The sequence below is a fragment of the Hemicordylus capensis genome, chromosome 1 (assembly GCF_027244095.1).
Source record: "Hemicordylus capensis ecotype Gifberg chromosome 1, rHemCap1.1.pri, whole genome shotgun sequence".
Taxonomy (NCBI): domain Eukaryota; kingdom Metazoa; phylum Chordata; class Lepidosauria; order Squamata; family Cordylidae; genus Hemicordylus; species Hemicordylus capensis.
The window spans coordinates 330,751,179-330,895,357 of NC_069657.1; the positions used below are offsets into that span (position 1 = coordinate 330,751,179).

At 42.6% G+C, this 144,179-nt stretch overlaps 1 protein-coding gene across 1 annotated transcript; it reads right to left on the minus strand.

The window, feature by feature from the left end:
• Positions 1 to 3,391: 3,391 nt before the first annotated feature.
• Positions 3,392 to 85,152, minus strand: SEC63 (SEC63 homolog, protein translocation regulator). Its single transcript, XM_053292487.1, has 21 exons — positions 84,796 to 85,152; positions 68,009 to 68,108; positions 65,919 to 66,033; positions 57,332 to 57,444; positions 48,185 to 48,246; positions 43,961 to 44,019; positions 42,337 to 42,387; positions 40,132 to 40,240; positions 39,274 to 39,368; positions 39,059 to 39,191; positions 35,091 to 35,183; positions 32,570 to 32,724; positions 27,657 to 27,804; positions 25,571 to 25,653; positions 16,882 to 16,941; positions 15,919 to 16,101; positions 15,324 to 15,479; positions 14,231 to 14,332; positions 9,408 to 9,506; positions 7,850 to 7,954; positions 3,392 to 4,972 (listed from the first exon to the last, which is right to left on the minus strand). Exons 1-21 carry the CDS (start codon positions 84,917 to 84,919, stop codon positions 4,829 to 4,831), a joined length of 2,289 nt encoding a protein of 762 aa, XP_053148462.1. The 5' UTR covers positions 84,920 to 85,152; the 3' UTR covers positions 3,392 to 4,828.
• Positions 85,153 to 144,179: the final 59,027 nt, after the last annotated feature.

Below are 144,179 nucleotides of genomic sequence, written 5' to 3' on the forward strand. Positions count from 1 at the left end.
CATTTAGGTGGCTGGTGTGAGTTAAGGAACATCAAAATTACTATTTTGCTTCAGGAAGAAAGACATGTGAAACATACATCACCAACATGGAAACAGACCCTTAAGCAGTAAATCCTTTCTTGCTAATGAAAGTGGCGACTTGGTCTCTTTTGATGATTAAACCCATCATTGAAACACCTGTGATGGTTAAACATCTATTTGATCACGTTGGTGAATTTAAGCTAAAAAGAGTTGTCCATCCATTCTCTAGAGATGTTATTGCTATAAATGGTTACTCTTCGACAGAAGTAGTTGAATGGAAAACACCACCTTTTAAAAATGGTACGATTTATAAAATCAATCACTCTTTTTTATGAAGCCAAGCACTAGATTTATCAACAGGAATATTGGCAGCTCAGGCAATTTCATTGCTTTATCTCACCCAGAAGTAACAGCACAAGCTGTGTGAGAAAGAAGGAAGCCCTGAGACTTGTGCACTGATGTTGTATGCAATAAATTATTTTTGCCATTCAGAAGGGATCATTCTCTCTCATTTTGCTTGAACACTAAACTTTTCTCTAGTTATTCTTTCAGTTGGAGTGAAACAAAATATTTGGATTTGGACACAAATTATAAATCCAGAGCCAACTAGACAAGCAGAGGAAATCTGTGGCAAGGTAAGGAAGAAAGCAGAGTAGATTGATAAACTTAAATCCTTATCCATCTGTTAGATAACATAGAAACCTGCCAAATATTGATAATTGCAGAAGATAAAACTCAAGAACAGTAGAGAAGAAAGGAGAGCAGAACAACTTGTAACCAATGATAAGAAGGTCAGCTTTTCTACTGGTCAAGGAAAAACCTGCTGCACCCTCTGAAATCAAATTAAGTTAGTGCAATTTACCAGGAAATTCCACAACTATTGGCTAAATTGAAGCAAAGATGACTGCATGCTCCTCTGCAGTAGGAGTGAGCATGGAAACTCTTCACCTCGCAAGCCCCGTTCCTTTTTGGCAATCCTGTTTGGTTCATTTCTGTCAGCGGCAGGAGCTTCAACACACAACTGTCTCTTGGTGTAACTTTTAAAAAACCCATAACCATGTTGGGTTGCTGTATCTCAGTGTAGTTATAGTGCATACCAGGAGAAAGCTGGTTGCATATTGGAACTCTTGCCACTGTTGGCACACATGTAGTGGTAAAGCAGCATTTTCAATCCTAAAATGATAGAAAGGAACAAAAGAAAAATAGCCACCCGCCTGGTCCAAACCATTCCATTCATGCCTGTTCATTTTCAGAATGGTTGGAACAAGGACACATGAATTTCCTTGCATTCCAATCATTATAAAAACAAATGCACATTCCTCCTTTCCCTGTACCTTGCTAGCATCAAGGTGCCCAATGGGAATCAAGTGCCACTGAGTATACTACATTTTCCAGTGTTTCAGTTGCTGAGAGGGCACAAGGAGGAACAGGAAGAGGGATAAAGTGAGAGAAAGGAGGAGTCTCCAATCAATCTCCTATAATCTCCCTGCTTTTATTGCTGCTGAGTATGTGTGAGAAGTTCTTCTCCAGCTCAGATGAATATTGAGAGAAGAACCTGAGGATCATAATGCTAATTTCACTTTTCATTCTCATTAAGGGTAGCCAAACTTTGAATTTCCAAGCCAAGAAATTATGAAGTTCTACAACATGTCTACAGATTAGTTAATCAGTGATTGACTAACCAGTTATCATTTGATAAGACTGAATAAGCCTGTAATCTGCTAACACAGATTAGCACTTTTCATACAGTTTCTCCTAAATAGACAGTGTTGAAAGAGGTTAATGACTCTTCACATGATTGAATTAAGTATCATGCAAATGCACTTAACCATCAAATGCACTTTTGTTCTGTTCTACTAATGATCTCAGCGTCAAAATCTTACAGGAGGACCTTGATATTCACGGGTCCAGTACTCGCAGATTTGCATATCCACAGTTCGGTAATTAGCACCTGTCCTCGGTATACGCAGAAAAAAGGTTACTAAGTGGTTAAACCCACATATCCACAGATCAGGGATGGACAGAAATCACCTTGGAGATCATTTCTGGTTGCCATTTTGATTTCTGGAGTGATTGAGAACCATTTTATGGCTGAAACCAGGGCAAAAACTGATTTTCGGCCAATTTTTCGCTGGGTTTAAGCGCAATAGGGACTTTGCAGCACAGTAGGGCTCTTGGGGGGGGTATCTGGAGGCAATTTTGGGCAAAAATGGGGCAGAAACTGCAATTTTCAGCTGATCTTTTGCATCCAGGAACCTAACCCCCTAAATCCCATTGCTCTAATGCCCCGTCTAATCCCGTTATTCACCGATTTGGTATCCGCGGCTCCCCCACAGAACAAAACCCCTGCAAATAATGGGGTTCTCCTGTACTTTACAACTGACAATACTCATATGTTTAAGCTCCTTTAAAAAAATAAAAAATCCAAACAGTATTCATCCAAGAGACCAAAATTCTTCCCAATAGTGATCTGAAGACACATTAAGCAGTTCTGCTATTAAAACCAGCTAAACAGGTTCTGGACATGTGAGTTGTCTGGATGAGAGATTACCTGAGATCTATAGGCAAATCATTCTAAACTCTTTGGAGGAGCAGGAAAAGCCTCAAATAAAATTTAAATACAGTCATCCCTTGCTAACCACGATTTTAAGTATCCACAAAGGGGAAATTGTGACTGGTTTTACCAACCACAACCAGAGTACCCATGGTTGGTGAGGCATTTTAGTTATTTGGGGGGTATTTTAGTAATTTTGTAGAGTTCAGAGGTTCAATCTGCTCATTCCTTTTGGTGACCCCTGGTGACTCTAGGTGCATTTGAGTGATGCTTGGGGGTTAAAATGTTTTCCAGAGATTCAATCTGCTCGTTCTTCTTGGTGATAAAGGGATTTTGTGTGTGTGTGATTTTTAGCTATTTTTGAGCATTTCTCCCCTTCATTTTGAGGTGTTGTGCAATCATAGTTCCCCTAACCCCATTTCCTGTTCATTCCTGTGTCTTGCCAACCACGGGGTTTTGCGAGCAGTTTTCCTAGCAGTTGGTGAAGGATGACTGTACATAGATATGGCCACCTTCTACCATTATTTATTGGAAACCTTTAAAAAATGGTTTACTAGTTTAATCTGAAGTAAAGAATGTGACCTCAAGCAGTTTTGTATCATCACCCCCTTTTCGTTGTTTAGCTGTTCTCAGAAGCAAGCTGCCTTAATGCTGATACCCTAGATGTGGTGTGCTGCTAACAGAAAACTGAGCAAACTTGCTGGTGCATACTTGCATCTGGTAGGCATGCCCTTCTGGACTGCACTCACTACAATTTAAGTTTCAAAATAATCTTACAATTGGAACATTTTAAAATGAAACCATTTTCACATTGAAGACATTTTCAAATTTTATTTGGAACTATTGCAATTACAAAGAAATATATCAATGTAAGTTTGCATTTAATGCGACAACCCTCTATGTAACAAAATCACAAATTAGTGAGCAGCTCTTTTGGCCTTTGGGTGGCTTCACTGTATGGAAATTTTCCTGCACGACCAAACTATTGTCACAATGGTTTACAGTATTTCAGTCTTCTAGTCTCTCAACACTGAGTGCTTGAAGTCTTACTAACTGATTGACATTTGGATGTATTTCTATAGCTTCTAACCACATAAATTTATTTTAGGTTTTTCACTTATCTTTCACAGAAAATCTCAGCTATTCACTTTAGAAATTAAGCAGTTATTTGGGAATAAAAGCAGTTATCTGTGTTGGGAATGAAGCCTGGTTCTCCATAGTAATATTCCTGTTCAGCCCCCATTATAGAGGAAAAATGCACTATTACAATCAAAGTTTTATCAAATTTAGTCCAGTTTATTTTAATTGTTCGCAATAAATACAAAAAACATACCATTTTAGTGTGTCTGTGTGTGTGTCTGATTTCTGACAGGATAAGGTAGATTAAAAGCCAAGAATTTCAGCTTTGAAAGTTTACCTTTTACAAAAGGTATTATGTATAAGCCACCACTGTGTGTACTGTATGGTCCCATGGTCCTTTTACACAGAAAACTTTATCCAACGAAATAAATCTTGTATGATTTTCTGATATTAGATGCTTAACCATGTTTTAAGCCTTTTGAGAAATATACTTCATAGTCAAGAAATACTTATAACCTGCACAAGAATCCTGGGCAAAGTCCCCCTTCCAACACCCATAAGGTAGGTAAGTCTCGAAAAGCAGCCCTCATGAAAGTATGGAATGTACCCAACTAAGGATAGGATGCAAATTTCTGAAGTCCAAAGTAAGCAAAACAGAAGGTTTAAAGCTGTGAATAATCTCAGCATCAGTAGTGCTCATATAGCACTGCAAAAGATCTCTCAGATTTTACCGAAGATGGAAACTTGAGGGGATGTTAATCTCAACTGGAGACTTCAAACAACTTCTAAAAGAAGCCTTCTAATGTGAAAAGTTGATTTAAAGATTGCTTCTATTTAGTAGTAGTACCTCTTAATGTATTGGACCAAAAGGTGATCAGACAACATAGCCCACACTTCTGGACATTTAGAATAAAAAAGCTTTTATTTTCAGTTGAAATAAATGCACTGTCCTGTACTTAAAGGCTGTAAAGAGCCATAAGTATCTTCCAGATTATACCAACTGATCGACAGACATCCACTGGGAATTTACATAAAGCTCATAATTGATAGAGAAACTAAACAAAAAACAAAAAACCCCTCCTCAGTACTTCTGCGCTGTTTTTGTTTTCTCCTTTCCCAGATCAAAAGTTTGCAGAGATGTCCCAAGTCAATACAGATAGTTTATAGTCTTGTCTAGTCATCATCTTCTTCCTCTTCCTCCTCCTCTTCAAAACTGTCTTCAAAGCCTTCACTGTCTTCCTGGTCCTCGTCTCCCTCTATTGCTGTATCCCACTGCGGATGGTTTTCTGGAACTGGTTTAGCTTCGTGAACTTCCAACTATAAACATCCAGAAGAGGAGAGAGAACAGAGTTAGAGAGATCTCTTTTTTGAGCAAGTGATCAATGTTTCCACCACAGTCCTCAAAGATGCTGTATAGCTGAATATGAATTATAAAGTACTTTCTACATGCAACATTATGATAGAACAAGTGATTGAAAGGAAAACACAGCACTAAACAGGTACTGACCACTATGATGTTTCAAATAAAAAGTCCCAACATTTATATATTGAGACTATACTAGTATATGGAGCTATAACAGTAGATGGAGTCAACAATACTTAGCTCATTTAAGTATGTTTTAAATACTTCTACTAATAAAGTAGTCATGGACTATATTATTAAATATCACAATAAGAACACTACTATTCTAAGACCTGCAGAACCATTAGTGAGAAAAGAACACTCAAAAAATTGTTTCTACATCTGTAGATGACACACAAATGTGGCTGAAGTCCACAAAAGCGATATTATCAAGAGAACCTATGTTCAGTATTGTAACAGGCAAAAAAAAAAAAAAAAGGTTCACTAATATCTTAATGCACACAGACTGCCTGGACAAAGGATCAAAAGTAGAAGACAAATATTCTTGAAGATGTGTGTTGCCACAAATTGAACGATGTGTGAGACAACTGAACAAATAGTTTTCCTCCTTAATCAGAAAGTGCTTATACATGCAGAACAAAATCTCTGGAGAAAAGCTCTTTTTCCCTTTGCAAATGTTTACTCTAAGAAACAGCAGCACTACACAGACTGGGATGTGCATATTACAGAGTGCACCTGATGATATGAGCCCGCACCTTAGTTTGTTTTTACCTGGTGGGAGAGTCCTGCTCCATATGCCCCTTCTTTAATCCATGTGAGAACAATGGTGGGTGCGGCTGGCCCTAAGGCTTTGGAATGAGCTCTTTAATGAAGTGTGACAGAACAATTTTTCAAAAGGTACATAAAATAGTCTTTAAAACCTGTTTTGGGGAGCTAAAATGCCATTTTGTCCTGGTTTTACACTGTGAATGGCAATTTTTTTGGCTTGTTACCTCACTATCTGAGGACTCACCATCTGCAATTTTGCCTATCTGCGGTCAGGTAACAGTCACCTGACCTCAGCAGAAGTGAAAAAAAATTGGCCAAAAAGCGGTTAGTTTCATGTATCCGCAGGTCAGGGATGGCTAGAAATGACCCCAGAGGTCATTTCCGACTGCCATTTTGTGAAACAGAGCCATTTTACGGCTCATTTGTTAAAAAACAAACAAACAAACAAACAAACAAAACCACATGATTTTCCACTGACTTTCAGGGACTACTAGAACAGCAGCAACGTCAGTGGCTGGGCTGCCCTAGGCTGGTTGTGAGAACAGTTTCAGGATCACTGTGGGACGCACAGAACAATATAGGAAATTAAGCACAAGCTTGCTTAGACTCAATTAAAAACTTCTAAAGTTTTAAAAGCCATCTTTTCCCTCACAACAGCCTGTAAAGTTGGTCACATTGAGAGACAGCAAGAGAGAGAGAGAGAGAGAGAGAGGGAGGGAGAGAGAGTTTACAAGAGACGGTGGCCTCCAGGCAGTTAACCCGCCAAACTACCTCTCCCCTTAAACTGGGTTTGTGAAGCGAGTGCACCGCAAACCAGTTTGTTTTTTAAATCGTGAGTTGCCGCGGTGTGGCTCCGCGCTGCAGCAACTCACAAGGAGACCCCCAACCACGAGGCTGAAAAGCAGCCTCCCGGCTCGGGGGTCTCTCCAGCATACCCTGCGCACTCGCGCAGGGCATGCTGGAACTTCTGGGGGCCGCACGGTCCCCGAACTCCCCAGCCGGCTCTGTGACAGAGCCGGCAGTCGTGTGGGTGGCCAATCCGGCTGCCCAGGGCTGCTGCCCTGCTCATGTGCGGGGAAGAGTGGGCTAAGCCCGCTCTACCCGCTAACCCCCTAGAGGCTCTTCTCACAGACTGTGAGAAGAGCCTCCGTGAGTGGCCAAGATTACCCAGTGATCTGAGTGAGAGCTTTAACCTGGGTCTCCCAGTCTTCGTCCAGCAAACTAATCACTACGCCACACTGACTTATGGGCAAGTTGGAATCTTCTTTATTTTCTGATTTGTAGGAGAATATACAAATAAATCCTTTTGTATAGAGCTGGTCTTGTGGTAGCAAGCATGACTTGTCCCCATAGCTAAGCAGGGTCTGCCCTGGTTGCATCTGAATGGGAGACTTGATGTGTGAGCACTGCAAGATATTCCCCTCAGGGGATGAAGCCACTCTGGGAAGAGCAGAAGGTTTCAAGTTCCCTCCCTGGCATCTCCAAGATAGGGCTGAGAGAGATTCCTGCCTGCAACCTCAGAGAAGCCACTGCCAGTCTGTGAAGACAATACTGAGCTAGATAGACCAATGGTCTGACTCAGTATATGGCAGTTTCCTATGTTCCTAATATATAAGTTATATTCTAATTTTTATATAAATTAGAAGTTTTCTTACTGAGTATCAACTTGGGTTTAGGGGAATCCTTCTGAGTTGCTCCTGTAAAACACACCCCACCCCACCCCACCCCGCTCTCAGTGCTTAAAAGAACAGCATGGACTAGGAGGCAAGAAGGGAGCGGATTAATTGGGGTAAAAGGAACTGTTCTTCACTGCATGTGATTTGACCATACGATTGCTTCACCATAAATACAACTTGCTGCTCATTTGACTATGCCACAGCTACAGCATTGTAGCCTTTGTCATGACTAACTTTCAATTATTCCAATGGGTCTACTCTAAGCAGGACTGATACTGGATACATCCTGTTGTGTTTTAATTTCTATTGACATACTTTGTGCATATCTCCCCCCACCCCCACCCCATCTGCACTGGATTTGCAGAAAACCCACAAATGAAAGACTACCTTCAATGGTTTAATCTGGTCCAAGCCCATGTAGGAATCCGATCTTAAATAAAGAGTATACTGGTAGTTTCCAGGTTTGCCTGGTGCAGGAAACTTTAGTTCTACCTAAAAAACAAGAACAATCCACGTTATAAACAGGCATCTACAAGTCTAAAAATAACTAGACTTAAAGGTTCTTGTTTCTAGAGCTTTAACACTATAAATGCAATGCATTGCGATATAAAGTTTCAAAAAAATGTGGAAGACTAGAAAAATAGCTTTTTCTTCACAGAATTCAAAACCCTGGAAATTTTCAGAGTAGTTGAAATATCTGCGGTATTGACTATCAAATATTGTCCTATGTTTTTTGCTGCACTCCTGTGCAGGAGGGGGAGGGGGATGGATGATGAGGAGGAGAGAAATACCGGGGGTGGCAGGGGAAAGAAGGAAGCCGGCCAGTGCTTTGGTGTGTGAGGGGAAAGGGAGGAGCGATGCAAGCAGAAAGAGGGAGCTGGTTAGCACTTTGGATGCCGCCACTTCAATGAGGGCGAGGAATGATGGAGTGTATGGAGAGAGGGGCGGGGAGAGGGAGAAGGAGAGCGTGTAGGAAGCTGGCAGGTGCTTTGGCACTTCAGCGCACGGCAGGAGGAGGGGAAAGGAAGGAGTGGTGCAGCAGGAGGAAGGAGCTGCCTGGGCCAGATCCAGGGGTTTCACAGCCCCATTCTAGACCATCCTTATATTATTATTATTCTCAAACTTTCACATATGCAAGAAGTGGACTTATGAGCCACACATGGACTCTGAGTCCTTCAAGTGTGATTCTAGGAAAGAACTCCCCAACTGTTTATTGCTTCTAATAGCCCTTCACCAGGGCAGAAAAGAATGTGTACAAAGGAGACTCCAAAGCATGGGTTCCAATAGTAGGTTATATCAGAGAAAGAACTATTGTATGGTCAGGGAAGGGAATGGTGTGAGCAGAAGTAGGTCTGGGGGAGCTGGGGGAGTAGGAGAGGCAGCTGAGTTAGAATGGAGTAAAAGGAATGTGGGATGGGCTAGGAGCAAAACAAGAGCAGCTGTGATCTTACGGCCCTTGACTTCACAGTGTTTCAGGGATACCACCCCGATCTAAATTCTCTCCTTCTAGAAAAGGAAGTGAATAGGTTCAGTCTGGCAGAAGCCCAATATCCACACTGTTTCAACAACCTGACCTCTGTAGGGAAGCTGCAGGCACTAATTTCCTTGGATAAGTTGATGTGTGTGAACCTTGAGCAGATGAAGCTCTTCTGTCAGAAAAGGAAGGAGACGGCTTACCCTCACTGGAACTGGTTTCCATGAAACTGATGCCCAAAGCCTAAAAAACTGATCTTGTTGAAGTTTCCCTACAGCAGTAAAATTCTTGCCTATCTTTACTAGAAAGATATGGCGGGCGTGGGTGGGTGGGAGACCAGAGAAAGGTCTTTGTCTTGGCTAGAAAAGACGAGTGTATGCATCAAGCCACATAACTGCCACATTCCTTTAAAATCACTTCATATTTTACAAGCATCCAAATGAAATTTCAGTTTCCAGTAAGATACATTACCTCTTCTCGGTCTTTTAGTGTACACACATGATATGGCATAGATATTAGAGTTTGTTCCTTCCTGTCTGCAATATATAGCCACCACCACTCTTGTTTTTCCTGTTGATAAAAAGAACAAACAATGAAGAAAGTTAGAAAATTCTTTTAGGAGTATAATCAGGTGAGCTGGATTTGCAGTCCCACAACTGTGTGGATGGTGTGTGCCAGCAGGAGCTGCAAGTGCTCTAGTCACCAAGAGATGGGAGGAGCCCCAAAAAGCCTTTCTTGGCTCCATCCTCAGTGCCCTAAGCCACAGAGGCAAGGGAGTCAAAACACTGCCCTCTAGGCAGTAGAAAGCATAACGGAAGAGAACCTCAAGCTTGTACCAAATAATGAAGATTTACTCCTGAAGAGGTATAAAAATTCAAGTAGGAGGAAGAAACTTGCAGAGGCAGGATCTCAAGAAAACTTTATTGTAAGAAAAACAATTCAAGAAAGCGATTTCCCCCCGCAATGTTGAGGTTTTTACCCTCCTTCAAATGAGGTACCAGATGGAGAATAATCTCTGGGCTTGACTAGAGGTTCTGTCCCTCCTTTCCCATACCTAAGTGGTGGGCAACAGAAGGCCCAGCTACTTGCTGCTTTGCCACAGATCCAGCGCTATTGCGGGGAAAGAAGAAGAAAAAGATCCTAGAAAGAGATCTAGGGTTACCAGCTCATCTGCCATTTGTAAGGACTAGGACTAGGTTGCTTAGAAGAACTAAACTAGAGAAGATAGGTATCTAAGAGTCCCTTATTCCTAACAGCTGAAGTTAGGCTGGGGGCGGGGAGGAGGGCAAAGCTTTTTTGGTAGTTCTGGCTGACTGTGGAGTGTCCCACCCAAGAGACATGTCTGGATTCATCTCTTTTTATGTTGTACAGGAGAACCCCATTATCCACGGGGATTCCATTCCCTGGGAGCGGGGAGGGGGATAGTGAAACTGCGGATAATGGGCATTAGGGCAATGGGAATTGGGGGGTTCTGCGGCAGTGAGGCAAAAGGGCGAAAATGATGCAAAGGGGCTGGTGAAAACGGGACAAAAATGGATGAAAGTGGGGGCAATTGCGGGGGGGGAGTGACCTATTGTGCTCTGTGTCTCCCCAGCTGACCAGCAATGCCCCCAAAAGTTTTAAAAAATCATGCTTTTTAAACAAAAAAGTTTTCTCTTTTTTAAAAAAACCCAAAAAAGCAGCCACAAAATGGCTCCTGTCCTCAAAATGTTTGGTGGAAATGGCCTCGGAGATCATTTCTCACATCCCTGACCTGCGGATATGTGAGTATTGGCCCGTTAAATGCCTCAAATTTTCCACATATACCAAGGTCAAGTGGTAATGACCCAACCGTGGATACGCGAAACCGCAAATCCTGCGTTCTCCTGTCAGTTGTGTTTCAATAGACATTTGGTTTGCTTCTTAAGTTTGTCTCGTCTTGATGGTGTGCGACTTATTGGATGCTAGTTGTATGATATTGTGAAAGTTGTTTTGGTGGTTATCTGCTTTTCATAGCCTGGCAGTTTTCCATACGAGTATAATGCTGTTGCACTAGTGCAAGGATAACATGTAAGGACATTGAGTAAAGAAAAGAAGTTCTATTCCATATTAATTCTTGCAGTAGTTGAAGTTGCTGCTGTTTTTGCAACATCTCATGGATATCCCAGGAGATCTTCCACTTGTGCATCACAGAGCACTGCAATTCTCCCAGCGGTGTGCATCTTCTAGGACTTCATTTGAGCAACAGAAATCCAGATGCAGGCTTTTTTTTGTTACTCAACTGGCTTGCATTTTGCTTTGGGGGTCTTCTTTTTAATTTTAATGTATACTTACTCATAGTTATTTTATAAGCAGCCTTCACCTTTAACTATGAATTGGAAGGGCAAGCTAGAAGTATTCATAAAATCAATCAATCAATGGCCATGCCCATCTTCCTTCACTCAGGAAAAAAATAAACACAAAACATGAGGACTGAGTTCTTTTCTTGAGCCCCATGTGCCTGTCATTCATCTCTGAAATTCTCACTGCTGGACCTAGGACCAAAGGCTCTACTCAAGTTCAGAGCATACTCCAGACAAGCAGGCAACACTTCAAAACTTAAGTTTATTCCTGAATTTGAACTGATAAGCAGCCTCCTCAAAGAATCAGGTTCTGTGCTAGAAGTAAGGGTTTGACATTGAAAAGCCGAAAAGCATTTTCCGAGTGGGCTTACATTCCACAAATCCCATTCTTTTATTTTTGCTTGTTACTATGGCTATCAGAGGAATAATAAAATCAGACCATGCCCTAAAACTTGGAGGCTTGATTCCATGGAGTTGACAAGAAATGATACGTTTTTAGACAATTTCATTTTCTGATAGTTTAACACACAAAAGGACACAAGAAACTGAAGCAAAGGGGCAGTCGGGAGGTACCACAGGGATCTTTGTGTCCAAGAGGAAAACAAGCAGCCATTAATGGAAATTGCTTTATCTAGTAGTTGGGGATGTGTTTGCACTCTGAGGATATTTTTTTTAAGCCAATGGTGAAAGTAAAACCAGAACAAAACATTAAGTTGCTTTTCTTTCAGCATGCTCTGGAACAAAACTCAGTAATGGATTATGACAGAATAAAGAATAAGTCTCTAATTTGTGTGTATATTTCTTTGAAACATATCAAAAGTAGGTGCTATAGTTTAGTCTTGTAATTAAGCCCCCCAAAATGGACTCGCTTCCAACATTTACAGTCCTTTGTTTTGAGGAGTGCCGGGGCTTGGAGTATCCCACTGCAGCAGGATCAGGCACAGAACAGATTCATGACTCACTGAGCAGAGCTGCAGCAAGGTGGGAAAGCAGGCAGGAAAGCAAGAGATATAGAAGGAGGAGAGGCAAGCCAGCTGCTGAACACAGTCTGGAGACTGATATCATCCCAGCCTTGGAGTTCCCTCCCTGGCATCTCCAAGATAGGGCTGAGAGAGACTCCTGCCTGCAACCTTGGAGAAGCTGCTGCCAGTCTGTGTAGACAATACTGAGATAGATGGACTAATGATCTGATTCAGTATATGGCAGCTGTCTATGGTCCTAAGTTCCCAGTGTGTTCTCACAAGAGGATATGGAACTCTTACAAGAGTGCTCCCAGTGCCGGATGTTATTTAGGTCAGAACAAGGAGACACCAAGGAGGTGAGCACCAGGGGAGATCAGTTGAAGGAGCCAAGATCCCCTGGAGAAAGAGGAAGCTGGGTGACAATTAATCCTCTCCCCTTTCACTGCTGAGGCACACGTGGTAGACTGAGTGAAGGGTCTGGGAAGGACTACAGGTGCTTCCTGGGGGAGGGGAGGGAACTATAAAGCTAACAGGAGCCAGACCCCAAGAACATTACTGGCAGTTCAAGTGCTGCTGTCACTGCTGCCCGCAGGAGTGCGGGGGGGAGGGAAACTAGTTTAAAGAAATAAGAAGCCCTGCCTATGCCAATTTGCCTGACATAATTTTAGGTCATCAATGGCAACCAGGCAAGTGCTTAATACCAACTCTAATATAGTCTCCCATCTAATTCTCACTGTGGGCTTTTCTCTCGCAAAGTTCTGAACAGGCTCAGTCTGCTTTTAAGATACTTTAGTCACATTTTTGCCTATTTTGTTCAGCTCAGTTTTGTCGCTCAGTTCAAGCGCACACCACAGGATTCCAATTTCCACCAAACAGGTCTAGCTGAAGGTAAAGTGTCTTAATTTGCACTCCTAAATGGTGCAAATACTTTCCAAACAGGGATTAAACAGGGCTACTGTTTACAAAAATAAAGGCTGTTGTGTCATTAATATTTTAATCACAATGGCCAGTTACAGTCTTCTGCACTCAGAATGACAGATGGATGAAGAGTAAACTGTTCATGGCAAGCCAATATTAATGAGATTATCAGGCACGAGGAAATGCATAGCATGGCCACAGGTGTCAGACAAAACGAAGCATGCAACCCCGTATTTGGCACCATTTGACAAAGATGTAGACTTGTGTTCTAAAGGTTTACTTTGTAAGAAGATCATCAGTTGGAATCTAGAGTACATGCTTGGTTAAAGCTGGCACACTACCTGTCAAGTGGGCAATGTTCCTTTTAGACAGATGGATGGCAAATGCAAACATGCCAAGGAAGCAGTATGTGTGCTGAGTTTGAATAGGGCCCGTTTCCACAGGAAAATGTCAGAACTGCAATCTGTGCAATCTCTAATCTCCTTTTTAGGGAACAGTTTATTTAGTGGTGTAACTAGATGAAGATATGGCTTCAGCAAAACCCAGTTTAACATTCTGCAGGGTGAGAGGAATGGATGTTTTAAAGACATTATCACTAAACTGCAGATCTCAAAGAATGCATTCTCCTCTATAAGCTTAAACACACAATCCATAGGAATTCCTCCTATATGAACAGGGAATGCATAAGAGCATAATTAAGAGCATATTTAAAATGCCTGCCAGTGAATCATCCAAGGCTTGTAGCTGATTAAAGCCTTGAGGTCCATTCTCACTGTGCACAATGAGGGAGTGAGTATAGCTTATTCCTCCTCCCTCCAGAAGTGCTTTGAGCAGCCAGAAAGTAGGTCTCTGGTGATTGTGTGACCCTCAGAGGCCTACTTCCAGGTCACATTGAGCTCTTCCAGAGGGAGGGAAGATAACTGAGAATCACTCTGGATTACTGAACACTGCAGAGGCACTTTGCACACAGTGGCTCCGCAACATTAGTGCAGATTCTGGTCATTGTTAATTTTAAAAAGGCAATTTTGATATTTACAAATGAGTGTGGTTTCATAACAATCCCAAATATTATCACAGTTTTCTATTTTCTGACCTCAGGAAAGTAGAGACTGTAAACAGGATGGGTTATTTTTGATTTAGTTTCCAGGAGAGCTCGTTCTTTTCGCTGTATACTCTGCTGTAATTCCTGCCACTCCTAGGGGGGGAAAGAAAAAACGTATTCTGTACAATTAACTCTGCTTATGTGTGGCTCTTTCACACAAAAAATTGTCCAGCATAGTAAGAAGAGTAGGTGAACTAACATGGACTGCAACGAGAGGAGAGCTGGTCTTGTGGTAACAAGCATGACTTGTCCCCTTAACTAAGTAGGGTCCACCCTGGTTGCATATGAATGGGAGACTTGATGTGTGAGCACTGTAAGATATTCCCCTCAGGGGATGGAGCTGCTCTGGGAAGAGCATCTAAGTTCCAAGTTCCCTCCCTGGTTTCTCCAAGACAGGGATGAGAGAGATTCCTGCCTGCAACCTTGGAGAAGCCACTACCAGTCTGAAGACAATACTGAGCTAGATAGACCAATGGTCTGACTCAGAATATGGCAGCTTCCTATGTTCCTATGCATCTGAATGTTACTGACATGTATGAAATGCAGAAACCTAGTTATTTTGAAATCAGTTCCCCTTATAATGGACTTATCATTCTATCACCACCATTTTTATATCTCTTAAAACACTATGCTACAATGAGAAAACCAGCTTCATTTTATATCCAGAAGGCAAGGCATGAGTTGCCTTCTCAGTGCTGTCAACACTGCTATTATTTTACTGTGTCCATCTGATTTCTCTATATTTAAAATTGCATAACAAGTAGTTTAGAACAAGGATACATTGTGTATACACTTAAGGCCCAGTTTTCTGACATTCTAGTTCTGTGACTTACATGCATGCAAACGTAATAGTATGCAATGATTAGTGTGCTATCACAGCTTCCAAAACACAAATATTTTGGTCTCTACAGTTCAATTCACCAGGAAATGGTATCCCCCCACCTTTCTCTCTATAAGTACTCTGCTGAGGGGACACTCCTAATGGCAGAGGAGAGTTCTCTCAAGACATGAGGTCATGCCAGCTGAATATCATGCCATTCCTCCAGCCCAACAGTAACATCATGGAATGAAAAGTGAGCCTTACAGCTTCGTCGTCCTTATTTTGTTTCTCATCTTGTTCTCTGTCTGAGTCTCTGTCGCTTCCATCATCTTTCTCGCTTAGAGAGTCTCTATTAGTGTCGTCTTCATCAGATTCACTTCCTTTATCAGAAACATCATCGTCATCGTCCTTCACAACCTCCTAAACAAACAGGACAACCATGTGCTGCCTTTAGATTTAGATGGCGACAGTATTTGAGAGACAAAACTAACAGCTTAAGCTGGAACTAATGACTTGTACTTGGGTGCACTGCACTGCACACCATTCGGCTTCACAAACATTACAAACTGTCCTTTACATAACTTGCTGGATAATGGCTTGTTAGACAAAGACAAGGGTTAAGACCATTTATAACTAGAAATCATACAAATAAATAAGCCATCTTGTTCAAAGCAAATGAGGGACCTGGTCCTTAGATACACTTTTTTGTTTGTAAAGAACAATGTAGAGCCGGCTGGGCAGCAGCCTGAACAAGTCCTGCCCTAGCTCTTCCTGCTCAACGTTTCCTTGCAACTTTAACTGGTGCTTGCCACTGAACGATCTCAAGTCTCAGAGCACACCCATTTAAGTTGATACATACACTTCCAACTACCCCGTTGGCTTGTTTTTGCTTCTGCTGCTTGGTTTGCTGCAGAGGTGCAGTTGCAGGTGCAGGAGCCGGTTTCTTTTTCAAAAGTTTTTTCTTCTTCGATTTGGAAGCCTTCTTTGTTCCTTTGTTCTTTTGCTGCCATCCTTTGTTCTTAATTCTGTTAGCATCTCCTTGCTGCAAAGTTTAATTAGGTAAGGATAACATTAGAATGGATATGTCAACGCCAAGCCAAGCCAGTACATCAATGTTGAAGCCTTATAAGAAGCTAGTGGAAAGACAATACCCTCAGTTACCCCACCCCCGCCCTATTGAAAGGACAGTTGCCATGTCAATTGTAGTCCTCTGAACATCCCACTTGAAGGCAGTGGGCAGATTAAGCTAGGACACATGCAACAACCCAGCTGGCAGAATCAGAGGTCAATGCCTGGTGTTACAGAACTCCAAGGCATTAAAGGGAGAAGGCCAAAGATGAGACAAGGCTTAATGTCAGGAGTGGCAGTTGTATGTGGGAGTTTTTGTATAAGATATACACAACCTATGTTCTGGCATCAGGACCTGTACATAGATCTTCAGCATAGGTCTTATGCAGATAACAGAGGAGCAAACTTCTTACACAGCTGCCCTTATTATTATTATTATTATTATTATTATTATTATTATTATTAATTCAATTTCTATACCGCCCTTCCAAAAATAAACAAATAAGATGGCTCCCTGTCCTGAAAGGGCTCACATTCTAAAAAGAAACACAAGATAGACACCAGCAACAGTCACTGGGAGTACTGTGCTGGGGGTGGATAGGGCCAGTTACTCTCCCCCTGCTAAATAAAGAGAATCACCACGGTAAAAGGTGCCTCTTTGCCCAGTTAGCAGGGGCATATTACATTTTTAACAGGATGCAAGGACTTCATGAAATTCTGACAGGGTAACTCAAATAACCGGTTTTCAACTTACACCATCTTCTGCAGGCTGCTCTTCTGCTGAACAGGTAGACTGTTCCTTCTCAAACACTTCCTGAACAGAGGAGAAAGCAAAGCCTGTTAGTTTCCCTGTACCACCAACATAAAGGAACACATCTATCTATTAAATGCTCAAAATGAGTATCAGACACACACTAACTCACATCCCTATTTTAAGAGAATTCTAATTATTGAGAGAATGATGTATTAACCCAGCAGTCAGCCAGGGACACAAGTTATCCTATTTGAAATAAAACAATGGTCCAGTTCATAAGTGGATGTTCATCTCTCGATTTCTGTATTTGATTTTTCCCACATCAGTTACTTGACAATTGATGATTGGCAGCTGAATGTGAACTGTCTAACTGAAAAGCAATATGTATAGGAAAGTTCCATTTCCAGCATTATACAGGTGGCCCTCATTATCCACAGAGGTTCCATTCTTGGCTACAACCACGGATGATGGAACCGCGCATAATGAGGCCATGAGGCAATATGAATCAGTGAGTTAGGTTCCTCAAGGTCAAAAAATGCTTTAAAAAGGCAGAAATTAAAGAAGTAATGTTCCATGCCATGCTGTGTAGGTCTCCCAACTGTCCAGAAATGCCCCCCTCCCAAAGCCCCAATTACACCATTTCCCCCACAAAAAAATCAAGGAGAAAATTTCCCCAACCCCAAGAGCCACAAAATGGCTCCTTTCAGCAAAATGAGAGCGAGAAATGACCTCAGAAGCCATTTCCAGACACCTAGGAAACATGGATTTTAACTCTTTTTAAACCTACGTATACCAAGGTCAGGTCTCCATTGGCTGACCGTGGATACGCGAAACCACAGGTGTCAGGACCACGTGTGATGAGGTCCATCTGTACCTGCAATGGCTCATTCATATTATGCAAATCACCACTGAAAGCTGCCATGCTTTAAAAGATGAATGTGTCTGTGAGGTAGGCGTAAGCCACCTTGAAGGCTTTTTAAGGAAGAAGGTGGGACAGAAATTTTAAAAGCAAGTTCAAAAGAATTATGTCAACTTCACTGACAGAAAGTCTTCAAACGCAGCCAACTTGTTTGGAAATCATTAACTCTTTCTTGTTACTTAAGCTTTAACAGAAATCTTAAAGTGAGCAAAATTTAACAGCTTTTATTCTGTCCCCCACAGAAATATCTACTTTGAAAAGTGAAAGACACAATGCAGTCCCTTCTCAGACTGAAAAGATTCAATGTTAGTAGTACCTTCAAATACATGCCAATGTCAGAGTAGCACTTCAAATATATATTTTATAAACAAAGCTTTACATAGTATACTGGTTATATGGAATCAGAAAGGAGCAGGCATTAATCACACTAGAACGGAGCATTGGTTTCACTTACTGTGAAGGCTTCTTCTGGTTGCTGGGGCCAGGGACATCTCAAGGGTTATCCTCTCTGAGGAGTTCCAGGCAGGACAGAAAGTAAATAGTTCAAAAACTAAGCCACGCCCACTAAAGCCTGAGGGGGATAACCCCGCCCCAGTTCTTTCAGGCCGAGACATAAGAGGACAAAAGCAATACAAAACAGTAGAAACAGCAGGTCAGAATAAACAGGTTCAAACATTCCAGAATAACAGTGTAGCAACCAACTGTAGAACTAAATGTTGGCATTAATGTATAAAAATGTTTCAAACAAATGTTGGAAGTGTGGACATTCTGAAGGCACCTTTTTTCATATGTGGTGGACCTGTGGGAAGGCTAAAGCCTATTGGGACATGATATATAATGAGTTAAAGAAAATATTTAAAATGACATTTCCTAAGAAGCCAGAATCTTTCCTGCTGGGAATAACACAAGGTGTAATCTCTACAACTAATTTAACATTTTTTATGTATGCTTCTACGGCGGCCAGAATTATATATGCACAGAAATGGAAGGGTAATGAACTGCCTTCAAAAGAAGACTGGCTGATAAAAATTTTGGAATATGCGGAGATGGCAAAACTTACAACACTAATAAGAGACCAAAGCTTGGAATGTTTTAAAGAAGATTGGAAACCATTCTTGTTGTATCTAAAGAACTACTTTCCTACTATGGACTTTACAGCAGGGTTTGAAATTTAGCAAAAAACTGCAGGTTGGGTAGATTAGCTATGTTTGTAAGGGTTTAAATTTATGCTTTGAATTATCATTATAGCAAGGGTAAACTTTATAGTTGATGATTCACGAAGAGATGTGTGCGGGAAGTCCACCTTTTTGTGTGTATTTGTAATGAATGACAATATTACTATTGTTAAAATTAATAAAAATTGAATTTGGAAAAAAAGCACCAAAAAACTGTAGAACTAAATGTCAGTCTCCACTGTTTCAACAGAAGTAGACCAGAGCGCAAAACCACAACTGGGCGGGCCGAGATGTCCCTGGCCCCAGTAACCAGAAGAAGCCTTCACGGTAAGTGAAACCAATGCTCCGTTCTTGGTTGCTGAGGCCAGGGACATCTCATGGGACATACCACAGCTGTCCAACTTGGGTGGGAGCACTCTGGTCTACTAGCGAGGAAGAACTTGTTGCAAGACCCGTCTGCCAAAGGTTGCCCGGGCAGATGTGAAATCATCAATCTTGTAATGTTTGGTGAAAGTGGAAGGCAACGCCCAGGTGGCTGCCTTGCAGATCTCTTCAACCAGTGCATTAGTGGAAAATGCCACTGACATTGCTGCTGCTCTAGAAGAATGTGCAGAGAGATGCATTGGCAGCCTCAACTTCTGAACCTCGTAGGCCATCGATATACATACACACTATAATCCACATTGCAATAGTGGCCGATGATACTGGGACCCCCATGGAACGCGGGTTGAACAATACAGAGCGTCTGACAATCTGAATGAGGCTGAGCGTCTAATATAGACCTTAAGACACCGCTTAACGTCCAACTTATGCCATTTCCGCTCCATAGGATGGACGGGTTTGGGGCAGAATGAAGGTAGTAACACATCTTGCGATGGGTGGAAGGGGGATGCCACCTTTGGCCTCATGAAGAGGTCTGGAATGAGCCTGAAGGCCTCTTTCTGAAATATACAATATGACTTGTTTTACAGACAGCGCCTGCAGCTCTGAGATGAGCCTTGCAGAAGTGATGGCCACCAAAAAGGCCAATTTAAACAATAAGACCCTGATCGGAATAGCTGCCAAAGGTTCAAAAGGGTGAGCTTGCAATGCCTTGAGGATAGTATGTAGTTCCCAAGAGGGGAAACTGTGGACTGTTGGAGGTGACATCAGCAAGGCGCCTCATAAGAACCTACGCAGGTGAGGATGTGACTGAGATGTCTTGTCCTGTTCTGCTGAGAGCAACTCCACCAATGACGATGCCTGCCGTTTCAGGGTATTCGGACATAGCCCCTTCTTGAACCTTTCTTGTAAGAAGAGCAGGAGATGACAATTTAGCTGTGCCCTTCAGAACGGAGTTGCGTGACATCCAGCGAAGGAGTGCTCGCCATGTATATTGATAAATTCTCTCTGTTGATGGACTTCGTGACACCAGCATAGTGCTGAGAACTCCCTCCGAGTAGCCATGTTGGCTTAGGACTTGCTGCTCAGTTTCCAAATGGTGAGCCAAAACCAACATGGATCCAGGTGTAAAACTGGACCCTGATGGAGCAGGTCCAGGGCCTGAGGCAACTCCCAAGGTGGCTCCACTGCCAGATGGAGGAGCTCTGGAAACCAGGGTCTCCTGGGCCAGAATGGTGCCACTAAGAGTACTCTTGCTCGAAGACGCACCCATTGCAGGACTCTGGCCAACAGAGGTGTCGGAGGATACGCATAAAGGAGAGCGTCTGGCCATGGACTGAATAGGGCATCCACTGCCATCACCTCCCTGCATGGAAATCTAGTCATAAATGCTGGTAACTGCGCATTCTTTGGAGTTGTGACGAGGTCTACCTCGGGCATGCCCATCTTCTCTGTTATCTGGGTGGAAACTGATGGATTTAGAGCCCACTCCCCCGGTTGGATGTCAGCCCAGCTTAACCAGTCTGCAACCAGGTTCAGCTCTCCCTTGACGTGGTGTGCCAACAGGGAAGGAATGTTGCTCTCTGCTCAGGACAGCCTCCTGGTGAAGTGACCTGGACCTGGTCCCCCACTGCTTATTTACATTCACCTTTGCTGTCGTATTGTCGGTCTTTACTAATACGTCTGTGCCTCGGATGATCTCCTGGAATGCTAGTAGCGCTAGGTGAATTGCGTGGAGTTCCCTCCAATTTATGTTGTGAGAACGCTCCTCCTTGTTCCATAGCCCCTGCACCAACTGGTTGAGGCAGTGGGCTCCCCACAGCCCCTGTCGCTTGCATCTGTTGTTATGATGAACCTCTGTGGGTCCAAGAAGGTCTTTCCCCAATTCAGGTTGTTGGAGTCGATCCACCAGCGGAGAGAATGATGCAGGTCTGGTGGCAACTTCCTTCTAGTGGGGTAGGAGAAACCATTGGAGGTCGCGCAGATGAAGTCAAGCCCACGGAACTGAGTCTGGTGCGGCCACCATCAAGCTCAGCAGTCTTGACAAGGAAGCTAGAGGAACTCTTGGACTCGCTAGGACCAGGTGAACTTCTGTCTGGATAGTCTGTAACCTGTCCGGTAGAAGCAAGAGGTGGTCCACTAAGGTAACTATGATTACCCCCAAATGGCGCAGCCTGTGGCATGGCGTCAATTGACTCTTTTCTCCATTTATGATGAAACCATGGTTCTCGGGTGTTGCAATAGTAATGGTCAAGTCCTGTTCTGCCTCTGGGAGAGATCTCGTTTGCAGCAACAAATTGCCTATATATGCAAACAGACAAATCCCTTTCTGACGGAGTTGCGCCACCAGTGGCGCCAACAACTTTGTGAAGATGTGAGGGGCTGCTGTATTGAAAATGCCTTCCAGCATATTTAAACCGAAGATACTGCCTGCTTTCCAGGTGTATAGGAAGCTGCAGGTAGGCCTCCCTTAAATCTATGGATGCCAGCACATCCAGATGAAAGAGTGCCTCTGAAACTGCTCTTAGAGTTTCCATCTGGAAAGGAGTTCTGCGGACCCATCTGTTAAAAAAATTTAAGTCTAAAACAGCTCTCCTTGAGCCGTCCCTCTTTGGGACAGTAAACAGGATAGAGGTGGTGTTTGTTTGTTTTGTTTTGTTTTTTTAAACTCCTTCTCCTTCCTGTGCCAGAGGCACTGGCTCCACTGCCCCGATGTCCAGGAGGTGTTAGATCGCCTGGACCATCGGCGAATGCTTTGAGAATGCTTTTGACCTTGGAGTGGGGATAAAGCGGCAGGGGGAAGAGGAGTGAAACTCTATCCTGCAGCCGTGATGGATCAGCTGCAGAACCCAGTTGTCTGAAGTTGACTCTTCCCAGGCTGGGGTGAGGTGAGACAAACGCCCCCCAAGCCTGACATGCTTCAAGTCACTGTTGTGGCTTTTGCTGGTTTGACTGAGCAGCTTGCTGTTTGTAGGTACCGAGCCCTCTAAAGGGCGCTCTCTGACAATTCCAAGATCCCCTCTTGGAATCTGGAATTTTGTATCTCTGTCCCAGCCCCGGAAGGGCTGGAAGCTATGAAAGGACCGATTGTATTGGAAGGGCCTTTTGAAAGGCTGTTTATCAGTCTTTTTATTGGTTGAAGGCATTGTCTTTCACTTATCAGACAACTTTACAAGAATGTCTTGTAGGGCAGTCACCAAAAGGCTTCTTGCCGTCGTAAGGGACAGTGGCGAGGTTAAGCCTAGAGGTAGAATCAACTGTCCAATTTTGAGCCACAAGTGGCGTCTGCCAACAACTGACGAAGCCACCACTTGCGCTGAGAATCTAATTGTATCAAGAGTGGCATCGGCCATAAAGACCTGCGCTTTCTGGATCTTTAATAGTTGCTGCATCATCATAACTGGGTCCCCTGGAGGATCACTCAGAAGACTGACCACCCACAATAAGGAGGCGCAGGCTGCCATGGATGCTGCTGCTGTTGCATGCATCACCAGGGACGCGTTCTCATGACATGATTAAATGACAGCTTGGCCTTCTTGTCAGCTATGTCTTTTAGAGAAACCTCACCCTCTCGAGATACCAGGGAATCCTACACCAATTGCAAAATCTGGGCATCCACATTTGGTGTCCTCAACATATCTGTAGTGGTTTGCTGAAAAGAATAAAATTTGTCAGCTGTGGACATAGCCTTGCAGTTGGAAGCTGGTGTCAATCATTCCTGTTTGACTACATCCAAACACAACAATGGCATGGGCATCAGCATGTCCTTGGGGCGTGCTCTAGAAAAGACCAAGTCCACTTTGGCGGAAGATTCAGAACTCTGCCCAGCCTCTGATTTCAATCCAATTGTATTAATAATTCTGGACATCAGTGGGCTGAAGCCCTCTGCCACAAAGAGGCACTGTGACACCGAGGCATCATCAGTGTCATCCCCTCCAGACCATTCCCCGTCATCCTTGTCTAACGGAGTCTCTGGGTCCAGATCAAAACCTCCCGCTGCATTAATTGGGTCTTCAGGGTCAGAAGGCAGATTAGGCCTCTCTGAGTTTGCAGTGACATTTTTCCAAGGTACAAGTAAACCCCTAGGGCCCCCAGAGTCTGATCGGAAGCATCAGAGGAATGGTCCCGTGCCACCTTGCCAGCCAACTTGCCCGGCTCACTATGCTTACGCTTGCTTTTGGCCTTCTTGGGAGAAAGACTGACAGACTCGCTAGATGAGGAGCTCACACTGGGTGACCTATGCCTTCTCCTCTTTTTGGATCTCTTACTCCTCTTAGGGGGCCTAACCTGGTAAATGGTGTCAATGATTGCATTGCGAAACCATGCTTGCCACTCAGGTGGCACAGACTTAGGTAAAACAGCAGGGTTAGAACTGGATTCTTTAGGCCCAGTCTCTGCAGCAGACTCCCCCTGCTAGCCAAACACCATAATCACAGTCTTAGTCTTTTCCCGCCCTTTTAGAGACTGTCTCCCTTTAGGTAAAATGGAGGGATTCTTCGCAACCGTCGCCATCTTAGGAACAGAAGATGACTGTGATGACCTTGCTGCCCTGCCGGTCAGGTTGCTAGCCAGCTCACCAATCCACCTAATCTCTTCAGAGGTTGGTGGGGTGTTGGGAATAGGGAGCCTCTGAAAGCACTCTTCACAGCCACTTGAAGCTGCTTGAAGCAGCATGGTGTGTAGTGCGAGTCTCGCGGCCCGAGGGTGGAAGACTCGACGCTGCCCCTTTGACAATCAGGACGGGCGGCTCAAGTGTGGCCATTACCGACGCGGGAAAATTAAGCCCTTCCAGCAGGGACTCCGTGGCCAATAGACGAGAGATGGCCAATCACGGACCATCAACTCACTGCTACCGAATTTTTCAGGCGGTATTTGGGAGGTCGGAAAAGCGGCCTTGCTATGCAGAGCTTGCAGCAGCCTGCGTGAATGGGGCCTACAAATGGCCCTGAAGCCTCCCAGGCTGAAAACACTCGATCTCTTCCCCTTGTTGGAGAAATTGTTCTGTACCTCTCTGCCTGGCTCCAAACAACAGAGAGGAAAGAGGAGATGAGGGGGAGAGAAATGGGAGGGGGAAGGTAAACAGACGAAAGAAGGGTGTTTTTCTTGTTTTTCTTTTCTTTTCTGGTAATAGCAAGTAATAAGGATCAGGGACAGAAAAAAGGATTTGGAGTACGGAATACTGTAGTTAGGAAGTCAATTAGAGAAGCAGTATCAGCAGAAAATAGAGAGAGCTAGAAAAACACTGCCTTGGAGCTTGCTGAGGACAGAAAGAACTGGGGCAGGGTTATCCCCCTCAGGCTTTAGTGGGCGTGGCTTAGTTTTTGAACGATTTGCTTTCTGTCCTGCCTGGAGCTCCTGAGAAAGGATAACCCATGAGATGTCCCTGGCCTCAGCAACTGAGAACGAACAATTCTATATACATGTGGAACACCACATGTAATCCTGATTTAATCCTGGTTTGGGTCTGTTTTATTAGGAACTAAATTTGTGCATAGCACCACCACTCCATTCATTCATTCAGGCTTCAACTAAAGTAATACTCATCTGACACACACAAAAGGCCTCAGCTTATACTGGAGATTGTGATTAACTCATCTAGTAAGCTATAAGGAAGGGTACAAAAAGCAGGTGCCCACAAGTTTTGACTGCGTTTGGTAGTCAGACAAAAGTTTGTGCTTGCCACTGACTCTAGTCTACCCCAAAGGTAGGGGAGGCTCTTGATTGCATTGCCATGTTAAGCTTTGTTGGTGCACTGAACACATTCAAGGCAGCATGCAGGGACTTTTCCTTCTTGTGCTCAGCTTTAAGGAGGCTTAGAAAGCAGTACTATGCCTCACTACATTTGAAACACCAGGACACAATGTGAGATCAGGGAGATTCTCCCACTTTTCAGCAAAAGGTGATAATCTTCCAGACCTCGCAATATTTCTGAAAGGCTCAGAAAGCAGTAAGTGAGGCAGGAAATCAGTTTTCATTGCACAGCCATCAGGGACGCATTTCAGGCAACTTCTAGCGCTTTTGCAGAGAGGGGAGAGAAGTGAAAACCGCTTCCCAATCTCCCTCCCCATGTGCTGCCTGCCCATCAAGCCTGCATTGGAACTACTCTGAAGGCTCCCTGCCTCGAGGCAGCTCTGACAGCATTGACAGATCACTGCCCATCATATCAGCCAGTTTTTAAAACAGGAAATAAGGATTAAGCACCATGAATACTCACTGCCATCGTCTGTCTGGTTAGGGTGACCAAAACTGTGACCAGAGATCCTACTGTGATGTTGTTGCTGTCTTCATCATCCAGAACTGAGATAAAAAGTGAAGGGCGGGGGGAATATTTCACTGTTATACTGCTTTCTCAATTATGTAGGTCTCTTTCTACTAAATGTAGAGTATATGAGAGTAATGTTGCTGAAAACATCTTAACAGAAAAATATGAAAATATGTGCAAGAACACCTGGTTAACTAACTACCCCAGTCTATTCATTATCTATATATTTAATTCTCTAAAGCATACCCATGGCTAGTCCCATACATGGCAGCTCTCACAAGACTTCACGGGGGGGAGGAGCAAGAGCAGGAGCGGAGCGGGGCTCGGAGGTCTCTGGGGATAAGAGGCTGCAGCTTGGCCAATAGGCGCCAGCAGTGCTGCAGCCATGACCAAGAGAGGTGAGGGGGATGGAGTAAAGGGATGGAGGAGTGATCAAGAGGGGTGAGGGGGATGGAAGCAACAGGATGGAGGAGTGCAGCTCAGGTGAGGGTGGAGAGATCTGTGAGGTAGGGGGCTGTGGTGGCGGTGAGGAGAGCAATCAAATACTAGCGCGCAGATGTTCTGCGCAGGTTAAGCTAGTGATAAAGAATTTACTGGAAAACCTATTGCAGAAACTTACAGTAAAACTTAAAGCTAGAGCTACTACAGGAATTATCTTCCAAAAACTGACAAAGGTATCAAAAGCAATGATTTTTTTCAAGTCAGAATGACAAGGTGGACATGGTAGTATAGGTAGTTCCTCAATCTTCCAACATGGCACAAGAAATTAAGGTTATTTCACCTCCTTTAACAGGTAAGGAAATTCAAGGTCAGGCACCCCAAGGCATATAAATAATCACTGGTGGATGCATCCAACAACAGACATTGGGAGCCACAGTGTAAAGCATTAGCAGCAATACAAAACTCCCATCATACATATTTATATATTAATTTTTATCCTGTCCTTCCAAGGAACTCAGAATAGCATCCATGATCCCCAGTTTCCCTTCACAATAACCCTGTGAGGTAGGTTAGTTGGAGAGAGGGTGACTGGCCCAAGGTCACCCAGTGACAAAAACCAAGCAAGTTTCACAATGCACAGATCATAGTAGGATGCAGACATTCTAAGATTCCCAGAATCAAACACAGCATATGCCAAACATATGCAGTATTGAATGTTGTTCATAATGAATGCAACAGAAATCCCTCTGCCACTCAAGGCAAAAGTAGCAAGCGACATATTAGTAGCAAGTTAAAGGTTGATAGACCCAAGTCTAAGCCCCAATCCAACCCTTCAGCATAATTAGCAATGAGATTTACAAGGCAGTCAGTAGTCATTCTGGGCATACTTCTGAAAAGGTATCACCTCCAAATGAGGGAGAGAGAGAAATGGGAAACCAAGTGCAAGACTAAAAGGGCTCGTGTCTTCTTAAAATATTCTAGCTTCATAATAAGGGTTTGGACAAGACATTTGCAAATACTCTTATACCCCCATTTAAAAGAAAAACACAGGAAATGACTGGGAATATGAGCTTCACAGCTAAGAATGCATGGCTATGATCCAAAGACAAATGCATCATAAAGTTATGTTGCAAGTTTATCAGCTTTCCGCAACCAACTCTCAGTAAGTTTCAAACATAGAGGTTTTATATAAGGGGGGTGGGGGGTGGAGAATCAAAGCTGCTCAAAATGGTAAATTTTCACATGTACTATTCCCTTTTCAAAAGTTCTCTGAACTATTTCCCATTCACTCCGGCAACAGCTCAGGCAGAACTCTATCCTATTCTAGCTAGCCAAGATCCTTTTAACTGGAGATGGTAGGGACTGAATCTGGGGTCTCCAGCATGAGGAGAATTACGGACCTCCCTAGAGTTAGCATTTCATAGTTTAGATTACATCAAACACCAGATCCTCCTAAGAAATTAATGGTGGCTGGATGCTACTTTCTCAAACTCTAAATCTTGAGATGCAAGACTGTGCAATCCAGGAAAACTTGAGAGCTCCAAAGATGAAACATTAATAACCAATTGAGCAGACACTTAACTGCACCACCACTTACCCTGGGGTTTTATATCCATGGTTATGTGTGGGAAACTGCCAAGGACAGCCATAACATCTTCATATTTTTCATCTTCAAGGAAGTGCAATAGATTGTGGCGATCTGATGCTTTTAAACTCACCAAGTCTTGGATAGTTTTTATTTTGTACTGGGTAAACAAGCAAAAACAAACCTTGATTTTTATTGGTGAATAAATGACATATAAATTGTGAAAAACAACATCATATAAATTGTGTATCAATGTATGAAATCTTGATGCGACCAAACCGGCCTTAGGGGAGTGCCGAAACTGTTCGGGCACCTGCATCTGAACCGGTTCGGCGGGGCGGGGATCGGTTCCTTTTAAAAAGCAGGTCCTTACCTGCTCCTCCGCCACCGCCCCACCAATCCTCTGGGTGTGGCAACCACTTTCCAAAGGGTTGTGTGCTGCTTCCTATGCATGCACAGCAGCCATTTGCTTGGTCAGCAACACCTGCTTTTTAAAGGAACCAATCCCCGCTCTGCCCAAGCCAGTTTGGGCATATCCCCATTTTATGAATTATTGCAAAGCATGTCAAATGGATGACCTCTACTCCAGTTCAAGTTTCATGCATAGCACTACTACTGTTTCAGAATTCATGATACATGAACCTGAAATAGCAAATGTGTTTTGATTTAATGTTTGTTTAAAACAAAAATGATTGCTGTTTAAAACACAGGACATTTCAGAAGAACAGTTAAAAAAAAGAAAAGCAGCTGCAATAAGATTGAAGTGTAAAAATGGAGGTGAAATAGCAGACAACGTTGATTCTAGGTTGTAGGGCTTTTGTAGAGGACTGTTTTATCCTGCACAAGTACTTCTCCCAGCCTTCCGGTCTGTCTTCCCACACTGAAGTGCTGCGGAATGGCATGCAGCAGAGATAGCAACAGAAACATGGCTGGTTGCCCCAGGAAAGAGTAAGATGGCACACTGTCTCCTTAACTTGTACAAGTTAAGTTGTGCAAGTGTCCCAAGGTAATGCACTGGTGGCGGGTTGGGCCTGACACAGGGGCAGTGCAGTGATCGTCAAGAGCTTGGGGGGGGGGGGGAGTGACGTGTGGCTACTGAGAGGTCGTGTGGGCTTCTGGGGATTGTAGTCCCACTCTGCACTGTCTAAGTGGGACTACAATACCCAGAAGCCCACACATCCTCCAAGCAGCTACACGGGCTTCCCAGGCTGCCTCACATCACTCCCTGCCCACCCACCAAGATCCTGACAATCACTGCGTCACCCAGCCACCCCCGCACCAGTGTCGGGAGGCCCATTAAAGGGCCCCCACCACCAGCTCACTACCCCCCTAATGCCCCCTAGGGCAGAGGAACGGAGCTCCAACGTTGGAGCTCTGATTTAAATGATGTGCACAGCCCTACTAAATTGTTCAACAATGGACAGCCGGCGGGAGGGGGGGGAGGGAATACAAGAAGCCATGCTTTCCACTAGAGGCTCTCTCTGGGTGGTGGGATATTTCCCCCCAGGCCTACCATGAGCAGCAAGGCCGGCAGGGGAGACATCAAAGAGCCTTAGGAGGGAGAGAGAACCTTCTTATGAGAGAGTTTGGTTCTTCCCTTGAGAAGACAACAACCTTTGTGTTTACAGACCAATATAAATTCCATGTGCCTTGAATACAAAATTCAAGGCCCATAAAAAGGGGTACTAGGGGACTCTGATCGGGTTTTTATTTTTGGTCAATCTGCTATGTTGGTTCAAGATGGCAGCCACTTTTACAATACTATTGTAAAATCTGACAGTTGGATACAAACCGAATTCAGAGCACATGGGAAGGGGTACTAGGGGACGCCAATGGTTTTTGTTTGTTTTTGCCAATCTACCATGTCGGCTCATGATAACAGCCACTCAAATTAGGCAATACCCCTTTGTAACACGTGAGCAAACCGATACAAATCAAATTCACAGCCCTAGGTAACACTAATAATGTTCAAAGAAGCAGAAAATAGGCCCTAATGCTCCATTAATTCTACTTATAAGTCCTTGTTTTATGCTGTATTGTATGCTGCTCTGTGAACATTTTCTGAAGGGCAGCTTCAGAAATTTGTCAAATAATAGATGTTATGGGGAGGTGGCAGCTGCCATACCTATTCCACTGCAGCAGCAAGCTCTGCATACATACACCCCACCCCCCAAACACACACCTTTTCCATTCACTGAATAATACTAAATGATTAGTGCTACATAATTAACGGGGGAGTAGAGATAACAGCATCATGAGTGCTGGCAATTCTCTGTGCCGATACTGTAAATCAGATGCTACTGCAGCTGCTTAGCATTACTTGGCAGGCAGAGGTACAGCTAGGTAATTTTGGACCCTTGACCTAATGAGCTTATGGGGGGTCACCAGCAAAATAAGCATCCTCTCCGAATACACACACATTTTATCACAAACTCACAGGTCTGGGCCAGAGTGCAACCCCCAAAGGATCCATACATTCACCACAGACGCACAGATCTGGGCCAGAGTGCATTTGCAAAAAAACCAAAACAAAGCAAAAAATGCCTACACAAGCCCCAATGGATTCATAGGTTCTTGACTATTCACAAACTGACTGGGATGCAACATATGTCCCTTGCTCCACAGTTCAAACACAAAACCAACTTGGACATACTGTGCATTCATAAGGAAAATACATTAAAACTACAATGCATGTCCTTGCTTCACAGTTCTCATGAAGACCTTTTGGATCACAAACCAAGATGAGCACAGCACATTTGTATAATAAATTGTTTATTTAGATGTAAGAGTTCCAGTTTCACTAGGTGTGAAGTACTGTATGGATAGAGAGAACTCTTTCTGGTAGCTTTACTACAGTAGGGAAAAGAATCATTAAAAATCACAGGATTGACCAATTTCCTTGAAATAAAAATGAACGGAGTCCTGCCATCATGGGCTACATGTGCACAATTTCAGAACTCTAAGCCCAAGCATTCTGGGCAAAATGGGGAGGTTATGTTGCTTTCTTTTTTTAATGAAGGCAAAGGGCAGAATACTTCACGAGGGAGTGGAATGATGGTCTGTGGGGGCGGATTCAGTTCTAGAAGTTTTCATAATTTTTTACCATGAAACAAACCACTGTAGGACTCTGTTGAAGTTTTTTATTTTTTTAAAAAAGTCATTAAAAATCAGATTGACCAATCTCCTTCAAGATCAATACACAAGGTCCTGCTAACCGTCCTACATCTTTGCTGAATTCCAGAACTCTAGGCCAAGCTATTTCAGAAATATAAAGGGGGCCCTCTTTTCCCTTGGGGGACATCATAGGGCCCTCTAGGAGAGTAGGCATATGGACCTGGGCTCCCAGGTCTGTGTCTAATGGTGCCCCTGTTGGCAGGAGGTGGTGGCAACAATATAAAGATGTAGCTGTTCTTGCTGCCATCACCCAGTACAGAGGCAAGTGCTTGCCTTACCCAGGAGCCTTTCCAGACTGCCAGCTTTATTGCTGGTGGAAATGGTTCAACATCAGAGGACCAAGGCGAGGGAAGTCAAAGAGGAAATAAGCAGAAATAAAAGTTTTCAAGCATAATTTGGAGTAAACCATTCATATTCCTATATCTTATAAAGTTTGGCTATGCTTCTTAGTTTTTTTCCAAGCAGGTACTGCTCGTACTGCATGCTCTCCCTGCCATCCTTCAGGTCCATTTTTAGCCAATGGGACTGCACAGGAGGCGGGCCCTTTGCCTCCTCCTTCCTATTCAAGTGCGCAGGTAGAGAATGGGCAAGTATGTGTGCATGTGTGTTGGTTACCCTGCATTCTTTTAAACCTTTACTATTTTAAAAAAAATCATAAAAGTTTGGGGTCTTGAGCAAGGCTGTCATGGGTCTCTGTAGCCAGCTACAAGCTTTTTTTAAAATACAGAGGTCAAGGGAAAAACCATTCCATTGGGCTAGCCATAGAGCTCTGAAACCCAGCACAGTTCTAGCACAGGATAGCAGGACTCAATTTGAAGTCAATGGGTCAATTGTTGTGTTTAATTTCCCCATTCATCTTGCACAAGACCACAATCAGCCACCAGGTGGCAGACTTGCACAAGACTGGCTGGGAAATTTTTAAAAAGCGGAACACCCTCCCTGTCTAAATTTTTTAAAAATTAAAAATCAATTAATTGACCCATCAGCTTCAAATTTAATACAGAATCCCGCTATCTTGTGCTACAACTGTGCCTGATTTCAGAGCTCCATGTCCAGCCCTTCCCAACTTACATTTCCCCCCCTAATTTTCCATTGACCTCTATGTTAAAAAAACACTTATAGCTGGCTATGGAGACATGTGACAATCTTGTGGCAGAGCCATGGTAATTTAAAAAAAAATGAATCAGGCTTTTCAGGAAGGAAGAATTTTAAAAATTAAAAAAGAAAATAGAAATGAATAAACAAAAGTTGACTTCAGGGCACAGGAAATAAGTCTGCCCAGGGTGCTATCATGTCAGCAGACACTCAGCAAAGCCACCTATCCATGGGGTCTCTCCACATATCAGAATTATACTCTGCAGAATGACCGAGTATCCCAGGAAAATATTTTTAAAAGTGCAACTATTTTTGGACACAGATACTCTGAGAAGCTCCATTCATAAGATAAAACCTGAATCATCCTGCTTGCTATATGAACAGTACCTTGCTGTCTCAGGCTATTCAGGCTAAATGCTACCCTCACATAAATCCACCCCAAGTCTTAGGATTCAAAAGTGCTGCAAAAGCCCTATGTGGAAAAGCTCCAGGAGATGTGGAAGTACAGGAGACTCAGCCTAAAGTAGCTCACCCTGTTTTCTGTTCCTTGAAACATATGAAATATAATCCCTTCAGAAGAGTATTTTATGAACTAGTGGCACAAAATAGTAAAAACTTTAATCAAAAGATGCCATCATTTATCCAAAATGTCCTACCTTTTTATGATTAGAAACTCGTCTGAGATTGTCCTCTTCAATATGTGGGAGCTGCAGAAGTGGAGATTTGAACTGCTGAAGCCCTTGGACAGTCATCTGTGAAAGCTTCATACAGTTTTCCAAAGAACCCAGTGATGGTGCACGGAATTCCCTTTCTTGGAGTGCAGGAAGAAAGGAAAGAAGGGGAAAACTTTTACATATGAAATTGTCACCATGAATTTGCAGCAACTGAGGCAATAGTATTGTAAAAGGTTGGGGAAAGAATCATCAAGAAATGAGCTATCCAATTAATCTAAAGTGGAAATGTATAAGGAGCATGCAAGACGTTTTCCCCCTCCCATTTCATTATTCCATGCATTTTCCTTATTAAAACTCCCATTCATTTAGTTAGTAATTTGGACCTATTTCATTTGTTTCATACCATCTATTCATTTCACTAAAGCACAGGTTTACCTTCTAGGACGTTATGGGTGGCAACAAGGTAGCCAGTTTTTTCCTCGCAATGCACCCGCCCGCCCCAGCAATAATTTATTTATTTAATTTATTCTATTTCTATACCGCCCTTCCAAAAATGTCTCAGGGCAGTTTACACAGAGAAATAATAAATAAATAAGATAAGATGCATCCCTGACCCCAAAGGGCTCACAATCTAAAAAGGAACATAAGATAGACACCAGCAACAGTCACTGGAGGTAGTTTGCTGGGGGTGGAGAGAGCCAGTTACTCTCCCCCTGCTAAATAAAGAGAATCACCACTTTAAAAAGGTGCCTCTTTGCCAAATGATGCTACATTCATGTCACCAGGGCGGGGGGGCGGGGGGCACCAGCAGGAATGGCAGTCACCAGAAAAAATGCTCTGTCACCATCACCTGTTTAAAGCTTAGAAGTAGTTTTTTTAAAAAGAGCAGTTTGTTCTAGTAAGAACTAATCAGCCCACTTTCCGTTCACTGTCTCTACAACTGGACTAAATTTGGTTCAAATCAAGGTGCACAAATTAGACCTCTTGCACCTCAAATATTCATGCGTCCACCATCTTGGATCGGGGATGACATCATTACAAACTACACCATTGAGGTGTCACTCACTACAACTGTACTAAATTTGGTTCAAATCAGTTAGACAGTCCTCAAGTTAGTGCACGTACACCTCAAAAGTTTGCATGTCCACCATCTTGGATCGGGGTGGATGACATCACCACAAACTATACCATTGGGGCATCCCTATGTGTCCATACAGCTGTAGCAAATTTGGTTCAAATTGGTTAGAATATCCACAAGTTAGTGCACTTGTGCCTCAAATGTTTATGTGTCCACCACCTTGAACTGGATTGATTGACATTGTCACAATCTGCACCACTGAGGTGTCCCTACAGCTGTAGCAAATTTGGCTCAAATCGTTTAAGCAGTTTACAAGTTAGCCCACTTGCGCCTCTAAAGTTTGTGTCCGCCATCTTGAATCGGTGTGGATGACATCACAAACTATGTCACTGAAGTGTCCCTGTGTGTCACTCACTGCAACTGTCCTCCATTTGGTTCAAATGGATTAGACAGTCCACAAATTAGCCAGCTTGTGCCTCAGACGTTCATGCGAGCACCAGCTTGGATTGGGGTGGATGACATCATCACAAACTATGCCATTGAGGTGCCCCTATGTGTCCCTACAGCTGTAGCAAATTTTGTTCAAATTGGTTAAGCGGTTCACAAGTTAGCCTATTTGCGCCTCAAAAGTTTACATGTCTGCCCTCTTGGATCAGGGTGGATGACATCATCCTAGTACTTTTGAGAACGTACCGCTACAAAAACATTTTTTAAAATACTGTGGTATCCAACATCTTACCATATTCTGACGTATACTAACAGGGCAGGTTTGGGCCCCATTTAAGCACATGTTTGTCACAAAATATTTTTATACAGAGATTCAGATATGGCCAACATCCCCACTAATGCTGCAGAGGTACTGCATGAGATGTCCCTCTACAGCATTTAGTAATCCAGAGTCTTGTGGCATGTGCAGGAGAAGCAATTCTCGCTGATGTCTCCTTCCCCTGGAAGTGCTCTTTAACACTCCTAAATACGTTCCTGAAGTCTGAACAAGGTAATAGAGCATTTCCAAGAAGAGATCAGTGAACATCACCTCCCCTTTGCATGTGCACAGTGGGACTCTAGAAACTCAGAAACACACAGTGGGACTCTAGAAACACTGTGGAGGTTATTTGTACGCAGTCACTCCGTACTGTTAGTTGACATGTCAGCATAGCATCCGACTATCAACCTAAATACATACACACACATAATTTAAGTGTTTGAAATACTAACTCTACACAAAGAAATACGAGAACAATAAGTTTTCCTCTCTTTAAAGTATTGACTATTTGGCCTCATAGGCAAGTTAATTTCCCAACAATTGTCTTTGGCCATTAGCAACAAGCTCAAGAGGCCAGAATTCTGAATATTTTGTAGAATTCCTGGAGAAGTAAAAGAAACAATTGTACTAGCTGGCAAACAATCAAGCTTATTTCTTACCTTCTCGGCTACGTGCCATTATTATTAGTTGGCAGATTACATTAACCATTTCTTGAAGCAAAGCAGGACACTTTTTTAGGATAAACTGCTGGTCTGCAAGACATAAAATATTTATCAGTCCTGCATAATGCTATTTACTGTAACCTTCTGTTGTCCTTTTTCCTACTGTTATAAGGTTATAAGTACAATCTTGATATATGTTCCAAGATATAGATATATGTGGCTACGAGAGAGTATTCCATCACACACTCAAGCAGCCTTTTCAGTTCCCCAGACTACCTTTAACAATAAGATCCATCTTTCATCATTTTTCTGTATGTCCCTCTGTCTCCACAGGTGACCAGACACAAAGGAAGGAATTCTGAAAGGGAACTGCCTCCTGAAATGCCCTTTTCTACACACCAAATACAAAAAATGAAGAAGCTCAACTCTGTGTGGTTGGTCAATCCTGCCTCTCTCTTTAAAGGTAAAGTGTGCCATTGAGTCGGTGTCGACACCTGGCGATCACAAAGCCCTGTGGTTTTTCTTTAGTAGAATACAGGAGGGTGTTTACCATTGCCATCTCCTGCACAGTATGAGGTGGTGCCTTTCAGCATCTTCCTATATCGCTGCTGCCCAATATAGGTGTTTCCCACAGTCTGGGAAACATCTCTCCTTTTACCTTTGCTTTTATTTTGTCCCACCCCTACTTCTCTTCCTTCTGTTAAAAAACCTAAACAGAACAGAAAATGGCAGTGGCACTTCTGATGCAACCCATTCCTGGTTCTAAACCTATAACTGAAGATCAAGAAGAGTGCCCAAGAAACAAAAATCAGAATGGAGCTAGACAGATAGGAGCAGGTACAAACTGGATTTTTAGTGGCTGGGATTATCAAGAGCAAAAAGCAGGTCCAGCCCTCAACCCAATTGTGTCCCCAAATGCATTACTTTATGTTATCCTAGATAAGCAAAACAGCTGTTTTCATCCCCATGTAGAAAAACACAGAGCTGCAATTTAGAAGAGCATCATGGTGACACACTGGGTGTTCTAGCCACAACCAACAGGGACTGATGGTGGGGACAGAACGCTGCTCCAGAGTTGCAAGAGAGAGGCAATACCTATGCAAATGTTTTATCCTGCCTTTTGGCTCCAATAAAGCAGCCCCCAAGGGAACCAATGACAACGCAAATCAAACATAAAAATGAGCTTCCACCCATAAATATTCAAAACAGTGAGCCACCATCACAAAAAGACTTCCCATTAGGGTTGCCACCTAGGGACTTTTATAGGGGTCATGTGATTGTTTTGGGGACCAGATGACTTATTTTGCATTAGGAGGAAAAGTGACTGGATCAAACAACTTTTTTTTTTTTAATTTGTTGTGGTCACCAAATTTCTGGGAGTCAACTGGAACATTTTGCTAGCTCAGAGCACTCTGCTGTCATGAGCAGCTTCTCTTCCTCAGTCTCCTTCCCCTTCCTGCTGACCATCCATCCAATGGGGAAGCCAGAGGGGAGGCTCTTCTTCAGTGGAAGGTTGGAGAGCCACATAGTACAGGTCTACGGATAGGTGGGCCCTTTCCAACCGCAGCACAGCATCCCCTAAATGACTGATGCTGGTGCTACATTGCGTTTCTTTTTAGATTGTGAGCCCTTTGGGAACAGGGGAGCATATTATTTATCTTTCTTTGAAAGCCACAGAGAAGCTTTGTGTTGAAAAGCAATACAGGTGAAACTCGGAAAATTAGAATATCGTGCAAAAGTCCATTAATTTCAGTAATGCAAATTAAAAGGTGAAACTGATATATGAGACAGACGCATTACATGCAAAGCGAGATAAGTCAAGCCTTAATTTGTTATAATTGTGATGATCATGGCGTACAGCTCATGAAAACCCCAAATCCACAATCTCAGAAAATTAGAATATTACATGGAACCAATAAGACTAGGATTGAAGAATAGAACAATATCAGACCTCTGAAAAGTATACAGTGTACTGTGCTTGATTGGCCAGCAAACTCGCCTGACCTGACCCCATAGAGAATCTATGGGGCACTGCCAAGAGAAGGATGAGAGACATGAGACCAAAGAATGCAGAATTGCTGAAGGCCGCTAATGAAGCATCCTGGTCTTCCATAATACCTCATCAGTGCCACAGGCTGATAGCATCCATGCCACGCCGCACTGAGGCAGTAATTGCTGCAAAAGGGGCCCAAACCAAGTACTGAATACATATGCATGCTTATACTTTTCAGAGGTCCGATATTGTTCTATTCTTCAATCCTTGTCTTCTTGGTTCCATGTAATATTCTAATTTTCTGAGATTGTGGATTTGGGGTTTTCATGAGCTGTACGCCATGATCATCACAATTATAACAAATTAAGGCTTGACTTATCTCGCTTTGCATGTAATGCGTCTGTCTCATATATCAGTTTTACCTTTTAATTTGCATTACTGAAATTAATGGACTTTTGCACGATATTCTAATTTTCCGAGTTTCACCTGTATATAAACATTTGTAGTAATAGAGAACAGGAAGCGAAAGACCGTGCATATACCACTGTGCCAGCATGCAGAGAGGCTGGCTCGGCAGCTAGCGGGCTGCCCTACCTTGAGCCAAGAGGTGGCCTGGTTGGGGAGAACCGGCTGGGCGACCCATGGAGGGGGGAGGGGGGTTGGACAGAGGACTGTGTGGGGGTAAATCTAACTAGGAGGTGAATTTATGGTTAAGAATCAGGGGCAATGAGAACTCTCAGCACCAAGGAAGCAGACTGAGCAGTTGCATAGCTCACCTGTTCATCAGCCTCACAGTGGTATATATTTATTCTCAAATTATCCAAGTGATTATATATCAAATTATGCATATATGGTACCAACAAACATATGCAAATTTTATCGAGACTTTTTTGGGTGAAAAGTGTCCCCATTTTCACTTATTTGGTGCTGGATATCGACTTTTTCCACCATCCGGACCCAGCAACCCTACTTCCCATGGCAAGATGTTCCATTGTCTGGGCAGCACAGCCAAGGCAGCTCCATCTTTTGTACCCTCCCAATCACACCTCAGATAACAGCAGGACATGAAATAGGGCTTCTTCTAAAGGGGTGTGTGTGTGTGTGTGTGTGTGTGTGTGTGTGTGTGTACAGATTGAAACAGACATCTTAAAAACAAAACACGAGCTTAGAAAGTGAAGAAAAAGGACCTTAGCTTCCAAGTTCATGGTACTGCCATATGCATGAAAACCTCAAGTATTCAAATCATATTCAAAGAAACTTGTATTTTGAACCACATGAAGTGAGTGCATAAATTAAAAATACTATCTGACATCAGATTAATGCTGTGCTGGTGCTATAGGGCTGGGGCAATTTTTGCTGAATTCAGAGGCCCATCGTGCCTCTCAAAATTGCAACCCTCATCGACATATTTTCAAGAGGCACAGTGGGCTTAGGAGTAAAGGGGAGATCCGTTCAAACTGCCACCCCAGTGGCAGCTCAGAATTAGTCTGGATATCAGCCAGTGATGTGTGCACATATTTTGAATCTGCAGAGGGCAGGACAAACACACACAAGCACGTAATTCAACTTTCTGAGAGATCTCTGCTTTTCATAGGTACAAATATATACTTGAAGATGTGTGAACAATGCTCAGTGAAAATTAAGAAGCCAGAGAAACTGCTAAGATATCCAGCAATACAAGGACAGGACTTCAAATGTCCTGTATGGCTCCCATGACTAGTGGGGAGCAGCATTAGTTATACAAAATATAGTAGACAAATTTGTTTAATTTGCACAATTTAGCGTTTAGGTCTTAGACTTCTACTTTTCCTGGCATAGGACTGGATATATAGAATGCCTGCATCTATACCTGTAAAAACCAGGAGAAAAAGCAATGAGGTTGGACCAAAACAAGAATGTACAACTTGACTCAAAGTCCACCTGAAGGTCTTGTTCTAACTCTACAAAATCAACAGCATCGGGAGCACAATACCTTGTTCGAGTGTCTCAGGAATTTTCATTCTGGCAAGATGAGACAGTAAGAGGACTCTGGCTTTTAAGCTGTATGGGCAGGTAAGTGGAGGTTCATTTTTCTTTAAATTAATGCTACCAATTTCCCTGATGAGCTAAAAAAGAGAAATGTGTTACTAGGAGGTTACAGTTTGGCATCAACATATACAGGCAGTACATCTTTCAGTAATGACTAACCTGTGGTATTTGAATGTTGTCTACAGGTCTGCTTGTGGCATCTTTATTATACTGAGGATCAAATTCGGAGGCTCCTGCTAAAACCATTATAAGCCCTAAAAAAAACCACATACACAACCAAGAGTATAAATGCAAATCAAGTCTTTAATATTATTTTTTTAAATGTGAAGTAAGAGACTAACACCTGATGTGAGGTGTTCTTGAATCTGGCCCAGCAAGACTCTTCTCTGTCATCATCCCATGCTGCCTCACTTCACCTAACCAGCCAAGGAAGAAATGGCTGTAGTCTTCCCAAGTGTAACTAAACAAAGACAACTCAGTTGGCACAGGGACAGAGTGTTCCTGCTTTACTTTATCAGTGCCCCTGAAGAAGAGCATCCACTTGAAACATTACATATCTAGTGCATCTTTGAGGTGCTCTGAACTGTCCAACCCAATAAACCTCCCGAAAGTGATAAAAGCTACATGTCAGGATGAAGGTTCCTAGCCTAGCCTTCACCACATAAAGCTATCTTAATGTGCAGAAATTTGGAGGGATTTTTTTTTTAACAGAAGGGCCATTCAATCATGTGAGCTCTCACCTGCAATCTTATATGATACAGCCCAGACACAAACATACCATCTCCATGTGGTCCAGCCTCAATTTCGCACTTATTTCGCTTTGCCCCCGCCCCCACCCCATCAGGCAACACACTATAGAAAATGAAGCTTAGAGCTTAACAGCACATTGAAAACCATAGTCTACAAAATGCTTAGCGATACTGTAAAAGAGTTGCATGATCATAATTTTTAAATACTATAAAATATAAACTGCAACACTTCATCCTTTTATGTTTAACTGGTGCTTTAAATACTTACTTTTCATATCCATATTTCTTGTTTTATAAACAAAATAGGTATAAATTTGCGTTGTACGAATGAGAATCTGGTCTCCGCTATAGCGTATTGATCGATACCACCAGGAACCCTAAAACGTTTTAGACAGACAGAATGACAGCTATTAATGTCATATAAGCACAGTCTAAAAGTGATGACTCACTATCTTTAAGCTCTGACATTCAGTACTAAGTAAGATGTGCTTCTAGGGTGATGGTACACATAAATCAGTAGAATAAATACAATTTTTGAAAGGCTGACCAAGCCAGAAACTCTGGTAATTCCACCTGCTAGCTTCTCAGGATCAGAAGATGGAAGGCCAAGTAATGTCAGATTGTAAAATTATAAGAATCTGAACTTTAGAATAAATCCCAGTGAGTACCCTCAACAGATTATAGAAGCTGGAGAAACAAAAGTACATCATGTGTATGATGGCAATCTTTGTGGAAATTAGAAAAATTTAAACACAGCAGAGTGCTTGCACAAGAACTACGAAAAAAATATTGCTAGCTTGGAATGGGTTATTTTTGACCCACTCAAAAGGCACATTGCTCATCCTACATTGCTTAAGTAAATGAGGCAGAAGTTGTTCACTTCATGTGGCAACCATTCATTCATTCAATTTATATACCGCCCTTCCTAAAGTGGCTCAGGGTGATTTGCATTTTACATATTAAAACAATTAAAATTAAAAAAAACATTTAAACCAGATTAAAAACTCATTAAGATTAAAACTAAATATCTTTAAAAGCCAGGCGAAAAAGACTAAGGCTCTCCTGAAGGCCTCCAAGGAAGATAATCGTCTCATGTCCACATGGAGCGTGTTCCACAACCTAGGGTCAACCACTGAGAAAGCCTGATCACAGTTCACCACCAGATTAACTGGTGGCAACCCAAGACAGACCTCCTGGTGATCTTAATGAGCAGTCGGGATCTTGTAGAGAAAGGCGCTCTCTCAAGTAACCCAGACCTAAGACATTCAGGGCTTTTACAGGTATTAACCAGCACTTTGTACTTTGCAAAAAAATGTATCAGCAGCCAGTGCGACTGTTTAAGAACAGGTATAATGTGGTCTCTCTGGGATACCCCAGAGACCAATCTGGCTGCCACATTTTGGACTAACCGACGTTTCCAAACTACGCACAAAGGTAGCCCTACATAGAGTTCATTGCAGTAATCCAACCTGGAGATTACCAGCCGGTGTACCACTGTTCTCAGGTCATTCACCTCAAGAAATGGGTAGAGTCGTTGAATCAATAGCAACTGGTAAAAAGCACTCCTGGCCACAGCCTCAGGGCAAGACCCAGGTCCAAGAGCACACTCAAGATATGAACCTGTTCTTTCTGGGGAGTGTATTCTCATCCAGAACAGGAAGTTCTATCCAGTCTTGCAGATTACAACCCCCGACAATGAGCACCTCCATCTTGCTTGGATGCAATTTCAGTTTATTATCCCTCATCCAGCCCATTACTGCCTGTAGGCAGGCATTTAAGGGGCTAATGCCATTTCCTGATATCGATGGCAAGGAGAAATAGATGTGGGTGTCATCACTTATTTATGAAGCAAGCTTCCAAGACATTCCCTTAGATTATCCCTGCCTCCACTTGCCTTCCTCTGTTCTCTCCCTTATGTAGATTTTTGGATTGTGAGCCTCTTGGGGCAGCAATTCATCATCCTTTATAAGTTGCCATAAATGGATGGGGCTATATTGATAGTATTGCCTTTTCATAGTGAGTAATGCCAAGATGAACATTACTGATGAGCTCTGTGTGCTCCTGAATATTCTAATCCATTCATGTGCCCACATAAGGTTCCAACCATTGCTTGTGGACACTAAGGCCTCTCAAAACAAAATGGTAATTTCTGAAAATAAATAGATTCTGTATGTGTGAATACTATTGCCAGGCTTTAAAGCTGTCACACAGAGTTGATGCACTCATGGTATAGTGACTTTATTCAAACAATATTTATTTAGTATATTTGTATACTTCCCCAAACTGTGTCTGGGTGGTTTACAACACACACACACCATAAATTAAGACAGGAATTAAAACAGTTTAAAACATGTATACTTCAAACAGAAGGACTATTGTGAGACCAATATGTGTTTACCAGACTGTAGAACAAATAGTACAGTGCCTGGGGTACAGTGCAACAGCACCTTCCCTAATGTAAAATGATACTTACTACAACCACTGGAAGGATAACCATAAATGCTAATCCATACACCAGCAAAACCTAGGAAGATATAATGGGAAAGGATTCATCAGAAAAAATCCTGACCAAGTCACAAATAATTTTGTATACATGGCTATCAAAAAGTCAGCACTATTGCAGCCATCTATTAGGATGTTGTGGGGCTGGAGTGGGAACACAACCTCTAAGCACTCAAACAAAGATTTTGGAAACCTAGAGCAATCAAATAGGCAAAGCACACTGAAAACTGCCATATGTTTTCCCTGGTCAACTGTTTTAAATTATCCAAGAGATACAGGATAAAAAGAATATATATATTTGGAGCAGCCATTCTGTTCTTGGGCAACTGAAAAAGACATAGGAACATAGGAAACTGCCATATACTGAGTCAGACCATGGTCTATCTAGCTCAGTATTGTCTTCACAGACTGGCAGCGGCTTCTCCAAGGTTGCAGGCAGGAATCTCTCTCAGCCCTATCTTGGAGAAGCCAGGGAGGGAACTTGAAACCTTCTGCTCTTCCCAGAGTGGCTTCATCCCCTGAGGGAAATATCTTGCAGTGCTCACACATCAAGTCTCACATTCATATGCAACCAGCTCAGACCCTGCTTAGCTATGGGGACAAGTCATGCTTGCTACCACAAGACCAGCTCTCCTCCCACGGGGGTGGTCTCCTCCTAGACCACCCCCTAGCAGTCAGAGCAGCAAATCCTGTGCAATTTTCAATTTAATACAGCATCATAACTAGTAAGCTACTGCCAACTTGGCTGTATCTGAATTCCTGTATTGCCTGTTTAAAGGTTAGAGAGCAGGGCAAGGAAATAATGAGGAAATGTGTTTGTCTTTGCATTTAGAAACATATTTCAGAGAGCAAATATGAATAAAAACCAAGCATAGATTTTCATCCAAAGCAACAAGATAAAATGTTTTTATTAGGCTTGATATTTTAATTTTTTGAGCATCTGAGACTGAAAGCGAAGAAAGTGCAAAGTAATTTAGGTTTGAACTACTCCTTCAAGCAGCAAGGCACCTGCAGCAGGAAAAACCATAGTTGTTCAGGCTGACTGCTTGTATCACACTAGAACCAGTATAACACAGTTATACTTCATGATAAGTTCAATGCACAGAGTTTGAACCTAATGGCTACATAGCAGTTTCCTCACCCCATGTCACTGGCTTAGAAGTGGGGTTTGTCGTACCTTCCCCTGCATCTTGGTTCAAAAACCTGACTCATCTAAACATATTTAAAAGCAGCAAGTGACAAAATAGGATGATGGGCAAAAGCCAAATTAACACTGCGTCTCCCAACTATTCTGCAATGTCTTCCCAACATCACAGCACAGTTCCCTAGAATCATAACTATCAGTCAGAGGCAGATTACCAGGCTGAAGCATATCAGATACAAGATTTTTTGTTTTTAAACACAGAACTGAGCCACAGCTCTGAACGGGGCAAGTAGATAAGCTATAGAAAAGATGTCTACTTGAGCTCTGGCCATGCATGGATTACTGCCTCTCCATAAATGACTATGGAAGACCTGCATGCTTAAAAGAGACTATTTGCATTGTGGCCTTCAGCTTGACAGCCAATTTTGCAGTGAACAGAATGTTGCCTTACCAAAATAGAATTCTTCTGATCTACAATCCAAGCTGGCAATGCAATCCCAAAGCTTGTAGCTATAAAGAAAAGAAAGTTTGTATAATGACAAGACATACATTCACATGAATTTATCATGAAGTTATATAATTGGTATATATTTTGAATTTCCTAATATTTCAGTTATGTTGGAGAAACAGGTTGCTTATCTCTAAATGATGTTCTTCAAATAGTCTCCTGTTTAGTCATACATACCAGATTCTGTGTTTGTGCAGAACCAACTCTGGTCACATTCTAGAGCTCTAGCTAAGGAGAAAGGACTCAGATTCTTTACCCTTGAGTGGCGATTTTAAACTACCTGTGCATGTCTCGATGGGCGAGCACCTTCCTACTCAGTTTCTATCCAACCACCATGAAACAAATGTTCCTTCTAAGTGAGAGAAACTCTGAAGTGGGGAAAGAAGATGGGATGATCTGTGTGAAAGCACAGATGACCACTTGAAGAACATATGGTTTTCTTAACTTATTTATTTTCTGTGAAGTCCCACAAATGTGCAACTAGGATGTCAGTTAATCAAAGGAAGGTACAGGTGTCCACTGGCAGTAAGCGATTGGTTTGACAAATGCTGTGTCAGTCCTTACGTGTATCCAGTACATAACATTTGATGAAGGTGGAAGGTGTAGAACAGGTTGCAGCTTTACATAGGTTGGTGACAAAAATACTTCTTGAAAAGGCACACAGTACAGACATTGCCTTGGTAAGACTCCTAGCTCCAGGAAAAACTGAATGCTTAGCAAGTTCATGTCAGAGGATATCTGTAATAACTGAGACAGTCTTTAAGGAGAAACCCACAGAACTGTTTTAAGATCAAAAGGTTCTTGGACTATGTACCACATTGAGAACTTTTTCACTGAAAAGTGGTAATAGTACAGTATTACTATATTACTGACAGACAGACAGACAATAGTCCAGAAAAAGAGTAAATTGCACTGAAAAGATCAAAATTATGCTGTTCCACAAAATGCCCGAATCTCACTGGATCCCTTAGTACAGGGCTCCCTAGTGTTGAAGAAAACCTGTCAGAGAAACTTTCGAACACATACTAGGACTCCTCCAAGATTAAGTATATAGTCTGTGGATATCATGAGAGACCACCCTGTCCTGGTGTTGAGAGAGGAGACCCGACTCCAAAAGCACATGTAGAAACTTCTTGGAACAGATGTAGGAACCAAGAACTCTGGTGAAGCAGGGATTTATGGCATCAGCATAGAGCCCTATCATGGAGTCAGAATGCAGTTAACCAAAAAGCTTGCACTTATCTCCACACTTTTTTTTTTTTTAAAGTGTGGCACTTCACATTCACTGATGCTGATGTCTGGGGTTGCCAGGATTCCAGACATGTAGGAGAAGAGGGGTAAAGATTAGAGATCATAAACAATCTGCCTCATCCACCCCACTAAGGGCATCTGCTGCCATCACATTTCATGACTTATGTGGTCATGAAGAAGAGACTGTAGGCACAAGAGAATGCAGGCACAAGTCCACAGCTAGGTGGCAATAAGCCCTGGAAGCTTTAAATATTACTTTATATGTTGATGTAAAATGTAGTGGCCATGTTGTCAGTGAAGATGTGGACATTGCATATCAAGAGAGTTGATTTGCATCTCCCTCTGAGTGGAAAAGCTAGTATCGTCAAAGAAGGTAACAGCAGTGGGCTCCCCATCCCCACAGTGGATCTAGCAGGTTGAGAAGATGTCACAAATGTGTCTGATTGCACCACCACTGTAGTGAAATGAAGATTTCTGGAGGAATGTTAGCAACCTAGACTGTCAATATCAAAGATGATATACACCTTGAAAAAGATGTGGTTGGGGGTACAACCTCAAATGTGAACACCAGACCACAAAAGTGACAGCTGTTATGAGTTTAAGAGCAAGCATTACTCTTAAAAATGCTGTTTGCATCATGTTCTGTTGAAATCTAATGAGTATGGATCTATGCAGCCCAGTCCATGGAAGACAGGTCCATGTCACAAGAACAGCATCTTTGGAATCAAGCACAGTGCCAATCAACTGGATGTGCTGTGTGGGTATCAGGTGAAACTTCAAATTTAGAGACCAAAGAACTTGAAGAAGGTAACTGAGGAATGAGTATCTTAGAAATGGTTATCCTGAGTGTCCTTAGAATAAGTGTCCAACTGCATATGGGAAGGTAGGTAACTTTTATACCGCCCTGAGCCTTTTGGAAGGGCAGTATAAAAGTTTTAATAATAAATAAGTAAGTAAGTAAGTAAGTAAATAAATAAATAAATAAATAGTGTTATTAAGATGGAGGTGAGCTAGAATGCCACATGGTTGGTGAATACCCTTGGTGCTGCAGAGGCCCAGGTACTGAAAACAGTTGTTTTTCCACAGCAAACAATAGCTCTCCCTATGTAGGGATGTGCATGGAACTGGTTTGGAGGCCCTTTATGGGCCTCCAAACAAGGTTAAAGGTGGCAGGGGGATAACTTTAAGGACTAGGGAGGGTGCTCTTACACACACACACACGCAGTGTTTCGCCCACTGGTGCTGTTCTCAAAAATGGTCCCACCAGGGCAGCAGCATACCTTGCCACCCCAGTACATTGCAGACTGGAAGTGGCCACTGCACATGTGCACAACATGCACACATGCAGCAGCCACCTTCAGTCCACAATGTACCGAGGCGGCAAGGAGGTATGCTGCCACCCTGGTGGGACCATTTTCAAGAACAGTCCCGGCAGGGGGTAGGGTAAGAGGACCTTACCCAGTCCTTAAAGTTATCCCCACACACACCTTTGAACCAGCAGTTGCCAGTTCATGCACATCCCTATTCCTATGTTGGAGGCAGATGGAAATGTGAAGGTATACATCTCAGGTCAGGATGCAAACCAGAGCTCGAGTTCAGAACAGAATGGAATTCAAACTGGGGATCAAAACTGGTTTCACTGACAAGACAATTAGACTGAGAGAAAGTAACAGAGAATTGATGCCCAGGCTCAGTCCAATTACTTTTCCTTCTTTGGGGGCTTCTGTAGAGAACTTGCAGAAGCAGAAGGAGCAGAAATAGCTCATTTCTATTTCTGATCTTCAGAGCATTTGGATAGAGACTTGAAGCCCTGCTTGGGTATCTCACAAAAAGGGTGTGCAGTGGGTGGATTGCTTGAGAGGCATGGGCAGGGCCATTACCAAATAGAGCTCTTTGATAGTGCTCATTTCCAGTCACACAATGGATCGAACAGCAGCAGTGATCACCAATGCATTTTCTCAGCAATGCCAAAATCTGAAATATTCACCCAGCTTTTTTGGTGAATTTCTGGCAATGTGGGCAAGAGTCTACCTTATGATCCTCACCAAGATGTCAAATATCACTGGAGCTCATCTGAAGAGATTGCTTCTCCTTTACAGGCCCTCACTTCCTTAACAAGACCCACTGCAATACAAGCAGGAAGAAAACCTAGAGGAAAACACTATCAAAAGAGAAGAAGGGCCATCACTCTGTTAACTAGCACTAGATGAACAGTGTCAGACGCTTCCTCAACTAACAAAGAGAAGCAGCAAGTGAAGAGAGGTCCCCTCAGAGAAAGATCCCTGCTCTGCTGCTGGTCGTGGCAGCCAAAAGCAAACAGGAAGGCATTCACCTGATGACTTGAGGCATATACAGAGAGCAAGAGGTCTTTTCTTGAGGGGTGGAGGCAGGAGCAGTTCCCTCACTGGAGAACTAGAATGCTCCCAGAGTTGTCACAGGCACATTATTTCATGTGTGTAACTGCAAAGAGACCATGAACAAACTATACTTATTAGGCATTATAAACTAAGGTTGAAATACAGCCTGAGATTCACATGGATATAAAGGTCATTAATTCCCATTTACAGGGACATAAATGCAGACAACACCACACTTAAAAGGACACAACCCACTAAAAGCAATTCACAAATCAAAATATGTAGAAGTCTGCTAGGGTGGCCCTTCTGAATTACTATTGGGCACATTACAGTGCAGTGGACAGAGCGCTAGATTTGGGCATGAGCCACCAAAGCTCAAATCTCCACTATGAAACTAACCTGAATGATGTTTGACATGTCCCTATTTCTCAGTCTAAACTACCGCCAAGTGTTGCAAAAATACAGGTCATCATTTTGAACTTGTTTGGTACCTCACAGCAAAATGAATAAGCTGGTGTATTACAAAAGTAGGGCTACAGATACATGATTACAGGATTACCTTGTGGCCCATCAGGATTGCCAAATTCTTCCCAATTTTTTCGAGATTCTTCATCAGTTAAACTAACAAAGTTGGGGGCGGGGAGAGAAACATGTTAGAAACTATTCACTGCTTTCTTGGAAGAAGGAAAAATTATGCCAAACAACCTGCTATTTAAAATGCTATATAAAGACACAGACTGGAGCATAATACCGGAACAGTACTGCTAAGCTTAGAAAGAATCTAGTATCTCGTAAATATAAACAATTTAAATGTAAGCTGTAGACATGAGATTTGAAATTTTAGCTTTTTGTATATTGTTATTTTACTGACATGAAGCTATATCAGTAAAATGTACCATATATATGGCTGGTCTTTTGAACAGAACTCCATACAAGTATTTTCTGGGTCACAGAAGGATGCTGTTTATCAAAAAGAATAGTATAAATTTATTGTTAACAAACAAATATACTGTGCAAGACATTTTGGCTTCCGCCTTCAGTTCAGAGAGCATCAGTTCTCTGATGTTATATGAAAGGTACAGTAACTACAGTAACAGTAATAAAATGTCCATGATGCAGTGTTCAACTGCAGTCTAGGATTGGCTGCTGCTGACATGTCATTCATTGTCTTCAAGGCTGAGGCCTCCTGAGGCTGGCGTCTCAAGTGCATAGAAACATTCTCTCTTGCATCCAATTTCACTCCATCTGATAGCATCTCTATTGTAGTGATTGATGTCAGATAGCGTGTTTGTATCAGTATTATCGCATTTTGGTCATTTGCACTCAATCAGGAAGATCTCATAACAGGATTTGCAGCCGATGCTTATTATTTACTTATTCAAAATATTTATATCCCTCCCCCTCCAGTATAATACTGCTTGGGGCAGTGTACTGAAGCAATATAAAATTTAACAAATAAAACACAATATAGAATAAAAACTCAATTAAAATTAAAGGCCCCTTTTAAATTCAAATTAAAAGCCTCTCTAAAAAAGAAGATTTTAAGATCTTTTTTTAAAACCCTAAGGAAGGGAAGGAGCATTGTAAAGCTCTTCTGGGAGGAGCCACAACCAAGGAAGCCCTGCCTCTTGTCCCTGCCAAATGAATCTCAGTCTATGGCAAGGCTGCGAGTAGCACTCGAGGTGATTAGCGAATGACCCTAGCAGATTCCTGACAGATGTTCCATTTGATTTCATACATTCTTCCAGTCCTAGTACTCTTGAAAGTAGATGTGTCACACAAAGATAGATACAGTTGACACATCGTTTGGTCACATTGTTTTGTATTATAAAGGTGTGTTCCTGGATTCCCAAATGCCGCCTGATAGGACATCTCCACAGCAGCCAATTCTAAACTGCTGAACACTCCATAATAGACATTCTATAAATGTTGCTGCAGCCATTATATCTTTAATATAACAGAGCAACTGAAGGTGGAAGCCAAAATGTCTTCCACTTTATATTTGTTTATCAACAACTACACAATAAAATGGAACACAGGAAGCTGCCTTCTATTAGTCTATCTGGCTTATTATTACAGTGTTTCCCCGAAAACAAGACAGTGTCTTATATTAATTTTAGCCCCCAAAAATGCACTAGGGCAATTAGCGGTACATCAGAAATTACTGCTAGGTCTTACTTTCGGGGTAGGTCTTACTTTCGGGGAAACAGGGTATCTACTAGAGATGTGTGAAAGGGTTTGGCACCATTCAAACCCGTTCGACATTGTACATGGCCAGTTCGGTGGTTCAATACCAAACCACCCTCAAACCAAACTGGCCCGATCACGGACTGAACAACCACTGGTTCAGGTTCGGGGATTCAGTTTAATTTTTTTAAAAACATGTTTTCTACCTGTTCCGGGCCTCTGCTCTGAGGTGGCAGCCATTTTGGAGGCCACCGTGCATGCCCAATGGGCCTCCGCATGGCAGAGTCATGACCCAGGTCACACAGAGGCACATTGGGCACGAGTGGCGGCCTCCAAAATGGCCACCGTCATGTAGCAGAGGCTCGGAATGGGCTGAAAGTCACCTGAAGCAGGTGTATTTTTAACTCACTCAAGACCAGCGGGGGGAGAGGGAGAACCTCTGGAGACCCCCATACGTGAACAAGACCTGGGGGTGTCCAAAACCAAACATACTCAGTTCTGTTCGAGTCCAGTTCGGACTCAGACCAAACCAGCAACCTAGTTTTGTGCACATCCCTATTGTCTACACAGACTGGCAGCGGCTTCTTCAAGGTTGCAGGCAGGAGTCTCTCAGAGATGCCAGGGAGGGAACTTGGAACCTTCTGCATGCAAACATGCAGGTGCTCATTCCAGAGAGGCCCCATCCCCTAAAAAGAATGTCTTATAGTGCAGACATGTAGTTTCCCATTCAAATGCAAACCAAGGACCCTACTTAGCAAAGGGGACAACTGATAAGAATATATGACTGTAAGAACAGCCCTGCTGGATCAGGCCCAAAACCCATTTAGTCCAGCATCCTGTTTCACACAGTGGCCAACAAGATGCCTCTAAGAAGCCCACTTGCAAGAAGTGAGGGCATGCACTTTATCCTGCTGTTATTCCCATGCAACTGCTATTTAGAGGCATCTGAAGCTGGAGGTAGCCTATAGCCCTCAGACTAGTAGCCATTGATATACCTGTCCTCCATGAATTTATTTAGACCCCTCAAAGCCATCCAGGCTGTCAGCTCTCACATCTTGTGGCAGAGAATTCCACAGATAATGCGCTGCATGAAAAAGTACCTCCTTTTGGCTGTCCTAAATTTCTTGGCAATCAGTTTCATGGGATGATCCCTGGTTGTAGTGTTATGTGAGAGGGTGAAATTTTTTTTTATCAACTTTCTCCACACCATGCATGACTTTATAGACCTCTATCATGTCTCCCCTCAGTTGTCTTTTGTCTAAACTAAAAAGCCCCAGGTGTTGTAGCCTTGCCTCATAAGAAAGGTGCTCCAACCCCTTGGTTGCCCTCTTCTGCACTTTCTCCAGTTCTACAATATCCTTCTTAAGATATGGTGACTAGAACTGAACAAAGTCCTCAAAATGTGGCTGCACCACAGATTAGTATACAGCAGGGCATTATAACACTAGCATTTTTGTTTTCAGTCCACTTCCTAAAGATCCCTAGCATGGAATTTGCCTTTTTCATAGCTGCTGCACATTGAGTCAACACTTTTAATGAGCTTTCAACCATGACCCAAACATCCCTCTCCTGGTCATTCACTATCAGCTCAGTGATCCCATCAGTGTATATGTGAAGTTGGAGGTTTTTGGCCCAATATGCATCACATTACACTTGCTAACATTGAACTGCATTTTCCATTTTGTCGCCCACTCCCCCAGTTTGGAGAGATCCTTTTGGAGTCCCACACAATCTGTTTTGGATTTCACTACCCTAAATAATTTGGTGTCATCTGCAAATTTGACCACCTTGCTGCTTACCCCAAATTCTAGATTATTTATGAATAAATTAAAAAGCACCGGTCCCAGTACAGATGCCTGGGCGATCTCCACTTCTTACTTCCCTCCATTTAGAGAGCTGTCAATTTATACCTACCTTCTGTTTCCTGTCCTTCAGTTACCAATCCACACATGAACCTGTCCAGGAATACTATGTCAACTGGATCACTTTTATCCACACACCTGCTGACACTCTCAAAGAACTCCAGAAGGCTGGTGAGGCAAGATTGACCTTTGCAGAAGCTATGCTGGTTTTCCCTCAGCAGGGCCTGTTCTATATGCTTAATTTTATCCTTGAGAATGCTTTCCATCAATTTGCCTGGAACAGATGTTAAGCTAAGCAGCCTGTAGTTTCCCAGGCCCCACGCCCTCCACCCTCGGATCCCTTTTTGAAAATTGTTGTTACAATGGCTACTTTTCAGTCCTTCAGTACAGAGCCTAATTGTAGGGATAAGTTATGTATTTTTGCAAGGAGGTCAGCAATTTCACGTTTGGGTTATTTAAGGATTCTTAGGCAGATGCCATATGGCCCTGGCAATTTGGTAATTTTTAATTTGTTTCAATCGGTTTAGAACATCATCATCTTGTCACCTCTTTCTGATTCCGTTCTTAAGCCTCTGTCCCTGAGAAGTCCAGTTCAGGCACAAGCATACACTCAGTATCCTCTGCCATGAAGACAGAGGTAAAGGATTTGTTTAGCTTCTCTGCAGTCTCCATATCTTCCATAACAATCCCTTTCACTACTTTGTCATCTAATGGTCCAACCACCTCCCTGGCAGGTTTCCCATTTCTGATGTATTCAAAGTAGTTTTGATTCCCCTCGATGCTTTTAGCTAAATGTTCCTCAAGCTCTCTTTTCACTTCTCTTATTGTCTCCTTGCATTTCTTTTGCCAGAGTTTGTGTTCCTTTCTGTTCTCTTCATTTGGGCAGTTTCTTCCGAAATTGCTTCCAATTTCAGAAGCAATTTTTCTTCCCCTTTATAGTTTCCTTGACTTTCCTTGTTAGCCATTCCGGCATGCTCCCAGACTTGGTGGTAGCTTTCCTCATTTTTGGTATATATTCTAACTGGGCTCCTATTATTGTGGTTTTAAATAAACTCCATGCATTCTAGAGCTACGCGGCCCTCCAGATTTTCCCTTTCAGTGTTTTTTTTCCCACCAAACCCCTCATTTTAGAGAGGTTTCCTCTCCACCCTGAGCCTTTTCGGCAGTATAAAAATCGAATGAATACATAAAATAATAAATAAAGTGTTTGCGTTAGACTTATTTGGTGATTCTCTCGCATATATGCTGAATTTGATCACACTATGGTTACTGTTCCCTAATGGTTCTATGACATTGACATCCCGCACCAAATCCTAGGCACCACTCAGGATTAAGTCCAAAGTCACCTTCTCTCTGGTTCCATGACCAAATGTTCTAGGGCACAGTCATTCAATATATCTAGAAATTTGGCCTCTTTGTCATTACTGGAATGTGAATTTTCCCAGTTTACGTGTGGGTAATTGAAGTCACCTATCATTACAGCTCTGTCTCTCTTTGATACTTCTCGGATTTCCTTCTGCAACTCCCAACACTGTCAGTGTTTTGATCAGGAGGGCAATAGCATGTCTCTAGCACCACCACAGTTCCTTTTAGGCCTTGTATTGTCACCCACAGAGTTTCTATGGTTGACTCTGGACTTGCTAGGTTTTCTAGCTTGTTAGATTCTATCCCTTTAACCTACAGTGCTACTCCACCTCCAATTCACCTCTCCTTGTCTAACAGTGTCCAACTGATTTTCATTGTTCCACCATGTTTCCGATATGCCCACTCTACCTAAGATTTCATTAGCAATCAAGCACTCCAGTGCACCCATCTTGGCTCTGAGGCTTCTGTCTATACCCCTATTGACCAAATCACCCACTACTAGGAAAACCATACCCCCAGAGGAGTATCCCCTACGTGAGAGGATATGGGCCCTTCTAAGGGAGCTTTTTCCTCTTCCTCAGAATGATGTCCTCCCTACTGAGACCTTCATTCTCTCTGACAGCAGAGGAGCCATCAGCCTGCGAGTGCAATGCCTCTGCCATGTCCCTGAAGGTCTCGTCCATGTACTTCTCTGAGCTTCTCCAGGTCAGCCACCTTGGCATCGAGGGAACAAACTTGTTCTTCAAGAGCCAGGAGCAGCTTGCACTGTGCATACACCCATGACTTCTACCCACTGAGCAGATAGTCATACAAGCAACACTCCATGAAATACACTGGGAAGCTCCCCCTCCCTTGATGACTTTCTATCTTCATGACTGGTTTTGTTGGCTCTTTAGATTATTGAAGTTTATTTCATAGTCAGGTCTTAGTTGAAATTGCCTAAGTATTCAACAGTTCAGACTTTATTTCCTGAGAATATAAAAGAGGGAATAGTACTTACCTTCTCTTTCCACTGGGCTCCTTGTGATCAAGGAGGCTCCTTTCAAATTCCCCACACACTTCCCCGCTAAACTCCATGTGAAATGCCCATGAACCTCTTTGCTAATTCCTGTTTGCTAAGTTCCCTGGCCATTGCCTTTTATGTAGAGAGTAGGCTTCAAACTGAGACAAACAGGTTCAACTGGATTGTGGCCCCTCCCACCAGATGTGACTCACACCTCAGCCCTAGCTGGCACCTCCCATTGTCTCTCTCCAGACAAGAGAGAAACTGCAAATGAAGCCCCCAAGACAAGCCCTGGCAAAAACCAAACACACACACACACACTTCTCCCCTACATAGATACCAGACCTTCAAAATCTCCCCCTACTCCTGCTTGTCTGTAGAAAGAAAAGGTTTCTTCTTTTTAAAAAAAAAAAATTCTTGCTTCAGACAAACAGGAGAAGCTGGCTACCTTCTCAGGCGCTTCTGCTCTTTCCAGAGTAGGCTTAAAACTGAGGCAAACAGGTTCAACAGGAATAATACTCACTACCACAAGACCAGCTCTCCTCTCATAATGATTTGATTTATTACTATTGGGGCAGTTCTGCGGTCTGTCCCAATTCTGGATATACATATATCCAGAATGAGGGGGAAGAACATAATCAAGCTATGATAATTACTTCACTTGAGTAACAGTGACCTCTGCTGGTCAGTGACTACAAGCAATAAAGAGGGGAAAGGGAAATCCCACTGTGACTACAAAACAAAAAAATGCAGATAATGTAATGACCAAACACTGAAAATGTAGATAAACACTGGAAATGTATATTCAGAAATAATAAGCCAGTAATAAATAATCAATAACATTAATAAACAAAAATCATAAATCTAAACTAAGTAATTCCACAAGAAAAATAATAATGTATGCAGTAATACTCAAACCAACTGGTAACACATAATACACAAAATGCCTTCTCATAATGCAGGATACATAAATATAGGCATGTGCAATAACAGTCAAAAATATAGAAAAAAAGAGGTGTGGACGTCCTCAATGGCGAGATGCTCAAAAAGCAAACTTAATGAATCAAGGTCCTTTCCTGCCAAAAAGGACTGAAAGACTGTGCTAAGCTTGAGGAATGGGGTACCGGCACTAATGTTGTTTAGGAGGCTGATGAAGCTTTGTGGGCGAAACGGCGCATATCTGGAAGAGCAGTTCAACTTTGATTCATGAACGACCTTGATTCATGAAGTTTGCTTTTCTCCACAAGGGCATGTAGTGGGCTTTATCTCTGTTCCAGGTCATCTTATTTATGGAAGCCATGCTCGACAGGTTCTCTGCTATCAGCATGTTTTGTGATTTTACATCTTCACTCCTGTGTGGATGTTACTGAGCGTCTCGCCATTGAGGACGTCCACACCTCTTTTTGAGACCACGTCTGACATGGCGCTTTTGTCATCTGCCACTTCTATTATGATACTTGACTTTGCCTATTTCATCCTGCAGCCCTATTTTTGCCTGGCTCAGTTACACCTCCTTTCTATATTTTTGACTGTTATTGCACATGCCTATATTTATGTATCCTGCATTGTGAGAAGGCATTTTGTGTATTATGTGTTACCAGTTGGTTTGAGTATTACTGCATACATTATTATTTTTCTTGTGGAATTACTTAGTTTAGATTTATGATTTTTGTTTATTAATGTTATTGATTATTTATTACTGGCTTATTATTTCTGAATATACATTTCCAGTGTTTATCTACATTTTCAGTGTTTGGTCATTACATTATCTGCATTTTTTGTTTTGTAGTCACGGTGGGATTTCCCTTTCTCCTCTTTATTGCTTGTTTTGTTCTGTGACTGCCCCGTCCATCGTTTTGGTCAGTGACTACAGCCAAAATAGAGAAGTAAAAGTTATGGATTAAAGACAGGAAATACTACTAACTGACTCTTTTTCCCTGATAAGGGGTGGCAATCAAATCAATGTATGTATGTATGTGTGGCTGTCCAGCTATGTATTCTAACCAAGACAAGTGAAGTTTTAGTAACCGTGTACGCCGTTCTGGGCTCCTCGGAGGAAGGGTAGGATATAAGTGTAAAAAAATGAAAATGAAATGAAATGATCAGAACTCTGTAGCAAAGAATTTCTACGCTTGCCATTCAATTTATGTAAGTCATGCAAATCTGCATCATCATTTGACCCAATTAATCTTGGGGATTTTACAAACTCTTGGTTATTCTAGCGAGGACTGCAATGTGAAAGTGTGAAAAAAGGGAAAGATGAGTGGAGCTTCCATACAATCAAGCGTCACACACTACACAGAAGGCTCTTCTAACTCTGATTTCTCCTCCCAGAGTTTTAGACTTTCCTTTACAGCAAGAGGATTTTGTTTCAATCCACAGCCATAAAGCCACATTTTTGAAGTGACTCTCCAAAGGCAAAGAAGGGTACACTAATAAAATACAAGGTAAGCAAAATAAAAACTGTAACAAGCTGTGTGCGCGTGGGGTAATAAGCTTCTGGAACTCCATGCTCTAGCCACTACAGGTTGAGTATCCCTTATCGAGACATCCGAAATCCAGAATGCTCCAAAATCCAGTCACCACGCCGTAACAAAAACAAAAACAAAAACATCTCAGCTCACTCGCTCGCAGATTCCCAATTTTGCTGCTTTTAAACATGCAGTCAAAACTTACTTATTTCAGAAGGCTGTTAGTGACAAGGGTTTTGTCTGTAATTCTCACTAGTTGCGGCTCTGTTTTTATTGTGAAGCTTTTTAATGTTTTTGATGTTCTTGCTTTGGCGCTAGAGGGAAAAGGGAAAGTCCCTCTCCTCCACTCCCTGCTCAGTTTGGCGCCTGCTCTGTTGGCGTCTGTTTTGGCGCTCTGAATCCCATGCCCAAGATATCTCATTATGCAAATATTCCAAAATCCAGAAAAATCCAAAATCGGGAACACTTCTGGTCCCATGCAATCCGGATAAGGGCTACTCAACCTGTACTACAAATTATCCCAGAACAAAAATTAAATCTTTTTCAAAGGACAACAACCTGACTGACAAAACAGAATATTAAATTTTAAAGGCTGTTTAACAGACTGATCCTAAGAGTTGCTGCATCAGCATATACTGGTTTAGGATGAGGTATACCAACAACGAAATTAGTACAGGTCATTGTGGCAATTGCCAACATCATAAGCAGACCAACTGGCTCAAAGGATAATTTAGGATTAGGGTCAGCCTCTAAGAGTATATTTGTGTTCCAAAAGAACCGAACCCTCATCAGCTTCCATTTCCACACAATGAACTTACGCTGCATAAGCTTTGGTAATCCTCATAAACACAGCTTCATCACCTCCTTTGTCTGGATGGAATTTCAGTGATAACACACGGTACTGCTTTTTAATTTCTGGTAAAGTTGCTCCCTATGAAAATAAAGTGTCACATTAATTACATTAAGGAGACTTGGCCTATCATATTTGCACTTGTTTCACCTGAAGCAATTTCTCAGTATTTCTCAGTATTACTTAACAGAATCATTATGAAGAGAATATACGAAGACCACAACTGTATGCTTAAGCTCTTCATTCAATACTTAAAACTGCAAAAATTGAAATGTATTTAGCAAGCAACTGATGCAGCTGCCTGCTAAATATATCAGCTTCTGTCTACAAGATATACCAAATTTCCTAAGCCTAAGAACCAGAGACAAACATCAGGGTGACTGTAGCTCTATAATGATTGCCCCTGCCAACCCTGATTATCTTTTCAGTCATGAGAAATGGGTTACTGTGCCTGTGCAGGGACCTTCTGGATGGATTAATTAGCTCCTCTTTTGGTGCCCCTCCCTGCTGTGCATGTGCTCCGTGCCTTCCTTTTCTCGGTAGTCGGGAGGCATTTTGTCTCAGTTTCTTGAAGATCTGTCTGATGACAGACGATCCACACGTTGTGTGATTCAGTGATCAAGTAGGTAAATCAGTCTTGTTCTTTAAATGCTGCAGTGGGGAGGTAGGGGAGGTCTCATGACTGACAATTGATCACCTCCAGATCATAAGTTACAGGTAAGCAACCTGTCTATCTGGAAGTGATCCGTTATCATGAGAAATGGGTGACTAGCCAGCTTTCACCTCCATGGCAGAGGGTGCAGCCATTTCACCCACTATTGAAGAATTCTCTTGAGTACCTCTCTTCCAAAATTGGCCTCCTCCATACATAAGTCTATGGCATAGTGCTTAATGAAAGGCAAGCGTGTAGACGATTTGGCAGCTGCACATATGTCCTTAAACCGAAGACCAGATAAATATGCAGCGGAAGCAGCATACACTCTTGTGGAATGTGCCTTTATCAGCTTGGGAGGTTGATGATTCTGTAACTTATACGTTAAGAAAATGAGCTCCACTAACCAGTGTGACAGTCTCTGTCTAGACACAGACAGGCCCTTATTCTTGCCTTTGAACAAGACGAAGATCATTTTAGTTCATCTAATACGTTCTGTTCCTTTTAGATAATACAGAAGGCATCTCCTCACATCTAGAGAGTGCAGTGCTTTCTCTAATCGTGAATCCGGCTCCTGAAAAAGGAGGGAAGAATAATGTTCTGATTCAAGTGGAAGTCGATTACTACCTTTGGTAAGAAGGCTGGGTCAGTACGCATAACTACTTTATTAGGATAAAATTACGTATACAGGGCACCCGCCCTTAAGGCAGTTAGTTCACTTACACGCCGGGCAGTAGTGATAACGATTAGGAAGACTGTCTTGAGCATCAAGCAACATAAAACTTGCTTCACAAAGCAGCTCAAAAGGGGCTTCCATCAGGGAGGCCAAGACTAGAGATAGGCTCCATTGTTTTATTGGGGGGTAAAGATTATTAACACCCCGCAAGAACTTCTTGCACATTAGGTGTGATAAGGCAGAATGACTTTGTCAGCCATTATGCTTCAACAAAATAGTGACCAGGTGGACCCAGAGAGACACATTAGCTTCTTTCAGGCTGGTTAAATATAACAAGACCTGACTAGTAGAGGCCTTGAACAGGTGGAAACCATGTTCTTTTGCATAAACAGCGAAGCGCTTCCACTTACTCGTGTAACTCCTCTTGGTGAACTCGATGAGAGTTCAGAAGGATATTTTTCAATAGCCAACCTTCCATGCCGTGAGTTGTAAGGTCCGCAGGGATGGATGTAATATTTTCCTGCCGTCTCTTGACGGCAGTAGAACGGGGTCCAGCAGGAGATGGCAACAGTTGTTCCCCGTCAGTCTGAATAGCGATGCAAACCATGGTTGGCAAGGCCACCATGGTGCGACCAAAATAGCCTGTGCATTGTCCTGTATCAGTTTGCCCACTATCCTGTTGATCAGGGGTTGAGGGAAGAACATACAGAGAAGGCCTTTCCCCCAGTGGTGCTGAAAAGCATTCCCCAAGGACCCTTGCCCAAACACCCAATCTGGAACAAAATCACGGAAATTTCTTGTTTGTAGCCGAAGCAAACACATCTACCTGAGGAATGCCCCATCTTTTTATCAAGCGGTCTAGGCACAATTGTTTCAGTTCCCATTCATGATGTTGCTGGTTTCCGAAAGTCTTGCTGAGGTCATCTGCCAAGACGTTTTTCAGTCCCTTGATGTGGATAACAACTAGGAAAACATTTCTGGATATGCACCAATTCCACAACTGGGTGCTCAGAGCACACAGGGTGCCCGACACTGTGCCACCCTGTCAGTTTACCTAGGTGATTGCCATAGTATTGTCCATTAGTAACTGCACAATCGTGTCTTGAATTAAGGAAGCAAAAGACTTGAGTGCCAGGTAAGCTGCCATTAATTCCAAGAAACTGATGTGCATACGTTGTTGTTGCTGCATTGTCCACAGACCCTAAACTAGATGGGTCCCGCAATGGGCTCCCTAACCCAATAGAGAGGTATATGTCATGGCACACAGCGTCGGAGTCGGGGGATCGAAAGTAACCCTGCTCAGAAGGTTCTCCCTCATTTTCCACCACCTCAGAGACTTTAGAACCTGTGGAGGGACGTCCAGCAGCATCCTTTGACTGTCGATGTTTGGGCGGAACGATCACAGGTACCACAGCTGAAGAGGATGCATTTGCAATCGAGTGTGGAGAACCGTGGCTATGCATGAAGCCATTAAACCCAGCAGTCTCTGGATTTGATCGGCTCGTTGCTGGGGTGAACCTCAAAGAGGCGTACAAGGGCGCGGATCTTTTGGTACCTTTCGAGAGGTAAATAGGCCCATTTCATTTGAGTATCCAAGAGGGCCCCTATAAAGTCTATCGATCTGGCCAGTTGGCATTTGGGCTTGGCCCAATTGACTTGAACTCCCAAGTCTTTTAGTAGTCATAGGGTGAATTAGATCTGAGATTCTAATTTCAATTTGTCGCAGTGTATCAAGAGCCAATTGTCTCAGTAGGGAAATACAGTGATATCTTGCATTCTTAAATAAGCTATGATAGCTGACATACACTTGATGAAGACTCTTGGCGCTGTTGATAAGCCAAAGGGCAGAACTCTGTATTGGAACGCTAAATTTCCTATTGCAAATCTCAAGAACTTGCAATGGTTGTCCTGAATTTCAATATGAAAATACGCATCCTTGAGATCTAATGTGGCAAGCCACTCCTCCTTGGCCGGGAGCGTAAGAATTCCCTTCAAGATTTTCATACAGAACTTTCTTGTATCCACATATTGATTCAGGCTGTGGAGATCCATAATTACTCAGAGTCCTCCGTCCTTCTTGGGGATGAGGAAATAGCGTGAGTAGAATCCTTTTGGTCAGTCTGTTCACCGCACCGGTAATATAGCACCTTTTTCCAACTTCTTGCCACAGGGCCGGGGGGGGGGGGCAGTCTTTACGCCCTCGAAACTTGGCAAAGTTATGAACTCGATCGCGTAACCGGTGTTGATAATTCTTAAGACCCACTGGTCGGATGTTATTTGGTGCCATGCCGAGGCATGACTGGCCAATCTGATGATGTTGGGTGGCAAACAAGTTGGTATCGAAGTCATGCCATTGATGGTCAGTGCATTGGTGTTTAAGGCTTCAGCCAGCGATAAGGGTGCAAGCAGTGGACAGTCTCTGAGATCAAAGAGACTGTTTGGTACTGTCCTTGCCAGTATGAGGGCCTTGGTTTTTATTTTGTTGGGCATAGCCCTTTTTTTTTTTATAAGGCTTAAAAGGCTTTCTATAGTCTTTCCGGTCTTGGTACTTGAAACTGGAACATTGACGGTTTTAGGACCGATAACGGGAGGAACCTTGGGGCAGCAGTAGAAAAGCTCTTAGCCTTAAATTTCGATTTCTAAGTGTTTCCATCGTTGCATCTGTGGATTCGCTAAAAAGGCCCTTTCCATCGAATGGAAGATATTCAATCCGATCTTTCATAGCATTATTCAACATGGTAGATCACAACCAGGCATGGCACCTGAGGGAGATCGCAGTAGTCATTGTTCTAGACTCAGTCTCCGCCAAGTGTTTGAAAGTGCTTAATTGTTGTCTGGTGAGGTCACCCGGTTTATTAAGCATTTCATCAAACTTCTTAACAAGATCCTCTGTGTTCAACGTGATAAGGTCTTTGCAAAAGAAGTCCCAAAGACAATAATTATAGAGGGCCATGCAGGCTGCATAATTTGCTATGCGAATAGCAAGGCTGGCCATAGAGTAGACGCTGCGCCCAAAGACACTGAGTTTCCCACCCTCTTTGTCAGAAGGGGTAGTATGACGTTGGCTGGATGCAGAGGACGTGCAGAATTGGGATAGGATGTTTCAATAAATAGGAATTATCTTTGTCCTGTATGCAATAGAGAGTCTCTAAACGTTTTGACGTAGGTGTGGATGTTTGCAACAAATCCCACACAGCTTTAGCCGCCTTAGTAATAACTGGCTGCATCAGCAGAGCAATCGGTTGCGTAGATTGTACAGCTGCCATCATTTTATAAACGGGGTCTTCAAGGTCAGTAGTAGGGCACTTGACCTCTAGGCCCAGCATTTGCACCACTTGTTGAATCATCTTCGCATATGATTTCAGTTCCTCGTTTGGAGAAGTGGACAGCTTCAGTGGAGCATCCAAAGGGGGATCGGAAGGATTTTGTGGAGTGTCATCATCCCCTTCCGTGTCCATATCCGAAGACTTCGAAGAATCATATGAGTAATCAGACGATTCCAAGGGCACACCAGAGGGTTGGTGGTTCTGCTGGACAGGAGGGTGGAAGTGGATCTGGAACCGGTCCAAGGGGTGTAACAGGAAGCTGAGGTGGCGGCTCTGTAGGAGGCATGAGCACGTCCAATGGCACCGGCGTAGTTTGAACACACTGGCTCAGAACCACTAGAGCTCCAGATGAAAGTAAGGGTACCAAAGGTTGTACCGAGGATACTAATTGTGGAACAGCCCCGTTGGTTGATGCGGAAGAAGGCCTTGAAGCATATGTTGTGTCTTCCACAATTGGAACTCTCCCGCTGGTGAATTGTTATGATGAAAACCTCATGCATGAATGGAGTCTTTTGGAGGCACAGTTTATAGAGGGAGACAAAGGTAGCTGTTGGTTTCCACGGTGAAGCATTAGCAGGTGGGACTACCGTCGGCACCTGGAAAGATGAAGACCTGGCTCCTGTTTGGAAAGGAGACATCAAGAGGATCTTAAGAGGCACATCCTCTTCTCCATCGACCTCTGCATCTAAACCTCCGGTTAGGAATCCCTGAAACGTGGAACCCGAAGGGGTATTCGTAGAGGAATCCAATGCACTCAATAGGGATTTTGCAGTCCCCTGATCCAAAAGGGTATCATCACTGGTATCGAACCGCAACAATGGCGACTTCAGAGGCGTTCTCGCTGGAGAAAGCGGTAACAGTTTGTGCGGTTGTGGAACAACAGTAGCCCTTGGAGAGGTTGGTAAAGTACGATGAAGGGTGTCAATCTCGTTATCAAAGGTCGACATTGAGGAAGTCGGGGGGAGGGGATTGATGTGGATGGCACTGGAAAGATCGGCGTCGACATGGATGTCAATGCAAAGCTTGCTGTTGGTATCGACGGAAGTGTCGATGTCACCATATGTGTCAATGCTGAAGGTGGGAGAAATGGTGCAGAGGACATTGCAGTAGGTGACAGTATCGGCGGGTCCGATGATGGAAGAGGTGGTCGATATTGTACCGTTGATGGAGAAGGCGTCCTTGACCTCAACGAGTGAATCGGCTTCGACTTGTGCTTTTTCTGAGGTGGTGAATCGCTATCCAACGTAACACGATGTCATTTACACTTCTTATGCCCAGGCTCAGTAGATGGGCTTTTTGAAGACAATCTCTTTGAGATCATCCCTCAGGGTTTGAGACTGTGTGTGCACAGACCCTGGGGCAGACACTGAAAAGGTGGATATCGATTCCGGCCTCAGTGTCGGTGGCCGCAACACATCTCCATAAAGAGCTGCTCTGAGGCGCAACAAGCGATTCTTCAAAGTCTGCTTCGAAAAAGATCGACAAATCCTACAACAAGCTGGAACATGTTGTTCACCCAAACAGAGCAAACAGATATCATGTTCATCAGTTTAGCCCTACACTGAGAGCAACGCCTAAATGTAGTCTTTTTCCTCTCAGCCTGGTCTTTTCCAGTGGCAAAGCTGTGGAAATGTAGCCATCAAGTCCAAAGGCCAAAATCCTAAGAATAGTCAATTCACAGTCCAAAGTCCAAGACACAGAGATCTGTCCAAAGTAACATTTTCTTTTCTATAAACTGAAGAGCAATAAACCTTAGGTCTCAACGCATCAGCGGACAAAAAGAAAGAGACACAAAATGGCACCGAGAAAAGGAAGGCACGGAGCATGTGCACAGCAGGGAGGGGCACCAAAAGAGGAGCTAATTAATCCATCCGGAAGATCCTGAGCAGGCACAGTAACTCATTTCTCATTAAGACAACAGATCACTTCCAGATCCCTTCCCTACTATGCCACTTTTCTAACCTTTTGTTACTTCTTACCCACCTTCCAGATACTCAAACATAGTCTCTCAACAACCGACTGCTCCTTCCCTCCCTAACAATAGGGGATAACCCTACCACGTGGCTCCTACTATAGCTTGTTAGGGTTAGCCCCTATTGTATCCCCCATTATCTATTATGTATTTTGAAGAATTAGTTTGTGTGAAATAAAAATCGTATTTCCCCCAATGACTACAGATACCTGCCCCTGGAATTAGCTGAATGGATTACTTTTTACACTGGAATATGCTGGGGGAAAGGGTTTAATTTTTTGTTGTTTTTTGCTTTGTTTTTTAAGGAATTCACAATATAATCATATTTTAACTTATTGTTCTCAACAGATTTTTAGCACTCAATAACAATTCAAAAATGGCATCATGACCAAGAGAAGCAGAAGATATTTTTTCAGATTAAAATTTACTGATTCACATTTACCATATATGGTAATTATTCAACAAAATGAATAATGTTAGAAATTGGAATTCTCCAAGTTTACAACTGCTTTTAGTTCCCTTTCACAAGAACATTAATTAAAAATTCTGTTACTTATATTTATAAGCCAACAATGGGCCTCACCTCTTAGTTTATTAATAATTAATAGCACTTTGAATGTGCTATTGAATGTTCCAAACATTGAATAATCTTGTTTTAAGGCACCTTTAAATGAAAACTGTGCTCCATTTCAACATTCATAATCTTCAGCTAATTTCCTCAGCCTGCAAACATTTGAACTGGCTATGAGAGAGGGGGGGAAGTAAGGGAGACAGGGCAACTTTTTATACAATATTTTTCTCAAATTTTACAGAAGGCAAGATTTGGTTACCCACCCACCCCCACTTTAAAGGGTACCCAAAGTTAAACAAGCTGTACCTTTTTTAAAAAAAAAAGTTTAGATTTGAAGGAACTATTCCACTAACACCCCACACCACAAAAGGTCGAGTGCTTTTTAAAAAATTCTTTGTTAAATCAAAAAATGGTAGGAACCAAACATTCCTCTGTTCAGCTTCAAATAGAAAATATACCACTATCATGATCTTAGGAGATGCATCATTGCTTCAAATCAATTATGGGTAAGAGGTTAGGATCTGGAACATATTTTTAAAAGGCACTTCAGAAGAATGCCATTGTTACATATGTCTGTTTACTTGTCAAACATGCCCGACTTGATTCCTAACAAGTCACGCATGTTTGACAAGAAACAAACCTATCAAACAATGACATTCTTTTAAGGTCAAAACAGCATCAGCTGATATTCCTTTAATCGTTATAAATATCTATACACCACTTTTCAACAACTTCTCAAAGCAGTTTACATTGCAAAAGATATGGTATTGTTCTCCTCTACATTACCCACAAAAATGAAGTATAGTATCAGAAAAATGAAGATTTTTTTTTCTCTTAATATATGCTATATTCAAGTATAAATCAACTGTAGAAAGTCTACATTTCTACTACAGATGCCATTTTTCAAAAGCAAAAACAACTACATCTTGTGTTTTACTTCAGCCTTCACACTACTACATTCTGGGGACTGGATCAAACGTCACAGGGAGCCAGGATTGAATCCTGGTTTCATGTGGTTCAGACGTAACAGGGAGCCAGGATTGAATCCTGGTTTCATGTGGTGTCTCATAACCTTACTTCCCCATCCCCTTCGCACATGAGCGAAGGAAGAATTCTGCTTCCAGCACTGTCTCAGAACAAGCCAAATCTATTTTAATGTCCAAACTTGGTGCCCTGGTTTATTCTAGCCTGAGTTTGCAAATAAACCAGGCTCTGAAGTTATCTCAGCTTATCCCTGAGGCTAGAGTACATTGTGTAAAACCAGTATTCAATCCTGGTTGTGCATGATGTCTAAACTGGCCTATATATAAGTTTATGTCAAACTGAATTAGTATTAAAACATGAAACATATTACTTACTGGGTCTAAATTTAATACTTCATATGGGTTGTATTCTTGATATTCCCTGTCTGTTTTGGAAACTTTGTAAGCAAGAAACAAAAATAGCGCCCATCCAGCAAGCAGAATTATTTTCCTGTTGGAAATTAAAGAGGAAATGTTTAAGCATCTGGAAATAATTTAGGCCACCATTTTACATATGGATATTTGAATGAGATTTAGCACCACAGGCAATAATCCTGTGAAGAACAGTAGTCTTCCTAAAATGAATTGGAATTGCAGAAGTCCACTACTGTAGGATACCTGACATCGAGAATACCACCCTTCCAAAATGGCCTTCCAAAATGGCTCAGGGCAGCTATACCGCTCTTCCAAAAATGGCTCAGGGCAGTTTACACAGAGAAAGAAAGAAAGAAAGAAAGAAAGAAAGAAAGAAAGAAAGAAAGAAAGAAAGAAAGAAAGAAAGAAAGATGGCTCCCTGTCCACAAAGGGTTCACAATCGAAAAAGAAACATAAGCAACAGTCACTGGAGGTACAGTGCTGGGGGTGAATAGGGCCAGTTACTCTCCCCCTGCTAAATAAAGAGAATCACCACATTAACAGGTGCCTCTTTGCCAAGTTAGCAGGGGATGACTTGGCATGGCACACTATAATCAGATAACATTTTTATTTATAAGGGATTACAGCCTAACCTCCTCCACAAGCTGGTGCTCCATGGCCACAAGTTCCTTCCACAAATGGTGGGATAGTTGCACTCATGAAAGGGGTCCTCCCTCTAGCACAGTTTTCCTTCTGTTCATAGAAGGCGCATGTGGCCACAGAAAGCTAATGTGAGGAACGCTATGACACAATTTAAGAAAATGAATATTTTGTTCTGCTCAAAAAAGCACCCAATAAGGTTAAAAAAACTATTTAAAACTCCTCAATAATATCCAGAATCAACACAGAAGCACATAAAACCATTTTTTTTAAAAAGCAAGAAGCCAGGTTAAACATCTGACTACAGAAGAAGGAGAGCTAGATATGTGTCCTGGGGCAGGGAGTTCCACAATCTAGCACAACAACTACCAAATAGACTGGCAGACTCTCCAAATGACACTGAAAGGCAGAGGATCATGTGACATGACTTAAGAACAGGAGTGTGGGATGATGTAACCTGGCACACTGAAGTAGGTGATCAAGTGGCACACAGAACACTCACCCACCCAAGTTGGCATTAGTAAATGCATTTTCTGAGGTCAACACAGATGTGGCATCAAAAAAATTAAATGGGTACATGGTAACTGCTGCCAGGTTAGCTATAGCCAAACACTGGAAAAATCAAACCATGCTGATGGATATCTGGTATAAGAATCTATGGCATATTGTGATCTCAGAAAAGCTAAGCCATATTATTCAGTCACATTCAAACCAGACTACAAATGATGCTTTTTATGTAATTTGGTCAGATTTTATTCTTTATACTAATCAGGAGAATTATGGGAGTTTCCTACCCAAGACAATATTAGTTTGCATGGATTGATGAATCAGGGTCTGCCGTATTACATTTTGCAGTTTGTGTTTGGATACATAAGAACAGCCCTACTGGATCAGGCACAAGGCCCATCTAGTCCAGCATCCTGTTTCACACAGTGGCCCACCAGATGCCTCTGGGGAGCCCACAGGCAAGAGGTATGTGCATGCCCTCTCTCCTGCTGTTGCTCCCCTGCAACTGGTATCCATGTTGTTTAGCGTTGTAAATTTGTTTTAATACATAGATTTTTTTAAGTGGTACATTTGAAAGCCACAATTTTAAACAGATCATGAAAACAGTTAATGAGAGCTGTAGATCCCAAACCCCTCAACTATGGATACCCAATAACATTATCTCATTATCTGGCACTCATCTTTGACTGGGGGAGGGGGTGTCTATCTTCCTCAGCTACTTTACAGTTTCGATCCAACAGCCCACCCATAAGTCCAATAGGACACACCCATGTAACTCAACCAATCATCCATGTAACTCAACCAATCATCACTGTACTATTGAAAGCTAAACTATTTTCAACAATTTGCATTTACTACAAAAAATTCAGCGAGGAAAACCTACAGTGACAAACTAGTATACTTACTTTATAGTGGGAATTATGTTCTGCTGAGGCTTTAACAATCGCAATCGATACCACAGGCATCTTCCATATACTTTTCTTAGGTTCTTTAAACGATTTTGCTCTGGGGAGGGAAGAAAAAAATCATTTTAATTTTGAGCAGCAACAAAATAATTAGTGAACTAATCTGTCTTCTTAAATGCATTTTAAGAAGGAATCTTGAAAATAAAAAACCTTTGTACTTCTAAGTATAACGGGTAGGATCTAGACGAAGTTAGTCATGACCAAGTCCCACAAAAATTAATGGGACAGTTCAGTCATGACAAACTTGTCTTGTTTATTTTAGTGGTGCTTAGTGATGACTAACTTTGCCTGGATCCTGCCCTACCATTACAGCTCTTTCATAGTCTTACTCAAGAGTCTGTCAGCTTTTACCACAAAAGTTGAAGGAAAGATGGCACAATTGACACTTGTAATATGTAGTTAAGTACTTCTCTCTGCAACCGTCAAATCCACACTTTTTTCTTACAAGTAGGGAGAAGCATGTTCAAACGTTATCTCCATTCCAACCAAGATGATCAGGGGCCTAGAGCACCTTTCTTATGAGGCAAAGCTACAACACCTGGGGCTATTTAGTTTAGAAAAAAGATGACTGCGGGGAGACATGATAGAGGTCTATAAAATCATGCATGGTGTGGAGAAAGTGGATAGAGAGAAATTCTTCTCCCTCTCACACAACACTAGAACCAGGGATCATCCCATGAAATTGATTGCCACGAAATCTAGGACCAACAAACGGAAGTGCTTTTTCACACAATATATCATCAACTTGTGGAATTCTCTGCCACGAGATGTGGTGACAGCCAACAACCTGGATGGCTTTAAGAGGGGTTTGGATAACTTCATGGAGGAGAGGTCTATCAGCAGCTACTAGTTGGAGGGCTAAAGGCCACCTTCAGCCTCAAAGGCAGGATGCCCCTGAGTACCAGCTGCAGGGGAGAAACAACAGGAGAGAGGGCATGCCCTCAGCTCCTGCTTGTGGCTTCCATCAGCATCTGGTGGGCCACTGTGCAAAACAGGATGCTGGACTAGATGGGCCTTGGGCCTGATCCAGCAGGGCTTTTCTTATGTTCTTATTCATTACATTAAACATATAGATTAGGGCAACTAAAATATGCAATTTGATATGACAGTCCAGCTCATGATATGGTTTCAATATGACCTTTAGAGCTGAAAAGGTTGTTCACATTTGCACATTATGCATAGCTCCACCCTCCATGCTGCACCTCAATTCAGTTCTCTTATAATTATGTGCAAAAGGGGGACTTATTATATGTTATGTCACAAGAGGAATACATGAACTGGGGGGGGAAATCAAACCTGATTTTAAAGATCATTGGACTTACTAATTTATGGAAAGCACTGTGAACTGCAATTTTCTAAGCCAAGAAATTAGAAATAATTTCTTTCATACCTTAGATACAGAAGTCTTTGAGTTTTAATGCAAGACAAATATCCTTATTAACATGAGCTATTAATCACAGTCATTAAACAGTCATGCTTTCCAGATCACAACAAAATTATATTGTGTCCCCCAGATGCCAATTTAGTATAACCAGCACAGCAGCCTAAGTATGTGTATGTGCAACCCCCAAGTATTTAAAACAGGCCTTGCTTCAAAATAAGTGCATTTTTAAACAGGGGTTTTCGAACTAAGGGCCCCTGAAGATGTAATGTTAGCTTGGTGGTTATAACTATGGTTAAAGGTTTGACTGGATCATGGGAGTGCTTCTTGCGCAGAAATTCTCACCACCCTCCTTCTCTGGTTCCATTTTAGACCTTGAAAGATGCCATAATTCCATTGCCTAATCCCTTTTAACCCTAGTTTACATTAGGCATTATGCTGGCATCAGCCTTTAGAACCTTATAATTATAATCTTACTTCCGTAAAGTGAAGGCTCCATTAGACTTCATTTTAAAGTATCTCTATATGGTATTTAATGAACATGTTTGATAGAAGTTTTGCTTGCAGTCAACACTGCTTTCCTTTGGAAGAAAGGGGTGGAAGTTATCTCTCTATGTTAAGTGTCCCAATTTCTAATCCAGAGACGTAATTTTGGGCGGTATACAAATGTTTAAATAAATAAATAAATAATCCTAAACAACCCCCCCCCCCATGACTGAACAAGATATTAATTTAGCTTTTAAGACAGGGGAAAGAGTAAGTGCAATTTAAGTATAAAGAGACCAAATGTGTTCCACATTGAGAATCAGTAAATAAATAAATAAATAAATAAATAAATAAATAAATAAATAAATAATAAATGAAGTGGCAGAATGATTCAATAGAAAGGGACCATCTCCATTCAATCCTCCTACCACTGCACTTCACATACTAATCTTTACTGTTACCCCACTTGCTCAGACATGTGTAAAACTACCACACCTGAAACTATGCTTTTGCTCAAGCTCTGAAACCTATTTTGCAGGGTTCAATAACCAAGGATTGCAGTCTGGACACAGGCAAATATCAACATTAGAGTATCCCTAGAGGAGCAATGGATTCAGAGACTAGGCTTGTGAAACAGGAAATATTGAAATAACAGAAGCACAATGCAAAATGGGAGTATTTGGCAACATTGGTTGCACCAAGAACACAAACAGTTATGAGCACTATAATAAAGAGAATACAACCAGTGACAACTGTGCAAGCAAAAAAAAAATTGGAGGTAAGAGCAAGGGAATGGCAGCTATGTGGGCAAGAAGGAAACAGGAGGAAGAGTAAGGAGTACCAAGCTGTAAGAGAACAGAAAGTTCCGTTTACCTTTCCACAGTCTATTGTCTCATATGTGAAGGAGTGCTTCTCACCTCCTATGGGGCAAGGGAGAGTTGAGGTCCCTAGTCAGGTCTTCCCAGGGGAGGGCAGAGACAGAAGATGGACAGCATCCAAAACTGTGGCTCTATGTGAGCCCATACCAGTCTGGGGGAGCACCAAAGTTCCCAGGCAGTCAGGCACAAGTGTTTAACTTGTGGCAAGCCCCTTTTGGGAGAGACTCAGCCTCAGGACTGACTCTGGGTTTTGCACTCAAGAAGTGCCTGGGACTCTCAAGCAGTCAAAATACAAAATTAATCTCATGTAAACCCATGCCATGTTTCCCAAGAACAACCAAGTTGCCAGGAACAGCCAGATCAGCATACCAGGTTTCCCATTCAAATCTAGTGACTTCACTGGCAATTCTGGATCCCATGGTCCAGGGTTCCAACAAAATGGCTTTGGTGGACGGATCCTTTAAAGCATTATCTTGGCAACTTGTGCTGCCAAATCCCAACAACAGCAAGTCTTGCTACCTCTCAGTGTAATCGAGCAGGAATCGTGTCCAAAGGAAGGACCACATCAAGAACAAAGGGCTCAGACTTCATTCTGATTGGAGAAGGCAGGATCTTTTATAGGATTTGTCCAGGTTAAATCCACAAAGGCAAGAACACTTGTACGTTCAATCCCCTGCTCAGGTAAGAGGGAGTTTGGATGAGATGAAAATGCCATATCTATTCAGCAGATGGACTTTGGCCATTGTGGCTGGGAATGATGGGAATTAGTCCAACAACATCTGGGGACCCAAGGTTGGGATCTCATCCTATGACATTTTATATCAAAATGACAGGCAACAAATATGTGAGGCTGCAGTATAGAGGAACACAAAGCGGACCCACTGAGATCATTCCCCTAGTTTCTTTGCAAACCAAACACGTACATTCTTAGAATTTGTTGCTAACTGTAGCAGCTGCTTCCTGCAATTATCAACTACATGTTCTTGAAGAAAGTATTACAATAATCACATCCCACAAAGAACAGATTAATTTTTAAAATAATATCTATGAGGTACTGAGTGAATTTGTTCAATGTGTTAAAGAGACTTCAAGACTTCACACGCACACAGAAACTTGAAAAATAGAGGGTTGCATTCTAAGAACTTCTGTGAAAAGAGAATTCCAACTCCCCTTCTCTCTGCAACTCTTTGAAAACCTTATCTTGAGGGTTGGAGGACCTTCAGCAGTTTCAGGGAATATAGGTGGTTGCAAAGGAAAGGAGGGCAATCGACAAAATCACCCTGCTCTCTTATGCAAACAGGACTTCTTCTGCTTGCATACTAAGTTCTTAGGAATCAACCTACAATTTACATTTTTTCTTTCAAAACACAGAAAGAAAAATCAATGGCTAGCATCCAGAGCAACACTAGTGAGGCAACCAACACCTCCTCCAAAGCAGCCCATCGTTTCTTGAAAAGTCACCATCAAGGATCCCTCAGCAATGGCACAGACTGCAGCATGGAGAGCTGCAGGGAGAGAGGGAGAGTCCAGAAACTAGGTGAAGGCACCTCTCCACTAGAAAGCTCCATCCAGTTCCTGGTCTCTCTCCCTCCCCCTCCCCTTGTAGTCATCCTCAATGGGCCTCACATTGTCATGGGTCTCTTGACAATGGCTTTTTGGGAGGCTTGATGTGCTGCCCAGGGTGAAGGCAACGATTGTGATAACTCTGCCTGCCACTAGCATCACTCTGGATGCTAGCCCAGACTACTGCATAGGCCTAACATAATGCTGAATGCAATCTTCCCCTTTAATAGAAAAAAATGCCTGAACTTCACTCAGCCACCAACAAATCATGTTGAGAGCTAACCTGTAGGAACCTCAACGGTGTGACTTTCTTACATCTGTAAAATTAAGAAGCACATTTATAAAAAGCTTTAAGGCTAAAATCCTAAACACATTTACCAGGAAGCAGGGCACATTGAGATCAGTGGGAATTGTTTGCCAGTAAAGAAGCATAAGGTTATCAACAAGTGATCAAAAGCTATCCATTCTGAGCCTCCATCATGAAAAGTGCTCAAGAGGTATTGCAGCAACACACAAGGACCTGCAAACATCTGGAAAATGAAGATAGGCAAAGTAACCTTTTGCAATTTAAATCGAGTGGTGTGAGTGTTTAGTCTTGCATCATAGAAAATGAATTTCCAAATCAGCTGACTATGGGAGATTAATATTTGATTGTGCAGTGTATACCAATTCAAATTTATAAAGTCCATGAATACTAAGCTGTATCTTAGCAGCTGTCAGATTTACACCAAGTTTACTAAAGCATACTTGTCAAAATTTAAGGCAGATAAATTAGATCATAATGAGTGCTGGTTGGAAGTTATGGCATCTATATTCTGCTGCAGAAATTTGTATTTTGGTAATTTAATTTGGTTGATTAAAGCTTAAGAAAGGCTTGAGATAAAGTATTTCAAAAAAAATTTTAAAAATCAGGTGGCACAATCATTAATTTGCCATACTTTGATAATTTAAGCCATTATATCACCTTTTATCACTTAACTGTAATCACTGTACTCTGAAAATTAGGATGGAGGAAAAAAAATATTTTTTTGAAAATTAAACTTTTCCAGGACTTGACACATTTTATTTAGCTCTAGGAGCCAGTCCAAACATTTAAGAGCCAGACTGTTCTCTGCTCTATGAGGGGGCGGACTTACTGCTGGCCCCCTGCAATGCATTCTACTCATGCAGGGTGGACTCACCAAGTTCCATGCCCACTCCTCCTCCTGGTTGCATCCATCTGGCTCAGGCAGGTGACTGAGTGATTCAACCAGGAGAAGAAGGCACCTGCCCCCATATTGCTTGTTCACTACTACTACTCCTGGTCACATCTATCCACCGTCTGACTCAGAAGCCATGCGTAAGTGTCCAGTTTCCATGGAGAGCTAGTGCCTCAGAACTGCTGAGCCCTGGACTTTTTACTTTGTCAGATTTCTTTTAATTTATTTATTTATTTATTTATTGTTAAATTTATATACTGCCTTTCATTAAACAATCCCAAGGCGGTTTACAGCAAAAATTTAAACACAAGATGGTAAAAAAGACACAATTAAAATATTAAGTGAAAAATAAACAAATCTGATTAAAAATTTAAAACAAAAGCATAAAAGCAATACAGAGTATAAAGAGCAGCAGCAGAGAATCAAATAAATGCCTGGGCAAAAAGCCTTTACACTCTTTCTAAAAGTTGTAATGGAGACCAAGCCACCGGAAGAGCGTTCCAGAGTCTGGAGGCAGCAACAGAGGAGGCCCTGTCCCGCGTGCACGACAGCCGAGCCACCCTCATTGTTGGCACCCGGAGCAGAACCCCCTCAGATGACCTCGTCAAGCGGGCAGTAACCCTTGGGAGCAGGGAGTCCCTCAGGTATCCCAGGCCCAAACTGTTAATTGAGCATGAGCGGTAAGTTTTTTACTTTTAAAATAATCTTGCTTACAATGAAACCCAAACTTAATACAAAAGGGATGTGCAGAACCAGTCCACCACAACCTGGGGCAGTTTGAGTGGTTCTCTCTCGAACCAGACTGCCCTTCAGGAAGGGGGCCCAGTCCGAGATCAAACCAAAGTGAACCAGGTGGGCGAGAGGGTGGTGCCGGGGTGGTGGTGAGAGGCATCTTTCAAAGTAAATGAGAAGGTCCTTACCGGGTACCCAAGTGGCTCCAGCACTCACCTGGCTTCCACACACGCTGCTCCAGACAGCTTTGGTACCCAGTAAGGCTCATCTCATTTACTTTCAAAGATGTCCCCCCCCCCCCGCCCGGCACCCACCTTAGCCCTCTTCTCACCCTCAATCGAGCCCAGAGCTTGAACCGGCACGAGCAGGCTCGGCTCAGCTCATACCATAGCTCGACACAGGGAGCCAAAAAACTGGCAAGTAACTACAGGTGTCATCCACTGATCTATATGGGTGACTTTTTCTTCCTGTATTATGTCGAGTATGATGTTCCCTGCAACTGGCTCAGGATCAGTATTCCAACTATAAATGTGTACAGCTCTAACTACCAAAAGAACAAAAAAAAAAATCATTTAGCATCCATATTGGATAAAACATGGCATCCAGATGAATGTCATGCTAGTGCAACAATATTTTCCATAGCAAAAGAGGAAATGATTTTCAGCTATACACCCCTATTTTCATTCTGCAGTCATCTCTGCCTCCAGAAAGTAAGTCCCTGAGGAGTACACAACTACTGAGGAGTACACAACTACTGAGGAGTACACAACTACTGAGGAGTACACAACTACTGAGGAGTACACAACTACTGAGGAGTACACAACTTGTCCCTCAGGGACAAATTTTTGGGAGAGACAAACAGTTGCAGAGTGAGGGAGGGTGGCTGAAAACCATCCGTTTCTCACACAAAGGAAAACACTGTTGTACCTGTGTGGCATTCTTCTGGATGCCCACCACTGATCTGCCCAGTTAATATTTTTTGTGGGATGGGGCAGTGCTATTACATGACAAAAGCGCTGGGACACAGTAAAACAGAAAGGAACTCTGGGATGACAAAGCACGTTCTAGTTTTGATTCCGATTAGGCCAAAAAGCGAGAGAGAGACTTTACTTGGGAATAGTTTGAAGAAATTTATTTGTTGGGTAAAAGTATGACAAATGCAAACAGTGCAACCAACACACAAGACTTAGTTGCTGGAATCAAGCAGCATTTAAATAAATGTTTTATTGTGATAGTAACTAATTCATACCCAGTTTTTATATAGGAATAATAAGTGGAATTTTTTGACTTAAAAATCAAAGAGAATAAATTTCTCTGTGTGATTTAAATAACAGTCTAAAGTGCTGACCTAATGCCACCACGGGGAAGTAACCTGCCTAGGGAGCAGGAGGCTGTTGGTTCGAATTCCTGCTGGTGTGTTTCCCAAACTATGGGAAACACCTATGTCGGGCAGCAGCAATATAGGAAGGTGCTGAAAGGCATCATCTCATACTGTGTGGGAGATCGCAATGGTAAACCCCTCCTGTATTCTACCAAGAAACCCACATGGCTCTGTGTTCACCAGGAGTTGACACCAACTCGATGGCACGACCAACCAACCCTGCTCTAAGATAACACATAATCATTTCCCCATGTACCTGTCCAATTGTACTTGTTGCATAGCAAGAAAGAATATGCACTTTCTATCTAACTCTAGAATTGTCTATTTCTGAGAAGAAAATTAAGCAAGGGCCCCAAAACCTTTCAGACACATTGCAGTTTGATCAGTTTAAGTCAGCAGAAAAGTTGAGTTTTCTATGACACTTTATTCAGTGAGATTTTGCTCTGTGTAAGCATGCAATGTTTTTAAAACTGTAACCCACCCCAGAGTAGACTACAGATAGATGATACAAATGCATAAAATAAAATATCAGTTTATTCTCTGCAGTCATCCCCTTCCAGTAGTGATAGGAGAAGTTGATGAACTATGTTACAATACAGAAGTGTATTCTCCCTAAAGCACTGTGGTTATTAGCCAGTGGGAAATGTCAATTTTAAAAAATTACATCTCGGGACCTCCTCTCGGAAGATTCCTGAGGGAGGGGCTTTAGAATGGACAGAACAGGAGGTTGTAAATAGTGATGACAGTTAACTGAAAAGATACGACTGGGCTGGAATGAGCCAGAGATAGAGTCTCCAGAGGGTAAGAGAGGGACTGAGGGTTGGCGTGGGAGGTTAGGTGGGTAGATTCTTACACATAGGGAAAACCTATGTCAACCAAATATGACTAAGGTATATTTTCTGCTAGAAGTGTATAGTTATTACACAGGTTGTACAGCCGGGGAGGGTGCATACCAGCAAAGTATTAAAAATAAAAGGAAACTCATTTCTCTATAGCAGTCACCTCAGAAAACTGAAAGGGGAACTGCTGCTAATGAAATGAAACAATAAAAACAAGAAATTGAGCATATATTACAAATAAGGCAAATATTTATATACCACTTTTCAACAAAAGTTCCTGAAGTGGTTTACATAGATATAAATAAATAAAATGGCTCACTGTCCCTAAAGGGCTCACAATCCATTGTGATATTGTAACAAAAGGTCTGACAGTAAGCTCACTGTCCAAAGTAAAAGGTAAAGTTGTGCCCTGAAGTCGGTGTCAATTCCTGGCAATCACAGTGCCATGTAGTTTTCTTTGGTAGACTACAGGAGGGCTTTACCATTGCCATCTCCCGCACAGTGTAGGATGATGCCTTTCAGCACCTTCCTGTATTGCCGCTGCCCGATATAGGTGTTTCCCATATTCTGGGAAACATAACGGTGGGGATTTGAACCAGCAACCTCTTGCTTGCTAGGCAAGTCATTTCCCCTCTGCAGCATTAGGAGGCTAAGCTTATTGTCTAGTCAGGAGTTAATCTGTTGCTTTGTTTCAAAAACCATTGTGTGTGTAACCCTAACCCTAGTAGAATAAAATCAGACACAGAAACTTGTTGAAAGAAAATAAAATTTGTTTTGGTTTTGAACTTTAAATTATTTTCAATTGAGTCTGTATTTCTTCTTCTCATACACAGACGCAATACCATAGTAAGACATAAAAACCCAAATCAAGATAGAATTTGGTGGTAGGAATGTGCACAAACCGGTTCGGAGATCCAGTGTTCAGACCAGTTTGGTGGGGGCAGGGGTACCTTTAAGGATCTGGGAGGATGTGCTTCCCCCACCGCTGCATTTCCCCCACTGGCACTGCCGCCAAAATCACTGGCTCAGAGCAGCAGCATTCCTCCTTGCCGCCCAGGTCAGCAGCAAACCAGAACTGCCCGATGCACATGCACCAGGCACTTCCGGTTTGACACTGACCATTTCCTGGGTAACAACACAGCTCCTGAAGTCAATAGGTTGAAGCACAAACACCCCTTGCAAATAAATTATGCATACAAGATCATTCAGTGATCTTATCCAAAACATGCATCATGGGAGTGCTTTATGATTAGAAGTTCAGCCATTCGGGCTGTAGCTATGACTGAAAGCACACAACACACACAGATACACAACAACAGATGCAGTATAGTTACTGCACCAATCCAAGTACACAAAATTTTCCACACACAAGACAGACAGCAAAAATAGTCATTACAGCAGGCCTCAGAATGTTTTCTTTGACTGTAGGAGCCAGACTGCCCTCCACTCCATGAAACAGAGGACTTGCTGCTCACCCAAGCAATGCACTCCACTCGGCATGGACATGCCACCCTGCTTGCTCACTCCTCTTCCTAGTTGCATCCATCCAACTCAGGCAGGTGATGGACAGCTACAACAAGGAGCAGCAGGAGGGAGCAACTCACCCACCTCCTTGCTTGTCACTCTTCCTGCTGCCCATGTTCATCCATCACCTGGCTTAGGCACCATACTGGAATTTCCAGGCACCATAGCAAGCCGACGCGGGGAAATGCTTGAACAACAAGCAGCAGGTTGCCGGTTCAAATCCCCGCTGGTACTATATCAGGCAGCAGCGATATAGAAGATGCTGAAAGGCATCATCTCATACTGTGCAGGAGACAATGGTAAACCCTCCTGTATTCTACCAAAGAAAACTACAGGGCTCTGTGGGTCCCAGGGGTCAAAATCAACTTGACGGCACACTTTACCTTTACCTTACATTATGGCACAACAAAGAAAGCCCTACGACTACCATCATACAGTGACATGGTGCAAACAGTTCTTGGTACAAGTAGCAGAAAAGGTGCCGGAGCAAGTCCCCAGGTTTAGGAACTTTGTAAAAGCAGATCTGGCAAAAGAGAGTGTATTTTCCTTTACAACATGGCGGTTTTAGTTTGCAAGTAGTGATACTGGATGGCATCCAGTTTCCCTTACTCTGGAACAAAGATTCTTACTTCAAAACAAGACTCATCATTCTAGAGTAAAGGAAACTGTGGGTGCCCGCTTTGTTTTTGAGGGTTGTTTCCATGTATAGTATTTTAAAACCTAAAGGTTTGATACAATGACCAAGTCATAGCCTAGAAAACATAACTTACATTGGAGTATATGGTCTACCTAAGTGAGGGCTTTGGCTTAGATTGCATTTGAAATTGGGTTGGAGGTTTGTCAGACAGTGTGTAATGGTGATAACTCAGCTGAACATGAAGATATCAAATTAAACAGCATATATGTTCACAGCACAATTTTACGTTTCAAGTTTGAGGAAGCAAGTACAATGCAATCTCTGACCAGGATCACTTCTGAAGACTGAGATATCAGGATGAAAGTTGGCATACATATTCAAAATAAATATACTAAATGGAAAGCCCCAGATCAATCATCATACCTTTTAAAAAGAGAGACAGGCGCTGTGATCGCTGTTCTTAAGACAAAGATCCAGGCTACTGCTCTGGAAGCACTGATCATCACAGTTACAGCACTTCCCTCTTCACACGAACAACGCCTTAAGCATGAGCAAGTAAGCTGGAGGAGATGAATGACAGCACCGTGTGGGACTTCCTACTCGCTTTTGGTGCTATAACCTTGAGTGGAGCTTTTGATGAAATTTCTGGATGGGGCTCTTGTGTGTGTTCATGTGTACAATGATCAACAGATCCACAGATTCAGTGTGCAACTTGCCCTTCCATTACTCAAAATTTTTACACATGCACACAGTTGTCTTCATGTTATTATTTTTGGGGGGGGGGGGTTAACCCCCAACACCAAGAGCTTAAATGTGTCAAATGCCTTCCTCTTCCAATGGCAGATGAGAAAACAAAAGAGCTTTAGAGACTTTTGCCCCTCAGAAGCAAAATGCATTGTGACTATCTTGAGGAACTATTCTTTCATCTGAAAAGTTTCCTGCTCTTTTTATTCAAGCCCTTCTTTCCCCCACTCACCACTTAGTACCATTAGATTGCCCACCTAGTTGCCTGTTAAGTGCCCTCTGAGTCCATGGACATTACATTGGGGAGGGGGGGTGTTTCCAGTTGGGGTTTTTTTTCCTTTCAGATTTTGTGAAACTGACGTATATGTAGGTTACCCAGAGTCTACTGGCACCTCCCTCTCACCCACATTTGCTCTAGGTATACATCCACAAGGATCATATTTCTAGCTCTTCAGATATATATGTAAGATCTGCCTTGGAGACCTGAACTATTGAAATGGAAATTGTCATGCACTCTCAGGCACTATTCTCCACTTTACATACAAACCTAAGCTCAACTCTGGCACCCATTTCAAGAGGACCAGAAACAAATCTCATTTGCAGGGAGACTGCACATCAGTTTATTTCAAACATTAAAGAAATCTAGTTCTGAAGAGATTCAGAAGAAAGGCTGAGGTTGGCAAAGAATCTAGAAGGTAAGGTACATACACAAAACTGTTGGAGAAAAAAAGGAGTAGGGGTGAATAATTTTTCATTTTCACCACCAGGAATAAGAAACTATAAAGTAAAAAATGCAGGAAAGTAGATCAAGCAAGTTTTAATTCCAAGAACTGTTCACAGATAGAACATACTGCGGGGGTGGGGGGAGACTGAAGGATCTATTTCCTTTTTTGAAGGATCTCATTCTCTTTTGAAATGAAATCTTTTAGTGATAGTTTAGCTATATGATCACCAGCCACAAGGTGGAAGATGAGGCTGCTCCCAACCAGTCCAAAGATACCATTATCGCAAACCACTAATAGCGTCAACTGATTCTAATGGATGAAGAAAAAAACGAACTACATGATACAGGAAGACAGTTTCAAAACTTAGGAAACTTTTTCCTTCAGAGTTTCTTAGTACACTGAAACAGTTTATTGCACAGTAGGATGTCACAAGAGATAAGCTGCTAGTTTGGTTTCCTTCATTTTGGGACCTTGTAATAACTCAAAAGTCAAATGAAAAGTGCCATCTTCCCTTTCCCTTGCCCTGTCTGCCCTTTCTTCCTTGCCAGCACCCCAACCAACCAAAAAAGAAGTTATACTTCAAAGTCTTATGTCCCAGAGATTCCATGAGGATATCAGATTGAAAGTGAGAAATTAATTTGTGTAAATGGCATGAAAATATTCTGTTTAAACCAAGGGTGCACAACTCTAATGTATCGGTGGACCAGAACCAACCATGACTTGGTGTGTGGGGGCTGGGGTCAATTTTCAGCACCTTATTAGATTAAAATTATTAAAATAATAATTAGGGGGCAGAGGCTTGGAATCAAGGGGAAAGGCAAGGGGAAAGAGGGATGAGGAATGGTGTAAGTGGGCTCTGGCTGATGCTCATCAGCAGGACAGGTCAAGAGCTTTTCATGGCTACGGCTGTTGCTCCAGAATGTTACTTCCTGGAGACCAGCAAAACAGTTCCGCAGGCCGGATCTAGCCCTTGGCCTTATGTTGTGTAGGCCTGATCTAAATTAACATTAGTGCCCCTCAGGGGCAGAGCCACCATTGCAGGGGGGTTTTCAAAGGACCTGGGCCACTGTGTTTAGGGGCCATGCCTGGCACTCCAGCCACACCTGATGTCTGACATCAGGCACAGGGGGCACAGCCTCATTAGCAAATGGGGGAGCGTGTCCCATTTGCAAGTAAACTCCAGCTGGCGCCGTGTTTTCAGCGTGGCTGGGGCACCTCTGCCTGCTTGAAAAGCTGAGAGATGTGTTCCCAGCCAGGCTGGGAGCCCAGCGCTGGCTGAAGTGCAGCTCCGTTTTTGAAAAGCTTCACCAAGCACTGGGCTCCCAGCCTGGCCGGGAACGTGTCTCTTTGCTTTTAAAAGCAGCGAGAGGCACTCCTGGCTGCACTGCAAACGCGACACTGGCCAAAGTTTGCTTACAAACCGGACACGCGGCCCCGTTTGCTAATGTGGCCATTTCCTGAGTCTAACATCAGATGCAGGGGGCATGGTTTGGGTGGCGGGGAATGCTTGCGGCAGGCTGGATAGGGGCCGCCAGCATCCTCGCTCTGCCACTGGTGCCCTTCCATGTGTGTAAACAGCTATTTTAAATGCTGGCAAGAATGCCTACTTGTTGCAGTTGTGATTTTAACAAAAATATTCAGGTGAGTATTATTACTGCTGTTAAATTTTTATACCCATTCAGGCATGAAACTAGCTAGGTGACTCTGAGCCAGTCACTTCTCTCTCAGCCTAACCTACTTCACAGGGTTGTTGTGAAAGAGAAGCTCAAGTATGTAGTATACCGCTCTGGGCTCCTTGGAGGAAGAGCGGGATATAAATGTAATAATAATAATAATAATAATAATAATAATACCACCTTTCATTAAAATAATCTCAAGGCAGTTTACAAAACATTTAAAAACAATATGAAACCATAAACTACACAATAATAAATCAAGTGGAATAGAAAAATACAAATCTAATTAAAAGTTTTAAAAAACATACACAACACCACCATAAAATACAAAGCAACAACAAATAAAACACTCATTTAAAAGCCTGGGCAAAAAAACAAGATTTTACTTGCTTTCTAAAAACTGTGGTGAAGACTGGGGAGCGGAGGCCCACTGGGAGAGCATTCCAAAGTCTGGGAGCAATGCCTGAGAAGGCCTTGTCCTGCGTACATGACAGGCGAGCCTTCCTCATTGTGGGCACATGGAGCAGGGCCCCCTCTGATGACTTCATTGATCGGGCAAAAACCCTTGGGAGCAGGTGGGCCCTCAGGTATCCAGGGCCCAAACCATTTATTATTTATTCGATTTCTATACCGCCCTTCCAAAAATGGCTCAGGGCAGTTTACACAGATAAATAATAAATAAATTTAGGGCTTTAAAGGTCAAAACCAGCACCTTGAATTGGACCCGGAAACAGATTGGCAGCCAATGTAGTTCTTTCAGAATGGGAGTAATGGTTCCAACGGGTAGCTCCGGATAACCGCACTAGCTGCAGTTTCCAAATATTCTTCAAGGGTAGCCCCATGTAGAGTGTGTTACAGTAATCCAGCTGTGACATGACTAAGGCATGGGTAACAGTGGCCAGAATTGTTCCTTCTAACGGGGATTCCCAGACATTCACTACAACTCCCAGCATCGCCAACTGCAGTGGCCTTGGGCTGGCGATTAGGGGAGTTGTAGGAATCCCTGGTTAGAGAGAACACTGGTGGCCAGATCTGCCTTCTCAAGAAGAGGATGCAGCTGGTGCATTAGCTGAAGCCATGCAAAGGCACCCCTGGCCACCGTCTTCACCTGAGCTTCAAAGAGCAGAGCTGGGTCCAGCAGTACCCCCAAGGTGCACACTCGCTCTTTCAAGGGGTATGCAACCCCAGAACCGGTAGACTCTCCTCATCCTGATTGGCTCTCCTACTGACGAACAGTACCTCTGTCTTGCCTGAATTCAATCTCAATTTGTTAACCCACATCCAACCCATCATGGCCTCCAGCCCCTGATTCAGGATGTCCACTGCCACCCTAAGATCAGGTGACAAGGAGAGATAGAGCTGAGTGTCATCTGCATATTGCTGACAATTCAGTCCAAGTCTGTAGATGACCTCTCCCAGCAGTTTTATGTAGATTTTTAACAGCATGGGGGACAAAACTGCACCGTGTGGGACCCCACAGGCCTATAGTCATGGAGCCAAGAGGGGTGTGGGGCATATGAGTAGTCTCCCAGCACCACCTGCTGCACCCTTCCTCCAAAAAAGGTCCAAAGCCACTCAAGAGGCAGTCCAGAAGGATATCATAGTTGATGGTATCGAGTAATATGATGCTAAAGCATGAGAGATTACAAGAATCATTTTCTGAAAACTTTGGGAGAAGAGACTTCATGTTCTGCCAGAACCAAATAGTACAGCTGGCTTCTTGTGTGTGAGATTGTTCTTTTAAGCACTGTGACCTTACTGCCTCTGGGAATGAAAAATCCAGCTAGTGGAGTCTAAAAGCTGGGCTTGCCAACTCGGTCACAGTAACAACAAGGAAGCATATTTCTACTAAGTTCAAATCTACCATTAAATTATCAGGTAAACATTCATTTTAGTGTTTTAAAAAACAGTAAAGGAAACAATCCACTTATTCAGGAGCACTCACTGAAGGTTCAGGGATCCATATGCCACATCTCTATCTGGCTCTACCTAGTCAGAGAGCATATACAAATCCATTTCATATGCAAAGCTATTCCATAAAGATTAGTTTGCCCTTAACACCGCCATGCTCACAATCAGGAGAAATGTTGGACAAGTTCTTCACTTTCAATGGAGAAGCTCTAATTGAGCTTTAAACTGGAGGACTGGGCTTTCTCTGTCACTTTCGGGGGGGGGGGCGGGTGGTGGAATATGCTCCCTGCTGAAATAAAAGTATCTCCTTCTCTGTTTGTTTTCAGGAAGACCCTCAAGACTCACCTGTTCTCACAGGCTTTTAATTCGAATTTTAATAATTTGTTATAATAATTGTTCTATGTTACTGTTTTTATGCTACTGTTTTAATTGTTTTGTATTTTAATCTGTGCCGATTTTTAAATAATTGTTTTAAATTTTGTACACCACCTAGAGATGCACATATCAGGTGGCATAAAATATGATAAATAAATAAATAAATAATCGACTTTAGCAACAGCTTCCCCCCCCCCCCCAACTAATGTCACATATGGCTATGATCTCAACTCTGCAGTTTTATAGCCCTTGCTGGTCACCTAGTGCTACAATCAAGGCAGGCTCTCAGGTTGTTTTGTACAAGGCAGTGAAATGCTTTGTGCATTTCCATGTCCTGAAACCCCACACCAAGGCGAGAACCCAAAGTCGGTCCAAGCGCGAGAGCAGCTTTGCCCGCGAGCAGCCTCACAAACACTCACGCCTGTGGCTCTCGGCTGCTGGGACCAGATGCAGCAATACCGCCTGCAGCAAGACCGAGCGCGGCGGCCATGAGGACCCCCGAAGAGGAGAGCTGGAGGCCCACAGCCCCTGGCTCCAGAAAGGAATATGGGGCAGAGGGGGACCAGCATAGGGAGGCCCGGCTGAGAGGGGGGACGGGGGCAAGAGGGTTCCCACACCAGGCCCGCCATGGCCAGAGGCGCGGAGCAGGGGGTGGCGAGAGGTGACGCCCACTCACCGGCGTGCTGGTCGCGCGGCCACAGGTAGTAGGTGGCGGGGATGACGATGAGGGCCACGAAGCTGGTGAGGAAATAGAAGAAGGTGTTGCCGCTGTCATCGTACTGGAACTGCTGCCCCGCCATGGCCGCTCACACGCCCCGCCCCCCTCGCGCCTTCTCTCTGGCTCTCTCTGAAGCCAGCCCGCCCAGCTCGGCAGCTGCCTCGCCAGGGATCCCGCGAGAGCAGCGGCGGCCGGGGCCGCCCGCTTCCTGCCTTTCCCACCTCCCTCTCTCTCCTCCAACCCCGACCTCAACTTCGGCCTCGGGCAGCGCGAGCGGGGAGGGAGACGTGTCACTGCGCAGGAACCACCACAACTCTTGTGACGTCACGCGCACTTCCGGTTCCTTGGCCAAGCGTCGTTCCGGATTGGATGCGCCGGTCACACTTTGTCGCCTCCCGTCTCCAAAGAGTTGGGAGGGGCGTGTGAGCAGCAGGAGCGAGTAGAACCTAGAACGCCTGAGTGAGAACTGCATGATAGTGACCGGCGGGCGCGAGGAAAAGCTGCTGATTGGAAAAGGGGACTTCCCTAGTCCTCATCATCGCGGAAAGAAGATCGAAAACGTGAAGGAGGTTTATGTGAAGCACTCTTGAGGTTAGGGTGTAGGTGTTAAAACCTCATGAAATTGAATAAATGAATGAATGAATTGTTAAAATCTCATGGAATCGAATAAATAAATAAATAAATAAATAAATAAATGTTTCTGGCGTTTTCAAATCTCATGATGTTTCGAACTCCTCCCGAGTCTAAGACTGCAGTCTAGGCATGCCCACTGAACTCATGGGAGTTTTCTGAATACAAATACATAGGATCGGGCACACGACATTTTAAATAACCGAATATAGTTATAAAAGGACTCATAACCCAATCCTATGGGTGAAAACTCTGCTGCCTTCAAGGGCACTTTACTCCCGAAGTAAGTGCGGTAGGATTGCATTCAAAGTGGTTGGAAGGAGCTGGCTGTTAACAGTGGTGGCTGCTGGTGAAGTCTGAAGTTGGTGTGGGGCAATTTGTGTTTTTTCATGCTACTACAACAAAATACTCTCAAAATACAAAGTACCCCCCACAAAATAGTTTTTTGTCGGGGGTACACACTTTTGGATAATCATTGTATACCAATGAGAAGTCCTTAAATATTTAAAGGGTAATGGTATAGCTTCTCCATGCACTTAGTAGGTTGCCAACTGATATTACTTAACTCCATTGCCCCAACCTATTTTACAGTACTTTTATCATATTTCCACTTTGTTTTGGAATACCATGTATTTGAGAAGCTACATATGCATCCAATATCTTTTTGTATGATCTGTAGATCAGGCTGTGAGGTCCATATGATTTGACATGCAGCTTTTCCTGGTCGGTCAGTCTTGCAGATTGGTTTATCTGGAGTTGATGTACAGTATCCATGGCTTTTTCTCCCTTAAAGAAAGCACACCTAGTTTTGGTCCATTACTACCTAAGTTAATAATAAAAACTTGAGTCTGAAGGTGAGCAGTGTTCCCTCCAATAGGGATTCCCATACATTGTTGACTACAACTCCCAGAATCTCCAGCTTTTGCTTGGGGATTATGGTAGTTGTAGTCAACAACATCTGGGAATCCCTGTTGGAGGGAACGCTGAAGCTGAGTATGTTTAGAGGTTTGAATAGGTTCACATAGCCCCAGATATGGAATCTACTATGTGTACTGTATTCTCTCCCGCTGTCATGAGCTCACTCAATGGAAGACACTGCCCAGAAATATATGACACAATAGCCAGTAGCTCAAGTTTCAGTTTTACTGCTAAATAGTCAGGTTTAACAGTCTCACCAAGAATACAGGAGTGAGAAGCCCAAATTCCAAAGTCACAATCTCTCCGACAAAAGCCCCAAGCAGATTTGATGTGTTGTTTCCAGCAGTTTGTTCAAGGCACAGGCTGCCCGATTTATAGTCAGCAGCCATGTGCACTTAATTAATACTCTACCCCCGCCGGCTGCCATAGATTCAATCTGGCTTCTGGCTTCTCACCAGCCAATTACTCCCTCATAAGTCCCTCACCTGCTGCTGACGTTTTCCCCATCTGCGTTCTCGAGGAGATAGTGCCCGTTCAAACTCTGGCTCAGATCCTGACCCTTCTCTCCAAAGATCACCCGGCCCTGCTGGCCTCTCCTGCACCAAACACTCATCCTGACCTATCTCTATTACCTCCCCATTCACATTACTGGCCTGCTCCTTCTCAGGTGCCTCCCCACTTTCTAGTAAGTCGTCTGCCTCCCACTCCTCTCCAATGTCCTCAAGTGGGGGCATGACACCCTGTAATTCTTACAGATTTTTAAATGGGGGGAGGTGATTATCGGGGTGTCAGGTGAGAGCCATTCTGAGGCCCCCTCAAATCCATTTCAAGTGGCAACATTGTGCTGGACTGCACCAGTGAAATGCTTTACCATATTTCCTCTAATGCTTACCCCTAAAAATATGCTTGCACACAGAAAAGTACTGTATAAGGGAGAAAAGTTCAGCCCAGCATTCTTCATGGCACATTCTATTTCTGTGTGTTGCTTCTGTTGTGAACAACACCTGATTTTGCACTCTATACATGCTCAGAGGGAAAGTGGCAAAGTCACATCATACACAAACTGAATTGGTTCTTGGAGATGGTGACCATGTAGGATCTGGGCGCGCAAACAGAGACAGAGAGAGAGACACTCAGAAAGTTCAATGGGCTTTATTATAGAAAGTTGCTCATCAGGATTAAATAATCCACATTAAAAACATGTTTCCAATTCAAAGTGTAGTGTAATGTGCCTAACTAACATATGTGTGTGCAATCAGTAATTACAGCAATCGAATAATCTAACAAATCCTAATAAAACATGTAGAGAGAAGCAGAGAAAGGAGGAAGAAGGGAGGGCTTAGGAGAGGGATGACGGTGATTGGTAAGGAAGAAAGAAGAGGGATCCAAGGCTTGTGGAGCAGCATATTACCAGGGTCAGAGGCTTGAGAGCAGTGGGTCTTTCAGCTGAAGGAGAGAGGCTGTAGCTGGGAACAGCAGCTTGGGAGCAATGCAGTCTTCTAGCAGTCAAGCAGGCTGGTCAGGCAGGCAGTTTGCTCAGAGCAAGGCTGAGAGTCAGAGCACCATGGCTGGGGAAGTCTTGACTTCTCACTACGCAGCAGAAGTCACAGACAGTTCCTGTCCATAGACAGAGTTCCTGCTTTTTGCCCCGTGGCTTAGCAGCAAACTCTGGGATGGCTCTTGAGCAAGTATGCTTGTTAGTAGTAGTGTGCATGGTTCGGTTCGGGCACACTGTAAAAGACCCCCGAACCGGTTCGGAAGTCCGGCGGTCCGGAGGTTCGGATGGGTGGGGGCATGTAGCTTTAAGGGGGGGTGGTAGTACTTCCCCCCCGGTCGCTCTTCCCCCTCTGGCGCTTGTCCTTTAAAAAATCTTCTTGGGGCGGCAGAGTTCCTCCCTGCTGCCCCTGCCCCCATCGTTGTCCTTCAAAGCCTTCCACGGAGTAGAGCTAGCGCGGGCACATGCGCACCACTAGCTCTACTCCGTGGAAGGCTTTGAAGAACAATGACGGGGGCAGGGGCGGCAGGGAGGAACTCTGCCGCCCCAAGAAGATTTTTAAAAGGACCAGCGCCGGAGGGGGAAGAGCGGCAGGGGAGGGTAAGTAGTACCACCACCACCCTTAAAGTAACAGTCCTCCCCCCCGTGCCGGACCGGGGGAATTCCAGACCGTGCACACCCCTACTTGTTAGGCAAGATTGCTGGGGAGTATCATGGCTGGGGAGTCTTGACTTCTCACTGTGCAGCAGAAGAAGTTACAAACAGTCCCTTCTCCCTGGAAAGTGGGGCAGCAAACCCTTGAATAGCTCATGTGCAAGTCTTGCTTGTAGGCAAAAGATTGCTAGCCCTCTGTCCAGTAGGCCTCATTCTTTATACAGTAGTTGTATCTTCCTTTGATCTCCATAGAGTCTATTCAAAATATCCTCATCCTTCCTGGGTCCCCAGAAAGGTGACAATCTGCTGTTTCCTTCTGGATATTGTCTTTTTAATTATTCAGGATATTAGCTTAGTCCAGGGAGATTTTAATCCCATCTTCTGTTAGCTGTTATCTTGGGGAGGGGATTTGCCCAAAGCAAATCTGCATCTCTGAGCTGCTAATGAGCATCTTCTCTTCTCCCCAGATTTGGGGCCTGGTCCCAGAAGGTGTTAAAAGGTGTTAGTAAAATAAGAATTAAAATCTATATGTGTTTTCTTTGTGTGCATTTACCTAGAGTGGAATTTCTATAGATAGCAACTGAGTATCCCCTTTGGGCAGAGCAGAGCCATCATTGACAAGGATTAACATAGACTTCTTGCAACGGAAAAGGGGAGCTCAGCCTCTAGCCTCTTCCACAGACATTATCTGATAGTGAGTTACATTTTCCTTAAATAATGATTATAAACTTTTTGCTGCTATTTTGGCAAGAAGAATGAAGGTTATACTGAGGCATTTTATCCATGAAGACCAAGTTGGTTTTTTACCAAAGAGACAATTGAGAGATAATGTCAGAACAGTCTTGAATGTTCTGGAGTATTATGAAAAACATAATGATAAACAGATGGCGATGATTTTTTTGGATGCAGAGAAAGCTTTTGAAAATATTTCGTGGCAATTTTTGTGGAGACTATTAGAGGTAATGATTGCTGGCAATAATTTTATTAGGGCAATTAAGACAATTTATTCGGAGCAATATGCTAAGATTATTGTAAATGGGGAATTATCAGACAACTGTGTAATACAAAAAGGGACAAGACAAGGATGTCCACTTTCACCATTGCTTTTTATATTGGTTCTAGAAGTGCTTTGTAGAGCTATCAGAGAAGATGACAAATTACACGGTCCCAAAATTGGGAAACAGGATTATAAGCTGAGAGCCTTTGCAGATGATGTTGTGTTGTTTCTAGAAGATCCAATGGATAAGATCGAAAGACTCTTGGATAAAATACAACAATTTGGTCAACTGGCTGGATTTTATATAAATAAGACCAAGGCTAAGGTTTTAACTAAAAATATGGACCAGAAAACTAAAGATAGATTCTCTCAAATAAGTGAGCTGAAAGTGGAGAAGAAAGTTAAATATTTGGGGGTTTGGTTATCAAATAACAACTCTCTGCTGTTTATAAATAACTATGTCAAAATATGGAATTCAGTGAAAACTGATCTAGAAAGATGGTCCAAAATGAATCTCTCTTTAATGGGAAGAATTTCAGTGGTGAAAATGAATGTCTTGCCCAAAATGTTGTTTCTCTTTCAGACTATTCCCATAATTAACACCTTAACTTGTTTTAAGCAATGGCAGAAGGACATAACTAAGTTTGTTTGGCAGGGGAAAAGACCAAGAATTAATTTTAAGAATTTAACAGATGCAAAGGAAAGGGGTGGTCTTACCTTGCCAGACTTAAGGTTGTATTTTGATGCTGTTTGTTTGACATGGTTAAAAGAATGCATAACGCTAAGAAATCCTAGAATTCTTGATTTAGAAGGATTTGACAGAAGGTTTGGTTGGCATGCGTATTTATGGTATGAAAAAAGTAAAATACATAAAGATTTTTTGAACCATTATGTGAGAAGGAGTTTAATGAGGGTGTGGTTAAAATATAAAAATTGGTTTGAACCTAAAACTCCGTTATGGGTATCTCCGATTGAAGCTTTATCACGTAAAGAAGTAAATATGCAAACGGGTTGGGGTACTTATAGGGATTTGGTACATTTTCACGAAAAGGATTGTAAGTTAAAAAGTTTAACTGAAATACAAGATAAAGTTAGAGATTGGTTTCAGTATCATCAGTTAAATGAGATGTATAAGAAGGATTTTAAAGTTGGATTTGAGGAGCAGATCTCAAATTTTGAGAAGGAATTATGTCAAAATGATGAAAAATTAGTTTCTAAAATGTATAAACTGTTGCTTCTGGAGGAGACAAGAGAGGAAGTGGTTAAAACGACTATGATAAGATGGGCTCAAGATGCGGGGCGTAATATAGAAATGGTAGCCTGGGAAAAGTTATGGAAAAAGGATTTAAAATTTACTGCATGTTATGCTATCAAAGAAAACTATTATAAAATGATGTATAGATGGTATCTGACACCAAAAAAATTGGCATTAATGTATAAAAATGTTTCCAACAAATGTTGGAAGTGTGGACATTTTGAAGGCACATTTTTTCACATGTGGTGGACCTGTGGGAAGGCTAAAGCCTATTGGGATATGATATATAATGAACTAAAGAAAATATTTAAAATGACATTTCCTAAGAAGCCAGAAGCCTTCCTGCTGGGGATAACACAAGGAGCTATTTCTACAACCAATTTAACATTTTTTATGTATGCCTCTACAGCAGCTAGAATTACATATGCACAGAAATGGAAGTCTAGTGAACTGCCTTCAAAAGAAGACTGGCTGATAAAAATTTTGGAATATGCGGAGGTGGCAAAACTTACAGCACTATTAAGAGATCAAAACCTGGAATGTTTTAAAGAAGATTGGAAACCATTCTTGTTGTATCTAAAAAATTACTTCCCTACTATGGACTTGACAGCAGGGTTTGAAATTTAGTATAAATCGCAGGTTGGTTAGATTAATTATGTTTGTAAGGGTTTGAACTTACGTTTTGAATTATTATTATAGCAAGGGTAAACTTTATAGTTGATAAATCACGAAGAAATGTGAGCAGGAAGTCCACCTTTTATGTGTGTATTTGTAATGAATGATAATATTGCTATTGTTAAAATTAATAAAAAATGAATTTGGAAAAAAAAAAGATAGTGAGTTACATTTTAGCATATTGATAGCTCAGGCCTAGCCCTTGTGTTTCTGTGAGTGCCCATTTCACAATACAGTGCTGGATTGCCTCTTCCTTCACAGAGCAGTTAGATGAGGCAGTCATGAGACCTGGGTGTCAGTTCACTTTGAGTTCAGGCATTTAATTGAACTCTTAATAAAATTGAATCAGACACAGGCCTGAATCCTACACAATTCTGTGTTGGTATTCTGGATTTAATGCGGGGGGGGGGTCCCCAACACTTCCTAGAAGCAGCTCTTAAGAAGACAAGGCTCAGGCCAAGTAAACTTTGCTACCAGAAATTTGCGAACAGGACTTTGCTAACAGATATTGAAGGAGTTTTGTGTGGAGTATATCAGGGAAGTATGCAGAGAGCACGCAGCTTGTTGGACGGGCAAGATTCTTGAGGTGGCTCAGTCTGAAGCAACTCTTGAGAAGGCTCAGACCAGGGGAGCTTTTGCTACCTGGAACTTTGCAAACAAGAGTTTGCTAACAGATATCAAAGGTGTTTTGCATGGAGTTTAGTGAGAAAGTGTGTGGGGATCTGCACAAGTGGTTACCCTTTATCACCCAAAAAAGTCACTACCCCACTTTTGTAATTTTCTTGGAGGACTGAGCTTAATACTTTTAATTAGCTAACAGCTGCAGCTAAGACCTAGCTTTCAAGTAAACTAGCTCTATATATTCTAAATAGCAAATAAAACCAGTTATGAAGGTATGATGCCAGCAAGGGAGGGTGTGATTCCCAGTTTATTGCATGGAATGCTGCATGTATGACTTCTGCCTAAGGGGCAGAAGTTATGGGTAGCTGTTCGGTACAAAGAGCTCCTGGCTCTCAGGAAACAAGTTGGTTCCCTCAAAGCCAAGGTGGCTGACCTTGAGAAGCTCAAGGAGGGAGAGAGGTATGTGAATGAGACCCAGAGGCATCCTAGTTCCTCTGCTGTCATGGAGAATGAAGGGGGAAATGCTCCCTTAGAAGGGGCCCCTTCCTTGGGTGATGTGCCCATATCCTGTCGCAAAGAGGATACTCTGGGGGGTGGGGGCTTTCTAGTATTGAGAGATTCGAGAGAGATGGGTTTGTCACTAGCATGTGACTTGCCTACTTTGTGGGAAGGTTGCGGATGTCACCCAGCATCTAAGCTTAGGCTTGGGGAGGAGTCAGCTGTTGTGGTGCACATCGGCACCAATTATGTTGGGAAATGCAGTTGAGAGGGCCCTGGAAGCCAAATTTAGGCTGCTAGGTAGCATGTTGAAGTCCAGGAGCCCCAGGAGTCTGAAGTGCTACTTGTTCCACACACAGGACCAGCGAGACAGGCATTGCTGAGGGGTCCATGGATGAGATGGTGGTGCCAGGAGGAGAGGTATAGATTTGTTAGGCATGGGATACATTTTGGGACACTAAGATGCACTAGTACAGAAGGGACAGGCTCCAGTTGAACCATGATGTAACCTGACTGGTGGCACTTTAAAAGGTTGCAGAGCAACTTTTAAAATAATGCCTGGGGCATTGCCAGCAGGAACAGGGTGGTATCAGGTTTGGCGGTGCAAATTCCCCTAAGGTGCGAGGGTGCAAACTTTTCAGATAAACCAGAAGGGGAAAGAGTAGAACCATGAGTAGAGCAGACAGAAATACATGACAGCTGCTCAAAAAGGTCAAATGACAGTAAGGGAGATAGCACACACCAGCACCAGGTAAGAGACTTGGCATGAGGTATTTATATACATATAACATGGGTGACGTGGAGTGTTTGGTTGCTAATGAAAACATATAGTGGGCATAATGGAAACCTGATGGGACAGTAAGAACCGGTGAGACACTGTTATTCCTGAATACAAACTCTATGGAAAGGACAGGGTGGTGCGATTGGGAGTGGTGTAGCACTGTATATTTAAGAAAGCATAGAATCCAACAAGCTAGAAAACATAGGAGGACCGGAGTCCTCCACAGACTCATTATGGGTGACAATATGAGGACCAAAAGGAAATGCGTTACTAGGTATGTGCAATCGCCCTCCAGATCAAAATGTCCTGGAGTTGGAGAAGCATATCAGAGAGGCACTAAAGAGAAACAAAACTGTAATAATGGGTGTCTTCAATTACCCTCACATGGACTGGGCGAATTCACGCACGGGTATTGACAAAGAGACCAAATTTCTAGACATACTAAATGACTGTGCCTTAGAACAGTTGGTCGCAGAACCAACCAAAGAGATAGTGACCTTGGACGTAATCCTGGGTGGTGCCCAGGACCTGGTGCAAGAGTCAGAGTTGTAGAACCATTTGGAAACAGTGGCCATAGTGTGATCCAATTCAGCTTATATGCAAGTGGAGCACTTCCATTGAAGTCCAACACAAATGTGTTGGACTTCAGAAAAGGAAACTTCTCAAAAAATGAGGGGACTGGTAAAAAGGAATCTGAAAGGGAAAATCGGGAGGGTCAAATAACTCTAAAAAAGCATGGAATTTATTTTAAATAAATAAAATAATGGCAGTGGATGTCCTGAATCGGGGGCTGGAGGCCGTAATGGGTTGGATGTGGGCTAATAAACTGAAATTGAATCCAGACAAGATGGAGGTAATGTTGGTCAGAAGGAGAGCCAATCAGGATGAGGAGATTTTACCGATTCTGGATGGGGTTGCACTGCCCTTGAAGGAGCAAGTACGCAGCTTGGGGGTATTACTGGACCCAGCTCTGCTTTTGGATGCTCAGGTGGAGGGGTACCTTTGCACGGCTTCGGCTAGTGCGCTAGCTGCGTCCCTTTCTTGAGAAGGCAGATCTGGCCACAGTTACCCATGCCTTAGTCACGTCAAGGCTGGATTACTGTAACGCGCTCTACGTGGGGCTGCCCTTGAAGAATATCCGGAAACTGCAGCTAGTGCAAAATGCAGCAGCTAGGGTTTTATCTGGAGCTGCCCAGTGGGAGCACGTCACACCCAGTTTGAAAGAGCTGCACTGGCTACCAGTTTGTTTCCAGGTCCAATTCAAGGTGCTGTTTTTGACCTTTAAAGCCCTTAATGGTTTGGGCCCGGGATACCTGAGGGACTGCCTGCTCCCAAGGGTTGCTGCCCACTCACCGAGGTCATCTGAGGGGGCTCTGCTCCGGGTGCCGACAATGAGGGAGGCTCAGTTGTCGTGCAAGCAGGACAGGGCCTTCTCTGTTGCTGCCCCAGACTCTGGAATGCTCTCCCGGTGGCTATTCACGCCTCGGTCTCCATCGCAGCTTTTAGAAAAAGTGTAAAATCTTGGCTTTTTGCCCAGGCATTTATTTGATTCTCTGCTGCTGCTCTTTATAGTCTGTATTGCCTTTTGTTTTAAATTTTTAATCAGATTTGTTTAATATTTTTTTTCACTTAATATTTTAATTGTGTCTTTTTTACCATCTTGTGTTTGAATTTTTGCTATAAACCGCCTTGGGATTGCTTTAATGAAAGGCAGTATATAAATTTAACAATAAATAAAATAAATAAATAAATATCAAGAAGGAGAGAAAGAACCACCAAGTTCATGAGGACACCAGCATGGCTAACAAGTAGAGTCAGGGAAGCTATAAAAAGGAAGACGACTTCCTTCAGAAAATGGAAGTCCAACCCAAATGAAGAGAACAGAAAGGAACATAAACACTGGCAAAAGAAATGCAAGGAGACGTAAGGGATGTAAAAAGAGAGTTTAAGGAGCATATAGCTAGAAATGTCAAGGGGGATAACAAAAACTTACTTACATATATCAGAAGCAGAAAACCTGCCAGGAAGGCAGTTGGACACTTAGATGGCTTGTATTAAGTTGGATAAGGAGATTGCAGAGAAGCTGAATGGGTTCTTTGCATCTTTCTTCACAGTGGAGGATACTGACCATATACCCATTCTGGAACTGAGCTTCTCAGGCTTGAAGAACTGGGCCAATTTGAGGTTATGAGAGAGGATGTTCTAAACAGTCATGAAAAACTAAAAATTCACACATCGCCAGGGCCAGATGGCATCTACCCAAGAATTCTGAAGGAACTCAAATGTGAACTTGCTGATCTCCTAGCAAAAACATGTAGCTTGTCCCTACAATCAGGCTATGTGCCAGAGGACTGGAAAGTAGCTAATGTAACTCTGATTTTCAAAAAAGAATCCAGGGGGAGATCCTGGAAACTACAGGCTGGTTAGCTTAACTTCTGTGCCAGGCAAATGGATGGAAGGCATACTTAAGGACAAAACTGTTAAACATATAGAAGAACAGGCCTTGCTGAAGGAGAACCAGCATGGCTTCTGCAAGTGCAAGACTTGCCCAACGAACCCTTTGGAGTTATTTGAGAGTGCCAACAGGCATGTGGATAAAGGTGATCTGGTTGACATTGAAGGGAGCAGGTGTCCCCATTTATCCTTGCTTCCCATGGTGTCCTATAAGTTACAGGAGATGATTCATAGCTGCAGCAAGCATAATTGAAAAGCTTGTGGTTTTTCTGTTTGTGTATGTGTTCTTAAAATAGGCAGGCAGAGCTGCCCATGTCTTCAGAATGCATTTGTTCTCCACTTTTATAGCTGGTCTCTGCTTTACTTGTGGCTTAAATAGATTTATTTATTTTTACATGTATAGCCTGTGCTTCCTCCAAAAAGCCCAGAGTGGTGTATCTATATATTTAATACGCTTAGCCAGCATGCATGTCGTGAATTTGGCGGCGGAACTCTCATGAGAGCTCTTGAGATTGGGTGAAAGTTTGGGGGGAAATGGTGGTGGATGGTGGCAGTGGGCTGCAAAACGGCCTGAGGAGGCAGCCTTGGCTGTCCAGCAGTGGCAGGATGACAGGCTTGGCTGTCCCGGATAACGAGGAGGCAGCAGCAAAGCCCAGCCTGTCTGCCGGGGGCAGGAGGCAGCGGCAGGATGGCAGGCCTGGCCGTCCCGAGTAAGGGGGAGGCGGCGGCAAAGCCTGACTTGGCCTGGCCGCTGGGGGCAGGAGGCAGCAACGGGACGGCAGGTAAGAAAGAGGCGGTGGCGGCCCCGGCCACTGCGGAGCAGCAGTGGCGGGCCCAGCTGCAGCGGGGAGGCGGCAGCAGCAAGGAGGTGGCGGCGGGCCCAGCCGCCAGAATGAGGAGGCAGCTGGGCCGCCAGGCCAGAAACTGTAGTTGGGGGGGGGGAGAAGCAGGCCAGGTGGGGGGAAGGCGGAAGGCAGCAGGACGGACTGGCACTGGCCTGGGCGGCACTGGAGGGGGTGAGTGGGGAACGGGTGGTGGGGTGAAGCCCCCATGCCTGTTGCAGCCTGGGATGGGAGGGAAACGGGTGGTGCCCATTGGGGGCCAGGGCGGGAGAGAAATGGGCGGCGGGGCTTTCCTGTTTGCGCCCAGGAGCAGGAATGGTGGCGGAGGGGTCCTTCTTGGCCGCCTGCCGCAGCTCGGTGCAGGGGGGGAGGAGGAATGGAAGGGGGAGGACAAGAGAGCGTGGGGCTGGAGGGAGGGGGGAGAGAGGAGAGACCGGGCAAGAGAGAGAGGGAAGGGGGAAACAGCCAGCCCCAAGGAGCGCACAGATGGTCTGTGCGTGGTCGGCTAGTATGGTTATATTTATCCTCTCAACAGCCTTATGAGGAAGGTTATGCTGAGAGATAAGTGACTGTTCCAGAGTAACTCATTAAGTTTCATGGCTGAATGTGGATTTGAACTTGGATTTCCCCAGTCTAGTCCAGTCCAGCAAACTAACCGCTGTACCACTCTGGCTCAGAGGAGTTGTTGTTGTTGTTGTTTGTAGCATTCTTCCTCCCCCACCTTTTTTTTAATAATCAGGTAGGCAGAGCTGCCCTGGTGACTTCAGAATTCATTTACTCCCCACAGAAGCAGCCTTTTGTAGCTGGTCGGGCAGCAGTGATATGGGAAGATGCTGAAAGGTATCATCTCACTACACTCCCCTCCTGTATTCTACCAAAGACAACCACAGGGCTCTGTGGTCGACAGGAGTCAACACCGACTGGACAGCACACTTTACTTAACTGTACGTTAGGTGTGGCTTGTTACAAACCTTTCTGTTTTCTACTTTTGCCCCTGCTTTTCTGCCTCCCCGCCCCTTTCTGTTTTCCTCCAAGCTGGCAGGCTTGGGTTAAATCTCCAGGCCCATTGGTGTGGAGGAAAGTGGGGGGGGGGGTAGACTCCAGCCTCCGTGACCAGGTTCTTCCCTGCCTCCCCCTCCACTTCAGTGTCTACCAGCTGCTACTGGGCTTGTACAGTTCTTTTTCTCTGAGTGTGCTTGTGTTATGATCCTGCCATGTTTGTTAGATACAAATCTACACACTATTGTAAAGCACTATAAAGCAACTGGTGTTTTCCATATTTCTCTCTATCTCTGCTGATGAGCAATTGAGATTTGTGTGCTTGTATTTTGATTCCACTTATTAGCTACAAGTCTACACTTTGCCAGTTATTGCTAAGGGCACCCTCCTAGTCCTGGCTCTACCTTCCACTACCTGTGACTCCACCCATCACCTGCCCTGCCTAGCGCACACACGCACACACACACACCGACCGTCCCAGGAACCACCAGCCACTACTGCCATGACATACGTGAGATTCCCCAATGTAGAAGAATTAATACCACCACCCCTGGCCCATCTCTGGAAAATGTATTGAAAAGTGTTAAAATGGTGCCAAGAGACGAGAAATTGTCAGTGGGAAAGTACAGTTTGCTTGCATGAGTAGATGCCGCAGCTAAACGTGTTAGACAAAGGACAGAGAAATTTGCTGTGAAATGTAACAAATTGTAAGGCTGTGTACAGAAGCTTATTTTGCTCAACATAAACTGAGGCGTAATGTCTAGTCTGTTGCAACTGTTTCAACCCAATGAAATTTCCCATTGCTTGTCGGACATGAGCAATGTATCTGAAAGGTTGCACGTACTCCCCAAAAAACCTTGATTTGTATAAATATGTGAGAGAAACTTTGTTCTTGGCCTTGATCCTAGCAGCAGCTGACTGCTGATAATTCTCTTGGCCCACTTTCAGCTGAAGTATATATAGAAACTCTAATAAAGTCTGATTGAAGGTGATCAATTACATTTGTGAAGCTTTGTTTCTTCCACACCAGTTTAGCATGTCTCCTGCTGTGAGTAGTAGGCACCATGGTGAGGGGTGCATTGTGATTCAGGCTGGAAGAGGGAATCTTGAAGGATAGGAAACTAGTCTGTGTTTGGAAGGAAATGAGTGTTTGGATAGGGAGGGAGGAAGGAGCGGAAAATGCCTGGGTCCTGAACAGTGCATTGTGCACTGACAAGTGACTTAAATCAGACTACTATTATTTAAATCAGTTTGGTCATCTTGAAACTGATTTAACTATACTGGTGTAAGTCCACTGGGTTTATGTTTGCATGCCATTTTTAGGCAGGGATGAATGGGAAGTAGGAGGAGGTCGTTCAGTGGAGTACTTGCCTCTTTTTAGAATATGAATCCCTCTGGGATAGTGAGCCATTTTCATATTGCTTTTCCTCGGTTAACAAGTTTGTGAACTTTGTTGTTGAAAAGTGATGTGTGTATACATAAAATACATATATATTGAAAAGAGATATATAAATACGGTGGGTGAGATTTTTATTTTTGTGCTACTATTGCTGCAATGTGATTGCCATCTTCAATGATTTTACAGTCTTGTATGACAAAACAGAGAGCTCCAGCAGTATAAGAGTGAATATAAAAAACCATATGGCTTGTTTCCTCCCATTTCCAAAGAGAGATCCTTTAGACAAAGCAGCATTTACAATATTAAAATTACAAATTTGTTTATTGTATCTTACGTTACTTGTGTTTTATTGTCAGGTGCCTTGGATATTTGTTGTCAGGTAGAAAGATGGGATATAAATTAAATTAAATCATTTCTTGTAGAATAAGCATATAGAATAAGGCATGTAGATCTGAAGGCTCTGATCCCAGTTTTTAAGAACTTACAATAGGTTTGCATTTAACTCTGGATATGAAATGTGGATTTTAAAAAAGAATCTTCTGCATAAATAACATAGTCATTGCATTCTTCAGAGTGCTATAGAAATCCTTACAATAGCCTTGTGATTCAGGTCAGTATTACTATCATGTTACATTTGGGGAAGCTGAGGCTGTGTGACTGTTGTTAAAAAATATTTACGACTTTTCCACAAAAAACGTTCAAGCAGTTTTCATACCAAAAGGTATGCAACAATAGTTACCAGTTCCAAAAGCATTCATAATCTGAAAAACAAAAATCTGTTACCAAATCCTAAGGGGGGCGGGGAGAGAACATGTGTGTCTGCACTGGCAAGGGGATACAGAAGAAGAAGCAGAGTCTCAAACTGATACTCAAAACTATGTTCTAATTTATCATTGAATATAAATAGCTCAATATGTTTCAGCAACCATCTCCCTCAGGGGCATACTGGTGCACTACAGATACATGAAATGTTCCTAGTAATTTAGCTAACATTGTTAGGACCAGGGGCGTAACTACCATTAGGCAAGGGAAGGCGGCTGCCTGGGGGCCCCCACGCCTCAAGGGGCCCCCCAGAGGCAAGTCACATGTGAAGTGAGTGTGTGTGTATCAGCGAGGGGCCCATTTTAAAATTTTGTCTCTGGGCCCACTCCAGCCTTGTTACGCCCCTGGTTAGGACTATAATGTGTGGCAAGCATGAGGGGAACTTATCAAAATCTATTGGGCAATCTACATGTAACACAAAATTAATACTTTTGAGCACCAGTTGAAAGCTCCTTTTGTTTTGTCTTGTTGCCTAACTCTAACCCAACTGAGTTCATAATAGCGATGTGCACAATTATTTTTTAAAAAAAATTGATTTGTACTCAAATCAAATCACCCCGATTTGTTTTGTGTCCAAATCTGCTTCCCCAAATCATCCCAGAATCTATTTGGATTGATTCTGACCACTTATAAAGGTCCTAGGGGCACCAAATTTGGGTGGTGGGTATGTCCCCATGGGTGCCACCTGCCCCCCCTCCAAAAAAATATTTCAAGACAATGGAGCACTTGGTTGATTTTTAATGATTTTTCTAGTTTTTACTGATTTTGTATATTTATGCCATAGGAAATAATGGGGATTCAGTCGCCCCATCCTAGCGCTACCATGGATCCCCAACTTTACTTTTTTTTAAAAAGCCCTTGTAGAAGTGGAGTTATGGAGCAAAGCTTGCAGTTATTATTTTTCAAGTGTTTGGATTCTTCGGTGTATAATAACTTTTCCTTATAATGAATCCCTATGAGGATTCATTACACACCTTCATTTCTTCTATTCATTTTGACCCCACTGCTTTGCAGGTGAGGGTGGGGAATTAGGCATCCCATGTGCCAACTACCACCACCACCCCAGCCTGCAAGCCACTGGGTACTCAGTTTATATTTTAGGAATTTTTGATATGTAATGAATCCTCAAGGATTCATTGTGAGGAAAGGTTATTTGACACCAAAGAGTCTAAACATCTGAAAAAAAAAATCCTAGAACATAAACTGAGTAGTACCCCAGTAGTAGTGCCTTGCGGGAGGGAAGGGGGGTGTAGTTGGCACATGGCAGTTGGCAGTTGGCACTGTCCAAAGACAGTCAAAATGAGCAGGAGAAATGAAGATGTGCAATGACTCCTCATAGGGATTCATTGAAGAAAAGTTATTTTCCCTAATGAATCCAAACACTTGAAAAATAGTGACCACACATTTTCCTCCATAACTCCACTTCTGCAAGGGCTACAGCTTCACTTTTTTAAAAAAAGGAAAGAAAGCTGGGAATCTGGGGAAAATAATAGGAGGAATCCCAATCTTTAAGCGATTCTAATCGAATCTGGAGCGATTAGATTTGGACTGGAATGTAGCCAATGGACCATGGGGGAGATTTGTTCTGTCTCCAAATCACCTGAATCAGCTAGATTTGGGTACAAATCAATTTTTACCCGCATCGATTAGTACATCATGACAGGTCTGAGATCTGAGCATGGCTCTTTCTTCATCCCATTCTCATAGCCACACTACTGTATCCTTTGTATGAGTGGGAACAATCTACAGATTTAAACAAATATCAAACCAATAGAGTACATTTCCCCAGCTAGTATTGTTTAACATTTGTGAACAATTGAATCTGGCCTGAGATCTTTTGAAAAGTAAAGTGCATCTTGTTGGACACTGGAGAGGCCTTGCTGATGACATTTGCTTACAGGCATTGGGAAGCAAAGCTGCCAATGGAACAATAAAAGGTGAGCAAGCAAAGTGTTTTGATAAACAGATGAGATACAGCACCAGATGTAGCTCAAAAGGATTTTCTAACCACTAAAACATTTACAAAGGATCACATAAAATGACTATCTTATTTGCTAACCTTGCATGATGGAGAAGCCAAAGAAAAAGATGGAGAACAAAAGGTTAGATTGTCAAGGCTGTAGAGAATCTTGGTCAGACCTGTGTGGCTACAGCCAAATTATATGCTAGAAAAACAGATAGAAGAAGCATGAAGCAAGGGCCCAATCCCAGACTGAATAACAACTGCATTGCACAGACAGTGTTGTACTGCTGTGTAGGGGTCTTGCATAATGATTAGAACTTAATGATAAGGTGAGTAAGTTAGTTTCCCATCAGCCTTGGTTGTTCAGAAGAGCAACTGTTTCACTGCCTATTTTTTACATGATAAGGGGAAAGGAAAAGAGAGTCAGAGGAGACCCTGTGCAGAATACCATAGATGACTTGGAAAACTTTTGTTGCAAATGTTCACAAAGCTATGGTATAACCTATGTCATGTGCCAGGCTACTTGCATGCTTCACACCCACCCACAAACTTAATTACAGCTCTTTTATTGCATAGAAAAGAAATAGCTTACTTAACTTGGGTTATTAATCTTGTCATAAAGTATTCCATGGTGATTTTGAATCTTCTAACCAGGCATGAGTGTAAGAAGGGCAGACAATTGGCATGAAAGACTTTTGGGACAAAATGAATGTTGTTATGGGAAGGTTTTCTGTATTATTTCTTTTGCATATTAGAAAGAATGCTGATTGAATGATCACCGTAGAAAACCATCATGCGTTTAAAAGGTGTTGCTGAATAGCCATTGAAGCATTACATATGAGGATTGTGAGGATACAAGAGGGGGTATCTTTTAGTGTTCACCTGCTTCAGTTTCTTTCCATGAATGAGTTGTGGAGCTCAGAAAAGGTAATATAAGAGTATAAGTGTAATCACAAATCAAGGAAGATGTTTGTAACGATCAGCCAGTAACAGCCTTTCCTTTCCCCTAAAGAGTGAACTGGAAGTGTACCCTGACCTGACTGACAGGCTAGTGCTCAACCAATCAGCCACCAGATGGGTGGGATTTAGAGGGCCATGAGGCAGGAAGAGAAGGGTTTCTTTGTTCAGTTGAAGCTAGGCTGAGGTTGCAGCAGGATGTGTGCCCATGGGGTTTGGCTGCAGAAACAACTGCAGATCCTTGAGAAATAGGATTGCAGGAAGCTTGATTCTCATCAGGTGACTGGTGAGTTCAAAGGAGGAGGAAGCCACGGCTTTTTGGCTTCTGGAAGTTTAGCCTAGGGAACAGTTTGTTAGTCATTTTGCGTTAGACTTTTATTTTCCTTCTGTGTGCTCTGTATATGCTTGCGACTGGTCTAGGACTGTGTACCCGTAATGTAAATAAGCTAAGAAACAATAACCTGCTCCCATCCATCCAGGGTGCTGTAAGAGACTCTATAAGCTTTAAACGGTAATTTTGTATTTTCCTACATCCCAGTTCTTTGCAACTGGGTAACCATGATTTTTAAAGTGTGCTACCCAAAATATCATCTGGTGTGCTTTTTGAAGTATTCTTGCAACTACTGAGTGTTTCTTCTACCTGTAACCAAAAACTGAGAGAGCCTCAAACGGAAACTGTCTGTAGTATTTTGAATAAAATTACTGTAGGTGTTTTTTTCTTTTTGTTCTTTGCAATTTTAATAAACCCCTTGAGTGGATTTTTAACTTAGGAAAGGAGATTTTGACACTAGTGCAGACCACACCTCAATCTGATAATTCATCAGCTACCAGGTTTTCTCACCACGTGTAAGCTTGCACATGGAAGGTTTTTGTACTTTTCCAATAGTAAAAAGAAGAAAGGTTCCCTGGAATTTCACCCAAGCTAGTGGGGGTTAAACTCTGTTAATAATAGGATGTGGTGGCAGTGAATATACTACTAAGTACAGGAAAGCTGGAAAGCTCAGTGGGGAGATGATTCAGCATTTTGCTTCCCCTCACATGGGCTTGCTCTGAGACAAAGACTGGGTAAATCCGATACAATGTTTCAGCCCAAAATGTTCTTGCTGATACCCCAAGAAAGGGGCTTAGACTCATAGAACGATAGAATTGGTGGGGGCCTGAAAGTCTGCTCATGATGATCTGCACCCATGCAACTGTAGAAAGGTAGCTAAATGTATTGTAAGCATTGTAATATATTGCAAGCAGGAAGCAAGGCCAAAGTGTGTGTGCTGAAATGGCATTGGAGGGACTAACACTCTGTACTTGTATGCAAATATGTTTGGAACCTTGCGAGGCTCTTAATCAAAAGAATCTATTGGTGGAAGTTGGTGTGGACAGAAAAGTCAGTAGAGAGTGAGTTGAGGGGTTGGGTCTGGTTAGGGACAGTCTCAGAGAGGAGATGTTCTGTGACTCAAAGAATAAGCGGAATGAAAGAAGTGCTGAGTTTCTGAGAAAGTGCCTGGTTTGGACTTTCATTTAAAACTTAAGGAGTACCTTGCAACATAGTAAAGTGTAACCTTATAACAGCAACAAGTACAATACCCTACAGCCTTGCAGAGATAAATAATACCTCAGAACATAGGAAACTACCATATACTGAGTCAGACCATTGGTCTATCTAGCTCAGTATTGTCTTCACAGACTGGCAGTGGCTTCTCCAAGGTTGCAGGCAGGAATCTCGCTCAGCCCTATCTTGGAGAAGCCAGGGAGGGAACTTGAAACCTTCTGCTCTTCCCAGAGCGGCTTCATCCCCTGAGGGCAATATCTTGCAGTGCTCACACATCAAGTCTCCCAACTCTCTACTGCAGAGACTGCAGAAACAGGCTTGACATACTATCAAACTGTCACCAACCGCATCATGATAGAATTTCATCCAAGGCTGGTCATAGAAAAGTATGGGCCAGTATCTGGGTGTGGTGACTTTTAAAGCAGAAAAAACAGAATTGGAATGACAGTAATGTCCATTAATTGAACTGAAGGAAGATCCCTGAGTGATCATTAAAGGGCTTGAAAATGCACTTGTGATGTTAGCCTTAGTCATTTTTGGTGATTTCAGGGCCACCACCAGGACCAGCAAACACACATTTTCCAGGAATTGCATGTGATCAGCAGATGGCACTCTAACAACACCAAAGCTACAGGCTGTTATGCCATCACTATTGTTAACTAGGTCAAAGAAGACGGGCTTCAGATCAGAAGACAGACTTAATAATGCTTACTTTCCCCCAAAATGAAATAAGGCAACTTTTTAGCAAATTGTCCCTGCCTAGTGCATCTATGTTGTACAGGAAGTGCATCATCACTTCTGATATATTTAGTAGAGCAAGGGATGTGCCTATATAGATTTGCATAAGATGCTCTTCGTTGGTATAGAAATAAGAGATAGCATTGTTCTTTGTGAGCCCTTCAAAAGCACCTGTAGCTACACAGGCCCACGGCATATCAAGGATCTTGGGCGGTAACTTTCATCCTCTGTGTATAACAGTGGGGGCTCCTCTATAGGTCAAAATGGGGCCACGCCCTCCCAAGAAAAAAGGAAGAAATTAAATAAAATATTTAATTGCATTAAACAAAGACTTCTCTGTGACCTTAATCACTGCTGACTACTTAATCCTGATTTTATTTTGGTTTTTCCATTGCTTCTCTCATGTTTGAATCATTCCTCTTGCTGGCAGAGGAAGGGACCTGCGGATTACAGATCACATGACAATGTTTCCTTGTGCCAGTCTTCTCAATACATGGAGGGCCAAACTGACTTTTCTTGTCTTGGCCCCCTTTGAGCAGGAAAATTCCCATGGAAACTGCTGAGTTGGCAAATGATCAACCAATAGAAATTTTCAGCATACAGCACAATGGCATAAAGTAATCTTGGGCAGGGCCAACCTCTCGAAAATTCCTTCAGATACAACTTCTCTCTGATTGGTCAACTTTCCCCTGTGAGGGCTCGGTCATGCACACAGAGACCAGTCAAAATATTGGGAAGAGGAGGCGCAGTTTTAAAAACTAGGTTATTCCCCTCCCCTTTTGCTTTGCTGTTTCTAGACAGAGCAGGAGAGCCTGGCTTCAGTGGACAGAAAAAAGATCTAGCCCTAGGCTAGTAGGCCTTTATTTTCACAGGCCTTTATTTTCACTTTATTTCCATTTAGTGTTGGCAACTCCTACTGAAGCTATTTCTACAGGATCCCCACAACCCCCCACCCCCAATGTTTTTCACAATATTAGCCCAGGAGAAGGACCTGCCTGACTCCTGTAACAGGAAGTCCAGTGGGTGAATTATGCAAGGTGCTAGGCCTAGCTTAGTCCATTTAGGCCTTTATTTTCAAAGTTGTGTTCCAGTTAGGGTTGGCAACTCCTACTGAAGCTATTCTTGGTGGATTCCACCCCACACCCCATTTTCCATGTTTTCACAATAACTAGCTGATCCCGCACAGCGCATCTGTGCGCTCTTTGTGGCCTGCGGGTACCTCTCCCCACTCTTCTGCTCCAGTCTCTGCTTCCGGGCCCAGCCACCTCTCCTCCCCACTGCCACTTCTCCAACACACACACACACACACACACACACACACACACACACACACACACACTTTCTTTCCCCTCTCCTGGGCCTTGCCTCCATGGCCGGGCCGGGCCCGCCACCTCTGGCCTCCATGGCTGGGCCGCCGTGGCAGCAACCAATCCTCCTGGGTGCGCCTCAGCCAATCAGGCACGTCTGCTGCCCAGCCAATCAGCTGGGCTCTGGGACACACATTCCAAGGCACACCCAGGAGAATTAATATAATAGATAGATAACCCAAGGGAAGGGCCAAGCTGCTTCTCAAAGCAGTTTACATAGCAAAAGGAATGGGGAAATTGGTTCTCCCCTTCCTCACCAATAATACATTATTCTGTCCTCTTTTGTGACATCAAAATAAGATTTTGTAAAATGAATAATGGGGAATTGTTTTAAAAGATGACCTTGTGCCCTGCCACAGAACTGTTTGTTTATCCTTTGGGGGGGGGGGGGAATCCAGGTATGGTTTGAAATCAGATTGGTGATTAATATGTATCTGCCTGTAATGTTTGCAATTTGGTATCTTTTCTGTCTTGATAGATCTTTTCACAAGGTAATCCTAATCTAATTTTTTGTGAGGAATTTGTCCACTTGAACTTCTTGACCATGCCTAGTGGTATTCAGTTATACTGCCCCTGAATTGGATGGCCATCATGACTGACAGAGCCTTTGGATGGGGCATAATTAATTAATTAATTAATTAATATATTATTAAGTAATAAAATAAAAAATAAAAGCTAGTGACAGACCTCTCTTTCTGTATGAATTTGTCTAATCTGTGTTTATATCCTCTAAAGGTAAAGTTGTGCCATCGAGTTGGTGTTGACTCCAGGTTACCACATAGCCATGTGATTTTCTTTGATAGAATACATAAGGGGTTTACCATTGCCATATCCCTCACAGTGTGAGATGATGCCTTTCAGCAACTTCCTATAGCACTGCTGCCCGATATAGGTGTTTCCCACATAGTCTGGGAAACATAACAGCAGGGATTCAAATCAGCAACCTCCTGCTCCCTAGGCAAGTTACTTCCCCACTTTTCCATTAGATCCTCTAAACAGTACTACATTGCGGGAGGGGGTGTCCTTGGATGTACCTGCTAGTAAGGGAATTATGGATCCTTGAGGAGGGTGTTAGAGACCATAGGAAGCTGCCTCCTATTGAGACAAACCATTGATCCATCTAGCTCAGTATTGTACACTGACTGGCTGCAGCTCACCAAGATTTCATACAGGAGTATTTCCAGCCCTCCTCAAGATGCATACCAGGGATTGAATCCGGGGAATGTGTGTGTAGAAGCAGCTATATTAACAGGGGATGGATTTTACTTTCTTGGAACTAGAAGTGTTTGTGTAACTTGGCACCTTCCATCTGCTAGCAATACCAAAAGGCTATTGAGTTGCTGAAGCCCGGCAACATGGTAGAGTTGGGACCCGTTTAGATTTTACTGGCTTTCACCGTTTCAGGCTGGGATAGCTTCCATGTTTTGAACATTCTTCCCTGCACAGCCTCAATAAAAACATAAGCAGAAGCTTCCTCCTGCACACAGAAATATAAAGTGCCATGAAAAATGCTGGGCTGAACTTCTCTCCCTTACACAGTACTTTTCTGTGTGCAGGCATATTTTTTAGGGGGAAGCATTTCAGTGGTGCCGTCCAGCACAATGTTTGCCACTTGAAATGGACTTGAGGGGGCAAGGGGGCATCAGAATGGCTCTCACCTGACATCCCTGATAATCTCCCCCACCCAGTTTTAAAATATGTAGAAATTACTGGCAGAGAGTACATACACATAGTAGATTCCATATTTGGGGCTATGCGAATTTAGTATTTTATTTAAAATATTTATACTCCACCCCTCCAGCACACTACTGCTCAGGGTGGCTCACAACAATAAAATAGATACAATGTAAAATAAAATTAACCAAATTAAGTAAATAAACTAAAAGTCTAGGCTAAAACCACAATCTGAATTAAGTTTCATAAATTAAGTTATTTAAAAATCTATAAATCAAGAATTATAATAACTGAAGAACCTGCCAGATATAACCAAATATGGAACATATAAAAGACTCTTTAAAAATGTGTTTTAAGTTGTGCTTTAAAACACTGAGGGAGGGAACATGGCGAAGCTCTTCAGAGAGGGTGTTCCAAAGCTGAGGGACCATAACCAAAAAGGCCTTAGTCCCTGCCAACTGGATCTCTGTTAGTGGTAGGGTCATGAGCAGGACCCGAGATGAGGGGTGGAAGGCCCTGGCAGGTTCATGTGGGCAAATGTGGCAGGTATCCCAGCCCCAAGCCGTGTAGAGCTTTAAAGGTCAAGACCAGCACCTTGAATCTAGCCCAGAAGTGGACTGGTAACCAGTGATACTGCCACAGGATGGGTGTGACACTCATGAAGCGACACGCACACAATCATCCTTGCAGTAGCATTCTGGACCAGCTGAAGCTTCCGAATAGTCTTCAAGTGCAGCCCCATGTAGAGCTCATTGCAGTAGTCCAATCTGGATGAATCAATCCAAACCTCTAAACACATGCACCTCCAGAGTCATGTTTTTATTATTAAGCTAGGTAGTAATGGACCAAAAACAGGTGTGCTTTCTTTAGTGGAGGGAGTACTGTGCATTAACTCCAGATAAACCCATTTGCAAGACTGACCTTCGTGGAACCATGATAAAAGTATTGTAAATTAGGTTGAGGCAATAGAGTTAAGTTATATCAGTTGGCTACCTACTAAAGTTCATGGGGATGCTTTACTACTACCCTTTGAATATTTAAGTGCTTCTCATTGGCATACAGTAATTATCCAAAATTGTGTACCCCCCACAAAAAGTATGTGTGCGGTAGTGGCATGGAAAAAAACACAAATTGCCCCACAAACTTCACCAACCACCACTGGTGTATAATGCCATCTTTCTTTGGCCTTTCTGCTGCATGTAGGATTCTTTGTATTCGGTCCAAATTTGTATCAACCATTTTTTCCTTCTCAAGGAATGGTCCATGGCAAAAAAGCCCAATCTCGAAGAGTCCTGTAGAAATGATTTGGACTTATATGAATGAAAACTAATTTCACAGACAACTATTCTGGTGTACCAGGGGTGTTTGGGGGTGCCGATGTTTAAACTGGCCACTGTAGCTGGATCTTTAACAGATATTTTATCTGCAGCAACTGGCAGACCATGTTTATTTCCTTGCATGATGTATTTCTGGTAATTACTGCCCAGCAAGTAGGGATGTGCACGGAACCGGTCCGGACTCGAACCTGACCGGACCAGTTCAGTCCGGCACCCCCTCAAAACCCCTCCTCAGTTTGGTTTGGTCCTGGGGGGGCGGTGTTCACAAACATTTTTTTTTAAATGTTTTTTTTTAAATTAACCTTCTCCCCTTCGGGGAAGGTCCTCAAGGTGGCAGGAGGGGGTCCACAGAGGTTCCCCCTTCCCCCCTGGCCTCCGTTCTCACCCCCCTTTGGTCGGTTCAGGCCTCCATAGTTCGGCATGGTGGCCATTTGGGGCATCACCATGCATGCGCAAATGGCTTCTGCGAGGCCTGGCATGACCCAGGGCCTCGCTGAGGCCACTTGAGCATATGCGGCAGCATCCAAGATGGCCACCGTGCTGAACTAGAGAGGCCCAAACCGGCTGAAGACCCGACTGAACTGGCCGGAGGGGGTGATAACAGAGGCCGGAGGGGGGAGGGGGAACCTCCACAGACCACCACCGCCACCTCAGTGACCTTCTCCAAAGGGCAGAAGGTTTAAAAAATGTTTAAAATATTTTTTAAAATAATGTTTGCAACCTGTTTGTGAGAAGCAGGAGGAATAAACTAACCAGGCTAGATGTTCTTTCTGACTGACTGGCCATTGTAACTGGATATAAAGCCTCTGGAGTCAGGTGGTATATTTAATTAATTAAATATAAGCCTGCAATTTCAAGCATACTGATCTGGAAATATTTTCTGCTGAAGTTGGGCTTCTTCCCAAGTAAGTATGCTTAGTATCAAACAGCAAGAGTCATTCCTGTTAAAATAGCAGTCATATAATTGATATCATCAGCCTGAATAGCTCATGGCTCCTGTTTCTACTGGATTAAGTAGCAATGACAGTTGAACTCTAGTTTCACTTTCTCTCCTGCTATTGCTCCCCTGCAACTGGTATTTAGCGGTATCTTGCCTCTGACACTGGAGATGGCCTATAGCCACCAGACACATAGCCATTGATAGACCTGTCCTCCATGACTTTGTTTAAGCCCTTTTAAAGCCATCCAAGCTGGTGTCCATCACCACATCCTGTGGCAGAGAGTTCCATAAGTAATTCTGCACTGTGTGAAGAAGTACTTCCTCTTGTCCGTCCTAAATTTCCTGACCTTAAGTTTCATGGGATGACCTCTGGTTCTAGTGTTGTGAGAGAGGGATAAAAATGTTCACATTCTCTACTTCATGCATAATTTTATACGCCTCTAGATTGCCTCCCCGTAGTCACTATTTTTCCAAACTAAAAGCGAAGTGCCAGATTTGGCTGATACGCCAGCTGCGTCCGTTTCTTGAGGTGAACGACCTCAAAACAGTGGTACATCGTACACACACAAGTGAGACAGCATGGTGTAGTGGTTAGAGTGCTGGACTAGGACCAGGGAGACCTGAGTTCAAATCCCCATTCAGCTATAATACTAGCTGGGTGACTCTGGGCCAGTCACTTCTCTCTCAGCCTAACCTACTTCACAGGGTTGTTATGAAAGAGAAACTTAAGTATGTAGTACACCGCTCTGGGCTCCTTGGAGGAAGAGCGGGATATAAATATAATATTAATTAATTAATTAATTAATTAATTAATATTCACACGTTCTGTTCAACACAAAGCAGTACAATTCCAGCTGCACCTTGCATTTCAGAGCTCTATACCCAGGTTTACTTTTGAGGTGAATGCATAAAAAACCGTACATGTCTACAGACATCTGTCACACATACAACATAATGGGGCCATTCACACAACTTACTGGGCAGGCAAGAGGAGGGAAGGCTTCCCAAACCTTGCCTTCCCCCCAGATGACCATTTCTTGCTTGGTGAGATCGTGCTCTGCACTCCCACACAATCAGCCCTGCTCCATGCAGCACAGAGCAGGGCGGATCACTCTGAGGCCAGGACTCATCCCAGCCTCTGAGAATCCCAAAGTGTGCTGCATGCCAAGTGCTGTGTACTGGGTGATTCCCCCAGGGGATGGGCACTAATGGTATTTATTAGAGAACTCCATTCTAGATAGGAAAGTGAGGAGTTAGGATCTCTAATCTAGCTAGCTAGCTGGATGCAGATGGATTCTGCATCTCTGCACACATGGTGCAGGGAGAGGAGCTTGCATGTTGCAAGCTAGAAGGAACAGGAAGAGAAGGAAGTGGCTGGAAGGAAGGAAGTGTCCCTGAGAGTAGCAATCTACATTCCAAAGGGATAGTGTCAGAGCAGTAGAGAAGGGATGACCAGTGTCTTGACCCTCTAGCCCTCTGACTCACTAGTCTGTCCTCCTATGTCATTGAGACAAGAGACAACGCATAGTCCTTCACTTCCAGCACCCTTAACCTCGGCTGTGAGCTGGGCTACAGCGCTGGGTTTAACACCTTAGCACCGTGAGGATCTGTGCAGATCCTGGTGGATCTCCTGGGTAGCCAAACCCAAGCTTGGATGTTTGTGGTAACAGCCTCAATGTCTAAATGGGGCCTCTATATACACATACACACCAGAGAGATCTATACACACTTATAGTAATTCACATGTTACATTCAACAGACCTATAGTAGTACACTTCCCATCTTTAGCTTGCATGTGAGGAGGACTGTATCCAGGTTCACTTCTAAATGTACCTATATGCACATTTCACATAATATCTGAATAGGGCTTATCTTTCAACCTGAATTGCCATCTCTAAAACCAGAACAACTATGGGCTATCAGCTGATTAAGATATTTTTCATTAGTTAATCATCCACCAGTCAACTACTTATAAGTAAATGTGCTTATAATAAAAACCTCAGGATGGGTTCCTTCCTGAAATACTGAAATATAAGATAACTTACAGTGTAATAAACAATAGCTACCACTCATTGGCAGAATGAAAGGCCAGTTTTAATCTTTTATTTCTCTGTTACACTAGCATCCTCAAAACAAAAATTGCCTCCTAAAATAAGCAAGGATGCCCTTTAACTCATGGCCTCACCCATCAACATTAATCCCCACAGATTAATTAAGTAAATCTTCAGTTGAATACTGATTAAAACTTGCTCCTTGAAATTTGCCAGCTTTTACATATACGTTTATTAAATGAATTGAGAAGGCCTTCATCTTAGGTTGAGTGGAGAAAATTGCCATACCCACATGATGACTGCATGACTGCACATAAATGGGCCCACCACTTACAGCAGTCTCCACATGGCCACCATAAGGTAACCTGTTTCTCAGTCAGGGGCGTATCTAGGGTAGGGTAGGCAGGGCACATGCCCCGGGCGCCAATTGAAGGGGGGCGCCATTTTTTGAAATGAATTAAAAAAAAATGGCCACTGGAAACAAAATGACCACCACATATGCTCAAATGGCCTCTGTTAGGCCCTAGGCCATGCCAGGCCTCACAGAGGCCATTTGAGCATGTGTGGTGGCCATTTTGTTTTCAGTAGCCATTTAAAAAAAATTAAAAATGCCCACTGCGCATGCTCAAATGGTCCCTGTGAGGCCCTAGGCCTTGCCAGGCCTTGCAGAGGCCATTTGAGCATACGTGGCAGCCTCCAAAATGGCCATCATGCTGATCTTTACAGGCCCAAACTGGCCTGAAAATCAGCCTGGGACGGGCTGCAGCAGTGAATTAAGAGGCTGGCAGGGGGAAGAGGAACCTTTGCAGACCCCCACACAGCCTTTAGGAAGCCCCCCCAAAGGGACTGCAGGTTAAAAAAAATTAATTTGATATAATATAAGTCACTGTACATATATTCAGTTTGGCACTATGTACAGAGAATCAAGGCTTTTGAATACTGAGCTGAAGCTTATGAGCTAGGATTTATTTCATTTGCTCTTACTTTGCTTCTTGTGATAAGTGAGTTAAATGTGAGGTCTTAATAAGATGGCTATTAATGGTGAGTTTGTCTTTGAATCAGTGTTAAATCCTTAGTATTAAGGCCACTGGGAGTTTCTTTCTCTCTTTATCTCATTTTAACTGTCTTTCTGAAATACTAGAATATATTCCAAGCAGTGACACAGTTTACTCTGCATATCCTTTAATTATTTTCAGAGTATATGGAAAAAGTCAAATTCTCCATTTATTTTTATAACTTATGTAATAGTGATGCTACAATACATAGTAGAGAATTAGACAGGCACTTCTGTTTAGTTTTCCAAGTACACCTCCACATAGTATTTGGGTATTTCATGAGCCCCAGCATACTGAAATTTGTAGTTTTCCAGCATTTTTTGATCTGGCTACGTCCACTGCTAAATAGCTTTTGAAATATTAAAGATTAACTAGCTTGACTTGTATTTTTTTTCCCAAATTCAATTTTTATTAATTTTCAAAAATAATAACCATCATAATAAACAAAAATGGACTTCCCGCTCACCTCTCTTCGTGAAATTACAACTATAAAATTTACCCTTATTATAATAGTAATAAAAAACATAAATTTAAACCTTTAAAGTTCAAAGAAAAAAAATCATTATTCTACCCAACCTGCGTTTCAAAACAAATCCTGCTGTAAGATCAATAATAGGAAAATAATTCTTTAACTACAACACTCTTCCATTTCTATGCATATATCATTCTGTCCACCGTCAATGCATACATGAAGAAAGTCAAACCATTTGTAAAAATTACTCCTTGTGTTATTCCCAGCAGGAAGGATTCTGGCTTCTTGGGAAAAATCACTTTCTTTAATTCATTATATATCATGTCCCAATAGGCCTTAGCCTTCCCACAGGTCCAAATACCTTCCGTATGCCCACACTTCCAACGTTTGTTTAAAACATTTTTATACATTAATGCCAGTTTTTTAATGTCAGATACCATATAAATCATTTTATTATAATTCTCCTTCAAAGCATAGCAAACAATAAGTTTTAAATGACTCTTCCATAATTTTTCCCAGGCTGCCCTTTCTGTAATTATGTCCAACATCTATACTAAAACCAGTCTCTAACCAAATTTTATATTTCAATTAAGCTTTTTAACTTACAATCCTTCCTATAAAAATACTACGAATAACTGTAAATACCTCAACACATCTACTATACATATTTGATTCTAAAAGAAAAATACTTGCAGAGCAGTGTTTGTCCTTGATCTCAAAACAGAAAGTAAAAGCCTGTGCTTATTTCTCAAGTATAAACAGTTCTGCAGCGTGGATTCTATCTAATCACTGGCATTTAGAATTTTCTCACGGTGGTGTGGAACATCTGTTGTTTTCATTGGTTAAGAAGAATGATAGGCAGAGTCCATAGCAAATAGGAAACACCAAAACGTCTCTTCTTTAAGCTTAAAGAATAGCAATCCCCACTAATGAAATCCTTTCCGAATGTTAAAAATTTTTAATCAACCATTTAAGTCTAAAAGTTTAGTATTTAGCAAACAAAGAAGAAGAAAGAATTCCTTTCTTCAATCCAAAGAGAAACTTACAGCCTTATCTGTAGCGTCTTTCCCAGAAACGCATGAGGAATTTCATCAGTTTGTCATCATCATTCACTAAAGAGGTGAGCTTCTGAACTTCAAACATTAATTATATCCAAGCCATAGAGATTGTCTGCCGTGCAGCTTCAGTCATGAAGATTTCCTGAGAAGGAGATAAGCGAAGATGGAATCCTTTTCCCTGCCGATCACCTTGAGACAAAAACCAAGCTTTTCAGCCCAATCCCTGAATCAGATAACCAGCATATGAGAAATCGTGGTTTATCTTGGGTCAATCCTTTAATCCAGGACGACGTGGGAGGGTTTTGCAGAAAACCCGTATTTCTCCTTCTCGTCTCCTCTTTGCAGAGGAGCAGCCAGCTGCCCCGGCATTACAACCGGAAGTCCGAGCTTGACTTGTATTTTTGAGCTGATATTATGGTAAAGTTATCTGAAAGCTGGGTGTCAGATGTTTGGACAGGGGGCGCAATTTCAGTGCTTGCCCTAGGCGCTATTTTCCCTAGATACGCCTCTGTTCTTAGTCCTGAAACATGATCTGAATGGCATGTCTAGGCCCTGTTGGATAAAGATGAGACAAAGGGATTTCTAAGACATCTTTACAGCAACTGAATCCTAAAATGTTAAAGCAAGGTAAAATATGTGGTACATATACAGAATAAAATTCAAGTGATAAAATCAATATTCAGAACTATTACTGAGCAATCCACCATTCAAGTAATTAGACATACTAGCTGACCGGGTGCAGAGCATCTGCGCCCCTAGTTCTCCCTGCCTCCCCCACTTCAGCCCCATTTTGTTCTCTCCCCCCCGCTCCAGCTTGTTCTACCTCCATGGCCAGCCGCCGCTTCCCTTCCTCCACCCGCCACTGGGCGCTCCTGCCTTTTGGCCAGCAGGTGGGCTGGAGAGGGAGGCTCGCCACCCAGGTGGGCTGGAGAGGGAGGCTCGCCACCCACCTGCCCACTGCCATCGTCTCCCCCTTCCGTCCCTGCCGCTCCCCTCCCTGCCGGCCAGCTGGCCAGCCCACCATTTTTTCCTCTCTCACCCATACCCATGGCTATCCGGCAGCAAACTCTTGCGAGAGCTGCCACACATGGGATTAGCCACAGGTATGTCTTAGAAAATTAAATATATAGATGTGTATTTAAGCACTTTAACCTAGCTAAATCAATGGGATTGAATTACTTTAAGAGCACAGGCATCAGTTTACCTGAGTGGTAGATTAGTCTGTTAAGATGCAATCTGTGAGAAAGGCAAAAACATCCCAAGAACCCAGCAGTTGGCTGATCTGGATAGTCTTCCTCTCTCCATGATTTTATCCAAGGACCAGGCTATACAATCAGCGGACACATGAGTGATAAGACTTTTGCTGGACTGCACTACTTCAGATTGCAGGGATTTTGTTTTGCATTTTCTAATGCTCTCACATGATGGATGTGGGTGATCCTCTATCACATGGTGAACTAACATATCTGGTAGAAGACTAGAATGAACATGAGATGCTTGTTGTCTTTGTGGAGGTACTTTTATCCTTTGGAGAATATTCAAACATTCAGCCCCTCTCCCACCTGCAACCTGAAGTGGTAACCGTCCTAGAAAAGCATTTATCACTTGTGTCTCCTAATTGCATAAAGTGGATCCAAATCTATAGTTAAGAAAGACATTTGGTGAGCCTAATATTTCATACAGTTTTGTTTTATAATAGCCTATAAGTTTAGATAGATTTATCTTTATGTTTCAATATCTGTAGATACAAGACATTCAAACAAACAAAGTGCCAGTGAGTTTCAAATTGTTCTGAATTTCTCCATTCTCTAACAGGGAGGGAGTGCATCCAACAGTGGGTTTCTCCTCATCATTCGCTCCTGGATTCCCGTTCCACACTGTTCGACTCTAAATAGGCAGGGTAGCCATGGTGTTCTTCAAGCTTTGCCTCGTGTTCTTTTTTCCTGAGGCATAGGGTGCCAGTTGGCCTAGGAAGCATTTTTTTTTAATGGTCTGAGCATGTCATCCAGGGAGTGTCCCCCTGTAACCAACAGCTTTTCTGCCAACTCTGCTCCACTCTTGCCCCCATGTGAGCCTTGCACCAAGACTCTAGGGGCTGCACCGCCAAATAAGAGAAAGAAGCAAGTGGAGGGATCGAGCAGCTTTCATGTGGCCACAGCAGGTGTAGGCTCACAATACAAAAGGCTGGGAGAAAGCCTCACAGCAGGCATAGTTTATCCCCTTTCCACCAAGGTCACCCAGAGGAGCTCCTCAGAGATAAGAGATATGCGGGCCCTGACTTCTGTCCTAGAGGAGGATAAGGGGAAGAGTGAATTTGAGCCATCTGGAGGGTAGGCCTCTCCCAAACAATATTCAGCAGTGGCTGAGGGGCATGGTACTGAAGGAGGTCTGCAAGAGCCTGTTGGGTAAAAAAAAAGCATCGCACCATGATAGGGGCATGTCAAAAAGGTGTGATCTAATGATTCTGACACAAATATCCCTGTATATGCTCAGCAACAAGGCCAATTTCCCCATTCCTGCTCTCACTCCTCAGGTCAGAGAATGGATCCCTTCTCCCATTGGGGCAGATTTCCAGTAACGTAGGGGATCTGCGCCCACACAAGAGCTGAACTTGTGGTAGCCAGCATGACTTGTCCCCTTAGCTAAGCAGGGTCCACCCTAGTTGCATATTAATGGGAGACTGTGTGAACACTAAGATATTCCCCTCAAGGGATGGAGCAGCTCTGGGAAGAGCAGAAGGTTTCAGGTTCCTTTCCTGGCTTCTCCAAGATAGGGCTGAGAGAGACTCCTGCCTGCAACCTTGGAGAAGCCGTTGCTAGTCTGTGAAGACAGTACTGAGCTAGATAGACCAGTGGTCTGATTCAGTATATGACAGCTTCCTATGTTCCCTGTCATCCCCAAACTCTCCTCACTGTGATGGGGAAAACCGCGACTCTCCCTGCCACTCTTGAAAATGTCAGAGCCTTCTGACTTGGATGAGGCAGCCTTTGATGATGAATAGGCAGATCTTTCTGATGAGGAGGAAAATTTAGGCACCACTCCTAATCGGCTTTTAAAACGGGATGATTTTGCAGTCTTACTTTGCAAAGCATGTAGGGTGCTTAAGTCAGACTCTACTGAAAAAAATAAATCTCAGAGCAGTACCTTCGCGGAAGGCAAGTCTGAGGTGTTCCCCTCTATGCATGAGTCATACCTCCACATTCTTTGCCTGAAATTCTTTAAGAAAGATGGTTTGGAAGAGTGGAAGGCACCAGGGATTAGCAAAAACCCTTCAGCCTGTGCAAAGTGCCTTTGTGGGGTTAGCCATGAGGTGCTAGAATTATTGAAGGTTCCCCTAATTGATGCCCCCATTGCCGCTTTGGTCAGTGGCACAGTGTTTGCAAAAGACGATTAATAAAAACCTAAGACTTTGAAGATAAGTGTTGTGAGTCTATCATTCGTAGATCTCATCAAGCATCAGCACTCTCCATACGTGCACCCATGTCAATATCTATTTTTGCAAGGACATCCATTATGTGGACTAAGGAGCTGCTTGAGCTGGTTCCTCAAGGTAACCCATGGTTGAGCCAAAGCCTCAATAAATTGTTGAAAGCATATTTCTTTATGGCGGATGCCAGTCTAGACTCTCCAGTTCTCAGCAAGGGCCCTTTCTGCAGATGTTCCTGTATGAAGACACCTCTGGTTAAAGAACTGGAGGGTTGATCAAAATCTAGATCTAACCTGGCTTCTTCCCCCTTCTCGGGAGGAAAATTGTTTGGTGAAGCTCTGGAATCAGTCCTGGTTTAAACTAAGGAAAAGAAAAGGGCTGTGCCATCCCCACAGGGCAAGGAGGACAGGAAGAGTTTTGCCAATCAAATTCTTCCTTTCATCCCTCCTATCCTTTTTGGTTCAGGCAGGGAGGATCTTTGCCCAAACAGGACAGTTTCCACTGATCCCATGGGAAGGGCCACACCAAGGACAATGGTCAGTCCAGGCCCCAACATCACATCAAGGGGTCCAAACATCCTTAATAGTCCCAATGACTCATCCCCTTCTCCAGTCGGGGGGGTTGTCTACAGCAGTTGTCCAGCATTTGAGAGCAAATGACCACAGAACAATAGCTGCGGGACACCATCAAAGAAGATTATCATCTGGAGCTCACCCTCCAGTCTACACATCGCATCCTCAAGATCTCACAAAGGGTCAAGACATAAGCTGGTGTTGGAGGCCATTCAACACCTCCTTGACATTCAGGCAATAGAGGAGCTGCCTCAGAAATGCTTAGGCATTTATTCAATTTTCTCTCTGATCCCCAAAAAGAATGGCCAGTGAGGGGAAGGGCAATTTTAGACCTAAAACATCTGAACTACTTCATAAGAAAGCACAAATTCTGGATGGAAACTTTACATTCCATCTTGAAGGCCCTGCAACAGGGAGATTATTTGACATCAAGTCAAATAATTATCGAGACCTACCTCCATGTTCTGGAGTCCAGAACATTCTTGAGATTTGTTACAATGGGAAACATTTCCAGTACAAGGTTCTGCCCTTCGGTCTTTCATCGGCACCATGGCTGTTCACCAAAATATAGGTGGCACTGGTTGCGCATTTGATGACCAAGGACATCCATATTTACCCGTCTCTTGACAACCTGCTGGTCAGGTCCAGGACACTTCATAAGGGCCTGTCAGACATCAAGACCACCCTACTAACCCTTCAGGAACATGGGTTCGTAGTCAGTCTAAAGAAAAGCACTCTGCAACGAGTCTGCAAAATAATTCATCTGGGAGCTGTATAGATACCTTGAGGGGTACAGTTTCTCTTCTGCAAACCAAACGGGAATCTATCTCACGGGCCTGCCTCAAGGGGCAGAGCCTCATTCGGCCCATTTTGTTTACCTTGGTCCATCTCCTGGGGAGTATGGTCTCCTATTGTGGCCTAGTTCCGTGGGTTCATTTTCATTCCTGTCCACTTCAGTGGGTCTTGCCCCCAAACCAGGGCCTAATTTCCAATAGAATATCCAATCCAATTTCAATATCCCAGGCAGTCAAGGTCAAGACTCGCTTCACCGGTGGGGCTCTTCAGCCCTGGCCCGTGGAGTCCACTTTCTTCCAATGGGGAAAGTACACGTAACCACAGGTGCCAGGCTCTTCGGCTGGGGGGGAGCATTGCAGATCCCTGGTGGCACAGGGCCAATGGAACCAGGAGGAGAGGGCTCATAGCACAAATTGGCTGGAGCTGCAGGCAATCTGTCTTTCTCTCCTGGCCTTCCAACCATCCCTCCTTCATCGCCATGTGCTTGTCCAAACAGACAATGCAATAGCCAAAGCACACATAAACAGGCGGGGAGGTACCTGCTCAAGGTTCCTGATGCTGGAGGCCACTCTTCTGTTTGAGTGGGCAGAACTCCACCTTCTCTTTCTGTCAGTGAAGCATGTCAAAGGCATAGAAAATGTGCTAACAGACTGGCTCAGCTGACAGATGGTAGACCCAGAGGAGTGGTACCTAAATGAAAGGATATATCAGAAAATCCAACAAAGGTTCAGAGTCATGGAAGTGGATCTATTTGCGTCACCAACAAATGGAAAAATCACAAGGTTCTATTCCAGATTTCATCCACAGGGCAGATCACATGGACACCTTGGTCCAGAGCTGGCCAGGTGGTCTCCCTTATGCCTTCCCTCCACAAACCATCCTGCACAAGGTAATCCAGGGAATCAGGGTTTGCAAGACAGAGGTAGTTGTAGTAGCGCCAGTTGTCAGTGGAGCCTACTCTTCCGCTAGGTGACAGCCAGGACCTTCTCCATCAGGGTCCGACCTTCCATCCAAATCCAGAGTAGATGGACCTCAAGGCTTGGCGGTTTAGCGGGAAACTAAAAAAAAAGAAGGATTATTTAGATAAAATATTGAACACCTTGTTGGCCTCCAGAAGGAGGCTTGACAAAGAGACTCTTATCAGGCTTCATGGGGGGGGGGCTTCTTCTAGTGGTGCAGGAAAGAGAGAGCTGACCTTTCTTTGGCCCCTATTAAATCAGCTGTAGCCTTCTTATAAGATGGGTTAGACAAAGGTCTTAAGACAAACACACTGAAAAGACAGGTGGTGGCCTTATCCTCAGTTTTACGAGTTAATCATTCATCTTCTCTCACCACTCATCCATATGTAAAGAGATTCCTGAGGAAGCTTCTCTCCTAAGCCCACCAGTTGTCCACAGATCCCTCACATGGGACCTAAATTTGGTTCTTCAGGCCCTCACCAGAGCTCCAATTGATCCTATTAAATCTGTGTAGCTTAAGTTCCTAACATGAAAGGTGCTGTTCCTTATTGCAGTTACATCCACCAGGAGGGTCTCTGAGTTGGGGGCACTTCCAGTCAGGAAGGAGCTCTGTCAGATCTTTCCAAACTATGTGCTTCTCCAAACAGATCCATCTTTCATTCTAAACAGATCCATCTTTCATTCTAAACCCTTTTTTCATAGGTCACAAGACCTATCCCTACCCTCTTTCTGTACAAATCTGGCCAATGCTAAGGAGAAATCCTGGCATACTCTTATTATTTGTTTGTTTGTTTGTTTGTTTATTGGATTTATATACCACCTTTCCAAAATGGCTCAGGGCGGTTTACAACAGTATAAAAACAATTAAAACCAGTTAACAATTAAAATCGAAACTACAGTATAAAAACCATCATCAAGATTTACCTAAGACAAACCAAAATATTCCGTATATCAGAATCCTTCTTTGTCTCCTTCAGTGCCATCTATCTGGGTAAAAAGGTCCCCTCTTCAGGTGGATCAGGGCTTTCATATCTCAGGCCTATTTGTCATCAGGCGTACAACCACCTGCTGGGATCACGGTTCACTCTACCCACCACCTCAGCCACCTTCTCCACACAAGCTCAGCTAATTGACATTTGTAGGGTGGCGACCTGGTTGTCCCCGTCCACCTTTGTGCAACACTACAAGTTAAACTCTCTGTCATCAGAGGATGCCGCCTTTGCCAGGAGAGTGTTAAAGAAGTGGTCAAAAAGTAGTCAGCAGAGATTTTCCTCCCAGTGGGACCGAAGCTGATGTAAGTCCCACTGCCGGATGCACTCCTTCCCTGCTGGAGAATGGTACATTGTACATCTCAGCAGGGAAACGAAGTGCATCCACCCCACCTCTATCTCTGTATTTCACTCATGATAGGAACTCTCCTTGTTCATGTTTAACCTTTTTTAACCTTCTAAGTGGTTCTAGTCTGTTACTAAGTGGTCTTATTATCTAGTTTTTTATATTGCACTGTTGGCTTGGTTAGGCAAACCTGGGAATCCAGGGATGGCTCCTCCCACTTGCAGGGGATGGGGCTGCTGAGTTCTCTTTTTCCCTATTGGTCCTGTCTAGGAGCAGGTGATGAGGAGCAACCCACTGTTGGATGCACTCCGTTTCCCTGTTGAGAATTGACTCTTCGGGTAAGTACAATGTACCAGTTTTGTTCAACTAAACAATGCTTTGAGCTTTTCCATTGGTTTTGGCAACTTCTTTAGTAAAGTAGGAAGATTTGATGTATTGTTCTTTTAATTAAGTTTGTTTTCCATTGGTATTGGTGTAGCTAGCTTAAAGCTTTGCAATTTATTTTTTCCCCCGCCTTCCAAGAGATCTCTCTCTATCTCTATTTCTCTATCTCTCTCTGGCTTTATAACGCTATTGGAAAGCAGGGATGGCTCTGATTCTTCTTTTCCCCTTTGCCATTTTTTTCTCCCCACCACCACCACCACTTCTCATCTCATCCACAAAGAGAGCAGCTCCCTACAGAGAATGGGTTTAATATTCCGATAAGGTTGTGCACTTTGAGAGGTGCGGGATTTACTGCTGCATTTCAAAAGAATTAGAACAGAGCAGCAATATTGTAAATAAGTACAATGAAAGCTGGAGAGGCCACTGCTGCATCTCTGGAAATTAACAAGGGTTGTGATTAATTCCAGCAACTGGGGCCCTAGGAGTTATGAGGAGAGGCACAACAAAGATATAGTAAGTGGATTATCTGAAAAGCCTTTTTTTCTCAGTTTCCCTTGTTTGTTAAAATTAGCAATTTTAAGCCAGCATCTCAAAAGTGGCCTAGCATTTTAGAAAATGAAAAAGTATCTTTCAGAACTGATAGATTGTTTGTATGCTGCAGGTAAACAATGGGCATTCAGAACCCCCTAATAGCAGCGATGTTGAAAAATTGACCTTAGACTTTGGGGAAAACATAAGTGAATTGCAGAATCCCAGTTGATCAGATGTTTCCCAAGCTGCTTTCAAGCTTTTAGCTCAAATGATATTTACTCAAAAACCCACTAAATTAATTTTACCTCTAAATTAGCATCAAGAATTGCTTATACAGTATATCGATTGTTTTAATAATTTTAGTTTGTTACCATTGTGATTTAAATACTGCAATGGCACAACCCGGTGGCCACTAGTAGTATATTTGAACTTCAGTATGGGTTTTGGAGAATGACATTTTGGAGAATGACACAGTGGTCAGCAGATTGGAAGAGGTCAGTCTATATACCCATACCAAAGAAAGGAAACTTAACGGATTGCACAAACCATCGCACGATATCCTTAATTTCACATGCTAGCAAAATAATGCTCAGGATCATGCGACACAGATTAGAGCCCTATGTGGAAAAGGGAAATGCTGGATGTTCAAACTGATTTCAGAAAAGGCTGAGGAACCAGAGACATCATTGCTGATGCACGCTGGATAATTGAGAAAGCCAAAGAATACCAAAAAGAAGTCGATATGTGCTTTATTGACTACAGAAAAGCCTTTGATTGCATCGCCCATGTCAAGTTGTGAAATATCCTTAAGAAAATGTGTGTCCCAGAACATCTCATTGTTCTCATGAGAACAACAGTCCAGACGGAACATGGTGAAACAGACTGGTTCCAGATCGGCAATGGAGTAAGACAAGGCTGTCTACTTTCTCCTTCTTTATTCAACTTATATGCTGAACATATACTGAGAGAGCTGGATTGGAAGAAGATGAGAGTGGTTCTAAAGTTGGAGGAAGAAACATCAGTAACCTGTGCTATGCTGATGACACCACTCTGATAGCTGAGAATGCGGATGATCTGCAAGCTCTAGTAATGAAAGTCAAGGAGCACAGTGAAAAAATGGGACTACGACTAAATGTAAAGAAGACTAAACTAATGAGAATGGGTGCAGCAACCAGCCTCAGAATTTATAATGAAGTCATTGAAGTGGTGGATAGCTTCTGCCTTTTAGGATCAACCATCAACAGTAAAGGATCTAGCAGTCAAGAAATACATCTCAGGCTAGCACTTGGTAGGGTTGCAATGAAAGGCTTGGAGAGGATATTTAGAGGCCGTGATGTGTCTATACCTACAAATATTAGAATTGTTTGGACAATGGTTTTTCCCATGATACTCTATGGATGCGAAAGCTGGGCTATGAAGAAGTAAGATAGGAAAAGTATTGACGCTTTTGAACTTTGGTTCTGGAGAAGACTTTTGAGGATACCATGGACAGCCAGGAAAACAAAAAGATGGATTTTTGGATAGAAGATGGATAGAACAAATCAATCCAGAATTTTCACTTGAGGCACAAATGAACAGGCTCAAACTATCATACTTTGGACTCCTTATGTGAAAATACAGCTCCCTTGATAAGTCCACAATGCTGGGGAAAACTGAAGGAAAGAGAAGAAGAGGACGACCAGCAGCAAGGTGGATGTACTCAATTACAACAGCCATGAATGCACCACTGAGAGACCTTAAAGGCCAAGCTGAAAACAGATCATCCTGGAGAGAATCTATCTATGTGGTCGCTAAGAGTCGACACCGTCTTGACAGCACTTAATCAATCAGTCAATAGGTTTTCTCATTTAAAAAAAAACCACCCTAGAGAATACCGCATTTTATTATGTCTTATCAGATTGCTAATTTAATTTGGCCCAATATTGCTCAGCCTTTAATCACAAGTAACTAACTAAAAGTCTATGTTTTAATAGAAACCCCAGAATTGGAATAAAACTTAGAGGACCAAAGGTACCTGTATAGGTGTGTGGCAGGATTTCCCACATGTGCCAAGAATGAGATGACCTCCTTTCCCACATCTTGCTTCCTAATCTTCAAGACTTGTTTTCACACTGCTTCCCTGGAACTAGGGAAGTAAGTTGGAGGAAGTTGTTGATCATAGTAACAGCCGCTACAAAGTTACGGAAGGGATTGTGACTCCTGTCTTGCAATCTCTTTTCACTCCACTCTGTGCAAAAGTGTTGCCAGTAATTTGAGGGGATAAAAATAACACTAGCAGCAAAAGAATGAACTTTGTGTGGGAAAGAGCAAATGATTTTGAAAAGCAAAATAGCTTTAACATTCATCATGAAGGAGAGAAGAAAGCAGACTAATTTTCACAGACCTCATCTTCTATTCGTATTTCAAAACAATCCTCCCTCCACCCCACCCACTAGCTGCTCAATTCAGTTGAGTCATGTGGAGCTATTTGCTCTACAGATTTTTTGCTGAACACTCCTGCTCCCAGCTGATGGCACATTGAGGAGATTCTCACAATAGGCCAAAAGTGGGCTAAAGGAGCCTAGCCCACTTTTGGGCGAGCATGAGAACCACTGCGCTTGCAGGCAAGCCCAGTTTCTTCAAAGAGGGTAACCCGCTTAGGTAGCCCTCCCCTTAGACAAGGTTAGCGGAGCAAGCGCTCTGCTAACCCTGAGTATTTGATCATGTATTGCCACAACAACACGGCAACACACAAGGAGACCCCTGCCAGGAGGCTGAAACAAGCCTCCTGGCCCTGGGGGTCTCTCCAGGATGCCCTGCACTTCTGGGGGCTGTACAGCCCCCGATCCCTGCAGCCCCCACCAGCTCCATGATGGAGCCTGCAGTCGTGTGGGTGGCTGATCCAACTGCCCAGGGCTGCCTGCGTGCTTGTCTGCTAAGGCCGCTCTCCCTGCTAACCCCATTCAGGCGAGTCTCACTGGTCGTGAGACTCGCCTCAATATGTTCTAGTTTGCTGTGGGCTGCTGGGTGAGCTGCTGGATGGTTCTGCTTTTGAGGTTGGACTGGATGACCATTTGCTCCCTTTTGATTCTGATTCTGCACTTATGTTATTGATATCTGTTTTCACAATTCAGTATATCTCAATTCTTTCTTATAATGCTTAATTTCTACAAACCAGGATCAATCATATATTGGATATGGATCAGGGCTGCACAACTTTGGCCCTCCAGCTGTTGTTGGACTATAACTCCCATCTTTCCCAGCCACAGTGGTAGCCAGGGACAATAGTAACTGTAGCTTAATAACTGCAGGAGGGGCAAAGTTGTGCCGCCCTGGTCTAGATAATTGTGCCAATAGAGATCTAAGCAGAATATAGGCAAGACCAAAGTTCTTGACTAAACCAGACCAAAATTCTAGTTAGGATGAAATGGAATTGTGTTTACAATTCCATTTTATCTTGACTAGTTCTTTCATTAATTCTTTGGACTAATACTTCAGCAAACCTGATCTCCTGGCTTAGATATTGTAAAGCCTTTTTTTGGTGACCCAACAGTGCCATGAAAGCTGATCAGCTATATCATGGCAGCTCATTTATCAACACTACCAAAGAAACAATCAAGCTACCAATGAGTTAAGAGTTCAGCTAAAACAGACCAGCAATGGATTATATCGGGTAGCAGGGAAATGGGCAAGACCCAAGCAGGCCTCTGAAATGCCACAGTATTTGATCGGTATATACAAATGCATAAAAACTTCCCCATCAGCCCTGGTAGCAGGACAGCTACAGGAGCCCCAGGAATCCAAAAAACACTATTATGAACCACATTGCCTCCTGGGACATGTAATACCTCTCCCCTTTCATCAAATGAGGAGGTGCCCTTGTGTGGAACTATCTCTGTATTTTATCAGCAGGGTGGAAATCTGAAGTACTTTGGCAGCTGCTGTGGGCAAGGAAGAATTATTTCTCCCTTCATTTAATAGGTCTGGCAAATCCACAGGAGATGCAGCAGGAACATCAACTACATATCCATCTGCAGGAGATGCTTTTGATTATTGTGCTGATGTCAGATCCTTCTGGGGAAAACACCTCCTCTTCAGCTGATCAGCATTGTGATGCCATAGGTAATAGCCCATTCACACTCTCAGAGCTGACTCTAGGTTCCAGGATGCCCTTGGCTGCAATGCACTCACGACACAGCCAGTGCAGTGATATAATGGAGGGCACATTGCATTCTAAAAAGTAATAACAACTGCCAGCATGACCTCAAAGTACTCCAGGCATCCACTGGCCCAACATCCAGGTAAACCTCGCCCAAAACTTTGTTTGGGCTGGTGGGGCAGTGGTAGCCAGCTGTAGGGCTTTTGCTGCGGATGAACTAGTGACCCCACCCTTTTTAACCTCAGTGCAATGCACTCTGCATCACATTATGCTGTGACACAATAGGCACCCTGCACTGCTTTCAAAAGGGAGGCTCAAGGCTGCTGCCGCCATCTTCACTACTCATTAAGCCCCAACTTGGGTGGCCTTCCAGGTACTTGCCAGATCCGTGAATGGGTTTCCTTCAGAGGAAAAAGAAGCTTAGTTTTGAGAAAAGGCGACTAAGGGAAGACATGGTACAGATCTATAAAATTAGACATGGTGTGGAGAGAGAAAGAGAAAACTTCTCCCTCTCTCACAACACTGGAACCAAAGGTCATCCCATGAAACTGATTGCCAGGAAATTTAGGGCCAACAAAAGGAAGTACTGTACTTTTTCACACAGTGCATAATTAGTCTATGGAATTCTCTGCCATGGGATGTGGTGATGGCCACCAGATTGGATGGCTTTAAAAGGGGCTTAGACAAATTTATGGAGGACTGGTCCATAAGTGGCTACTAGTCTTGAGGGCCATAGGCTGCCTCCAGGCTCAGAGGCTGGTGCCTCTGAATACCAGTTGCAGGGGAGCAACAGCAGGAGAGGGAGCATGCCTTCATCTCTTGCCTGTGGACTCCCCAGAGGCATCTGGTGAGCCACTGTGTGAAACAGGATGCTGGACTAGACAGGCCTTGGACCTGATCCAGCAAGACTGTTCTTGTGTTCCTATAGTAAATCGTTGCAGGGGCCTCTGCCCATTTGTGAATAGATAGAGTAGTGGGAAGAAAAACTGGCAGAGTAGCTCAGCCAAGCAGTTTGCTCTGTGACTGTCTCTCTCCCCACCATCTGCAAATGAGTTTCACCGAGAAGTCTATGCAATGATGCAGAGAGAGACCTCTGAAGGAAGTTAATTCATGAGTGGAGATCCAGTCTTGCTGTAGTGAGCATGAATTGACCCCTTTGCTAACCTGGGTTCACTTTGGTTTGCATTTGGATGGGTGACCACATGTGAGTATTGTTTGCTGTATGATTTTTCCTTAGGGGTTGGGGCTATAACTGAGTGGTAGAGCATCTGCTTGCATGCAGAAGGTCCCACGTTTAATTCCTGGCATCTCCAGGTAGGGCTGAGCTAGATGGACCAATGGTTTGATTTGATATAAGGCAGCTTCCTATGTTCCTCTGGATAAGGAGGACAGAGCAACTTGGTGAATGAAGTTATAGTGCTGCTCAAGCTGAGCATTGCCCAGGGTCTCAGTGCTCAACTGTGGGTTTCTGATGGTCCCAGCCAGTGCCCAACTTGACTGACCCAGGATGCCTGACCTGGCCCTTGTATGACACAGATTCAGTGATCTCTATGGTAGTAGAAGGAACCTATCTTGGTCCTACCTTCCCGCTAATCTGCAGGAAGCTGGAGTAGAAGTGATTTGATCAAGAGCTATTCTTTAAAGAATAAGCCAAGTATTCTCCTTATTATGTCACAGCAGATCAAGTCAAGATAGCACTTCTTCAGGAAGGAGAGATATGGAAGCAACAGGTCATCTTCTTTGCTAACGGGCATGTTAATGGCTGACTCGGGGCAGGGGGAAACTAGCTTGTTTACATTTTAGCTACCCACAGATATTCTGAAAAGACATAAGAGATAAACTCTAATGCGTTCATTCTGCCTCTGCCTACACAGGTCCTTTCAGACCTTCCTTTAATTTATTCATAAATGATTCTTTTTTTTTGCTTTGTATGTATGTATGTATGTATTTATTTATTTATTCTTTTTTTAAAAAATTAATAAGTCAATACATAAACATGAATAGTAAAACTGATACATAATGACATCCATTAACCATCCTTCCAGATATGTAAATAATTAGATGGAGGAGAATGACTAAAATTATCTTGATTTGTGAACAGAATAAAATCTGACCATATCATGAAAAAATCATTAGAATTAGCTTGACCCTCTCGAAGACGAAGAATATGGGTCAATTTTTCAGATATGGCAATATGCCACATAGACTGATACCAAGATGTCAGAGACAAGGTTTTATGCTTCCAGTATTGTGCAACGGATAATCTAGCCGCAGTTAACATGAAAACTATACGTTCCCTAGACAATAATCCCAAATTAGCTCCTGAAAATACATTTAATAGAGCCTACTATGGTCTCATATCTAACCTCTGTTGTGTAATTTTATCCATTTCTAAAAATACTTCTGTCCAAAAGCAGAAAACACTGGGACAAGACCAGGAGCGTATCTAGTGTGGGGCAGGCAGGGCATGTGCCCCGGGCGCCACTTGAAGCGGGCGCATTTTTATTTTATTTTTAAAAAAATAAAAAATGGCCGCCAAAAACAAAATGGCCACTGCATATGCTCAAATGACCTCTGTGAGGCACTAGGCCATGCCAGGCCTCGCAGAGGCCATTTGAGCATACGCGGTGGCCATTTTGTTTTCAGCAGCCTTTTTAAAAAATATATATTTTAAAAAAAATGGCCACTGCACATGCTCAAATGGTCCCTGTGAGGCCCTAGAGGCCAGTGGGGGGAGGGGGAACCTTTGCAGACCCCCTAGCCTTTATGAAGCCCCCCAAAGGGGCTACAGGTAAAGAATTTTTTTTAAATTTAATATAATATAAGTCACTGTACACATATTCAGACTGGCACTATGTACAGATATTCAGGGCTTGTGAATACTAAGCTGATGCTTATGAGCTAGGATTGTATTCATTTGCTCTTATTTTGCTTCTTGTGATAAGTGAGTTAAATGTGATGTCTTAATAATATGGCTATTAATGGTGAGTTTGTCTTTGTATCAGTGTGAAATCCTTAGTATTAAGGCTCACTGGGAGTTTCTTGCTCTCTTTCTCTCAGTGCTGGACTAGGTCCGGGGAGACCCCATTCAGCCATGAAACTAGCTGGGTGACTCTAGGCCAGTCACTTCTCTCTCAGCCTAACCTACTTCACAGGGTTGTTGTGAGGAGAAACTCAAGTATGTAGTACACCACTCTGGGCTCCTTAGAGGAAGAGCGGGATATAAATGTAAATAAAAATAAATAAATAAATAAATAAATAAATAAAATAATACTAGAATATATTCCAAGCAGTGACACAGTTTACTCTGCATATCCTTTAATTATTTTCAGAGTATCTGGGAAAAGTCAAATTCTCTATTTTAAAAACTTATGTAATAGTGATGCTACAATGCATAGTAGAGAATTAAACAGGCACTTCTGTTTAGTTTTCCAAGTACACCTCCACATAGTATTTGGGTATTTCATGAGCCCCAGCATACTGAAATTTGTAGTTTTCCAGCATTTTTTGGTCTGGCTACATCCACTGCTAAATAGTTTTTGAAATATTAAAAGATTAACGAGCTTGACTTGTACTTTTCAGCTGATATTATGATAAACTTATCTGAAAGCTGGGTGTCAGATGTTTGGACAGGGGGCGCAATTTCAGTGCTTGCCCTAGGCGCTATTTTCCCTAGATACGCCTCTGGACAAGACCACCATAGATGGAAGTATGTTGCCCTATTTCCACAGCCGTTCCAGCATAGCAGGGACATACTCTTATTAATGTGGGATAATCTAGAAGGGGTCAAATACCACCTGTGAAAGACCTTAACAAAGTTCTCTCTAATTCGGGAAGAGGTAGAAAACACCAGCCTCCATTTCAGTATTCATTCCATTGTGAGTAGCTAATAGTTTGTTGTAGGTCATTTTCCCAGGCCAACTTAAGGCCAATTAATGGATCAGATGTTTGCATTATTAAAATCTCGTATAATCTAGAAATAAATCCCTTAGAAACTTCTGAAGCCTTTAATATTAATTCCTCAAACATAGTCAAATTCCTATTAGCCTGCTTAACTATATCAGGATGTAAAATAAAGGACTGAAACTAAAGAAAGTTTAACCAAGAGTAATGCTTGTTCATAAACTTCTCCAGAATTGGTTCTAAATCAATTGGCTTATCCAAATAATAAAAATCCTTTAATCTATTAGGAACACCTCCAAAGACACCAAGTAATCGAGAGGGTGAGTCTAAAACTAGAAATTTAAGATGACTACAAGTGGATAACAAGGGGGAATATGGGGGGCAAAAATTTTATGCCATTTCCCCCAGATCTTAAAAGTGGTTCTTAAAAACAGATTTATAACTGATTTAGAACTCTTAATAAATTCGAATATCAATACTAAGTTGTTAATAATACCGAGATGTTCTTCAGGAACTTCCATCTTTACCCAGTATTTAGCTTCTGGGTCTACTATTAACCACAGAATATCCTCAAGATGCGATGCTTCATAGTAGGCCATTAAATTTGGAACTCTGATACCACCCTGTTGTACTTTTCTATATAATGCATTGTTACAAAATCTAGATCTTTTCCCTGCAAAAATAAAAAGGTTTAAAATCTTTTGCCATCTACCTATAGTAGATTTTGAAAGTTTAATTGGCAGCACCTGAAATAGAAATAATAATCTTGTAAGTAATAATCTTGGAGCCAGGTTGGTCTCTGGGTCATCTTGGAGAGACCACATTACTCCTTTTTGATGGAGTTACACTGGCTGCCAATAGTTTTCCAGGCAAAATACAAAGTGCTAGTTATAACTTATAAAGCCCTAAATGGCTTAGGCCCTGGGTATTTAAGAGAGCGTCTTCTTCACTATGAGCCCCACCACCCATTGAGGTCACTTGAGGAGGTCAGTCTCCAGTTGCCGCCAACTTGTTTGGTGGCTACACAGAGACGGGCCTTCTCGGCTGCTGCCCCGAGATTGTGGAATGTGCTCCCTGCTGAGATGCGATCCTCCCCATCTCTGGCAATTTTCAAAAAACACCTGAAAACACATCTCTTCAACCAGGCTTTCTCAGCTTTTTAAAACTTGTTTTTAAATTCTTCTGATTATTTAATTGTTGTTTTACAATGTTTTTATGCTTTATAATTTTTTTTAATTATTAACTGATTTTAATGGTGTTTTAAAGTAAACCACCCTGAGCCTTTTGGAAGGGCGGTATAAAAGTTTTAATAATAAATAATAATAAATAAAATAAATAAATAAGTAAATGCATCTTTGTGGCAGCTATCCGACCCATCAAAGACAGCCAAACACCTTACAATTTCCTAATTTCCCTTTTTATTTTACTGATAACTGGAGAATAATTCAATCTTTCAAGCTGTGATAAATCCATTGATATAAATACCCCTAAATATCGAATAACTTTAGAAATTTTAGAAACCCCTAAGGATTTTGCCAAACAATCTTGAGATTTAGAACCCATTCTGGAATACAAAAGCTCTGACTTAGTCAAATTTATTTTCAAACCAGCAATTTGTTCAAATCTTTCCAACTCTTCCTGTATGGCAAAGATAGACCTCAAAGGGTCCGTCAAAATTAATGCGATATCATCTGCATATAGATTAATTTTATGCACTACATCTTTTATGATAAGGCCCTTAATTATCAAGTTATGTCTGATGGCTTGAGCCAAAGGCTCGACAGAGAGTATAAATAATAAAGGGGAAAGGGGACAGCCTTGTTTTGTGCCTCTTAATATGCTAAAGGGTTTAGAATCACAAGAATTCAAGTGAATTATTGTGGAAGGTTTACAATAAAGTTGTTTGATAATGTCCACAAATCCTGTACCCATTTGTAATTGCTCTACAATTTCTCATTGTAGATGGTCAAAGGCTTTAAAGATATCTAAAGTAAGAATAGCCAGCGGAGACCTCTCCCCCTTACAGTAATTCATACAGTTTAAAATATGACATATAGGGTCCGCAATCTGATGTCCCTTGATAAAGCCAGTCTGATCAGGGTTTATATACTGAGCTATAAAGTTATTCAACCTTTTTGCCAAACAGGCTGTAAATATCTTAAGTTCTTGGTTAGGTAAAGCAATAGGTGTATAAGATTCTACAAGTTCTTTATCTTTATTAGCTTTCAGAATAATTACTAGCCTGGAAAATCTCCATGACTCAGGGATAGAATGTCCATCTAAAATAGCATTAAAAAGCAATGAAAAAAGCAAAATGGCATCTGGAATGAAAACTCCTGACTAAACCAGCTGTCAGGGCTTTCATCAATCATTTGGTCTTATCACCTTCCGTCGGTCAGATGGAGGTCGGTGGGAGTCTAGGGGGTCTTCAGACCCTAAAAAGTCTGGAAAACCCTGGATGAACATCTGGAGAGACCTTTCTGCGATCATAGGACCAAATGAAGAGAGGCTTTTCCTCGCCTAATTACAGACGACCTGCTCTATTCCTCTTATCTTTCCTAATAAATCTCTGAGATGTCCACAGCCGTGAGTTTGGCAAATCTACAGTTTTCTTTTTCTTCTTCATTGAAAGCTCTTGCTTATTTTTTTGCTATCTCTACTTTGCTGGAGATCTCAGCATTCCAATGCCAACAGCTTTCAGTTTTGCCCTGAAGAGTGTTTTTTTTTTAAAAAAAATGTCTGATATCCCAGCAATTACTTATTTCTTATTTTAATCTTAAACTTTAAACTACTCACAGCATTTTTTGGAGATTAGTATGGGTTGTTTCCCCCCCCCACTTTCTTCGTGAACCTCCCCCACCTCACCTTGAACTTCCCGGCACGGCTGTGAGTTTGTCAGATTTACGGTTTTCTCTTACTGTCAACTTTTGCTTATTTTCTGCTATTTTCTATTTTTGAATCTTTCTATGGACTTTGCCAGAGAGCTCAGCATTCAAATGCTATCAGCTTTTAGTTTTGAAGAATCCTTTTAAAATGTTGGAGGCTACAGCAATTACTTATTTTATCTTGATCTTAACCTACACATAATCTGTCGGAGATGATTGTGAATTTTGTTATGACATCTGCAATGGAGAAGAGGAGTGGCAAAGAAGATTGGCTTGGAGAGAAAAGCAGCTTTTTTATGGGTCTTTTAAAAATTGTTCTGCAATATCACATATTGACACATTTAACCAACTTAAGCTTTACTTTAAAAGTCCCAACTGGAAAGACTCAGTTTATCTGCGTTAGGGAGGATCTGCCTGCCAGAATCTCGAAAGATCTTCCCTGGATTTATAGTTCCTTCTGTTTGCACGGCTGACAAAGTGTTTTGTGGCTGGACAATTATCTCTTATTACTAACCATTTGAAGCTCTGACTGGGGAAATGAAATGAAAATGACTGGTGAGAACTGGCTGTTTGGCACAAGAAGAGGAGGACTGTTTTCCTATGTTCTATCTTTCTTAGTGGAATCAGGACTTCTCGGTCTTTTGTAGTTCAATACCACTGATGGAACTGCCATTCAATCACAGTTAATGTCAATTAGCATTTTGTATCGGGATCTTGACTTTACTTTGAAGAATTTCTGAACTTGTTACTCAGCTGAGATGGAGTGATGATGATTTTTTATCCTAGTGTTGCAATTGTGGTACTTTTTGCCAAATACAGGGAGGGGAAATTGGCATGGGGGAGACTGCTAAGTGGTGTTTCACTTTAAGATAATTTAAGAAGATTTTACAAAAAGAGGTCTTTTAAGTATTTAAATCTTATTAAAAAGTTTATTTGCTTTAGTTATATGTCTTCTGGGTGTGTTTTATTAGAACTACCTAGTCCTTGGATAGGTAACTACGGCGAGATTTGCGCGGAACGATTCTAACTGAAGGAATTTTACAGTATAGAAACTTGATAACCCTTTTTTCCAAGGCATGTAAGTTCTGGCACTGTTCAGTTTCCCCCTCAATGAGAGAATGTCTTTGGACAGTGGCTTTAAGATTTATATTAACCCTATGTTATGTGAGTCAGCTGAGATGTTTACCAATTTTTCTTCCTTTCTGCCTTTGTGCTGGGATAAATGAAAAGCCCGATATTTTTAGTGGTGTATCTATCAGTATTTTATTTCTCTTTGCTGATATATTTTTAATATAATGGAATTATCTTCCCTCTCTTACTTTTCTTTCCCCCTGAGCTTGTCCCCGCCCCACCTTTCCTCCTTTCCTTTCCTTTTGAGGTTTCCTTTCTTTTTTCCCTTGTGGCTCCTTTTCTTGAGACATTTGATTTATTTAAGGTTTCATAAACAGGTTCTAACAGAATATAGTTAAATAATATACCTTATTATTGTATTTTAATGTATCCCCTGTGTTAATTGTTCCTTTTTTCTTTCTTTTAACCATTAAGATTTAGGGAATTCTATATAGGGATTTAGCATTGAAATAACCTACTCAGGAACTGAGATTTTTTAAGATATACCCAAATGGTCCAATGACTTAAGGAACTGCTATATACCTTTATGGAAGAAACAATAATTAATGTAACTAATTTAGGGTTTAATATATAGGTTTTAACTCTGAGTATAATTAAATATTATACCTCATTAATCGGCCTTTCAATTAGGGAGCTCTGTATAATGGTTTAAAACTGATAACCTAATTAGGAATTGGGATGTTGTATGATAAACCTGATAGTTTTAATGACTTAAGGAATTGCCACAGATTTTTGTCCTTTGTTTCTTTGTGTTTCTCTCTTCCTTTTCATAAAGCAGATGAGATATATTAAGAATGAGGGAATTTTAAATTTAAGGCATAAGATTATTGGCACTATTTTATTATATGATAATAATAGCTTTTTAAAAATCTACATACTGACATATTTTATTTGGAATGCTTAGTGTCTGACTTTTTGGTACTCTTAAGTCTTGGTTTGAACAATTAACTAGTTAGCCTTAGCTTCTAACTGAAATCAAATTTTAACTTTTAAGCATATATATACCTTTAGCATTCCTATTCTTTTCCCTCAGTATCTTTCTTTACTTTCATTTCCTCCTATGGGCTTTCACTGGTTGTTAGGAAAACTATATAATGGTAATTGTTGAATGAACTGCTTGTTGTGATGTAAACAATCAGAAGGAAACTGAGAAGGATTACATATATGTATGAGGAGAGATCTAAGTGACATAGCTTGATAGCCTATTCTCCCTGTAGGGGGTTATAGAGACCAGTTTTGACTGAAGTTAGTCTAACTCTTCATGAACGAATATCTTTCCATTTATCTCTCTGGTTTTTTGTTTGTTAAATAAAGAGGAGGACTGCTGAAGGTTTAACTGCTTTCTATCACTTACTTTACTATGACGTTTTGCATACCTGTAGGACAAGATGGGAATTTTGATTACAAAATATTGGTGGATATGTGGCTTTGTATATATTATATATATACCTTTTCCTTTTGGTAGAACCTGTCTTTTAACACATACATTTACTTCTCCATTGAATTTTTATGTTTTAAATCATTCTTTTGAGGCCAATGTGAGAGTTCTGAGTGAAGTTCAAGGTTCATTTTTTCTCTGACGATTAGATTTAGTTTTTAGACGTACCTTCTATTTTTTAATAGATTATTTTAATTCATTCAAATATACTTAAATATTATTACTCTGTACAAGTCTTTTTTCCTTTTTCTTGCTTTCTTTACTGTGGATGAGTAATTGGTCATATTCATGTATTATTATGTCAATCTCAGAGATGTAACCGGTTCTATTTCTATTACTAATAAAAGCAAAAATTCTTGGGGGGGAAATAAAATAAAATAGCATTTAAAAGAGTCACAATTTGATGAATCAAAATATCTCCAAACCTCTTATATATTAAGGCTGTAAAGCCATCAGGGCCAGGACATTTCTGAGATTTTAACCCTTTAATTACCTCTTGCAACTCTTCTATTGTAAAAGGTGCATTTAAAACCATACTATGATTAGCACATAAAGGGGACATTCCTATGTTGTTTAAGTATAGTTCTATATTGCCGGTATCGGAAGCATCTGAACTATATAGATTAGAATAAAATTTTACAAACGCATCACAAATCTCAGTGGAGTCAGTAATTTTCATACCAGTAGCATCTTTAATAGAGTTTATCAGATTTTGTTTTACCTTTTCTTTTAACTTATTCACCAATAGCTTAGAACTTTTATCTCCAAATTCATAAAATTTCTGGTTAGTATACGCCATTGCTGAGGCAGCTTTCTGGCATTCTAAAGCCTCTAGCTCTTATCTGTAGAAGTTTCCTATAAATTTTACGAGAGCCAGTGGCTTTATGGGTTGTCTCCAATTCTCTTATTGTGGTAGTAAGAATATTAATTTGTTCAGCATGTTTCCTTTTAAAATTCAAAAATTCTCTAATACATTCACCCTTTAATGTAGCTTTCATTGCATCCCAAATAATTGCTTTAGACGTATTTACATTCTCATTTTGTTCAAAATAATCCAACAACACATTATAAAGCTTCTCATAACTATCTGGTTTGTCGAATAACACAAGGTTAAACCGCCAAATTGGCGAATATAAATGATTGTTTGAAATCTGGAGAGAGGCAACCACTGGGGCATGATCCAATAAACAGATTGACCCAATATCTGCTGTAATAACTGATGACTTTAAAAAATCAGAAATTAAAATATAATTGATCCTTGAATAGGATTTAAACCTAGGGGAATAATAAGTATAATTCCTAACAGATGGATTAAATTTTATTCATAAATGATTTAGAAGTAGGGGTAAGCAGCGAAGTGGCCAAATTTGCAGATGATACCAAACTCTTTAGGGTAGTGAAATCCATGCACTTTCTGTGTCTCCTGGGATCTGTATGTCACTCATGTCCCTACCTTGGATTCACCAGGTTGTTCTTCCTCAGATCTACTATCTTTTTCATCCATCTTGGCACAGGTACCTCCATTTTACTCAGCCTTGACTCTCCCTCCTTCATTTTTCACCTCCGGTCCATCCCTTTTCCTAGCTCAATCCATAGGAAAGTCCCTATGGGACTTGTGGCTGCTAGATGTTGGTTCATTTTTAGCCTACTTTCCAGTAGGCTTATAAAATCACCTGGCTTTCTCTGTGTGTGTCTTGTGTGTCCATTCATGTCCCGCCCCCATCAACTATGCAATGCCTGGACCAATATGAACCAAATCAGGTACAGTTGTAGGGACACATAGGGACACCTCAACAGCATAGTTTGAGATGATGTCATCCACCCCGATCCAAGATGGCGGACACGTGAACATTTGAGGCGCAAATGGGCTAACTTGTGAACAGCCTAACCAATTTTAAACAAATTTGCTACAGTTCTAGGGACACATAGGGATGCCCTAATGGCATGGTGTGTGATGATGTCATTCACTCCAATTCACGATGGCGTCCACATGAACATCTGAGGCACAAGCAAGCTAATTTGTGGACTGTCTAACCAATTTAAACCAAACTAGGTACAGTTGCAGTGAGTGTCACACAGGGTCACCTCAATGGCAGAGTTTGTGATGATGTCATCCACACCAATTCAAGATGGACGTGTAAACTTTGGAGCTGCAAGTGGGCTAACTTGTGTACCACTTAACTGATTTGAACCAAAATTGCTGCAGCTGTAGGGACACATAGGGACACCTGAATGGCATAATTTGTGATGATGTCATCTACCTCAGTTCAAGATGGCTGACATGTAAACATTTGAGATGCAAGTGCACTAAATTGTGGAGAGTCTAACCAATTTGAACCAAATTTGCTACAGCTGTATGGAAACATAGGGATGTCCCAATGGTGTGATTTGTGATGTCACCCACCCGATCCAAGATAATGGGCGTGTGAACTTCTGAGGTGCAAGTGCACTAACCTGAGGACTGTCTAACCTATTTGAACCAAGTTTGAGTGACACACAGGGACACCTCAGTTATTTAGTCTGTAATGATGTCATCCACCCCGATCCAAGATGGTGATTGCATGAATGTTTGAGGTGGAAGAGATCTAACTTGCAGACCTCAGTTTGAACCATATATAGTCCAGTTGCAGAGACAGTGAAAGGAAAGTAGGCTGATTAGTTCTTACTAGAAAAACTTGTTGGATTTAGCCTGGCTGCTGGACCTCCACCTGGCCCCTGGCCTGCCTGCTGCCTGCCTCAGAGCAGAGAAGCCTCTTGGCCACGACCGAGCCACAAGGGTTCACAGCATTCCTCTGGGAAGGAGCCAAGTAGTATATAACCCCTATTCTCAACACTCTACTTTCCCTTCTCCTAGTTTCTCTTAAAATCCCAAACTGTCCATTTCTCTCTTGTCAGCCTTGAATGAACTTAGTTCAGAAACTCAAGCCAAATTGCCTCCTTGTGAGCTGTCACATAGTCTTTTTGTAACTTGTTGGTCTTGCTAGTTAAATATTGTTGCTCTTAACCATTATTTTCTCTCCCCTCCCCCCCCCGCAAAAGCCTTCAATAAACCTCATTTTATTTTGAACTTTAATTTTTCCATTTAGTTCTTTCCACGACTGAAGCTTTGAACACATTTATTCTGAAGGTGGGACTGCTCCATTCCAAGCTAGCTAATTCCCCACAACCACAAGACTAAAATCTAGCTCGGGGTTCCTGCCAATTCCCCGGGAGCAGTTCTATTGTGAACTGCCCAGGGACAATTGTGAACTGCCCAGGGACTTGTGAACAATTCTGAACTGCCCAAGGACTTGCCTATGGGGTAGTATAAAAATGTGTTAGATAAATAAATATTTTAAAAGCATAGTGGTGGATATCTAATGTTTGGAACAGTTGCCCCGTGAAGCAGAGAGATCTACATTTACAAAAAGTTTAATAGTGTTGTTTGAGCTATTATTTAACTATTGCAACCTCCACTGTGTTATTTCGAACCATACACAAAACAAAAGTGTTCCTTGAGCTGTCCACAGTAGTGGCATGCTTACAATGAATAGTTTAAATCAGGCATTCCCAAACTGCGGCCCTCCAGATGTTGCTGAACTACAACTTCCAGAATACCCAGCCACAAAAAATTGTGTCTAGGGATGCTGGGAGTTGTAGTTCAGCAACATGTGGAGGGCCGCAGTTTGGGGATGCCTGGTTTAAATCATTCCAGCAAACGTATAAGACTTTGATTGACGGCTTTGATTTATTGATATAGGATTGCATGTCAAATTCCGTAGTAATCACTGATGATCAAAATGATGGATTTGCTATTTAAAAAATCGGGGAGGGAACTACCTTCTTCTCTATCTTCTAAAGATTAAATAATTCACATGGGGTCCAAGGCATTGTATGACAGATATATATATAGAGTGAATGTTCACAGCTGAGCTCCACACAAAACAAAGGTTTCTAATGGAAATGCTGACAAAACCCTTAACCTGAGCAGCATCGAGGGGGCACTGTTATAATTTCAATAAAGCTGTCAGATTAGGTGACCAAATGGTTACAGCATGATATTAATACAACTTCTTAACTGATAATTAGTTAACTGGCTCCTAAAAAGAAACTAGCTTATAGGATTTCCCTAATGAATATAATGCTTTGTTTCTGGGCAAAACATATGCTTTGGATGTATAATTAGAAAAAGACTTCCCCCATCAAGGGAGCATGAGCAGCTGAATAAAAGAGCGTATTATTATACCTGTGAGGGGTCAAAGTCTATGGGCCTGTAGCTTATGGTATTATGACAGATTACAAAATCATTCTATTATGTTAGTCAATCTGCTTCCAAGCATCAGCCTAGCAGGAAGCTGTGCACTGGAGACTAACATATAAGGGTCCCTTTGACTCCCCCCCCCGAAGATCTTGTGATAGGTCAGCTGTTGGTGGCATCATCATCTCTGTCAGTTCACATGTCAGACCCCTTTGGTGTGCAGCTGATAGCTTTGATATTGAGATATCTTATTCACCAACCATCAGCAAGTACTTCTTGAGGCACAGCATGTTTTTTAAGAGTGGAAACCAGTTTGAAAGCCATGGGTAGCTGTCACTTGAGCTAATGAAAGAGGGCAAAGCAGAGTATTCATGCTCCATCTGACTCTCTCATAAAACAAATTGCTAAGGAGAACAGTGACAGCAGCAGAACAGCAGCTGTCACTTTCAGTGGATTCACTGGTTTAGAGAAAGAGACATTAAAAAAACCCAACCTATATTGACTATAATAATAAATGTTATATCAGGAATGGTCAACCTAAGGCTCTCCAGCTGTTGCAGGACTACAGCTCCCATCATCTCCAGCTGCAGTTACTGCCACTGGGGATGATGGGAGTTGGACTAGCTGAGCCTCCAGTTGGCCACCCCTGCCTAATAATAAGCATTCTGTATGAGAGAAGGAGTGACATGTGCCAGATCAGTATTTCACCTTTTCAATCTCAGAATCTCAAAGTGGCTCTCTGGGGGGAAAAAATGGAAGTCACACTATGAAATCTTATCCATTTATTCCTACTTTTTGTTTCCTGTCCTTCAACCAATTACTTACTAATCCACAATTGAACCTGTCCACTTATCCCATGACTGTTAAGTTTACTCAAAAGCCATTGGTAGGGAACTCTGTCAAAACCTTTTTGAAAATCCAAGTATGCTATATCAACCAGATCACCTTCATCCACATGCCTGTTGACACTCTCAAAGAACTCCAAAAGGTTAGTGAGGCAAAACTTGCCCTTGTAGAAGCCATGCTGGTTCTGTTGGGCTATGCAACAGCTACAGCCTAACTTACTGTGTATAGTTGACATGTAATCTGCTATGAAGCCAGAGGGGGCACTGTAGTTTCCTCAGTACTGGTTGGGCTAGCTAGGAGATTCTATTCTCCTCCCTGTTCCTGTGGGTGAGTCAGCAAGTTCTGTACTGACCTCTAAGCGTTTGTCTCACAAGTAAAATTGTCTTAAACCTTGCACTGGTGTTTGTTCTGAAAACCACGTGGACAGCTCAGATTCTGCAACAGGTTCTCTTTCAGCAAGGCCTGTTCGTCTATATATTTAACAATATTGTCCTTAAGTTTGCTTTCCATTAATTTACTTGGAACAGAAGTTAAGCTAACTGGCCTGTCGTTTCCTGCCACAGCCCACCAGATCCCTTTTTGAAAAATCAGACTTACATTAGCTACTTTCCAGTCCTCTGGTACAGATCCTGATTGTAGGGACAACTTACATATTTTTGCTAGGGGATCAGCAATTTCACATTTGAGTTCCTTCAGAACTCTTGGGTGGATGCCATCCGGCCCTGTTGATTTGTTAATTTTTAGTTTTTCAAGACAGTTTAGAACATCCTCTCTCATCACTTCAAATTGGCCCAGTCACTCAGTTCCAGAATGGGTATATGCTCAGTATCTTCCACCATGAAGACAGTGCAAAGAACTCATTCAGCTTCTCTACAATCTCTTTATCCTCAATAAGCTCTTTCATGTTCTCATCATCGAAGGGTCCAATCACCTCCCTGGCAAGTTTTCTCCTTCTGATATGTTTAAAGAAGTTTTTGTTATCCCCCTTGACACTCAAACACTTCTCACATTTTGCATACCTTATTGTCTCCTGGTATTTCTTTTGCCAGAGTTTATGTTCTTCTCTGTTCTCTTCATTTGGGCAGGACTTCCATTTTCTGAAGGAAATCTTCTTCCCTTGTATAGCTTCCCTGACTCTACTTGTTAGCTATTATGAAGGACTGACTCCTTCCCATAACATCTTATGAGTTGTTCTAGTTGATTAAAGCCTTTGTCTCAGAGCAAGCTCATGTGAGGGAAAGAAAATGCTGAATCATCCCTGCCGAGCTGCTTAGCTAGGCTTCCCCTAAAACTATTCTGTAATTTTCAGTAGGTTCAAAATGTTGCCACCAAGCACCCTAAAACTTGCAGAGAACCAGACCACTGGATTAGGTGCTGTAATCCAAGGTCCCTCTCTGTAACTGGGGATTGGGCAAATACCAAAAAAAAAAACCAACCCAAAAAACCCTTCCATGTGTAAGCTTACACGGGATGAGAAAACTGATAGCTGCTGAATGTCTTAGGACGTTTTTGCACCAGATAAAAATTCCCCCTTTGCCCTGAGTTAAGAACCAACTCGGAGAGGCTTGTAAAAAGAAAAGAACTAAAAAAAACCACCTCAGTTTAATCAATTACTGCAGACTGCTTCCATCTGAGGCTTTTTCAGTTTTTAAATACATTTTAAAAAACTTAGGTTGTCTTAATGCATGCTTGAATGTTTATAGAGTCATTTGCAATGTCCTAGGTAGGATGGGAGTAGGCTAGTGTTTCTTATTTCAATTGTGTTACAGGTAAACAATAATAGAACAGTATCAGGAATATGCAAAACATACACACCAAAGAAATAGATCTTCTAACACAAAGTATGATTAAATGAACTTTTCCCTATGCTGAATTCCCTTTTCCTTGAACACACCCAATTCCGGAGGAGAACCAAGCTGCCTGCAAAACTTTCTTTTAAGGATCTACAGAGTTATTCCCTGAGAGAAACCTCCATGCTGGCTTCGACCATGAGGGAGCAAACGCCATTGCCTTTCACTAAGCCTTTCCACACATGCTTCTTTCCAACAAAGACTGCTCTTCTTGTTCTCAGAATTCCCAGCAACCTCTCTCTAGGTCCCACCCACCTGGTGTACTGATTGGCTGCTCTGGAGTTCACCAGCATGTCAATCAAGATAAGGGTTCACTCCCTGTTATCTCTTTAGCGGGAGCGGGAGCTGATCACTAGTTGTTTTTCTTCAGTTTGTTCAGTTTTCCCTCTAGGCTCTGCAGGAGTTTAAAGTTAGCAACTTCTAACAGTCAAGTCTGAGGTGTAAGGATGTTCGCAAAATGGAATTTGTGTTCCTTTCGAAGCTTGGAACGGAACACGAATGCCTGGAATGTCCCATTGGAACTACCAGTCGAACTGGTTTGAACTCATTCTTCTGGCGGAATGAGTTCAAAAGTTCCAAGCATCATTATGAAGGTGTGTTTTCCCCTTGCTGACTGGTTTTGGCACTGGCTTCCGATTGGCTTGTGACCTCCTTGCTTCTTGATTGGTTTGTCATCATACAAATTAAGTTGATTTGCATGCAAATCAACTTGA

What these genes read in the sequence shown, in the direction of transcription:
- SEC63 (XM_053292487.1), bottom strand. Translation starts at nt 84,919, where the DNA reads ATGGCGGGGCAGCAGTTCCAGTACGATGACAGCGGCAACACCTTCTTC. An exon ending in GCCGCGCGACCAGCACGCCG is followed by an intron (nt 68,109 to 84,795) that starts GTGAGTGGGCGT and finishes TTCCCTCCCCAG; the next exon opens with AGCAAAATCGTTTAAAGAAC. An exon ending in ATTACCAAAGCTTATGCAGC is followed by an intron (nt 48,247 to 57,331) that starts GTAAGTTCATTG and finishes CAACTTTGTTAG; the next exon opens with TTTAACTGATGAAGAATCTC.